We start from the raw sequence: 120,000 nt of genomic DNA on the forward strand, positions 1-120,000 counted from the left end.
TTACTAATTTCAAAAGAAGAAAAGGATTATTTTGCATAAAGAAAAAGTACCATTAAGATAAAGGCTGTTATATTTTTATGATAACTAAGAACATCTCCTTTTGCAAAACATTGGTTTTAAATAATTAAGTACTTAATAATATAGTATTTAATATAAAATATAATTTTATGTTGATTTTAATTATCATATTTGTTTCCGTAATACAATAAAGTACTGTGAATTTGGGAAAATATCAATCCAAAAAAATAAAATGAAAATAAATAAAAAGGAATTATATATAAACAATGGTTCTAAGAAATAAGGTTAATTTTCTTTATGCAAAATATGTATTTTTAATATTGAGTTCTATTTTAAGTAGAATTTCCCCCAAATTCTCATTACCATAAATTTAAATAATTGCTTTTTTAATTATTTATATTAAATGTAATGTATTTAATATAAATTATTTTATATAATTTATTTTTGTAAAACAACAAATCATCTACTGCATTACAGTAATGAGGATTTAGGAAAATATTTCTCAATACTTTATTTAAAAATAAAAAGATGGTTCTAAAAATGTAGTTAATTTACTTTATGCAAAATATTTTTTAACCCTTTTACTAATTATAATTACAAGGTTAAACGCATTTTAAAAATACATTTAGATTAATAAATACATTTTTACATAAATTGTATAAATGTGATTTTAATAAAATACTGTATTACAGTAATGAGAATTTGAAAAAAAAAAGTCAGTCATTTAAAAAAAAAAAAAAAGGTCCTAAATAAGGTAATTTTTCTTAATGCAAAATAGTTCATAGTGTTATTGTATGATATCTACATTTAGAAAACAAACATGTTCAGTGTGCAATAAACCCTTGTTTCAGTGCACTTTGCTTCTGTCGTGCAGTGATATTGAAAACTAACCCACAGGCCTTTCACCTTCGAATGTTTTATTAATAAAGCCATTAAAATTGAACCATGCCCAATAAGTTAGATCCGAAGCAGAGTAGGGTCCTGATCTCAGCTGAGGCACTGGAGATGAGCATGTGCTTTTCACATGGTGGGAAAACAGCCAGCGGAGGAACGACAGAGTGAATATATTCTCGAAAAACAGTGTCACATGAATGAATGAGCGTCACTGTGCCTGATCCACATATTACAGCACCGCGTCTGCTCACACGTCTACTTCTCCGGCATTTACAGTTTGTACATACAGTAGTACAACAAACCCAGCAATGAAACATACAAAAGTAACCCTTTAGGCTGAATAATAATCAATGAGAACGGGACATTCAGGTATAATACATCTTCAGAGCACCGATCGGCCGCAGAGCATGAGGGACATCGAGAACGATACACACATCGGGAATAAAATGTAAAAACAAAGAATAAAAAAACTGGTTGCAAATACTGAACATTCATTATTTACAGATGGGGCGTCTTTCGGATGATCAGGCTTTACACATGCAGTGGAGATTTGCAAGGTCAAAGGTCTATACACAGCAGTGCCAGACGCCACTAAAAGCTACAGTCATACACTTGGATAATCGTTTTTTTTTCTGCTTTTTTGGTAAGATAAAAAAAAAATTAGGAGCAGCTTTAACTAACACGGACGAAAATTAAAAAACGAACGCAAGTCACATATAGAATAATGAATCTAGTTCATTTATGTACAGATGCACATTCTTTACATCCTGTCACGAAAACGCCACACCGACAGGAAGAGGAAATGGGGAGCAAAAAGGGGAGGAGCTTCCTCTTTCTACGCAAGCTTGAAGATCCCTTGGGGACGCCGGGGAAAAGAGCTTGTTTTTTCAGTAACAACGAACAAACTAAAAAAGATCAGTGCATTGTTTAAGGCAGACGAATACTGCCGCTGCCACAAAAAAACCCTAAAATGAATGGGAACAGATGGAAGGAGCCCCTCTGGGGTGTTAAACGCCATCTCCCTTTAAGTCCATACAGCGATCAGGTCCACTTAATAATGGCTTTTCAACTTTAGATGTATATACACTTCCTAAAACTACACATACATAATAAATATAGAGGTTCACATACGAGCGTGTTATTTCTTGTAAAATTCAGAGGGCACCTGGATTACTCTCACAAACACATCAAGAACGTGGCCAGGTCACATTTCATCCAAAAATGTAATAAAACAAACATTATTTATGTAAAAAAAAATGTATGTATATAATATATGAAAGTGAAGACTGTGTTTCTGCTGTAATTCTCATTGCAATAGTGTTTTTTAATTGTTTTACAGTAAACAACGGTTGAAAAACAATGATTTAAAAAAAATAGCATAATTTAGAGGCAATATACTATAAATACTTTTATAGATTTTTAAATACAGTAATAATGAGGTGATTTTTAAATAAAGTAATAAGGAGGTTTTAGTGCATGATCGCAATGAGAATTATGGGGAAATGTGTTTAACCTTCATGAAAACCGTTTTCTCTAACCCAAATATAATCTAATATGTGTTTCTTTTGATTTTGGGGTGAAATATGACCCGGCTTTATCTTCTTGACACGTTTTCGAAGGATTCACCCCACCTAAACTATTAAACATGCTGCAAATGTACATATATATGTGGAAATGAAGATATGTTAAAATTACCTCATGATACCATATTTACTTAATTGCGCAAAATACTACATAAATAGGTTAAAATAAATATGTTATGTCACATTATTTGATCAGGGCATGAGAATGCGTGTCAATACAACGCCTGTTTTCAGACAAATCGAGGCAGCTTAAAGGAATCGTTCACCTTAAAATGTAAAAATGTGTTATTAATTCCAAACATCTATGCGTATTATTTCCTGCATAAAAAAAACAAAAACAAAAAAAAAACACGTTTTACGTCTATGGAAAAGAGCAGCCTGAACATTCTACTAAACATCTTCTTTTGTGTTCCACGCCAGTCATACAGGTTTGATGCGACATGACGAAGAACAAATAATAATAAAAAGTCAAATTTTGGCCAGAACGATTCCTTAAAACCACAAACGCTTTTTCGACGCTAATATTCTCATTCCTACACAAAGTTCCAGGTTGAACCAGGACTTAACGCAGATCCGAAATCACTTTACAAGCAACAAAAAAAAAGGGGTCACAGGAAGAGAACCGAAGTTAAACGAACGATGTGCGTCTCTGCTGACCAATCGAGAAGAGTGGGCTGTACTGCATTAAACTCCTCCTCTTCCTGTTCCTCGTGTCCCTGCGTCTCGGGTGGAGTTGGTGACAGCATGCGTTATCCTGACTGGGTGAGGTTTGCAGTCTCGGTGAAGGAGGTGGTCCCGTTTGAGCAGCACTTCAGGAAAACCTCTCCCCTCTTCTCGCTCTCGCTCCGTCGCTCCGTCACCGCTCTACACCAGCTGGTATCCTGAGCCGGACGTCTGCTCGTACTCTATTGTGTACTGGGACGTCCAGTCTACCACCACGGGCCGCAGCAGACCGCAGCAGCGCAGCTCGAAGAAGTCTATGAGGTTCCTCAAACAACCGTGACTGAAAACAGAGGAGCGACAGAGGAGTTATCTTTCCTGACAATAATGTCTTCCTAAACAACCGTTCTCACGTTTAACTGTAGGACCACATGGCCTTAATTGAACATTTACGTTTCATTAATAATAATGTTGCTTGCTTTTGTCATTTTTATTAGTTTTTGTCCATTATTTTGTTCAAATATTTTTACAGTTTTATTTCAATTACAGTTTTAGTAGTTCAACTTAAATGTATTATTAACTTCATTATCTGAAACAATGTTATTATAGTATTATGAATATGCTTGATTGATTACCGTTATTTTGAATATAATATTTATCTCCCATTTAAATAAAAACAACAAATTTTGCTCATTATTTTTCATTAGCAAGTTTTATTAGTCATTTTAATTTAGTTTAAATCCATTTTGTTTCAAGTTTTATATTATTTATTTTAGTGCTTAAACTTATTAACTTAATTAAAAATATATATTATCTGAAACAGTGTTATTTTAGTATCATGTATATACTTTGTTTTAATATTCAGAGTAAGCTTTTCAATAGATTTGTATAGCATTTTTTATTTATTTTAATAAAGTTTATTTAAAAATATTTAATTTTCTTTGTTCATTATTAATTTTGTAATTTTTAGTTTCAGTAATTTCAGCTAGTAATAATAGTACTGCAACTTTGCCAGGCAAATAACTTTTGCACAAAGTTTTTCATCTAATATTTTGTTTCAGCTCTATTTCAAGTGACATTTTTCTTAAATGTCATTATTATTATTATTTTTTTCTATTGATAAAATTTTATTTTTATACAGAACTGGATCTTTTTATAAATTGTTGGTGTCTAAACAAGCACTAACAGGATCATTTGTGATGTACCAGATTATGACTATTATATATTTTTGTTTTTGTTATTCTTTTGAGTTACTACAGTGTGTATTTTGCTCTATTTGTGAAGCATTTTGGTCAACATTTGTGTTGTTTTAAGGTGCTATATGAATGAACTTTGACCTTGAGTATATGGATTATATTCTAAAGACTGTATTGATGATGAATACACAGATCAGTCATCTATAAAATGTATTTATGCTTGACAATCCTCCTCTATGTTCAGTGCTTCCCAGCTCAAGCTGAATTGAGTTTAAACGACTCACTTGAAAGGGCTCTCGATGGACGTGGCTGTAACTTTAAAGTGCTTATATCTTCTGGCGTTCATGCGCTCGTTTGTAGTGATGCCCAGAACAGCGATCTATGGAGGACATATCAAACATACAAACTCAGGTACAACATGCAGACCGAAATGCATCCTCAAGACCTAAACAAAGGCCTCTCTTGCTTTTGCAACGGATCTAGACTAGAGTATACACTACCTGATAGAGCTGGCACATGATGAGTACAGCGACCCACATGAGGTGAAACACACTGTTGAGAAACATCCAGAACATCCACGGCGAGCAGGTGGCGATCTGGGTGATGTACATCCAAAAGCCGTCTTTAGTGTAGCTGGTGGCACAGTGAATCCTCCAGTCTGCAGAGACAGAGCACAATCACCATCAAAACCATTCATTCTACTAATGCAAAAAAATCAGGTTACAATACGTTCTCATTTGTTAATATTAATTAAAGGGACAGTTCAACCAAAAATGAAAAGTCTGTCATCTTTATTATATAAAGAGATATTTTGAAGAATGCAGGTAACAGTTGACGGTAGCCATTGACTTCCATTATATATTTTTTCCCATACCATGGAAGTCAATGGCTACCATCAACATCAAAATATCTTCTTTTACAGGTTTGGAATAACTTCAGGGTTTGTAAATGACGACAATATTTTCAGTTTTGGGTGAACCCTTTGTGCATTAAATAACGAGCTAACAATGTTAAATAACAGAATTTATTCACCGTTTTTAATGTTAGTTAACAGTGCATTAATTTCAACAGATACTAAATATTGATTTTAACAATGAATTAGAAAATGTTGACTCATGTTAACTAATGTAGATAACCTGTTTGTAGAGTGTTACAATAAATAAATACTATTTTAATTTGAAAGTTATTTATATTTGTTTATCACTGCTTTGGTCGTGCAAAATAGTGTACTCACAGCAAATGCATCCGTACATCATCCAACAGATCATACATAACAGGAAGAACAAGTAGCCCATGAAGTAACGGTGGTTTCCACTTCCTGTCCGCAAACCATGAGGAGAAAAACAAAAGGAATGAATCACAATCCTGTCTTTGGCTCAAATAAGTCCAAGATTTGAAATTTTGAGATGCAAAATGGGCTTTCTTCACTATAACGAATGATTTCCTGACAGAACATCTCTGAGTTTTTGTGTTAATGTCGTGTAGAAGGGCATGTGAGGTGGATGGTTGGTGGGATTCAGTAGGAATATGACTAGAAAACTCACCCACGCAGTTTCCGACCCACGGGCAGTGGTGATCAAACTTGGCGATGCATCGATTGCAAACGGCGCAGTGTTTCGATCTGATTGGCTTCCGTATCTGTGGAGAACAGGCCATTAAAGTGAGTGTTTTATGAGTGGACACTTTGATGGAAATTGCAATGCAAATCAGACTGTTGGGTTATCAACTAGCCAACGCTGACTGTGTTCAAGCTTTAGTGTGCAGAATGGAAAAGAGTCCTAATTACCAAACAGGTGCTGCAGAATATGCTGAGATCCAGAGAGCCTGTTTCTGCCAGTTCAACTATAGTCTGAAGAGAGAAGAAAGAGACATTTTCTCATGAGTGGTGCTTTCCTGTGCATGAAGCATTTTTTTTTTTATTGGCCCAAGTTAAAGAGCCCTGAATCATAGCTCAAAGATTTGAAGAAATGTAGCATTCATCACTGTCTCACCAATGGATTCTCTGCAGTGAATGGGTGCCATCAGAATGAGTCCAAACAGCTGATAAAAACACCAGAGGAGAGCCTTTCGCTCCACACGACATTAACTGATGGACTGGAGCGGTGTGGATTATTGTGATGTTTTTATCAGCTGTTTTGACTCTCGTTCTGACGGCACCCATTCACTACAGAGCATACATTACTGGGCAAGTGATGCAATGCTACATTTCAAAATCTAATCTGATTAAAAATCACATTTATCTGCATCTGGGATGACCTGAGGGTGAGTAGATTTGCTGTAATCATCGCTGAACTTGTTTGCAGTTTGAGATTTTACCTTTTTCTTCTGCTCCTCGGAAGCTTTGATGATACCAGGGTCAGACTTCCAAGACTTGCCAAAGTTATAGAAGAGAGCTAGACTGTTGAGCAAGAAGGGCAGGTGGATGGTGAGGAACGGGAGATGTGTGGAAAGTTAAGGAAGTTATGTTCAATATGACACAGCAAAAGAGCCAACACAATTTTGGACCAATCAATCGAATCAGACTGATTTGAGTGTTTCATTCATACCAATCTGTGAAGTACCAATCGTTGTCTCCAATGAGGCCAATCACTGCAGTGCCATTTACAAATTTAATGATGGAGTTGGATCCATGCTCAGGCTTGCAGTTGTGGATGTAGAGGGAAAAGAGGAATGGGCTCAGCACACAGCCTTGGGGTACGCAGGTGTTGAGTGTGATGGTGGTGGAGCAGGTGTGGCCTAACCTAACATGCCGAGAGGTCTGTCGGTCAGAAAGTCCATAATCCAGTTGCAGAGGGAGATGTTAATGTCCAGGACTCTTTAAGTTTTGTGTTCAGCTTGGAGGGAATGACTTTTAAAAACTGAGCTGGAGTCAACAAACAACATTTGTTCAAATGTGTTGTTATTGTCTACGTGTGTGAGTACAGAGTGCAGCATTGTATATACTGCGTACTCTGTGCTCCTATTGCTACGGGAAGGCAAATTGGTGTGGGTCCAGTGTGGGTGGGAGGCAGTCCTCGAGGTGTGCTAGGACCAGTCGCTCAAAGCACTTCGTAACAATAGGTGTGAGTGCTACTGGGCAGTGGTCATTCAGGCACATCGGGGAGGAGTGTTTCGGCATGGATGTGGATTTTTGTGGCACAGTTGCTTGAGTGAGGGACAGGTTGAAAATGTCTGCGAAGACCCCTGCAAGCTGCTCTGCACATGCACGAAGCACACATCCAGGAATGCATTTCGTGCATTGATCCCGTCCAATGCATAGTAGACATCTGTGGAGGTGAGTTGAGGGGTTGGTGGTCTCCTCGGAGTGTGACAAATGACTGTTTGAATTTACACTGAAAGTTCCGTGGAATTCTGAGCTGCAACATTTAAACGGATTATTTCTGTAAATATGTAACATTTCCTGTTTGACTTGTGGCTGAGACGTCTGGATGTAACATGAGTGTCTCCATCACCCAGAGAACAGTATGTCCAGAAAGACACTAACAAATGCAGAAAACCTGTTTCTCCTGTAAGTGGGTCGGTGGTTTCGCTGAGCTGAGCTGCACATGGGCAACAATTACAGCAGTCAACAATGAGCTCAATCCCCAGAGGAGATGCTCTATTGTTGGATGATAAAGGCGAGAAGGAAACGGATCCAGAGCTCTTGGACTGATTTGAGCTGCAGGGTTCGAGTGCATCGTTTCTATTCCTAAAGCACCTGGACACACGGCGGCTCTGTGCACACCAAACATCACTCCACAACCTCCAATTACAGCCAAACAAACCACATTACAATCGCTTAATTCGAGAGACAGATCCAGACATGAGTCACGTCATGAGTGGTTTGATCAGTACAGAGGCAAATGCTTCAGCTTTGGGAAGAAATCATCATTTACCAGTAATGTCTGACGGCTCCATAACCACAGAAATGCAACATTGTCATTACCAGACAAGAACTCAGCTGTCTTGTGTTTGTGCTTGCGTTCTCTCACACGTAATGGTGGGCGCATGAACAGAATCTTATATCACAGTATGAGTAATTATATATCATAGTGATCATTTATAGCACAATATGGATCAGCTCTTTGGACTCTCGTTCTGACAGCAGCCATTCATTGCATTGGAATCCTACCCTTCTCCAAATCTGTATCCCTTTTTCACCCTTGGTTTACTGACGCCAACATGAATTAGTGGGTTTTTCTGGAGATCATTTGTTTTAAGTCGTGCTGTAAGTGTAAAATTCTGGGCAGATGCATCATTTTTGACAGGCTTGACATGGATATGCCTAATTTTCCATGGAAATTTTTAACAGGAAAGTGAATGTCTGTCAGACCGAGCAAATGTTTAAACAAAAAAAAGCTTCTCAACCAGATCATTTTCACATCTTTCAACACTGAAAAGTGAGATATTGCCATATAAATTGGGTCACTTCAGCGACCTAGTTTTAAGTTTCATGTCAGGAAAACAACAAAGACAGAAAGAGAAGATATAAATTCCTTTAGCTCTTGGATAACAATGTAGCCTGGATTCCAGTTATTATCCGGATGTTTATCTGAGTCACCAAACATATAAATGGATGCTTATATGAATCACAAAGACAAAGGCTGGATTTGTTGCTATTTCTGATAAATGATGCTGTGTCAGAAGAGCTAAATACAATATTCTGATTAAGTGGGTTGAATCGACCTGATTGAGTAGCATCAAATCCTTACTATGATCATCAAATTGACCGCACAGGATGAAGCGACTGAAAGGATATCGTTCCAGAACCAACAAAACCAGGTGATGTACATCCAAAACTTAGTGGCCAGATAGATGCCCAGAGGAAGAGCGCTGTGCATGGAGTGATCAAAGAAAGACCTAGAAACAGAGGTCAATGTTAGCGATGATGCTTCGCATTCACATTACAATGCATTAAAAGCCAAAGCTTTTATAAAGGGGTCGTACTTGGACAGAAACTGCACGACGAGCCACATCACTGCATACATCACACCCTTGATGAGCCAGGAGTCAATGTCCAGATCGGCGATAAATCCCACCAGCCAGATCACCAGGAACGGAGTTCCCAACATCACCTTCTGCCTGAACTCCTGCAGACAGACAGAGAAACGTCTGAGTGCATGCACTACTTCTCGACTGGTGAGTCTGAACGGGTGGTTTCACTTGCTGTACCTTGTCCATTTTGAGTCGTTTCAGGTATGAGGGGCTGTCGTAGCCTTTGGCCTGTCTGGCCTCCTGCAGATGATTTATCATCCACACATTTTTCCTCTGTTTGGCCAGATCCAGCGGCGTCTCTCCCTGAAACCAACAAATATTATTAAATGTGAGGTACACCAGTATGGTTTCATTAACTAAAGCCAATAAAAACATTTGCATTAATTTAAAATGCAATGCAATACAATAATTTTTTATATTTTATTTAAATATTTATATGTTGCATTGGTAATTTACTGAAATAAGTTTAAGTACTAAATTACTTGACGACTAAAATCAAAATGAAAACTGAAAAAACAAAACAAAATAAAAGCTATATATATATATATATATATATTTCTGTAAGGGATTTTATTTTTATTTAAAAAAATATTTACTAAAATAATAAGAATGCATTTATTTATAAAACAAATTGAAATAAAAATTATTAAAGAATTTGCCGTTACATTATCAGAAAGAACTTTTAAATAAAATTAAATGATTGATGATGAAAAAAAGGAAGCTCCTGTGTATCTGTCAAAATAAAAGTCCTGCATCTGACATTTACGGGCCGATGCTGGTACTAAAAATGTTTAAAAGCAAATACGTACCACTAATCTACACCGTTCATTTCAGTGTGCTAGTGCAGGCGTCTGGACTTTACCTTGATGTTCTGTGCATCCACATTAGCATTAGCCTCCAACAGCAGGCTGATGACCGTAGTGTTTCCGGCCAGAACCGCCCAGTGCAGAGCCGTGTTCTTATGATACTTATCACCCAGATTCACAGACACGTTAAACGTCAGCAACAGCCGTGTCGGGTCAACACTGCAAGAAATCATTCCTATTAGCCTTCCATATTTTCTCTCATAACACACACACACACACTGACACACACACACCTGTGCATCCGATAAGCCGCCCACATCAAAGGGGTCATGCCATTCTGATCCATCATATCCACATCCTAGAAAATACAACACAGAGAAGACTTAAAAGTATCAGATCAGACCGAGATCAACTTTTCTGTCATATATGCCCCCTACAGGCTGAAAATAGACCAAGCACGACAAAATGCATGATAAATCGACTCTTTAGCATGCAAATAAACAGTACGGAGTCACAAGGCAGATTCTCATCATGTCTTCCCAAGTAGCTTATTGGCTCAAAATCGCAATTTAAAATATTCTGATTGGCTGTAACTCTCTGTTATGAGATCAGCTCCACACAGAGTGTTATTAAGGTGTTAAACAAGCGTACCTGTCCCTTGGCGATGAGATACGCTACAATAGAGGTGTGTCCAAACTGAGTGGCCAGATGCACACAACTGCATCCCTCTCCATCGATGAGAGACGGATCAGCGCCGTACTTCATCAACTGCACCACCATAGAGAGATGGCCCTGTCTGGATGAGAGAGAGCAGACTGATAAAACATCACACACACTAAACACACACGCCGTATTGGCATGCTTGCACTCATTTTGAAGGGTGCACATCATGCACATTAATGTATGCACTGAATAAATGGATAAGCTATTATATTTGACAAAATGTGCAGCGTAAAAGAGCACAATGCATCCCACAATGCAATGCACTGTTATTCTAATATAATTATTTAATTATTTAATCAATTTCGGTTTTGTGTCATTTTATTAGTTTTATATTTCTACTTAGCTTTACCTTATTTCAGTTTTTGTAATTTTAGTAGCCTACTTCAACATTTTATTTTGAGCAAAAAAAAAAAAAATCATCTAATATTTATATTTCAGATTTATTTCAATTACTTCAGATTTAGTTTGTGTTAAGTTTAATACTTCAGCTTAAACATTTTATTTCAGCAAATTTTAATTTACATTTTTCATTTTTTTTTATTTCAATCACCCACAGAAAGTTTAATTTAATATTTTCTGTCATTTCTGTTTTATGTCTGTCTGTTTTTTTTTGACTATATTTTAATTTCTATTTAGCTTTAATTAACTTACTTCAGTTTTAGTTTTTGTAGATTGGAATTCAACTTCAAAGTAATTTTTTTTCTGATCACTTTTGATTTGTTTTGTTTTTTATCTACTATTTATATCTAATTTCAGCTTTATTTCAATTACCCAAAAGTTATAATTTTAGTTTAAGTTTTAGAAATGTTGTTGTGTGTTTGTCCTTTTTATTAGTTCGACTGTATTTCTATTTATTTTAATTTTCTTTTCTTTTTTGTAGCAGTGCATATCAAAGGCACACCTTGTAGCCCAGTGCAGCGGTGTAGAATTGAGATCTCCTCCCAGCTGATCGACTACAGCTCCTTTAGATATGTAGTACCTAAAAAGAGCAAACAGACAGCATTCAGCTTTATCTTACAGCTGCACAAGAGAGCAGAGTAAAATAAACGACTGCGCCAGAGCAGGCGCTTATTAAGAAGAGGATATGCACACGCACACACAGTCTCGTAATGAGCTTTTCTGAATGCTGAGAGAGTAATAACTCTGTCCATTCCTCTGTGTGCATGTGCGTGTGTTGTCTTAATATCAGAAGGGGGAAAAAATCCTAGGGATCCAGGAGAGAAGATATGCATAAAATGAAAAAGAGAGAGACGTACTTGACCAGGTCGATGCGGTTATTGATTGCCGCCCAGTGCAGGAGTGTGACATTTTCTTTATCCGGCTGACGCACGTCATATCCGGCCTCCACCAGCTCACGGCATCGCTCGAATATCCCGTACCTGAGCACAAAAACAGCTCAAATTACACCCCAAAACATCCCTGAACAACAGCTTCTATCCAGTTTCACAACACTGGTGTTCACTTTGTCAGCTGTTCTGTCATTCAAATTTACTTTTCTTTTTTTTAATCAGATTTAGTCAACCTGTCCTGTTTTTTTTTGGTCAAGTTTTGGTTGAATAAATGTCTACACGCTCTATACATTTTAAAAATTGGTAAAACTCAAAAGCGTCTCTCAAAAACTAAAACAGATGTTAATTACAATAATTCAGAATTATCATCATTCTATTAAAACACAATAGACTTTGCCCATTTTTATTTTGATTAAAATATGAATTAATGTTTTAAGCCTTCATTTGATTATCAGAATAATTTAAATACACAAAAAAATTAATAAATTTAGCTTATAAAGATATATTTGTAAAAATTAATTGGACGTGTTTTTTAATTAGTAAATTTTAATTAAACAATTGAAATGGAATCCAGAAAAAAAAAAATTTTTAAGTAAAAATAAAGCATATTTCATAGGGTCCTAAAAAAATGAATTTTTGTTTATTTTTAATCAGTTATTGTTAAATTGTAAAAGTATGATTTCAATTAATTAGACATGACTTTTCACTACTTTTTATTTAACCATCAGTCTAAAAAAATTTAATGGAGGGGGAAAAAGAAACCTGAAAAAATTGGAATCCATAAAATTAAAACAGAAAAAAAAGCATTTGGGGGAAAAAATTATTTTAAAGTGCCCTATGATAAAGGGATTTAAACTCTTGACATCTGGCAACCCCGAGCATGAAAACTCATGGAGGCCTCTATTTTTCCTCTTCTTTAATGTTGAAGAAAATAAAGAGAAATTCTGGATATAGAGAGCTAAACTAAATTTTTTTGTCTATTTTTCGTCTATTTTTGTCAAAGATACCGAATATTAACAGTCACAGTTAGTGTTTAATGATATCAGTGTCTTCTTGTGTCAGTCATGGAAAGAAAGGAATATTATTTTTTGTCATAGTTTTTGTTAATAAAAATTAACCCTGGCCAACAAACACCAAAAAAAGTGTCTTTTGCGTTCTCTGATAATACAATGTTGTGTTGACGACATGAGCATCATCAGATATTTCTGAGTCAGGGATGTGTGTGTGTAGATGGTCGTTCCGGTGTGTGTGTGTGTGTGTGCGGACTCACTGGGTGGCCTTGACGATGTCCCAAGTGCTGTAGTCGTCCACGTGGCTCTTGCGGCTGACGCTCTCGCTGTAGTCATTATTAAAGTGACTCTGGGGTTTAATTTCCTGAGGGAGAGAAACACAGTCAGTTCATCATCAGATAGAAGACACAATGTGTCACTCGTACGGTCAGTCTCCATGGTGACGACGAGCTCACACACACACACACACACACACACACACACACAATATCATGGATACAGGATTATATTGCTGTTTCATGCAACTAAATGTTTTCTGAAACTGCACGATTGAACTTATTTATACAACTTCTGCTTGTCTCTTTTATTTAAGCATAATTGTCTGTGATATTACAATATATTTAAACATGAATCTTGACTTTGCAACTTCTCTGTGCTTTTGTGAAAGTGCAATAATGCTGATTAAAAGTAAAACTACATTTCTCAAATGAAAACAATCATGATTAATAATTGCTACATTTGTGAGCAAAATAAATGTTTATTATTGATATTTCTTAACTATAACCAGCCACATTTACACATCAACCCTTTTTCTGTCCATCTTAGAAAACTATGTCCGTTTACTGAGGTTAACTAATCATAACAAATGCTAATTTATTGATTTATTTATTAAATTAACAGTACAGTGACAAAAAACATAATTTTAATACTATCAGTCAGCAAGAAAGCGGTTCATGAAACGTCGTCACACATTATAATTAAACTATTAAAACCCCTCAGTCTGCATGAGGGTGTGTGTGTGTGTGTGTGTGTGAGAGAGATGACCAGCAGATGTCCAAACCTCAGCCCTATTGATTGCTCTGTCTTTTGTATTAAAAGCCCTTCTGACCTGAACCTCCAGCTGTACCCTGTACACCGAGCCCTTTCAAGGATTTACCCCCTAGAAAACAGTATTTAATTTATTTATTTTTTTAATTGTATTTTTATTTTATAAATTTTATTTTATATGCATATGTATATTATTTATATAAAATGTTTATTTCATTTAAATGTACATACATTTTTATATACATATAAAGTATTAATTCTAAAATAACATAATACACAGTGACAAAATATTATTATTTAATTATAAATCACAATCGTAGAAAATGTGCAGACTATAATCAGATCAGAAGCATATTAATATTACACAAGATGTTATTTAACCACCACAAACTTTTAATAGATGTGTAAAAACACTGTAAAAAGACACCTTCTGACAAAAGCTTGAAACTGATTCAAAGGACAAACCCACAGGACACAAGGGAGTCCTGGCAAACACACCGAGCTCTCTTTATGTGTGTGTGTGTGTGTGTGTGTGTGTGTGTGTGTGTAATGCCAGGCCAGCAAAAACATGACACACACACACCGGCCACAGAGTTTAATGTAGAAAGATAATGAAGGGGCAAACACAGTAAACGAGAATGCATTTATAAAGCAGTGGCATTACAAATAATCCTTAAATAAACTCATTAGTGAAGAGTAAACGGTAGGGACCTAGTAACACAAATCAGTAATAACACATTTGCACCCACAATGACAGCATTTATTAAAGTCCTAGTTGTTACTTTTACAAACACACCAAACAGCGATGCGTTTTATACACGATTGTACATATTATCAACACAAAGATTCATCCAGCAGCCACACGTCCAGAGAAAAGCCTAGCGAGATCACCTGAATGATCCTCAATAATTACCCTACAGCGAAGCATCCCGAATGAGAATCTGCGTGAAAAGGACATACAAATGGACAGCGCAGACAAATCTTTATTTCTAAAAGGCTCTTTGAGAGGTCAGAGGTCAGTCAAGAAGCAAGTATTAACCAGGGTCATCCATCAAAAGTTAATGATCCAGCACAATAACACAACATACAGCCACAACCCTGCTGAAACCGATCTAGCTGGCTGACATTTGACCTCTGAAATTAAATTTGTTTAGTCGAAAATATATGAAATATTAACGACCTATGATTTGGATGACATAAATATGATCTTTAACTCAAAAAAAAAAACTTACATAACCCATGAACCAGAAAAAAGAAATACAATTTTTTATATATATATATTTACTTGACTGCTAATTAAATTAAAACTTTAAATAAAATTGAAATCCACTATAACTGTGCTCAGACGCTGACGTGCTTAGAGCTGTCAAAATAAAAGTCTCATCACTGAACAAATAAAAGCTGCTTATCAAAATATTGGCCGATATATCGGTTTTGCTAATATATATCGGTCAACAACTATTCATATTATATTCATAATATATATTAGCAAGGACAGTATGTTAGTATTCAATTAGAAAACATGGTAAATGTTGCATTATAGTGAAGTTACAGAAGTGCAGACTAAATTTCTGCTAGCAGATATCTAATTTCTGCCAGCAGAAGGCTATTTTAAGAAAACATTGAATAAATTAAGTTGATTTTATGCATTTAAATAATTAGACATTCTAAAAAACAGAATTAGATAACAATAAAAGAAAAAATAAAACATTTTATAGGGCCCCAAACATGCAATTTTTGTTAAACTTTTAATCAATTATTGTGAAAATGTATACGTTTTATGATTTTATTTAATTAGACATGCTTTTTGATTAATTTAATTTAACCGTTAAAAAGGAGTTGAGCAAAATTAAAACAGGAAAAAACAGAATCCAGAAAAATTTAAACGGAAAAAAATAAAAGTCCCACCACTGTCCAAATAAAAGCTGCTTATCAAAATTTTGGCCGATATATCGGTTTTGCTAATATATATCGGTCAACAACTATTCATATTATATTCATAATATATATTAGCAAGTACAGTATGTTAGTATTCCATTAGAAAACATGGTAAATGTGGCATAATAGTGAAGTTACAGAAGTGCAGACTAAATTTCTGCTATCAGATATGCACCTAATCCAAATATTTAAAGTCATACGCATAGCATTAATCCTAATCCAATTATACCATTTCAATAATTAGAGAAACAGATATGTTATGCAACAGAACTGATCAAATGAGCAGCAGGGAGAAACAGCATCATCCAGCAGACTTTTATAAAGGTGTCTTGTTGTTTTACTCAATGGTTTTGCGCCTGGTATCGGATCAGTTGGTATAATTCAATAAGGGCCTAATGTACCTCCTGCCAGTGAGGAGACGAGCGCTTACAGCATCTGTGGGACCATGTGACACATACGGAGATGCTTGGTTTCCTATTAAAACAGGAAGACATTAAGCATTCAGCTCTGGGGAGCATCTGTTAGTTTCGTGCATATTTTTTCATGACTAAAATTGTTATTTGTAGTCAGATTTCACATTTCTTTGTCTATTTTTAGATATAAAGCAGAAATGCAAATGAAATCACACCCACAGGCACACTGTGCAGAAATAATTTGTCACATTTTGAATGAATTAATCAAAATAGGTCATTGCACTTACATCAAATTGCGATATGGACTAATATCTGTAAATATTAAGCCGGAAGAGTCTATTTAAATATGAATCCTGCATGTTATGCGTGTCTGTGTTAATGAATGGCGCAGATAATTAAAATTCAATGGCGCAGATAATTCAAGAGTTAAAAGATAAATGAAATGAATGTTTTATGCCTTCATTTGAAAAACAGAAAAATGTAAATACACAACAGAATTTCCGAGGGGAAAAAACATTTCATAAGGCTATTTTAAGAAAAAATGGAATAAATTAAGTTGATTTTATGCATTTAAATAATTAGACATGCTAAAACACAGAATTAGATAACAATAAAATAAAAAATAAAACATTTTATAGGACCCTAAACATGTGATTTTTGTTAAACTTTTAATCAATTATTGTGAAAATTTATAAGTTTTATGATTTTAATTAATTACACTTGGTTTTTGATTAATACAATTTAATTTATCCGTTAAAAAGGAGTTGAGAAAAATAAAAAAACGGAATCCAGAAAAATGTAAACGGAAAAAAATAAAACAGAATTTGGGAAAAATAAAAGGGATTTCACAGGGCCCCATGTTGACTTTCCTCTAATTAACACCTTTGATTAACGAATGACAAATGTACAGTGTGTGTCTTTCACAGACTAGAGGTTTCCTTCTGTCCTGGTGGGATTTTTACAGTTCAATCAGTTTTATTTTAGTATAATTGAATGTTATAATTCTTATTAATATTTTGAATTAGCTTTGTATTTATATAAATTTCATTTTAATTTCAAAGTTTTGACATCAGTGTTACGTTAGTGTCATTGTGATATTCTAACTTTATAAATATGTTTTTTTAATATATATAGTTATTATTTTTTTCAATTTTAGTTTTTTAAGTTAATGAAAATTAGAAATGTTCTTTTTTCTTTTCTTTCTAAAGTTCATTTCATTTCAAGCAAAAGTTATATTTATTGATTTATTTTGCCTGAAATGGCAAAAAAAAAAAAAAAGAAATATATATATATATATATATATATATATATATATATATATATAAAATTTTAATAACTATAATAATAATAATAATAATTAAATAATTTTTAATAATTACATAAATATATAAATTTTTAGGCATAGTTTTAGTTAACTTTAAAAACCTTGCTTCCAATAAGAATTTACTTATTTTACCCTCTTTTTTTCCAATCAACAAAAGACCAACTGAACAATGCTTCACGTTATAATGTAACCTTTTGATAATCCATCACAAACCAAATTATGAGGACAGCTAAACCATTCACCATTTCGCTCTCAAAAAGCCACATGCAAAGCACAGTCCCTATCATTGATTCATGTTTTTTCATGCCTCGAAACCGACCAGACATCTCGGCACATGACAGACATTTACATGACATTGTCTTCAGCAAATTTTCAGTAAATATTACCAAAGTTCCTTAAAGGTTATTCTATAGTCGTTGATATTATGTTACAAAAATGTGCTATTGTTATGCATTAAATTTGAAATACATAAACGTTAGACACTGTATGTCTGCTTATAAAAAAACAAATCGGCTGACCACTAATTATTATTAGCCTATAATATTATTAAAACATCATACATAACAATAAAACGACCTTCTGATTGCATTTTTTTTTTTGGGGTGTCATGTTATAATTTTAGTAATAACTTGTTTATAATCTATTGCACATATAATACTATAGAGCTTTAATATGAAAGAATTACACATGTTTCATGCTAAACTTTCATGCTGTCAATGCAAATTTTGGAAATGATTCGAAATTATTTATAGCAATCATTGCAGCATTGCTAATAATAGTAATATTCATCTATGAACATATTAATGAAAATATAAGAGTCTGACAACGATGAAAGATCAGAGTCAAATCTAGCATTATATTAATCTGACCAAAATGCAGTCCAACGCAGACATCTATAGTGTCCTAAAGGTATTTTAATAAAACAATATGACACAATCAATGTAAATAATGATTGTTTGACTGTCATTAAGATGCAAACGCAGCACACTGTAATACTAGCACAAATATGCTAACGTCACGTTTGCCACTGCACAACAGGGAATAAAACACACCTCTGCCTTCAAACATGAGATTAGACATGGAATAAAACGACAGATAAAAACAATCTATGTGTTTGAAAGGCTAACGTTAGCAGCGATGCTATTACGCAGCAGTGGGGGGGATTCACCCCTTCTGCATCACTGTGATGAGTTAGAAACGAGGCTTTTATTTCGGTTCGCATCGGTGCCGTGCTGCAGCGGAATAAAGACGCTGTTTGTTTGTTTTTACCTCGGGATGGAGGATCGGGACGCATCCAGTTTCTGTCGTAAATTCATCCAGAGCGTCCGCCATCTTGCTGCTCGTCCACGCGGAGCATCACGGGAGAAACATTCAGGGGCCGATAAACAGGAGAAAAGCGCGTGCGCGAGACTGGATCTTCAGAGTCGGGAATGATGTTTCAATGTAATATATTATATATTATACCAGTAATAACCTATTAGTATTTTTGCCAGTTTCCTAGGCTAGTTTTATAGTTGTTATTTTTTATGCAGTAATGACAAACATCCACACAAATGCTGGTTTTATTGAGATAAAATAATATGTTTTTTTTTTTTTTAGCTCTATGAAAAGTGGCAGTAATTAATAAAATCAGTATAAAATAGCTGCTGGTTTGATATTCAATTTTTTTTTTGTCACACACATGGTTATATGGAGAGCATGTGACCAGCAGTGAAATGTAAGTGATTGAAGATATAGCTATTGTTTATTGTTTTTTAACATTTTAAGATGCATAATATTAACTTAGTTATTTATTTTTAGTTTCAAAGAGCAATAGCTTATATGAAAATAGCAATAATTAATTAAAAAATATATAAAAATTAAAAATGAGAAGACTGAAACATATATATGTAATATTTAGCCAATCAAATTAATAATAATAAAAAAATAATAATAATAAAAAACACATTTCCTATTTAACCTATAAAACCATTAATTACATTCCCTAATATCAAAAATACATTGGGAAACATACAATTGAAAATATCCAGATTTTTTTCCCCAAGATGTCATAGGATAATAACAAAATTAATTAATTTAAATATATATTTCATGTTTAATAACTATAAAATATAAACCCAAATACCAAAGATACATCAATAATCATAAAAGACATCCAGAATCATTTCCCTCGTTTTTTTCATATGGGATAATAAATAGACCAAATCAAATCCTCAATTGGCAGATCACAGAAACATAAATGTTTATCAATTCAATCATGTTTAATTTAAAATGTATGTTTATTTAGTTATAAATTACAGAAAAACAACAGAACCCTCACTTTATCTCAATTGATGTCATTCAGATCCCTGACCTAATAACACATGGTATTAAAAGTTAATGCACCTTCTTTACCTGTATTAAAGTTGATACATTACGTCATCATCCAAACACTTGCATTAGGAATAGATAAGTGAAAAAAACATACGGCAAGGAAAATATAGGTTCAAGGTTGGAAAAACAATACATATCAATTCAAATTCAGAAGAGAGAGAATAAATAAATAAATACAATTACCACATCAAAAAAACAATCACATTACATATAAATAAATTGACAAAAATTGAAACATCACATTACAATAAACATAACAATCTTTCCTACAAAACATAAAAACTATTCAAAAACACCAAAAATGTTGCATACTGTACATAAAGTGAGAATAATTGGGGGTAACTTATGCATCTGCTGTATTACTTTTGATACATTACGTCATCGACCTACTTTATTATTATTATTAATTAAAATTTTCATAAATATACACGGGTCTGAGCAGGTGCGCGTTCAGTGTCAGATTGTACCCAAACTATGAAACCAGTTTATTTTATTGTATATTTTTCTCTCTTTCTCTGTCTAAATATTTTGCTCATTCGTGGAATGCAATGCGGTTATGTAATAAATAAAATAAAGGTTTTATTTCCCTGTTTTGACTCTCACTACCACGCGGCGGCACCCTCTGATTATTTATGTTTTTCTAGACCTTTCCATGTTTATTTAGTCATGCTGTGTTAACCAACATAAAAGACAACCAATTCTTTAAATCAAATTCAAATGTGAATTACTAATATATGTGTAAAATTACTTATATGTATCTCTGTGTGTGTGTGTGTGTGTGTGTGTATATATTATATATATATAATATCCCACGCTACATATGATACATAATCATATAAAGTTCTTTTACGGTTTCAAAAGCCGTTAGCCTTTAAATGTGATTTTTAAAGACCCTCTAAACGTAACGGACACCTAAACAACTGATCTGCGATCTGCCTGAATGTTTCAATTAAACTGACGTGAACGCACATTCCATCTCACAGACTGATCCTGGACCTGCTTTCGCCCGCTTTGTATTTTTAGCCCATTCGATCGACGATCCTTCGAGCGCGACAGACAGAACTCATCGATCGCGGATAAACAGTCTCACAGGGGAAGGAAGAAGGACGTGTGGTTGTATCGCAATTCCGGGCTTTTATGTTGCATCAGAACGCGTTTACACTTCACAGATAAAACGATTAAGACACCCCCTGCGTGAGTACCTGTCAATCCGCGTTAAAACGCGTCTGAGGAGTTTTAACTCGTTTACTGATGGACTGACAGACGGATCATCCTCAGACGACGCAATCGGATTTTAGTTCACATTTTACCTCATTCTCTCAAGTCAAAGCCTGTGTTTTCCCTCAGGATGACTTCAAGTGGACAATTAAGGTTCGTGCTTGTGTTTTGTAATTCATATTTGCAAACATATAACCTGTCCTAAAACCTAGTGAGCTGTCTATCTAGACATCCCATTTGAGCATCGCGGCGTTTTTGGGCGGGAATCATTGGTTCAGTTAGCATATTTGTTAATTTTAGACTTTTTCTAGATAGTTATTTTGGTCACCAGCAGCTTGTGTATTATTACTATATTAATATCCCAGTGTCAATGTTTTGGACACGTCCACTGTAATACTATAGTATTTCTCAAGTGCCAAAAATGCAACAACGATGAGGTCTAGTTAGGTTTCGAAAATGTAGCCTGTGTGTTGCAGATCTGGTTGATATACACGTACACGTATGGATCATATTCTCTCATTCAGATAATATTTTCTGATCTTTTTAGACCTTATAGTGTTGAAGTGCACAGGAACAGGTAGTGTTCAGTCTGTAGTGCAGTGAGCATGTATGTTATGTAAGAGCTGATGTGACACACTCCGACTGCTTTTGTTGTTAACCTGATAAACAATAATATTTATTTAAGCAGACGTCCTTTACAAATATTTAGGGGCAAAATGCCATTGTTATGAAAGTGCAATCATAAGAAATATTTATGGGGTCTTTTAATAATGTCTTCTATGCCCTTTTTCTAATGTACCATGGTATGACTGTACAGCATCACATATATAAATAAGTAAATAGGTATATGTTTGTGTGTGTGTGTGTGTGTGTGTGTCTATATGTGCATATATAATAATTTTATTTATTTATTGTAAAATACACTTTTGCATTTGAACAGTAGTATTATATACTGTAAAATGATTTTCCAAAGTTATAAATAAAACAATTTTGATCAAGTATGTTTTACTAATCTGGAGAAAAGTATGCTGACCATGGTAAATTTCTATTTTGTCTTTAATATTCAAATATATCTGGTGCAAAGTTGAGCACAAGATATTAGTGAGATTTATCGTTTTATTTACCCAATATTTACCTCATCCAGTTAATGTTTTCATTGTGGTAAATCTAATTACCATAATAGTAGTCTAATAAATGGATAACATCTTATGGTACTAACTTATGATGGTAATGATAGCAGTAACAAGGTCATTAGAAGCAGCTTCACGTAGTTAATTAGGTTTTAATTGCATGAATTTGGCCACAAAACTCACTTTCACTTACACTGTTTAGCCTGTATTGTTGTTTCAGGCTTTGATGTCTTTGATAAGACGAGAACGGATACACGACCACACCAAAATCTTTTGTTTCTGTGTGTGACTTTGACCTTTGTGTAAAGGTTAATGTTTCCACTTTCCCTTTTAGAAGCAGGTTGGTGTTCAGAAAGCCGAATGCGCACTTCCACATAGCTTTCAGTGTCTCATTGTTGGAGAGAGGAAATAAAATGTTAGATGTAGCACCTGTAAGTTTCCTAAAAATGCATGTTATATTTAACGGGAGCAGCTGCTATATAAACATAAAATCCTAAACCTGTTGTTAATATTATTAGCATGTTGTACATTCAATGTCACTGACGTTTGAGTCTGATATACAGCGCAGATCAAAATTAGAGAATAACCTACACTTTTCTACATTTCAAGGTCACTGCTGTTTGAAGTTACCCTAACAGGAAGGGCAGTTTTTTAAGCATATTTCATAAATTAATTATATTCTGAAACCGTGTGGAAAAAAAAGGTGTGTGTGTGTGTTTTTGTTGCTCAATTGGTAGAGCATTGCGTTAGCAGCACAAAGTTGTGGGTTCGATTCCCAGGGAGCACATGTTAGGTAAAAAATGTTAGCCCGAATGCACTGTAAGTCGCCTTGGATGAAAGCATTTAAGCATAAAAGTTTAAGTTTAATATTGCATCTTTATAATGACACTGATTCATTCAAGACCCCCCAAATTGTTGGTCATTTAGTAAAGCCCCTTTCACACTGTGATTTCGGAAAATAAATAATGTGTCCCGGCAATTGTTCGCGGGTCGCTAGATTTCGCACTTTCAGTGATTACCTGGGATATGTGCGTGTGTTCACACACAACCCATAAAGGTCCCGTAAAGACATTAGACATCAGGGTGTGATGTGTACGGTAACGAGTCGAAAACGCTAGGCACGTTAACTAACTTTCAGTTAAGCTGGCCAACGATCTCAGCTTCTGCGCGTAAAGTGAGGAACTAACTGATCTCTGCTTTGTTACAGTTTGCACAAAGTTTTTTTTGTCGGAAATGTTGATCTGCCTTCAAAACACCTGCTAGAAAAGTCATGCGATAACGTGTGTCATCACTACGGCAAACCTTTTACTGCATTAGTAAAGGATCAATCCCGGGACGTGTTTGCGTTCACACAGAAGGCGACCCGGCAATGGGTCAGCAATTTTCTGGGTCCGACATGCAGTGTGAAAGAGGCTTAAGACAAGTGCACAAGAGGACAGGATAATGTGGAGACTCTCAAGCTGGAATCGCTAGCTAGTTGAGCACTGAACAGGGTAAAGGATCTGTCTCGGCACGTTTAAGAGAAGTCATACTTATGACCAAGCCTCTCATTAGCAGAAAGAATCAAAAGGCTAAGCTCATATTTGCTGAGGAGCATGTTGTGTGGAGAAAGGATAACTGGTCCAAAGTTCACTTCAGTGATGAGAGCAAGTTTAATTTATTTGGGTCTGATGGGAAACCTTATGTTTGGCGTCAAACTGTGGAAAGACTGAACCCCGAGTGCTTTAAGACAATGCTCTCGTCACACTTGCTGTTCCCTGAAGCTGAAAACTTTGAAATAATGAAACAGCTGGTCCAGAGTCCTGATCTAAACCTGATTAAAAATCTCTGGAAAAACCTTGGTAACAAAGTTATGTCTGAGAAACCTGGCACAGTTACTGAACTATGGAAGAAAGTGGAAGAAATCACACGAGCGCAGTGTAAGAATCTAGTGAAGTCCAGCGGTCGCAGATGTGCTGAAGTCAAGGAGCCATACGCTTCCTACTCGTTTCTGACCGCTGTTACCCTCCAACATTTTGATCATAGAAAATAGATGTTTTTGTTGAAATGCTTTGGTTATTTTGTCAAACATGTTAATAGAACAGTGAAATACCTCCAGCTAATACTCAATCAGTTTTTGAGTGATGAAGACTAACAATATAATAAAAATAAAACAAACGTATTTCTAGATTCTCTAATTTTGATCTCCACTGTAGAGTTGTGTTGAAGATCCAAACTCCAAAAGAACATTATATTTATGTTGTTGCTGCTGCATTATTCATCAGTAATTTCAAAAGATTGTTTGGTTTTTATGAAAGTAACTGTATGAAAGTTTGTATCAACTGTAAAATATTTTTTATGCAACCAATCAGTGTTTGGGTGTAATGCATTACTAAGTAATTAAAAAGTAATGTGGATTTGACATCAGTATTTAACATCTAATTTAAAATGTATTTTTTCAATGTAACCTCTCTTAAATACTTGGGCGAGTAGGCAGTTTTATTGTATTTATATGAAAGAATTAAAAGTTAATTTCATGTCCATCTCTGTAATGTTCAAGTGATGGTCGGGGGGGCTGGTGTTGGATTAAAATTAAATTAAATTAAATTTATGCATTTAGCAGATACTTTTATCCAAAGTGACTTACAGTGCATTCGGGCTATCAATTTTTACCTATCGTGTTCCCGGGGATACGAACCCCCGACCTTGCGCTTGATAACGCAATGCTCTACCACTTGAGCTACACAGACATTTAGTAGTATTTAGAAAGTACTAAGGAAAGCAATAATTTTAGCAAACTAATTATTACAGTATTGTAATTACTTTGTTGAAGATGTAATTACTAGATAGTAATTAAATACCATTTTGCTTATTTTTCTGCTAAAAGATCTTAATTATTGAGAATTATTGCTTTAATGTCAGTATTGATATAATATTGACATAATAAAATAATTTAATCTTATAATTAAATAATATAAAAATATAGATGATTTTATATAATGTAATATATATATATATATATATATATATATATATATATAGATATATAGATATAGATATAGATATATCTATATATATATATAGATATAGATATATATATATATATATATATATAGATATATAGATAGATATATATATATAGATAGATAGATAGATATATTAGAAATTAGATTTTGTTTTCATAAATGTTTTTATTTTACTCTAATCTTTTTACTTTAAGCTACAAAAATGTTTGTTTGTTAGTTTGTTTTATTTTAGTTCCTGACAAATTAGAGTTAATAGTTGCATTTCAGCAAACAACAAATGACTTCTTGTGATGAATCATTCAAAGATTCTTTGTTAATAATTAATAATTTAATCTTATTTGTAAAGGCCCAGCATACAGATTCTGTTATTCTTGCCTGGTCATGAAGCATGTGCTCAGGTGCAAACCCTCTGCACCCCAACAGAGCAGCAACGCTTCATTTATATTAATGTCCTGTCCTGCTGACATGGACGACTTTAAGGCTCTGGTCTTAATCTCTCAAAACGCCTTCATTTTTGCCTGTATGACCAATTCAAATGGAGTTTTAATCATCATTAAATCCATCACCTTCATTATGGTTTCTGTTGTGTCCTTCACACAATGTCACAATGGCTCTGAATGTCAAAGCTGTGAAGGGTGTTTGATATTCAAAGCATGCGTTTCATGATTTGGGAGGGTGAACGGAGTGTAAAACCGGCCTCTGTACCTTGGGAAATGTATGAATCAATGATCTCTAGCTGTTTTGTGAGAAGGATGTGGTTGGTGTTAATATTTGATAAGCAGATTCATAATCTTAACGTCACATGCGACCGATGAAACTGAGTTCAGGTGAGAACAGAAACTGTTTACCGTGTGAAAAGCGTGTCATGTAGATGTCGAAACTCTTAAAACAGGAAATGCACATCGATGTGTGAAATGAAACAGTTGTTTCGAACTCTCTTCCGATGAAAGGTTGAATGTAATACATTCTTACTTGCATAAGTATATTTATCTGTTGAAAATTTTAGTGCTACTTGCTAGGGATACACGATTAATTTAGAATTAAAATGCAATCACAAATAAGCAAAAGCTGCGATTGTCATGCGCATATTTTAGTGAAGCACTTAAAATAAAGTATATAATAATTCAGTACTAATCGAAATCACCTTCATCGCTGCTTAAATGACTCTGAAATAATGTTGCGTGCCTTATTCTGTGTAAGAAGCCACATCATCTCACAGGGATTTATTTCAAACACTTGACCGACGTTATGAAGTGAGTTTGGAGTAAAAACATTATTAAATGTAGTATTTTCACATGCTTTCAGATGGAGCAGCATTTACTACACCGAGCCGTAGTTCACTGACAAGCTACGCAAACAGCTTTCATAATCGCAGAATGGTTTCTTCAATTTCATAATCATTAAATCGTCTGCTTTTCAGTGAACGATGGGTCTGTGTAATAAATGCTGCTCCGTGATGGAGATTTACTGCTGATCACAGAACAGGCTTTACAGACAAGATGTGCATGACAATCGCATTCGATTAATCGTGCAGCCCTAGGACTTGACTGCTATGATGCTACATTTTTGCCTATTCGCAATTTAGGAGATGTTTTTATCCAAGGTGACTTACAAATAGGAAGAATTTAGCAGTTTACTGTGCAAAATGCTGTTTCAAATAGAAGCTAGATTAGTGCAGTTGCTGTGAAGTGATTATTTGTTAATATTATAATGTCAGTATTAATCGCTTAATATATTTTAAAAATTTTTAGTTTTCTTTGTTTTTTTTACACTTTACAGTTTTCATTTTTTTATTTCAGTTTAAGTTTTATTTAGAAAATGAGAGCTGTTGCTTTGGATACAGCATTAGGGTGCAGCGTTTGATTGCGAAAAAAAATTATACTACATTAAAAAACCTTCATTAGGGCCTTTTGCACTACGGGAACTTTTACATAGTACCAGAACTAACTGTGGAACTACACACTTTTGGGTGTTTTCACACTGCCAGAACTGGGTGCGATTTTAGTACTGGACTGCCTTTTTCCAGAACCAAATTAGCTCCTACTCCGGAGCAGGGTCAAACCAGCACAACTGGTACTACTAGTGATGCAAGTAGACATCTTCGAAAATGTCCTCACCCGCCATGATTTTAAACGCCGTGTAAACATACTGTAAACATTGTGTCAACTTATTTCGCAAGTAGGATGAGCAGCGTTAGATGGGTGGACGCTGAAATGCAGGCACTTATGTAGCACTGCCAGTTGTCTTTGGAGATTCCTTCTTTCCGTTCTTTCAATCGCTTTACGTATACGTCAACATTCAGTGTCCATCATTGTGAAACCCGCGAGACACAACAAAAACACCGCTCCGATTACAGCGTCCTCTATCCTCTTGTTGTTAACGTAGTTGAAACACCGCGCACAAATGACATCACTGTCGACCGGCTTACGTTATGTCCAGTACTTTAGTACTGTACATTTAGTTCTGGAACAGAGTAATCATGTCATCTCCATAAAAACTATATGGTTGCCGTTACATATTTACTAGGATTTTTGAAAAGGTCCTGTTCACACGTGATCTATTGATGGTAGCTTGCTGGTAATTTACCAGTGAATACTGTATGTGTGAAAGGGGCTGTGTATGCTGTGAAGTTGAATTGCGTTCAAAAAAACATTAATCTGGGAAACAGTGTGCATTATCTCACTAGATTTGTAACGTAAATCATTAAAAACCTTTGCCAACACAGGAGAATACATCAATGTCTAAATATGCCATGTATTGTACATCAAGATTTCAAAATAAAGGTTTCTGCATGTGGCCAAATATAAAAATTGAATGGATTTAAACATAATTTAAACGCACTGTAAAGTGAAACGTCACCAGGCTGTTGGCGCCTTCTGCAGGTATTTGTTTTAATACACAATGTACTTAAATTGGTTATGTTCAATTTATGTGTAGGCATATAACATTACATATTTTAACAGTATTGTTCAGTACAATCATGTATTTTTTTGGTTTTGATATTTTAATTAAGCCAATTATTATTGCCTCATCATTAGTTTATATATAAATAGTAATACTAAAGCCTGTTTTTCACTTAGGTCTTTTTGTTACTAAACAAATGTTAGATTACTCAGATAATCTGAGATTACTTGATTGCCAAAATAATCATTAGTTACAGCCCTAGATTAGTTAAAATATTTCTGAATACAACTGCATTGTTATACTTTTTGCAATTAAAAGACAAATATTTTGTCACTGAAATTGTATTAAAAATAGTGTTAAAATGTTGTCATGTGAAGCAACTAGTATCTGTATTTTCTCTCATCTCATGAGCTAAGTGTAATGTCACACCCCTAAATTTGATAAACGTGATGTAGCTCATCATTTTCCAAGTGTGTGATACAGCTTTCATTCTTCAGGTCAACCATATATTCAGTTTGAATAAAGAATGCAATAGCTTTAGCATAGTATCCTTTCAAATGTTAAAGTTGTCGCAGTCATTACATGAGTAAAAAAAGTTCAGGCTCAGGGTTTTCTTTTTTTTTTTTTTTTTTTTTTGCTTTAACCCCTGTAATATATATAATTTTGATGTTTTTATTTCAGATTTAGTTTATTAAATATAATGCAATATAATTGAATACAATATTTCTGCACACACTAAATGGTTTTGAAGTTAATCATTTAATAATTATAAATGTTTAAGTAGATCTATACAAGGACCATGAGCCAGATGCTAATGTGAGGCTTAATGTGGAATATTTCTGTAGCACAGCTCCAGGGTCATAAGTTGTTTGATTTATGATTAAGCACACAGCATGTCTTTTCTTGAGTCTGTTTCGCTGCCGGCAGTCAGTCTTGTGAAGAGTTAATGGTGTGGACTTTCCTCCAGTGAAGTGAGCTTGTGTGGACAGAGCACAGTAACTCAGAGCTGTGATGTCAAGTCAGGTGTGAATAGTGTGTGTGTGTGTGTGTTGCTCATCAGACGTGCAGGGTGAGGTATCTTTTACCTGATGGCTGTTGCATTTCTGGCATTTCATCATAAGTCTGTTCAATGAAATGGTAATGATAATGCATAGAAGAGGAATCTCTTTAAAAAACATGACCTTCCTGTCCTTATGTCCTTATTGCTGAGGAATGCACTTTATTGTTTAGTAAGTGTATAAACACTTTGAGGTGAAGTGTGTCATTTCTCTGACACTTGTGGAATTGGACTGAATAACAAAAATGAAAACTTTACTAACACTGAAGCTGGAGTATATACATTTTTCATTTTCATAGTTTTAATTAATATTTAATTTTATTTTATTTCTGTTTTTATTTTATTTTCCCTTCTCCCCAATATTTTAAATTCTCATTTTAACTCATTTTAATTTAGTTTTAACAATTGTTTTACAATTTAATTATAGTGTAATTTGTATTATTGTTTTTTTATCATTAATATTATTGATTAATTTTATTTATTTATATTTATATACAAGTCACTTTCACGTTTACACTAACAAAATCTTTTTACATTTAAAAAAAATATATATTTAACCATGCATGTTTTCTACAAGTTGCATGAGTTTGGGGTTAAGTTCCCTGTTCATATGACCAATCACAGATGGGGAGAGTATTTAAAACCTTATTGTTTCTCAATTCTGTTTGGTCACACTAATGGTGCATGAATGACTCTCTTGCCTTGTTAGCAATAAATTACCTGCATGATAAATTATTCCAAATTAAACTTTCCTCTGGCAGTCTCTCTGTGCCAGTGATCATGCCCTGACTGGTTCATCTGTGCATCTGAAAAGAGACGTGTTGCTGCAATGCACTTTTAATTCTCTTTGTTAAATATATCATCATTAAGGGCCCAGTCTGTAAAAAAAAAAAAAAAAAAAAAAGTTTTAAAAAATGTTTTAAATTAACCTTATTTTAAAACTTTTGGTTGTTAAATGCAGTTTAAACTACATGAGATAAGTCTCAGTGTTAGCATGACAGAGGCTCGAGCTGATGACTCGGTCCTCATGTTAATGAGGTTTGGTTTGGGCTGAAGGAATCCTGCTCTCCCTCATGGCACAGATTCCCAGCTGAGAGCTGTTGTTAGGGGCTCCTGAACGGGTTCTGTGGGCTGAACTAAATATAGCTCACTCAGAGGTGAATGGTAGGGAACGCGGCGGACTGTGAGGAGATGCACGGTTAAAAATAAAGCTTTGATGGTTTCATGAAGAACCTTTAAAATTTCATTAAAGTGAGAAAAAGTTCTTTAGATTTTCTAAATGTTCTTCATTTTAAGAACAAAAAATTATCTGAAAGGTTCTTTTGGGAAACTGAAATTGTTCTTTTATGACACTGTTTTTAATATAAAGGGCTGTAAATCAAACTTGTCTGAGGGCTGTGAGCCAGAAGTAAATGTTGCTTTAAATCTAACAGAATTGGGTTGAAAATATTAATTAATTGATTCTCATTTATGTGAACCGAAATGGATTCTAAGTTCTGTTGTCAGTTGATTTTATGAACTAAATTTTACATTATTTGTAGTGCGCCTCCTGTCCAATAAATCATAATTACCTTTGTGCTTAGTTCTGATATGAAAAATCTCAACTTTCAAATTCTAAATTTATTACAAAATTCTGTTTTGATGCTCTTTAATGTGTCGGAACAGATTGCTTACCATTTATAGCATGAAATAAACATGAATGAACATTAGAAATGATGTTGAAATAAACAGTTTATTATGTTGTCATGTAATTGCACAGCCAGTGTTTCAACCACAGAAACACATCAATAAAAGCTTGTAAACATTATGTAACCTAACATTTGTCTTTTAAAATCTATTCAATATCCTTAGCTTGATAGTTAGCTAGGAACCTTATGCGCTATAATATATCTCTCTTCTATGGCATCAATGCAAAAACACCTTTTTTTGGAAATAATAGACCCGCTAAATGAGCTCAATCTCAACTTTTGGTTATTTCAGAAGTATATATTCAACTTAGCAGGATAGAGAAAGCAGAAATGGTGAATAGATGCATTAAAAATAGATCACAGAGCAGATGTTTTCTAAAGCAATGAGACGGATGTTGCCTCTAAATGCATTGCTTTGGGTGCGACTCACTCTCTTTGATGTCAGGTCGGTATGACTGCTATTCTACACCCTCTTCCTCCATTTCAGCACTAAAGAATAGATATTTATGTAGCTTTTTAAAGACAGCACTGACATGTAGACACAGAGGCTTGATTGTTGTTCTCACCATCCGTCTTTATTCGGTGACATTGTGAGATTATTGCTTCGCCTCGGGTAGAGGTTTAAATTAATTGGAAACATGCTCAGGCCGCTTTAAGACACATTGATGTGTGTGTGTCTCTGCTAATTGAATATCAAAGGATGGAGAGACTGTTGTTTAGAGGCAAATCTTCATTAGTATTTGCAGCTGGTGACCTCAGGTGCTTGGATGTTCAGTTTTTGTGAGGCTCTTATTACATAATGCAATTTGCTGGCTCTGTTATTAAATGAAGTCAACTTTTTTTGCTGCTTATAAAAATGTCACATGGTGTCTGTCTGTGTTATCTGGGTTCATAACTCGGAAACTTGGTCTGGTGTTGTTCTTGAGGTTTAGTGGAAATTAGGGGTGTGCGATGTCACGATTTGTGATCGTGGACAATTAAAGTAATGTAAAAGTACATTATTTGCATGTGTTTTAAAGTCTTGCCGAATAAACATTTCATTTGCGTGCGGTTCTTGCATGCGCTTTTTCTGAGCTCGTCCACCTGAAGTGCATGCACTAGGGCTGCACGATTATGAGAAAAATCATAAATGTCAATTATTCCCTTGAAATTGTAATTGCGATTATTAATAATTATAAATGATTATTTATCCCAATTTACACTGAATGATGTTCGTACCATTGTTTGATGCAACTGCATTCTGTATTTTTATTAATATTTATAAATATGTTAAAAATATGAATAGTAATATAATGTTATACTACAACTAACATTGAAATAACAGGAAAAAACGTTAAGATAACAAGTAGAAAGAAAAAAACGCATCTTAAGCATGCAGAATAACATAAGTGGACTTTGAACGATTAATTGCCGCTTTCAACGATTACGTAATTTTGGCATCAATAATTGTAATCGCGATTAGAAACTCGATTAATTGTGCAGCCCTAGCATGCACACTAAAAAGCCTGTCTAACAACGCCTGATTACTGCACTAATATATTTTGCATCTGATTGCGCTAATACTGTAAAAAAAAAAAAAAAAAAAAAAAAAACAGAATTACAATAAACACAGTTCGTACACAGTTGGTCGATAATCCATAACAGTGCTTGCTCCAGTGATAAAGTCCATTCCCTGTTGTCCTCTCACATCAAAATCTACCAACATATTTGTTTAGATCTGTTTTGGCTTGTAAGCAGTGCTTAATCTGTGCGGATTTCTCTCCTGATTCAGACAAGAAGCAATATCATATATTACTGTTGTCAAAAATATCGATATTTCGATATATATCGATAATGAAATGTCTGAACGGTACCAATACTAATTTCTCTAAGTATCGATACACCGATACTAGCTGAGCGGTCACGTTCACTTCTCTCCGCAAGCGCGCTGACCACACGTGACAGCTGTGCCCGACTCGTCTCATTCGCGCTGGTTAAACAGCAAAAGTGAATAGAAAGATGGCGAAACCAGCTTTGGTTGATAAAGAACAAAGCAGTTCTCTATGGACGCCTGTGTTTGACGTACCGTGAGCTTAAGTGTGAATAATAAAATAATAATAATATTGGGGCAGTTTCTTTCTCTGTGGTATCGAAAATGGTTTCGAATATCGATATTTATCATGGTATCGTATCGAAGTTTGAAATTACAGTATCGTGACAACACTATCATATATAGAGGACTCGTATTTTAAAAAGTGACCATTTGAAGTTAAAAAACATCTCAATGATGGATTTGTTTCCTAGAAACATGCAGGTTTTCACTTCACAAGACATTAACTGATGGACTGGAGTGGAGTGGATTACTTTATTGTGATGTTTTTACCCGCTGTGTGGACTCTCATTCTATGAATATTCTGCAAATTTTCAGTTTTCCGTGAACAAATCCTTTGAACTTTGTTCCATTTCTTAAACCCATTTTGTTCTGTTTTTGATCGGTACAAAATTAGTTGCAGACAAATGACTCTTAAAGCCACTTAAAGTCATATAACAGTTGTCTAGTGGTCTGTGTTTATTATAAGATTTAGATTTAGTCAACACTTGTTTATCCCTCGGCTCGCCTGCTCTGTAGAGGTTTCAGTAGTGGGATGCTGTAATACAGTAGTTTTTGAAGAAACAGTTCTCGATAAATAATCAGGGTGTGTAAGTGATGAGGTTACGTCATGGAATCCCACTCGGATGTGGTCTGAGATTTCTTCCTAGTAACACCGATCTGACCCGCTAATCTGTCTAAGCCTGGCGCTGAAAAGAGAAGGAGAGTGAGAAAGCAGGAGAGAGTTACTGCGGCGTGCTGACAGGCCACAGCGCCGTGTATCATCAGCTGTGGAGTGAGCCGTGGGGGGGTAGGTTGTAGGTTCAAGGGTTTATACATGGACCATCAGCACTGGGCGCTTAAGATGATGTTGCTGTAAATCACCATAGATAAAAAAAAATTATAATATTTCGTAATTTAACCTGATAACTGTCACTCACGTTTTTGAAGATAGACTTGAATGTGCATGATACAAACCTACATTTTTATAATTCATGACTGAAAACATTTTCTAAGATGATTTTGATGTGCCATTTAGATGGTAATGCAATGTCTGATTTTAAAATGGGTTTTGAAGTATGAATTTTGAGATTTTATGTTTTCAAGTGATATATAACTTCTGATGATTTCTAAAATGTGATAGAGAAAAAGGCAACGAGGAAGTCTTTTTTTTAAACAAAGGTCAAAGCTCCTTTTGTAATGTAGATTTCTGAGGGTGCACTCTTGTCATAAATTGATCCATTACTTTTCCTACATAATTTTTAACAAAAAATATTGGTAAAATATATATTTGGGAGTCTTAGACCTTCCAACGATATATAGTTTGTCAATATTAGATTAAAATTGATTTTAATATAGTATAGTCAACATAGGTGTCCCGTATACGGGACGGGGTGACAATTGACAGGTTAACTGTATTGTGTTTTTAAATCTGTATTATATATTTTATTTTGTAATGAATAACATTTTTATATTTTAATTAATCGTATACATATATATTCTATATATTAAAGGTAAAATAATAGTTTGAAGCAACTGCATGCCATATTTTTATATGTAGATAAAAAAGCTGAAAACCCTTTTATTGCTTTTTCTTAAGTATGAAGCCTCAAATGTCAACTATACTTTGGATTGTTTTTTTCTTTAAATAATAAAAAGGCATGATATTTTAATGTTATACTAAAGCTAAAATTAAAACAATGGGGAAAAAAAACTTAAGATATCATGTAGAAAGAAAAACCCCAAAAGCATTTAGAATAACATAACATAATGGACTTTAAATGATTTTAATGAATTGTGGCATATGTAATTGTAATCCTGATTAGAAATTAGATTATTTGTGCAGCCGTTTTAGGGTGTACTTTCAGATATTATATAAACCAACACTTATTAATAATTATATTTTGACAAGTTAAATTTTGTCATAAAAAAATAACCTTTTTATCAGTTTTACTGGTAGTCCACTGTATGAAGAATTTTTGGATATGTCACATTTTCTTTATTTTACATAAATGAACTATAGTTTCCTGCACCCACTAGTTAAAAAATAATAATAATAATAATAATATTAGATGTCTGAGTGATTTTTAGTTTGACTGTATATTAATAGTATATCAGTCTGGCGAGTAAACTAAAAAATGAACTAGCTAATGGTGATTCTGTTGCCAGTGTGTGTGTAAAGAGACTGACAGTACAATAGGTTTTTAGGGGAACAGTGCTGCAGAAGTGACTCATGAAGCATATTGGCTGACTCTGATCTGAATGAGCCGCTGTGCTTGTGTGAATCCGTATGGAGCAGTATGTGTGATACGAGCTGGTTTGTTCAGTGTCTCGATGGGGTACGTGAGTCGCTTGAGATGTGTGAAAAGAAGATATTTTTACTGAAACACACTCCATTAATATACTGCTGCCACCTGGAACAGATACGCACTCATTCTGAGAGAAACCTCAGGGGCCGGTTTCACAAAGATAGACTTTGACTATGACTTAGATATAGTTGATAGTCAGACTTCAGATAGACATCTAATTCAGACCATTGCACAAAGCACTTAAGACTCTGACTATCTCAAGTAGGACTACACTGCAGTGCATTCTGGGTAAAATAAGACACTTTTCAAAACAAAAAACATGGCGGATCGAGTAAGCGCATTTAACCGGTCAGTTCAGTTTACCCCAGCAGAAAATTTGTGTTTGTTGGAGGAGTATAATAGTTACAAGGACATTTTACTAGGGAAATTTAGCGGAGGAGAATGTAGTAACAAGAAGAAATGTTTAATTTGGAAAAAGATTGCCGCGACAGTAAACAGCATTAATCCGACCGTTGAGCGCAGCGTTAAAGACGTACAGAAAAGATATAAAAACATGGTGCAAGATGCCAAAAAGGAAATATTTAAGAGGAAATACCCAAAAACGGGAGGAGGACCCCAAGAGAAACTTAAAGACACCACTGAAATGGTGATGAATATATATGGTGGACAGTCGCCGATGTTCTGGGGGATAAGCGGAGGACGGGAAAGTGGAGTGTGTGGAGCCGTCAACACTGACGTAACCGGCGGAGTTCCCTCAGCCACTGACAGCAGCACCCCGCCGCCACATCAGGAGGAAGAGCCAGACAGTCAAGATGAGAATACAGGTAACAGCGGGTGATTGTTATAAATAAATCAGTTTGGTTTTTCCTTTTGCTTTATTGCCTTCGATTTGATGCTTATAAAGTCAAGTTGATGATGTATGCTAATATGAACCGGTAATAATGTATGCTAATGTGAACCGGTAAGCTTGCTATCCAGCAAATCATGTGAACAACGTAATGACTCAGCCTATAATAGAAGGAACCTACAAGTAATAAAATGTTATGTTCTTATTTTTTTTAGTGACCCTGTCTTTGAATTGGGACCGAAGCGAGGCAGTGGTGGAGGAGCCGGCTGAGAGACGTGAGGGGACAGGAGATGAAGAGTCTGAGTCAGCGTCAGCATCAGCATCAGCATCAGCATCAGCATCAGCATCAGCTACAGCTACAGCTACAGCTACAGCTCCTGGTCCCATGGGTTGCACAACGGTGTTCAGAGGAACAACCATGTCAATGGTGCTAGACAAACAATACAGTAATCTTCAACTGGAAGAGAGGAAATTGCTGCTAGAGATTGAAGTTTTACAGCTTCAGAGAGATAAATTAAAATTAGAGCTTCACAAACAGTCGCTGGAGTCCTGAATATCTTTGAGTAGCCTACTAATTTATTTAATAATTTATTGAACGAACAGTATATCACTTGTTTTGTGAGTTAATCGTTTTTCAGTTTATATAGTAAGTTGTACTTTTAATAACCTTGAAGATTTTGATATGAATGAAATGAGACTTGAATGTAATTTATAGAATAATTTATTTGAATGAACAGTGTATCACTTGTTTTGTGAGTTAATAGTTTTCCAGTTTGTATAGTAAGTTGTACTTTTAATAACCTTGAAGATTTTGATATGAATGAAATGAGACTTGAATGTAATTTATAGAATAATTTATTGAATGAACAGTGTATCACTTGTTTTGTGAGTTAATAGTTTTCCAGTTTGTATAGTAAGTTGTACTTTTAATAACCTTGAAGATTTTGATATGAATGAAATGAAACTTGAATGTAATTTATAGAATAATTTATTGAATGAACAGTATGTCACTTGAGAAACCTTAAAAAATAAATTTTTATATTTATTAAGTTGTTTGCTACTCATTTAAGCCTAATAGGTAAAGACAGGCAACATGATTTTTTCAATGTTTCAGACATTGAAAATCCTGTCAACGTACATCTGACGCACATATCGACCAGTTCCATTCTGCTCCTCTAAATCTTCTCTATCCTCCAGTTCATTGAGATTGTCATCTCTGATATCCTCACCTTCAGGCTCAGGTAGCCGGAGATCCCTAATGATTAATGAAATAAATAATTTTGATTATAGTTGAAGCATGTGGTAAATAGTAATTCAATTAGGCCTATTGAAAATGGATGGCAATGTGGATTTTGTTTTCAGGTAGGCCTACCTCGCTATGTTATGCAGCACTACAGTCGCACAGATGATGTTACACACTCTGTCAGGTGCCATTCGCAATTCCCCATGTAGGCAATGAAAACGCCTCTTCAGTACACCAAATGCCCGCTCTACAGTGTTACGAGTTGAACAGTGTGCTGTGTTGTAGTTTCTCTGTGCAAGTGTAGTAGGATTCAGGAAGGGAGTAAGGAGCCAAGGTTTTAGAGGGTAGCCCGAGTCCCCCAACAGGACCCCATCGATAATGCCTTGCTCAAATGCTAGACAGAGTTGAGAATTTTGCAGAATTCGAGAGTCATGAAGGGATCCAGGCCAGCGGGCCACACAGTTGAGGAACAGGAGATCAGAATCACAAACAGCCTGAATGTTTAGGCTGTGATATCCTTTTCTATTGACAAACAAATGTTCATGAGCAGGTGGAGCCTGGATTCTGACATGTGTCCCATCAATTGCTCCAACAACATTGGGAAATCTTGCTATGCTGAAGAACCCTCTTTTGAGTTTGTTCAGCTCAGCCATTTGGTTTGGGAACTGAGGGAGCTTATTTGAAAGTGCCCTTGATACCCTGTATACACCCGTGACACAGAAGCTTTGCTGAGACCCACTGTGTCACCAACAGTATTCAGAAAACTTCCTGTAGCATAAAATCTCAAAGCAGTGCAAACCTGTAGCACTGCTGGGATACTGTGGCTCCTTGAAGTGGCAGGGCTCAGTACTTCAGCTAATTCATCTGTCAGACTCAGTATAACTTCTTTGGGCAAACGAAACCGACTGATGAAGTCCTCATTATTATACATTTCCAGTAGGTTACTGCGGTCCCTAAAAACCCTTTCCCTTCTCATAGCTCTCTCCATAACGTTGTCAGCAAACCACAAATTATGAGCCATTTTCCCCTTTTCTCTTGGCTGTTTGTTTCTGCTGGTTGCCAAGGTAACAGAGTCTTAGACCTAAGTTAGCCTGGGGGTAAGGTGTCTAATTTTTTTGGTCTAAATTAAGTCAGTCTTTATCTTTGTGAAACAGTCTAACTTGCATTAGACTAGTCTATGAGTAAATTTTAGACTTGTCTAACACTATAGACCGGTCTGAATAGCTTTGTGAAACCGGCCCCAGAATAGCGGATTCAAGAGCTGAGAGACTTTTTAAAATGTCTTTCATTGAAATAATTAAACTGCAACATGACATTTTATCTCAAATTAAAATGATATCTCTATATCAGGGTTGTTATAGTTAACCAGGGCTGTGTATTGGCAAGAATATCGCGATACAAGGCTTGCGATGCTTATGTTATGTTGTTATGATATGTTGCGATACATTTCGATACTGTAAGCAAGGCTATATATTGGGATATTTCTTATTTTAGGAATGGGATATATTTTTAGGAAAGCTGTCAGTGCAGTTCTGGAGATGTTGTTCATGTGTTTATGTCCTCATTTAGTGAGACGGCAGAAGCTGAAATCACTGCGAGCATCATGCGTGCTTCAGTGTGTTTATTAAATGAATTCGCGCTTCACTAAAACAGATGCATAACATGCAGGATTCATATTTAAATAGACTTTTCCAGCTAAATATTTACAGATATTAGTCCATATCGCGATCTGATGTGAGTGCAATGACCTACTTTTCATTAATTAATTCAAAATTGGACAAATTCTGTGACATTCCGTGTTAAACTATAAATTCCGTGTTTTATGCCTGGATTCCACGATTTCGTCCGCGTTTTCTGGGCCCTACGTTTGGTTTTTTGCTTTATTATTCAGTGTGGAATCACAAAGATAATTTAGGAATTGATTTGATGCATCTCTTCTGTTTTTTTTTTCCGCCCATTGTGGTTTTACTACAGATTTCCCTTTTGTTAGTATTTTGATTCAGTTTCTTCTTCTTTTGTGGTTTGCTTTAGAAGCCTGATATAAAGTTCAAGTGGTTTTAAAACCAACCTAAACAAGTCGATTCAGGTTGGGAACATAAAAAATGTGCAGAGTTACGAGTGATCCAGTACCGCTGACCTTAACCAGTTAATCCTTTGTGTTTAATGATGTTATTTCTACACACTAACATAACAGGGCGTCAATACTTGGAAAATTGCTTTGATGGAGCAACAGGAAGAAACATTTTCTTTGTTCACCAGGTGCTTTTAAGGTCAAAAAAGAGAACAAAATGTTAATTTGGCATGACATGAGAGCATCAGGTTGTTTTAATAGTGTCTCTAATATAACTCTGTTATGGTTCATTTTCGTGAATCAGTTTATTTTGATCTGTTTCAGTGAATCTGTTCAAAATACAATGGTGGTCCCTTATATATATATATATATATATATATATATATATATATATATATATATATATACACACACAAAACGAATAATGAAAAAATATTTCTTATTATTTTTATGCATTATTTAATATATTATTATTTATTTTTAAATGATTATAGCAATTTTAGAGCAAACGCTTTAGCGATTAAACATTTTAGAAGTATTGTCTGCAGAATTCTTTTTTAAGTCTGCTAAAGATTTGTGCTTGCGGCGACTGAAAGGTGTTAAATTAGCAAACTAAACGAGCAGAATGGGTTCTAAATAAACAGAGTGGTGATTAAAATATCCCTCTCTGCTCTCTCTAGCTCACCTGCACCGGCTTTGTGTTACACTGAACGCATTGAAGTTTCCTTTGATGTCACGCCTGCAACTCTTCCCATTTTATTCTGCAGTGTGTGTTTGTGTGTGTGTTTGCGGACCATTATTTTCTTCCGATATGTTTCAGCCACAGGCTGGAGTTATTTGTGTGATATCCCGAGCTTCCAGTTTTGTTTCATATTCAGATTCAACAGGCATGAATGCAGGTTTAGAAGCATGTCGGTGCACAGATGTGTGCCACTTTATGTTTGTCGTTAGCGTCCCGCTGGTGTGTTCATCTGACAGAGCCAGTAACAGTCACACACATGTTGTGTTTACTAGTCATTAAGCTGTGAGTCTCAAACATTCACAATCCTGGTCTGAGGCTGGAAATTTGAGTTAATTTGGCTTTATTTAAGTATTATTCCTAATAACTGTTATAGTTTACATTTTCATTTAAATGATCGTTTTATTATTTACTTATTGTTAATTTTATTTTAGGTTATTTTCAGATTTAATTTAACTTATTTTTTTATTTTATTAATGGCTTTTATTTTTATCCTTTAATACTATTAATTTCAATTTGTAAATTTTTTATTATTATTTATTTATGTTTTGAGTTTTATTTTTTATTATTTTTATTAATATTTTGAATGGTTTTTATTTTTATACATTTTTAAATACTATTTTAATTTTGGATGAATTTGAAGTCATTTTTAGTAATTTATTTTGGTTTTAGTTCAGTTTTGTTTTGTTTTTATTTATTATTTATTGTTTTAGTTTTTATTTATTTTAGCAATATTAGTAATATTTTGAATTGCCTTTTATTTTTATACTTAATACTTTTCATTTTAATTTAACATAGCTTACATTTTAACTTAATGTTAACTTTTTTGTAATTTATTTCAGTTTTAGTTTAGTTTATTTCAACATTGTTTTTATTTATTGTTCATTATATTTTGTAGTTAGTAATTGTATTGTTTCTGTGAAATTGAAATGAGAAATGTTCCCTTGGCATCTAACTGAAATGATTTTTTGAAGTTTTAATATTTGGGTTTCTAAAATATTTTATTTCAGCTTAATTTCAATTAACAAAAAAAAAAAAAAAAAAAAAAAATATATATATATATATATATATATATATATATGTGTGTATATACATACACATTCACTCTTACACACACACACACACACACAATAAAAAGACAAGAGCAGAAGAGGTCATTTAAAGGGTGTAAATCGAGCCACATCACGCTACGCTGTTACAGTTTCTCAGCCCATAAGGCCTCCTGGACCGTCTCTACTTTCTCTCCCTCGTTTTTCCCCTCAGTGACCTACTTTGCTAATTATAGGTCAGAAGTTTCCACCACTGAAAGTTTGGTTTGAACAGTTGACAGGCCATGCGTTGAATCCGGGTCTGTGTGGCACCTGAGGACGCTCACGCCATGTTTGACTAAAACAGTTTCTTTATCTGACCGTGACGCCGTAAAGAAGAGACAAGTATTATCTGAAGCACCTGTGTGACGAGTGATGTTTGCGCTTCAAATAAGAGCCGTCTGTGTACAGATATAGTCAAGAAATGTGCTGGAGACATGAAGGGAGTTAGCCAGTTATTGTCTAGAATAGAGATTGTTGATCATAGAAATCAATTAGATATGTGCGAGGAATTTTGCTGAACGAACTTCAGTTGGTTGCTTTAAATGCCTGATAGTCTCGTTCTGTCTAATTACGTCTAATTATGATCAAGATCTTTTGCTAAGCTTAAATCATAAAAAGTATAAAAAAGATTTGGTCCTAAATGTAACATTTATATGTTTTAATTTCATATAAAAGTTCTATCCTTTTGAATGATACAATTTTAACAGTATTTATGAAGGTTCTAAAAAAACTGACATTTAAAAAAAAAATGAAATTCAAACAAAATACAAAAATTCTAACGCATTAATAAAAACTATTATAGTATGTAAGTGATACTAAGGGGCAAAACTCTTATCTTTTATGTTTAGTTCCCAAATATGCATCCCATAAAATGTATTAGTTTATGTTCAAACTGTGTTACTCAAATGGAATGAAATGTTACATGCAATTCAGATGCATAAATCTTAAAACTAGGCCTGAATATTTTTTGGAGTGTGTGCAACGTGACACATTTGTTTGAAGTAAATGTGTTTGTGTCTCCGCAGACATGCAGAGCTGTGAACAGTGTTGACCGGCGGCGTCTGGACAAACATGGAGCCTTGTGCCGAGTCTCAGGGAGATCCTGAGAGAGCTCAGGTAAGCACTCTCACACACACACACACACACACACACACACTCATTATGTGACTATAATGAGCCGTTAGAGCTCACACGGACCTGAATCGCCTTCACAATAACAAGAACAAAGCTGACGCTGCTGACACCAAACACATTTTAAAATCTCCTCACTCACACAATTTCTGTCCCATTAGTGACTACAAAAGACCAAAACACACCTCAGCTGTCACATCCTGTGAATAACGATCAGTGCAGAAGACTGCTGCATGCTGGGATACATCTCAGTGTCACAAAATAATGTTATGAATAAAACGTAAGACTAAGCCTGTTTTTTTTTTTTTTGCATTGTGAAATAAATTTTATGTTGATTTTAAAACCTTTTTACGCCCTGTTTCTTATTACGCTAATGTGTAAAAAACTAATAATTATGGGAAAATATTATTATAATTATAGATAATAATTAAATGAAATAATAATAGTGATATATTTAAATTTATTTAAAATATTACAAATATATATTACATTTGAATTAATATATATATTATATATATGTAATATAATTTAAATTAACTATCATGGTACAATTTCTGCCACTGTCTTTAATGTATGCAAATTAATTTGAAAACAAAACAAACCAAATACTAGTATTTAAAAAACACAAAAAATGCTATTATGGGAATATAATAATGTAACACTTATATTAAAGAAAAATTTTTTTTTTTTTTTTTTTAAATCAAACTTTGATGGTAAAATGTGTTTCATTGTTATAAAGATAATCTCAGTAATAAAATCTTTTTATTGCTTTACTGGTTATGTGAATCATTTCACACACAAGCCTAAGGTGTTACCCAGCATGCACCTGTGAGCCACGCTCTCTCTCTTTCATCAACCAAAATAACTGTCTGTTGAGCAGGAGTTGTGTAGGTGTTGAGAAGTATTTGTTTGATTCACGAGTCCTTTGCTGGAGCGAGAGCAGTGAGGAGTTTGTTTGTGTTTATTGTTCTGTTTATTTCAGTAAAGTGTGGATCATATTCCTCCGGCTCCAGCTACATCTGCTTCACATGCATCAGAAAACATCTGTATGAAAGCTTCTGTGGCCAGAGATCACAGAAGACAGATTTGGCTTTAGGTTAAGTGGGTTGTAATTGTACCAATGAACACCATTCATTGACAGAAGCATCTGCATCGGGTCATTAGCTAATTATAATGTCTAATTAAGTGTGATCACTTCTTAATATGTGTTTCAGTGGAATGATCCTGGCAATTGGCTTCATTTTAATTTCCATATTTCTTATATAATGTAATATTTCAGGATTTTTTTCCCATTATGATGATGAGAATTTGGGTGAAAATGTGATTAATTGCTGGAAAAATGTCACAAAAAGTAATGTTTTAATGTAATAATAATATAATATATTTTTTTTCTTTATATAATATCATTATATTATAATTGTAATTTGAATTGTATTTTATATATATATATATATATATATATATATATATATATATATATATATATATATATATATATATATAATTTTTTTTTTCAGATTTAAATAAATTGCAGTTAAATTTCATGATATCAGTTTATTAGATATGCTTTGATTAATAAAATTGAACCACTAAAACAGAGTATAGAAAAAATGAAAAAAAAAAACAAATTTAAAATTAAATAAAACATCGTTCTTAGTGCCCTAAAACAGTAATTGATCAACCATGACGTCCTAAATAGTTTGGATAACTGCTGATTTTACTCCACTTCTCGGAGTTATAAAGCTCACACCCTTCCTGTCTGAATCATCTGAGCACGGACAGACGGGATGAGCTGATAAAATAAATACTGCTAGATAAATCAGTAACCCTTGACCTGAGAGCCAGACCTTCATTACAGGATCGTTTCTTTATCTTAAAGTATTCAGTTTGTTGACATTCAAAAGGAAGTGAAATGCATTCGAACACAGGTCATCTAATGATCTTCAATGCATTTCACATAGTCGTCGTTTTCATCAAACTGACCCCGTGACCTCATCTGATGTGTTTCTATAAGGAAACGCAGCATCATTTTTGCATTAGATAAAGGAAGATGTCAATTCGCTAGTTGACAGGAAACCCCTGCCACTCGTTTCCTGTCTTTTGGAGGCACATAAACAGGAACCAAGGGCAGCTCGTATCTGACAGAAGATATCAGGCCTTGAACAGGATGTTTAGACTAAATACAGACACACAAACACCAGTGGAAATGTGAGTTTGAGTTAGACATTCACTCATCATGACCTGCACTCTTCGAATAGTCTCATGTGAATTCATTCATTTTTATTCTTAGCATATTGCATGAAGTTTAGGGTCTTCAGCTATGTTTTCTCTGACACTTCAGTTATTTATAGCACTTCTGAGTCTGATTTTTTTAGTCTTTAGTCACATTTTAGTTCAGATTATATGCGTTTTCTTCATGGGCAGTTTTTTATACGCTCTATTTTGCCTCCTGAAGTGGTTCATAGCAAGTAGTTTGTTTTTTCGAATGAATCATGAATTATTAATACACAGATCATGGAAACTGGAAATGAGTCATGGTGGGTTTGCGTAATTATCCAGATGTCATCTCAGGGTGGTTTATAAATACAAGAAGCTTTTTATTCAAGTCTGAGTGCAGTCTCAGTTTGTATTTTTTTATATATATTATAAGTAAGCTGTTTTAGGTTAGCTGGTTACTGTCACGTCAGTTGTAGTTTGTCATATGATTCATGCTCGTCCCTTTAAAAGTTTGCTGTTCACCAAGGCTGTACTCGTTTAATTAAAAATACTGTAAAAACAGGAATATTGTTAAGTATTGTTGCATATCAAAATAGCTGTTTTCTATGTGAATGTATGGTAAAAGTTTTGTTTGTTGCTGTGATCAAAACTGAATTTACTCCAGCTTCAGTGTCACATGATCCTTCAGAAATCATTTCTCAACACATTTCTGATTATTTTCAATGTTGAAAACTATACTACAGCTATTGTAATAAATAATAATGCATGTTTAAATAATGCGAATAATTATAATACATTTTTTTTTGACAAACTACAAATGAAATCATAAAAATTTAACAACCACTTTTTATTGTTTGTTGACATTCGATGTAATTTATTCACTGATCAGTTTAAAAGTATTTATTTTTTTAATACTGCAACTGCATTTTGAGATGAAAATCTAATATGTGACCCCGGATCGCAAAACCAATCTTAAGTGTACATTTTTCGAAATTGAGATTTATACAACACACGAAAGCCGAATAAATAATCTTTCCATTGATGTATGTATGGTTTATTAGGATCGGACAATATTTGGCAGAGATACAATTATTATTTGAAAATCTGAAATCTGAGGGATGCAAAAAAATCTAAATACAGAGAAAATCACCTTTGAAGTTGTCCAAATGAAGTTCTAAGCAAAGCATATCAATAATCAAAAATGAAGTTTTGATATATTTTCGGTAGGAAATGTACAAAATATCTTCATGGAACATGATCTTTACATAATATCCTAATGATTTTTGGCATAAAAGAAAAATCTGTAATTTTGACCCATACAATGTTTTTTTGGCTTTTGGTAAAAATATCCCCCAGAGACTCCAGACTGGTTTTGTGCTCCAGGGTCACATATGTTAACCATTTTAACATAAGTTGAAAAATGTGTAATTAATTCAATCATAAAATGCAACAATCACTTGTTGACATTTAAATAGTGAAACATAATTTGCAACAGATGTCATCATACTGTCATTTTTAATTAACAAAAATGTTTGCTTTAATGACATTTTGAGGTGAAAAGCTAATAGCTAAACTGATAATAACACTTCTTAAAGAGCTGAAATGTTTATTAGTTTACCTGCTTGTCATATAACCATTATCTGACGTCAGAGAACGATGGAATTCAGGGTTTTTTAAAATATTTTAAATGCTGATTTGAAATCACAGAGGGTTCTAAATATTTTAAATGCTGATTTGAAATCACAGAGGGTTCTAAATATTTTAAATGCTGATTTGAAATCACAGAGGGTTCTAAATATTTTAAATGCTGATTTGAAATCACAGAGGGTTCTAAATATTTTAAATGCTGATTTGAAATCACAGAGGGTTCTAAATATTTGAGGTCAAAGAAGTTTGGCTGAAAATCCAAATCAAGTCTATTTTTTTTTTTCATATATATATATATATATATATATATATATGTGTATATATATATATATATATATATATATGTGTGTGTGTGTGTGTGTGTGTGTGTGTGTGTGTATATATATATATATATATATATATATATATATATATATATATATATATATATATATATATATATATATATAGCACAGTTTCCTCATTTGAGAAGTATCTGGCAGTTGAGCCAAACCGTAAGTCACAGGACAGATCACAGTCTAAGAGACCTGATTTAATTTGCAGTGTTGTGTGTATCTAAGTAAAGGTGTGTGTGTGGGTGTGTTGAAGTGCAGTATATAGTGTGCTGTGTGTCCAGTTCACTGACTGACCAGCTGTGAGAAACCCTGAGCAAACAGACGATCATCTAATGATCAACAGACAGGGAGGAGCAGTCTGTGAGAATGAGAGATTTGTGTGATCTCTGCAGACGCTTTGGCTCACTAACGGTAGGCTAGCGCTCCGTTTCTCTGTTACTCACGATAAATCCGGACAGATGAATGAATGATGGCTGGGTGTAGATGGCATTCAGTGTCAATCTGGTGATATATGAGTGTCTCATGGGATCTCGTGTGATTTTATTGGCCTGTGTCATGTGATTTAAATAGTTACTGAACTCTGATCAGCTGTGGACTGCAGTGATGTTGCAACTTTAGACGCTAGCGTTTTACTATAGTAACTGCATTTGCATAGAGACACTCTGTGTGTGTGTGTGTGTGTGTGTGTTTGTTGTGACTGCTTTACACGAGACAGCTGTCGGCTAATCTGCCGGTGGTTTATCTGGGATAGTCTGTTCAGAAAGCAGGCCTCTGTCGGGTTGTGTGTTTCTCAGGACATCTTCACTTTTGAAAGTCCCATCTCATGCAATTTTGACAGTCTCACGGCCTGTGTGTAAATACAGCAACAGAAAACTAGATTAGTGCATGTTCTGAAGAAACATCAGTGTGGTTTACCCTGATGACACCATGTGATAAAAATAGTGTTGTGTACTTTAATTTTCCCTCCGCATTACCAATAATCACTTCTCCTTTTTTAAAAACTAGTTATTTGAGAATTAAATATCACTGTTTTATATATCAGATATTTGAATATATTTTGTTATACATTTGTTGTTATATATTTTAGTATCCTTTATTTGTTTTTATTTTTTTAATCCAGTATCAGTATCTTGCGAATTATATACTTATAATAATAATAATAATAGTAATAGTAGCAATAATTATATTTTCAAATTTTTTTTTTGAGAAATTCTTTTTTTATATATTTGATGATTTTTAAAATTATCAAATACAATTTTAATTCAATTAAAAAATTGAATATTAAATCACTTATTTTTTTATATGTTTGAGAATTATATTTTTTTAATTTGTTTTATTTGAGAATTCAACTTGTTTTCATATATTTTATATACATTTTCTGTGTATATTATCTTTTTAAAAAAAAATCATATTTAAAAAAAAAACATTTAAATGAGTTTTACATGTTTGAGGATTTTTTTTCCTAATATATTTTAGAATTCTTTTTTTTGTTGCATATTTAACAATTTTATATTTGTAATACTGTACTATTGTAATATTTTTAAATATTTGAGAATTATAGATATTATACTTTAATTTTCTACTTCACTTTTTTTACATTTGAGATTTCAATATATTTTTATAAAGTGTAGACATTTTTTATAATATTTTATATTCACCTAATTGAGAGTTTGATGTGTCATATACTCAGTATATCATAAGCGTGAGAGCTCTTTTTAGCCTCCTCTCACTCTCACGTCATTGGCCAATGCAAATGCAAAACTGGATTGGTTTATTTCCATCTGTTTGTTTTCATAGCTCCTTGTCTTTGCCAGTAAAGCTTCACCTTTCCTCCATCCCTCTTCTGCTTTTGTCAGCTCCACCTCTTCCCCGTCAGCTGCGTGTGGTGTTAAACGTCTGTCATTAGTAAATGTTTGCAGACTCTTCACCCACCAGCTGACAGACACCGTTCGCCTTCCCAGACTTCATTGATATTTTCACACTCCTGAAGTAGATGGAAAGAGGTTTCGGTGACAGTACCTTCCCATCGCCTCTGCAATGTTCTCTCAAACAGAACACAATTTCAAGGAGACTTAGTGTTAAAAAGTGGTCTGCCACACTGTCTGAAATGGACCGGCGATATATTACGGTTGAATGGAGATCAGCGAGACCACCGCGGAGGTAATAGGATCCACCCCTGGACCAGTACAGCCCATTACCAGCCAATGAGACGCGTCCGAAAGCATCCCAGTGATGGATTGATACTCTATACACCAGCTGTACCTTCTTCTAACCTTTGCTTTTCTTTCTCCCATCACTCCAGCTCTTTTTTGCCTTGCTCTTTGTTACAAAAAAGCTATTGCATCTGTAATATCTTTTACACACAGCCCAGTTATCCATGGCTTTCTGAAAACCAAAAACCGTAAGACCCAGACTCATTCAGGGTTGTGCAAAAACCATATATTTCAATACCAACCAGTCAGTAGTGTGCCTGAACGACTGCAAACCGAGTCTTGCACATTCCTAAAAGCTTCTGTGAGTCACAGTGCTTTAATTGTCTTTAATTGCGCCCTCAGGACTGACTGTACCGCCTCCGGATGAGCAGGACGGCTCTTTCTAGGTGTTTTATAAAGCTTCAGCTCTAGCTGTAGATGCTTGTGTGAATTTCCCGGATTGTTTTGTGGCTTGGTGACATTGCTGATTCGGCAGAAACGCTGTGCTTTCAAGTAGCGGTCCATCGGCTGTGTTCGTGCACAAGCGGACGTCGAATACTCTTGAGCGTTTTGCATTAATCTCCCTCGTGGGTTTGCTGGAAAACACCCGAATCTTGAGGGTTTAACACATCAGCTGTCGTCTTTGTTTCACGCGCCAGGAGATGCTAAACTGGCGTTTACGGGACTGTAAATCAATGATTCACAAAATATTGGCGGCTAAACGTTAAACAAAACCACTGAGCCGAGCCTCAACAGCACTTTGTGGCCATTTAATCAGTAATCGGTGAAAAAAAAAAATATTGTTCGTTAGTAAGTCACATGCATCTTTAATTGCATAATATACAAATATACAGTCTGTTTTTGTCATTAATTATGCACACTTTGTGCGTATATTGACTTTGACTGAAGGAGTCAAAGATTGAAGAAGCTCAACAGAAACAATGCTGATGCAAGGCACCATGGGATTGATTGCATCGATGTACTGATGCTGTTTGATAAATCATTGAAATCCTCATGCATGTCCATTTATTTTATATTCAGGCTAATTTGATTACATTTTCAGCTCTGTTTGACCACATTAAAAATCATTCAGCAGAATTATGTTGGTTTTCTCTGCACATTTAGTGAGTTAATAGACTCTGTGTGTGGCTGCTGATGAGCAATTCCATTGATTTGTTCTTCCAGACAGAACCGTGTGTCATCACCATAATTTAGCATCAGACCAGCACCGCAGGAGAACTAAATCTGTCTTGGAGAGACCTAGAAAATGTCAGTTTTGTTTTATTTTGAAGCCTGACCACATACACTATCATTGAGAAGTTTGAGGCCGGTGGATGTTTTAAAAAGAAGTGCCGTATGCTCACCAAGGCTGGATTAATTTCATAAAAAACATCTTATAAATTGTGAAATATTATTATGATTTAAAATAACTGTTTCCTATTTGAATATATAGTAAAATGGATTTTATATTTGTGATGCTCCGCTGTATTTTCAGCATTATTCCTCCAGTCTTCAGTGTCACATGATTCTTCATAAATCAGAATAATATTCTGATTCGCTGCTCAAGAAACATTTCTGATCAATAGATGTGCTGCATGCATTACTGATTTTTTTTTTCTCAGGATGTTTGGAGGAATATAACGTTCAAAAGAAGCATTTATTTGAAATTGAAATATTATATAACATTATGAATCACTTCACTGTCCTTTTCCGTCAGTTTAATGTGTCCTTGCTGAGTAAAAGTATTTAAAAATTAAATGACTCCAGTCATATCTGTATTAATTCTAGCGTGGGTGCCGACACCACATTACCTTCTGAATAATACTTGCACAAACTCTATAACCCTCGTATTATCAGACGCCTTTGCTCACAGATTAAATTAATGAAGGCAGGCATTGAATCATGCATTTCATGATTCAGAAACGACCTCTCTCTGTATCATGTTACTAAGTGCTACATTTACATATTATAAATTGTCAATTTTACAGTTAGTGATACAGTGAGCTCTCGAGGCCTTCAGCAGGAGGTTGTTTCGTTTCATGGTTTTATCACCCTCTTTTTGGGAGGCTGATAGGAAACCGAATAGACAAAACTCGGATGCTGAAAGCTTCTTGCTGGAGGAGACAGAGCAGACGAGGAGATGTTGAAGGATCATTATACAGATGCACGTGATAGAAACAGCTCTTTCTTAAAAACTATACTATGTATCTTGTAGCTTGTGTGTTTTATATTAAAGCATACACATTTTCTGCTTGTATTAAATAGCACGATGAGCCACTGCATTTGCTAAAATGCGCATTATAGAAATTATATAGTGTATCCGACAGTCTGTGTTATTTCTAAATTATATATACTCTACTATAATATTTAATATTTTTAATTAGCTTTTGTTTTTATATTCTCAGTTTAATAAGATTTTTAGTTTCCAGTCTTTATTAGAGGTTACAATTTTTTTATTGTTTTTGTAATTTTTTGTATATTTCTGTATTTCTACATAGCTTTGTTTTCTACATTTTATTTTATGTTTTGAGTTTCATTTGAATTATACTAGTTTTATGACTTTTATTATGTATGTTTAGTAGTAGTTACTAGTTTTAATAATTTTGGTACGCTAGCTTAGTTGCTGTTTTTATCTAGATTTATATTTTATCACAGCTTTCATGTTCAAAGTTTTGTTTTAGTTTTTTTTTGTACTTAATCTCAGTAATGCTGAAAACAGCTTTGACATTGTCATAAGTGGTCAAACATCACAAATCCATGAGCTCTTCGATCCTCTCTGACTGTTATTAAATTATATTTGTACAGAACTAAAACATCTTGTCAGATTACGCTGGTTTATCATGCGTTCTGACAGACATGATTAGACTAGTTTTAATCACAATGTGATTAAACAAACAAATGAACAGCCATCCACACGGTTTGAGTTGCCATTAAAGGGTTTGTTCAAACCACTAACCCCAAGCATAGTGCTTTACAAACACCTCTAATAAAGTTTAAGGGAACTGACATTGATTATTCAACATCGTGTAAACCGGTCACACACATTTCTTTAGGTTTAATTCCATTACAGCCGTCCATAGAGGCTCGAAAAGCTTTATTAATCAAACAATATCCTACATGACCTCAAACCGGCTTCATTTGTTTAAACAGTTCTCAGTGTGGGTGTCAATTACTCGTGTAGTTGTTGTTTGATTGACAGATGTCCCGACCAATCAGAATCCCAGAGTTTTTTGTATTGTAGTGGCTTTGATCTCTGTTCACTATAATCTTTGCTAATCCAAAATGTCCGGACTGTGTTATGAGTGTATGTGTGTGTGTGTGTGTGTGTGTGTTTGGCTCGTCTAACCCTCCGTGGATTTGTTCTGCTTAGTCTTTCTTGCTCTGTTCAGCTGGATTTCTGTTGCCAGTGTCTTATGTTTCAGTATGTTTGTCATTTTTAACTAATGCTGCTTTTCTTTTTTCCCTGTTTGTCTTTTTTGTCTTTTTTTCATGCCATCTGTCTGTCTGCTGCCAACGTGTCCCAACGCACAAAATCCAACCAACACCAAAACCAACATTTCCTGGCGGACCCTTCCTGTGTGTGTCTGTCTGTGACACGTGTGTGTGTGTGTGTGTGTGTGTGTGTGTTCAGCATCATGCAGAGAGCAGAGAAAACCCTGTCACCCCAGGTAAGAGGCTGACATTCACCTGTGTGTGTGTGTGTGTGTGTGTGTGTGTGTGTTATCTGTGCTCCTGTGTGTCAAAGTTAAAGGCACTTTATTCAGAAACGGGATACTTAACATTATATTCTATATAAAGCTGTTTTAATAACACGTGGAACAGAATTCAGCGATACATTTTTCATTCTGTTTAAACGTAATTTTTATGTTATTGTCACATCAACTTGCTACAATACATATTACATTTTTTGTCCAGTTATCATTTGGAAAAATAAATGTATACATTTTTTTTTTAAATAAAATAATTGTCATCATGATTGGATATGAAACATATTATTTTTTTTAAAAGCAAATTTATATACAATTTATATAGGCATATAATGTTTATGGCAGCATTATTGGAAATAAAATATGATATTTTTGTATATACGTTTAATAAAATGTATTTTACATAATTCTGTCAATATACATTTTTATAATGTTTATATGTGGCAGCAAGTTTGGATATGAAACAAAATCTTTGGGAAAAAAACATGAAATCTATACATTTATATGTGATTTATTCATCAGTATACATTTAATCATATTATATGTTTGTTATATATACATACATACATACATACATGCAAACAAACACACACACACACACACACACACACACATATATATATATATATATATATATATATATATATATATATATGTGTGTGTGTGTGTGTGTGTACGGTAGGAATAGAAACACAATTTGAGATTTGTAACATGGCATTCTGATTAATTGGCTCATTAGTAATTAGTTTCTTCACAGCCTAAGTGATGAGGATGAAATATTCATAATGCATCTTAAACAAGCATCTCTTATGAATGATTAGCATAAAGTGATTCATCTCTGTCGTTTCAGCTTCTCCTTTATTTTCTTTTGCATCACATTGAGCAGCGTGTGTGTGTGTGTGTGTGTGTTTACATGCTGTTATACACGTATAGCAACACAAGCACACGCAGACACATGCATATATTCACTAGAAGCTTGTTATTTCACCTAACATGATTTATGCTGCGTCATTGTGCAGAGTTTCATATGCATTTAATTTCTTCAGCTTCAGACATGCACGCACACAATCAATAGTGATTTATGTAATACTGTTGCAATGCTGGATGGTTTGTGTGATGCTGATGAGGTTAGATTTTAAGAAGTCATGTTAAACATTCACTTTTAATCTGTTTTAAAAACAGCACCATTAGATTTTATCTTTTCTTATTTTGTGTGTTGGCCGCTAGAGGGAGCACTTTACAAAAATATAAAAAGTGAAAAGAAAAGAAGTGAAGTGTGCATCAATTAAAGTTTGGTGGAAACTCTTCAGCGAAAAAGTCTAAATCTGTTTAGTTTTTTATGTTCTGAAATCAATAGAAAAAATTTGCAAACCCAGTCTAAACCACATCCATATTTGGCTTTAAATCTAAAGTAAGATACAGCAGATGAATAGGCTAAAAAGTGTAGGTGAAATATTACCTTTCCCAGTTTGTTGGCTATATTATAGATTATATAAGAATTTCAAACATTATATATATATATTTTTTTGTTTATTACACATTTTCTGAAATGTTATGTGCAATAAGCAAATGATTCATTATCTAATTAACCATTTGCTAAATGCATAAAATTCCAAAAAATAATTCTGTACATTGGTTGAGGTCAGGTTAAAAATTCTTGTTTCATTTATATCTAAATTTATGTTAAGTTTGATATATGTATGTGCTGCTCAGTGCTGAAGTCCAGATTAAAACTCATTTTGAGAAACGACTTTTAAAGATGTTTTGTAATCGAAATATACATATGCAAATTAGATAAAGTGCAACACAATAAACATGGGGTTTGAAAAACAAAAATTTATTCAGCATCAGTTGTTTTATGAATGCATCCTCTGTTCTTGTTATTTTTTCCACAGCTGCCTTAATGCCTGGTGATGATGCTGCGCTTCTGACCCCAGGAAGGATGAGCCAGCGTGGGAAGGAGGCGGGGCTTCACACACCCAGTAAAGACCTGCTCACAAGCCCCTCCCTCAGCCCCGGCGTCAGCTACAGTCACGGTAAGAGAACCTCTGTGGCCTCAAGGATGTGTGGATTTGATGCTTTAAAGGCCACATCTGCATTAAAAAGAAATCTGATCCCAGACCAGTGCAGTTTACATCTGGTACACAAGCAGAAATGTGGTGTGAGCGGTGTTTGGTTGAGCTGACAGGTTTTGAAAACAACACTTTTGTCTTTAAAAAATAAACCAGGAGCGATGCAATCAAAATCCATTCTTCAGAAAGTAAAAAGGATGATTTTTAATTTGTAGTGTTGACACAGTGACCATTTCTCCCTGTGTAGTGTTTGTTTTCACCACTAGAGGACGCTGAAGTGTCATGAAATCTTTGAAGGAATTTTTAAATTACGATTTACAAACGTCACACAAATATTCTATAGTGAATACTTTTTATTTGACTTATTTTGTTCTTATTTTATTTGAATATTTCTTTGAATTTATTTATTTGATTGTTAATCTGTTGATTTTAGTGATAAAGAGCTGACATACAAATAGAAACTGATCCAAGCATTCTCTGTAATGATGCTTGAGCTACTATATTTATTTAAATATCATTTAAATTATTTTATTATTTGTTTTTATTAAATAAAGTAATAATCATATACTTTTTTTTTAATTTATCTGGATAATTATAATAATATAAAAAGTGTTATACAAATATAAAATAATTAAAACAATAATTATATATATATATATATATAATTATTGCTTTAATTATTTTAATAATTGTCCAGATAAATGTAAAAAAATTATTTGATTATATTGATGCTTATTATATTATAGCATTATTATAATTATATTTATAAAATTATGCATTGATTAGCGATAATTAGCTATAATTATGTATTAATAATACATATAGAGAGATATATAAATAAGAAATATGTTTATAATTATTATTTAAAAAATGGTTAATTATCAGTAGACGACTTTAATATATATATATATATATATATATATATATATATATATATATATATATATATATATATATATATATATATATATATATAATTTTTTTTTTTTTTTTTTTTTTTTTTTTTTTTTCTATAAAAATGTTCCTGAAAATGTGCGTTCAATATTGTGCTTTTATATGGACTGTCCATGTGATCATCACAATCCCTGTGTCATTTTTACCACTGCCTGTGATACGCACACACACACACACGACAGGCTCACAATCTGAAGTTGTCAGAGGATTTGGCTTTTATAATGATGATTGTTCATCATAATGATGTTCTGAGCATCATACGAGTGACATGAGACTTGTTCTGCAAGGCTAGACGCTCTCACACACAAAACCGCTGCTAGTCGAAACCTTTCAAAGCCTTCGGACCTCTCGCATCTTGTCTGGTCTCCATAGCAACAGCACTTTCCCTCGCCATCGCTTTTGAAAGCACATTCATCCGTACTTTTTAGTCTCGGGTGAATCACTCCGTTTGGGCGTGTTCTGAGCTGTATAAAAGGAAGTTTCTTTGCAAGTTCATCTTGTAGATGTGAGCCACCTTTCTCTCAATCATTCAGTGCCAGCAGCGGGAAACCCGACACGAGACGCACCGCAGCTTTCTCCCAGAATAGCATCAGTACAGTAACCCATAAAAGCCCTCAAATCCTCTTTCCTGGCCTCCTCGCTCTGTTTGAGACGAGAGCAGGTGTGCTTGGCCTGGATTTAATGGATTACATACAATACACAGCGTGCAGCTCAGCCAATCAGAAGCTGCTTAATCTGAACGTTCCATCGCTTCGGCCAATCAGATGCAGGGTCATTTGCATATGCGAGCTCAGGTGTGAGCATGCTGTTCACTTACCGTCCAATGTTTGGGAATGTTATGGCGGTTTTGTGGGCTAGTGAATGTTTGATTGTGAACGGAGAGGGCTGGACGTAAACCTTCTGAATGCATGAGTGCGGCGGCGGGTAATTAATTAATCTCTCTGCACGCAAGGCAAGTACTTAGACTAGTACTCTAATGCTTAATTAGTGCGAGTTTAGTTTGATAGTTGTGTCCTCCTCCTTCGCCTGCAATAGTATCTGGTGAGAACAGAATTCAAGTGTTATTGAACTTTAAATGCACTTGTTAAAATAGTAACCTGTTGCTGTTTGGTGTGGAATCGTATCATTAACAGTAATTTTAGATTGATGGATTATTCAATCTAGATGATGCCTTGAGATGGTTTCTACTGGTTGTTCTGGCGTTTGTTAAATGTGCTCTGAGGTCTGACTCATTAAAGCTTATTCGTTAGGCTGCTAATCCAGACTCATAGCCAGGTTGCATAAGGTTTCTAGTGGCTTCCTAAACCCCGCTTTAGTGCACTGACCAGGTCTCAAGCACATTGTGCCTGAAAGCATCTTATCTGCTGCTTCTGTAGTCTTACATTTGAGCTTCTTCAATCAACTTCATGAAGTGCATCCTGGGATGCTTTTTAAATAGTGTTAAAAGACTTCACATGTTTGCTGGACACTTGTTGTTGGCTGTGATTTTGTTTTTGAAAATACATTTGCAATAAGGCACAATATATATTTTTAGCGATGCACAAGATATCCGTTCCATTTGTTATGAGCTGACATTTAAGAAATTAATTAATCAGGATCGATATTGCATTTATCAGCAGATAATAGATAAGTGTGAATGCTCTTGTTTTTTTTATTCAGTACATTTATAATATTGTGATGCCTCAAGTTATTTATAGCATTGAAGATGATTCATTTTAGTTTTTAGTGTTTTTTTTTTTAAATCTAAAGTCATTTATTTAGATCAAATTAAACAGTATTTTTGTACGGGCCAGCTGTTGTTTATGATTTTACATTCATTTATACATCAGACAAATAATTTTTAGGCATGTACAGTATATCTATTTCTTAAGAGCTCATATTCAAGGAAGCATTTTAATTTAGCAGTATCAATTAGGGATGCACGATAATATCGGCACAACATCGGTATCGGCCGATAAAAGCTTAAAATGACAATCATCGGTATCGGCCGATATGAATATTTCTGCCGATGAGCCAAACCGATATTCTCCAAGTGAAATAATTGACCTGTTTTTCAGATGTGAATGTCTGTCTACGTTTGTAAAATAATACATTTATGGTAGAATCAGTACAGAAGAGATACATGGATTTCTCTTCAGTAAAATTAAAGTTTAAATCTATCAGGCGAATAATTCGTATACATATCGATATCGGCATCGGCCAAAATTATTTAAAAAAATATCGGCATATCGAATATCGGCCAAAATCCAATATCGTGCATCCCTAGTATCAATATTGCATATATCAGCTGATATTAGATGTTTAGATTACGTATAATATAATAATAATTTTTAATGTAATCCATAGCAAATCTAATAATATAATTATTTTATACCGTATTCATTCTAATCTTGTAAAAGTAGAGAATGTAAAGACTTGATTTTAGTTTTTTAGTAATTATTTGTATAGTTTACAAATCAGAATTCAGATTAATATGCTTTTTAAGATCATGAGAAAACTTTTCATCAGCAGCCGTGTAAACTATTCTGTAAAAAAAAAATGTTTTTATTATTGGAGTGCATTTTATGTTTTTTCTTCAGTGTTGATTCTTTGTTATAACTTGTGAAACTGCAACTTTTTAGTGTACTGCACACACAGTTCTCTGAAATCTCTCTGTGAGCAGTACAGTGGTCCGGATCATTAACCGCTCGTCTAATGACTCGTCACTAGTTCAGTTTAACCTGCTGGGTTACTCATTTGGTTTGAGTGGGAAACTGTTTAAACCGTAGCTGAAGAAACAAAGGATGAAGTTTCTATGAAGGAAGCACAACACAAGAGACAGAGCCTTCGAGAGTCTGCACTTGAGTACAAAGCAGGAGGCTTTTTTTGGAAAAGATTAACATGCTGGTGACCTCGGGTGTTTTTCCACATACTTTATGCATGTGTGTGTGAGTGTGTGTGTGTGTGTGTGTGTGTTTGTGGGTCAGATGGTCAGACAGACGGATAGATAGACAGCTTAGACTGGTTTTGTGCAAGGTTTCTCTTTTAATCGAGGTCTCGGGTTTTTAAATGCTTCATATATGAAGCATAACTTCCATTCTGCACGGGATAATGAGAAGTAGGCTTTGAATTATATATCCACAAGAGCATCGTAATTAGTTATGATAATTAGGGCATCATTCACTGCCATCCTGCAGTCTCATCCGCTCTTTTTGGAGAGGCGGTTGCCTAGCAACTTCAGAGTGACATCAGCAGAGTTCTGGAGGAGCGTTCTGATTGGTTACGACGGCCGGAGTGAATTCTGATTGGATGGAGGAAAGAGGAATCTGGAGTGTTTAAAAGCTGCTTGAACTAGTTTAACCTTTGGCTTGATTGCTCTGGAGCAGCTCTTCTGCAGTTCATGGACCACAAACACGAAAAGCAGTAATAAGAAACACGTTAGCGCTTCACTCGAAGTCCCAGCTTCCTGTGAGTTATTGTTGACATTTCACTCCAAACAAACAGAAGGAGATCAGTTTTCAGACTAAACGCTCTCTTGGAGATGCATTGCTTGCTTTATATTGCATATTACAAGCGCTCGCCTTTATGCATATGTGTATTTAATCAGTGCTGTTTGTAAAGTGAAGTGATTTGATTTTAAACTTCAGCATGTGGTGTTTCTTGTTGTGTGTTACTTTAAGTCAATGCTGTTTTGCTTGATATGGCTTTGATACATACAGTGTAAACCTGGTTACTGTAAGTCAAATCCGAGTTTGATGAAAGACTCGTGAGAGCTGGACATTCCCCTAAAAGCCTTTGCAGTGTCAGATTTAACAGTTCACAGTGGGATCAGGTTGCATGTGATGCTGATGGCTTGATTCTGTTTTCACCAGCGCTGTTTGAGAAGCAGGTGTGTGTGAGGTTTAGATATTCAGCTACAGTGTCCTTCATAAAGCGTTCTCTGTGAGTGAGCTGAGAAAGAGAGAGAGAGAGAGAGAATCAGACCGGAGTCATGTGCTCAAAAATTGATTCAGTCATACAGTCAGAAAGTGAATCTGACAAAAAAAACTTATTCATGTTTTTATGAAAAACTCATATTTCAAAGCATATTTTGCATATAGCCATCAATATTTTAAGTTAAGCACATTAAGCACAATTCTCATTTCCATTATGCATGCAAATATCATTCTTATTATTGTAATGCAAAATATATTATTCCAATTTGAAAGTATTTATGCATCATGGTAGATTTTATTGCATTCCCATACTAATTTATTAATTGTATTTTTATTTTATTTAAAATATTTTAAAATAATAACATTAAAATGAATATTAAAAATGTATTTTGTATTATATATATATATATATATATATATATATATATATATATATATATATATATATATATATAATTATTTTTATTTTTATTTTTATTTTTTTAATAAGCCACGCATGGGTACAGGTGACTAGTGACATCATAACATGAAGCTTTTTTTTTCCCACTGATGGTCAGTGAGCTCCAAGAATGTGATCCTCTCTCTCTCTCTCTCTCTCTCTCTCTCTCTCTCTCTCTCCAGACACACACACACACACACACTCTCTCTCTCTCTCACACACACACACACACTCTCTCTCTCTCTCTCTCTCTTTCTCTCTCTCACATACTCTCTCTCTCTCTCTCTCTCACACACACACACACACTCTCTCTCTCTCTCTCTCTCTCTCACACAAACACACACACACACTCGCAGCTCTAGAGCGAGAGGGAGGAGCTGCAGTGAGTAACAGTGAGGGAGCGTGAGTGTTTCTTCAGAGCGCTCTCGGTCAGCTGTAGTACTAGCAGCAGTGGAGTATGTGTGTAGAGCAGAGCTGAGTGTGTGTGTGTGTGTGTGTGTGTGTGTGGTGACTGCTGAATTAACACCGCAGCCCCTCAGCCTCGCCCTCTTCAGGGTGAGTCCACCCTGCAGACGCCCTCATGATGAAGCCAGACGGTATTCTGGGCCGCCGCCGGTTCTCCACCTGTGGAGGAACCATCTCGGGGCGCCCGGCTCATCCCGACGGACGCAAACTCATACGCAACGCCTCGTTTGGGGGCTACAACGAGCTGTCCGTCTGCTTGCCAGGTGGGTCCATCTCGGGAAACTTTTACGTGTTTTATTCGTTTGGCAGATAGTTTCGATCGGTGCATTCGAGCCAGGATGGGTATCTGGGTCTTAAACGCTGGGCGCAGCAGCAGTCTGTTAAGTTTTATTGTTTTGGCAGCTTGCTGTGAACTGAATCTGGACTGCTCTCCAAACTAAAGTGCATCCATTAACAGACACCATCTGTTATTCATTGCATCACTGTTTTTTGAGTGTGTGACGCATTACATTCATTTCAACCTTCTTAAATACAGGTATCCTTATTAAATACTCTGCAATATAGTAAACCGATGTTTTACCAAAAATGTACTTGTTTTGTTTAGTGTATTGTTGAGTATATAGTTAAGATAAACTGTTTGTTAATTATTAATTGATTAATTCAAACATTAAAGCATAACCAAAATCTCAATAGTAAATACTATTAAGGAAAACAATAACTGTTTTATAATAATAATAATAATAATAATAATATAGAATATTTATAAACAATATTTTGTTTAAATAATAGAAGAAGAACTTATCCTATCCTATTTTAGTAAATAATGTAACAAAAAAAAAAGATAATTTATACATTTGTTACTGGTATTATGTTTTTCTTTCGATTTATTATTATTATTATTATTATTAATAATATATCCATAAAAATGTAATAATATATATTTTATTAATATTATTATATAAATTTTGTTATGAATAATATATCTATGAACACACAGTAAAATATTTTTATTAAAAATATTAATAAAATATATTAAATATATTAAGTTAATTAAGTTAATTATTCATTTATATTAATATTTATTATTAATAATAACAATATATCTGTATGTATTACACATTTGCGCCTTCACTATTATTTAAATAATTAAGGAATAATTTATCCTAAATATCAACATTTCAAATAAACAAATATAATTCATTTATATTTGAATAATAATAAAAAAGTACATTTTATAACAAATGTTTTTTTTTTTAAGTATTGTAATAGTTTTGTTAATTAATTGCACTTATAAGTCCTAATAAATTAGTTTTATAATTAAGAAATAATGGTTTATAAAGTTTCTCTTTGAATCGGTCCTGATTATATAAATATAAATAGTCTTTATATCTGTAGATATTTTACTTCTGTGTTCTGTCAACATCGGCAGAAGAAGAATGTTCAAGAACCATATCATTCGGTTTGAGTTTTTTTTATTTATTATTATTTAAATGGTTCCAAACAAGAACCAGTTCTCATTTCCATAGTCCTCTGAAACCTCATTTGATGGGAATCATTCGGGTCGAAATAGCATAAATCAGGACTGTTTTTGTCTTGTGGAGCTGGACGCAGAGGTTTCTGCTGCAGATATTGAGTAGTTCCAGCTCTCACAGTGAATCTGACTCATGTCAGCGCGGCCTGCGCTCCATTTATCCCTCATGATTATGATTTGAAGAAGAGAGAGATGCATTAAATGCTCTTATTCAGGCGCGCTGGCTGCTCGCTGCGCTCTTGATGTACTGATGCTAGTCTTCCTTTAGAAAGCTTCAGAGATGCTTTTTTTATTTTTAAATTCACGTCTGTACACTTACCCGGCATTTTCATTATCATTATCCTTTTTTAGTATTTTAATGGAGTCCACTGAGCAGAGATTAGCTAATGGAGCTAGAGTACATTGCATTCGTGCAGATCTTATCTGTGCGTCACGTTCACCTGTGTGAAAATCAGCGGGGTTCGCTCGGAGGGTAATGGCTTTGATTTAATACTGTTTCACTCAGCTTCAGTGTCATTACAGTGGATAAAGATGCAGAGCTCCACAGCAAATGCTCACTCTTGTTAGATCATTTATTTCTCTAATTCATTTTCTCATAAGCAAAACTGACTGGTTCAGAAAGGCATTGTTTTTTCTTTTTTAAAGTTTAATGTCTGCTGAATGTATTTATATAATTTTGCAGGATTTCAGACGATTTAAAAAAATAAATGTACTGAAAATGTGAGATTTTATATTTGGATTGCATACAAAAAAATAAAACCGTTTTAACTTAAAAATAATAAACTATGTAATGCACATTTTTCAGTCATAAAACATTATGATTCTGTAATATTACTAAAAAAATTTATATTTTTAAATACACATTAATAAGGTTTATATATTTATCATCAATATTTTTTGTTTTTGTTTTAATCGTATAAATTGTAATTATTTGAATTATGATTTGTTCCACACTTAACTATATTTTAACAGTTCATACTTTTTAACTAAGAATTCTTTTTAATGTTTTCACAATTAACAGATTTATGCAGATTTTTATTACATTTTAAAATTGTATTAAATTAAATTAATGAATTTTTTAATTAATAAAAAAAAATGTATGTTTTTTATTATTATTATTATTATTTATTTTTGCAAAAAGCTTCCCTTTTCTTAGCTGTTTCTTAAATATTTCTTTAATCTTTTAAATCTTTTCAGAGTGAAAAGTGTGGGGGCGGGGCTTAATTTTTATCCATCGCGTTTTGATTGGATGGTGAAAAGTGTCCTTGATGACATCATCTGTCAATAAAAGTCATTTAATAGGTGGATCAGGTTATTATACGCTATTGAAATGTTACTTTTTGTTTGGTTTTATTGGAATAAAATGCACAATAACACTATAAATATGTTTTTAAGAAATGGATCAGTAGCTCCTTTCTCCTATAGCCTACATAACCATTAATCTGGTCTTGATTTGTCGTTAAAAGGTTTATTTCTGGTCGAGCTTTATTATACCACAGATTAATTTTTCCTGGGCGCTGCTCCGGATGTGCACTTTACTGTATGAGCTATGACAGATGAGTGACTATTAATATACAGCGTGTGCTCATAAACACAGTCTTGACACCTGTGTTCTGACCAGAAGAATCGTATTAACACTGCTTTTATCTTTACGCAGCAAGCACGTGACGTTTTGCTTTGTTCTGCATTAATGAGGTTGTGATGCTCACATTGTCAAGTGTAGAGGCTGAAGACCAGCCTTTTACAAATTGCTTGTAAAACTCTTTTAATACGAGATTATAAGCAAATCTTGGATTCAGTATTTTTGTAACCAGTTAGCACAGGTTTCCAGATTTAAAAAAAAAAAAAATCGAGGGTGGATTTTTTTCTGAGCTCATGTACGTCAGTTTTTGAGTGAAAAAATACATAATTTTTTTTTTCATAATTTGGCAATATTAACTCAAAACTGTAATAATATTGCATGATTTTTGGTCATTTTCATAATTTGGTCATTTTTGAGTGTAACAAGGTGCTAGAGTATTAGAGCATAATAGAATATTGCATGATAATAATAATAATTATTATATGCATTTAGAATATAAAGATATACTTTTAGAATATTGCATAATAATATTTATTATTATTAATATAATATTTATTTACTTAATAACAACGTAATTTGTTTGAATATTTAGTAGTAACATTATAATAATATCAGTATTTATTATTATTATTATAAAAAATAACAATAATTATATTGAATTTCATTATATTATGATGAAAATCAATACTGTTGTTGTTATTAAAATACTACAGTGATAAAAATTATTAAATAACAGCAAAAATAATGCAAGATGTATAATATAGCTGTTGTTTTTATTATTGCTGAATATTCATTATGCACGTTTTTGTTGTAGTTCAGTATTTTTTATTGTTGATGTATTTGTAATATTTTTATTTATAATAATAATCTTTGTATAACACTACAAATGTAACGGTGTGAGGGAAAAAATCCCCAAAAAGTATAAAAATGACAACAATGTGTGTAGGTTTTAGTCCAGTGCGATGACACAAACTAACATTCTGAAGAAAAGAAAAGCAGAAAACCTGAGCAGAACATTTTAAGTCTGTAGATTGACTCAATATGACGTGTTAAACAGATAGTTTGTCTGTGTTTCTAGACGGATGTCTCTGTCCTTCAGATGGCGGTCGGGGTGGAATTACACCCGTCTCTGCTGGTTTGTCGTAGTCAAGGACGCTTCAGGAGTGTGGAAATATCCCACACGTCACTCTCTCACTTCAGACAAACACAAACACACACGGAAACATGCTGCACAATTATATTAATATGCAGAGACAATTATAACAAATCTTTGACTCTGGACCACGAAACTTAGACTTAAACTTAAAGTCTTAAAAGTTTATATTTTCAAAATTGAGATTTATTCATCATCTGAAAGCTGAATAAATAATCTTTCCATTGATGGATGGTTTATTAAGATCAGATGATATTTGGCTCACATACAACTATCTGGAATCTGAGGGATGCAAAAAAATCTAAATATTGAGAAGATCATCATTAAAGTTGTTCAGATGAATTCTTAGCAATGCATATTACTAAACAAAAATAAAATTTTGATATATTTGCAGTAGGACATTTTCAAAATATCTGCATGAAACATGATATTTAATTAATATCCTAATGATTTTTGGCATAAAAGAAAAATCAATAATTTTGACCCATACAATGTTTTTTGGGCTATTGCTACAAATATACCCCAGAGACTCAAGACTGCGTTTGTGCTCCAGGGTCACATAAAAAACACTTCAAATTTATATATGTCCCCTGAAAAGTTTAAACACTATGAATCTGTGGTAATTTCATAATATTGCTTAATAATAATAATAGCAATAATAATATTAAAATAATAATTTATTATTATTACAAGAAATAAAAATATAAAAATGATAAATTTCATAGAAGAAATACTATTATTATTAATATTACCAATAATAATAATAATATAAAATATTTGTATTATTTTTTTATTTAATTTTCTTTTTTTATATTGTAATATATCTATTTATAATAAAGCAATTGTTGTTGTTGTAATATTGTTGTGTAAATGTAAACACCACAATAATAATATAAAAAAAGTATTGTTATTATTAAATACTCATAATTTATAAAGCAAGTTTTTTTGTACTCTAATGATTTTTACAATTGCAATATTTTTATTTCATTTTAATAATTGTATTATTATTATTATTATTATTATTATTATAAATAAAATTTGCAATAATAATCATTCAATTACAACAAAAACAATTGTTATTATTATTGACAAATATTGAACATTATTTGTAGTCTAAATTATTTTTGGAAGTGGAATAAAACGTATTATTGATCTGTTCTGTTATCAGAACAATGAAAAGTACATCAACTGTATTTTAGACGCAATTCTACATTTTCAAATGCAATGTAAACATATTGAGTTTTAGGGAAGTGTTTTATGAATATATCTAAACTGACAGGACGGAGGAATTTAAAGGTCGCTCATGCTTATTGTTTGTTTGGTTTTTTAAGGACAGACTTGAGGTCAGAGACTAGATATCTAGAGACTGAATATTAATCTTGAATCTGACTGATGGTGTGTGTGTGTGTGTGTGTGTTTCTAGTTCCAGTCAGATTGTGAAGTAAATCTACTTCCTGACACTCATGAGCCTGCTGTTAAACGAAAGCGTGGTTAATGCAGATTTATGCGGCGCAGAATCGGTCGCTAATATGCTAATAGACGAGTTATGCGGATGCTCTCATCAGGTTGAGGACGTGTGGATTTTTCTGCGTATGATTAACATGTAGAAGAGCTCTTGGAGTGGCTTGTTTTTATCCGAGATGCACACAAAGCTTGGCCTGGTTTGCGGAGGAGGAACGGGAAACAAGACTTGATTACCCGATCGATGGGTCATCATTTACATCCGCAGCTCGCCTGATCCAAAAACCATTCTGTCAGTAAAAAACACATTTTCCCTTTATTAAAGCCTCTTCTGTGACTCATATAGCAAGGAAGAGTCGATCTGTGATTAAACCGAGCCAAAAGGTCTTGAGTTGTCAATAGCTGTGCTCTGAGATCATCTATATGTGATATATCTTTCTCTTCAGGGGAAAACACACCAAAGATAGAGACGTTTTTACATCCTCTGCAGGGACAAATAAACATTTTAGTCCAATAAAGCTGCTTTCTGGATTGGGAATGTTTTTAAGCAGTTTTTAAAAAGGTGTGTAATTCATCCTGTCCAATCTTAGAAAAGTCAGTAAACCAACATAGGTCAGAAAAGGGTTATTTCATGGTGTCTTCACTCATAATTTCTTGTAACCTGTCAACTATTTTCTTCTTCCAACAGAGCCGAGACAATGACTCGGTCAAGTCGAGATGTTATATAAAGTGACAGTTGTGCTATAGTTATCTGAGAAACGAACTAGTCTTGACAGACGTGACATTGACGCATCGTCCTTGGCCTTCCTCAGGGTCACCATCTAAACTGAAACCATGAAAACAATTAGTTACTTGAAATAAAATAAACGTGAAGAACAGTGAAGATGGAGTAATTTAAGCATCACTGTCAAACTATTCCTTTTTCTTCATATTTAGAATTTTTTAAATATATTTGGAATCTTTGAACCTGAAAAACGTTACAGTTGCAACATTAATGGAATCTTTTATAGAACTTTCATGGAACGTCTGTTTATATTTTATAAGGGTTTATTAAGTTGAAATGTTTTTTTATTGTACTGTTTTTATTATATTTGTTGCATGTTTACCAACAACAACAAAAAAGTTAAATCCTTCTATTTATTATAAAAAATCTTTGCTGTAGTGAGTTAGACTAACCAGGACTTGTCACAGTACTTCTATCATATTGTTGCTCTTCTCTTGGTTTTAAAGAGCTTCTGTTGTCCTCATTTGTAAGTCACTTTGGATAAAAGTGTCTGGTAAGTGGATGCAGGTGTGGGATCAGATTTTAGAGCTGAGTGCAGCTGAATATAGAGCAGGTGAAGCTGCTAAAATACTGAAAATGCCACCGTTTACCAAAATAAATACATTTCTCCTGGGAAGTATTGCTGCTATTATAATTATTTAAAATTCTATTATTCTTGAGTTTGCCATGAGTATAGCATTTGATGTGGATATTGTGTTAAATGCTAAAAAAATAAGCCACTATTCACCAAAGTGTAAGCTGAAAACATATTGAAATTTCTGCCTTGTTTATTAGCAACATGTCAGCCATCTCTCATAGACTTGTCAGTGGTGTTGAGAATTGTGAAATTTCACTGGTGTCTTTATCGTGGAAATCCTACATCTATATTTGTGTGTTTGTATATACTTATAACTGATATTTGTTGCTGAATTTCTTTTTATTGGATCATTACATAATATGACTTATATTTATCCTTATTTGGTGATGAATTTAAATTTAAACAAGGGGGGAAAACAGGACAAACAAAAGGTTTTTATATTTTTATGTAATATTTCTATATGCACAGCAGTGTTATTTTAGTGCCACTGAGACACTAATATTTTGAATCAGTTTATTTTATTTTACGTTTTAATTTTATTTAAAGTTTTAGAAATTTTGTTGTGTTTTGCCATTTAATGTTAAAAAAAAAATAATAATAATATATATATATATATATATATATATATATATATATATATATATATATATATATATATATATATGTTTTATTTTATTTCATTTTTTATTTTAGTCCTTCAAATGAAACTAAAATGAAAATGAGAAATATTGCATTGGCAACTAGCTGAAATAAAATGTTTTATTGCTATTTAGTATTATTATGATAATGTTTTTCGTCCATTTTTTTTTATTACTGGGCATCAGGGTTATTCTTTTTTAAACTAAAACTGAAACTGAAACCAAAAAAAGAAATGACAAAAAAAATATATATATACAGAGTTATTAACACTTTAATTAAAATTAAAATGGAGATGGAAAATAAAAACTAATTCCTAATAGAAAGTAAACTATAACAGTATATCTACACCAAAAATAACACATGATTGTGTAGTTACAAGTCAAAACATTAATGCACATGCATTATAAACATGATGATTTGTGCATGTGTTATTTTTTCGACCGGTTGAGTTGAATCACGATGTCTTGTTTGTGCAGGTTTTGATCGTGGCAAAGAGGAAACCCTGCCTCTGAAAGAAGACTCCTCACACTCCATATCCAAGAGCAAGGTAAAGTCCCTACTAGGGATGTCAACGATTAATCGAAGATCGATTAATTGTCGATAAATATTTTAATCGATAAACCTTATCGACGGTCGATTAAGCATGATCACCATTAACGTGCATAGTTTGAGACGTAGGCGGCTAGTGGTTTGCCAACCGCCAAAAGAGGACGACGCACGTGGCTTATGCCAAAACATGTAAAGTACAGCAGTTGTGAAGGAAAATGAAGCGAGCACGCAAGAGTTTTGTTTGGGATCATTTTATTTCAAATGGTGATAATGTTAATTGGTGGAAAGCGAATGCCACCAATGTGTTCTTTTAAATGTTTAAAGCTAAAAGTGTTGCACAGTTAACACATTAGATGTGCTTGAATATAGAAATTAAGACGATTTCTGAAATTTCTGAATACGTTTTAAAAGTTCCAAAATTGATGCAACAAACGTTTTTTTTTTTTTAAGGAAAGTGTTTCAGAGTTACACAAATGTCTAGGCATTTTAAATTAATTTAAAAAAATAGATGTTTCACGTTGAACGTTTAATGCATCAAATGTTTATTTTTTTTATAATGTTTAAAACAAAAATTGTTTATTGCTTTAAATGTTATGAAATGTTATAAAAAATAAATAAAACTCCACATTAATGTCGCAAAGTTCACGGAATGACATGGGTTGTTTTACATATTTTTTAAAACGAAAGTGTTGAAACGTTCACACAATAAATGTGATGGAATGGGGAAATTTAGATTATTTTAATGCATCAAATGTGTTAAATTATTTGTTTTCTTTAAAGTGTAAATGGGCACAAAATAAATATATAGGAACTGTGTTTTAGAAGTAACATTACAAACTGTCAAATATTTTTTGTTTTTTTTTGTTTTGTTTTTCGGAAAAAGACAGCAAATAAAAAGTTTTATTTGAAAAAGAAACCAGTCTGTTTTGCCATTCAATTAACATTAGAGGAAAAGAAAATTAATAACAGATCGTTAGTTTTTCGAAATAAATTAGCATATAATTTAACTTAACTGTTACATTTAGCTCATGAGCAAGTAATATATAAGTATTAAAATGTTATCCATGTGAGGTAAGTAAATCTAAATTTCAAGACTGCTGAATTGGCTTAATAACTAATGGCATATAGGCCTTTAACACGTAATAGGCATTCACGAGTAGATGGGTTTTTTTCGCATTCTCCGGATTTTCCTTGATATGCACAATATCCTATGCACATTTGGAAAGAAAATAACACCGTAACAAAAACATGGACGCACGCCCGCTACGTTTTCCGTTCTATGGACGTGCGCTCCACTCAGTCGCTAACAGGCCGAGCAAGCGCTCCGTTAATATTCCGCTGACGCTCGCCGTAAACCAGTTCCAGCTCCGACATAAAGTTTTTCTAGTAGGCCTAATTGTTTCCTGTTTGTACCAAAATTCTTGTATAATTGTCTAAAATTATGCATGCTGATAAATAGCAATTATTATGTTTCAAAACGAATTTTTTTAATTCTTCTTAATTTTATTAATTGTATTAATTAAAATGTATTAAATATATTAATCTATCCTTAGCAAACATTCCTAAAATGCAAAAACTGAAAAAGTATATTTGATTTTCATTCACTTTATTTCCGTGAAAATAGCTGCCGTTGTTGTGCAATAGAATATTAAAAATAGGCTCATTAAAACACAAACGCACACACATACACACGAGATGAAATGTTCGTAGATCTTTACAAAATACACATGGATTATAAAGCATGTGAAAAGCACACACAAGATAAAATGCACTTAGAACGCTTGGATTATGAACTGGGTTGAGCAAGCGGAGTGGAATCTTCAGAAAGGCGCTCTTAAGGAAATATTACCACTCCGCTCCGGTCATATGCCAGAGTGCATCTGAGACTGAGTTATACTAGTCTTTGTATTTGAATTAAATAATTATATTAAATGATCAATCGATTCATTTTATAATCCTACTAGCCTTTTATTTACAGTAAAAAACCCTTTCCTTTGTGGGAGGACGCTTGCGTTTTTAGTGTCATTGCACACCAATTCATGCGATAACTACTGTAGACGCATCTTGCAGTATGAAGGTTAACGATTAATCAATTAATTGATCGTTAATTTAAACGACGATCGATCATGAGAATTTGTCGAAATGATCCTCTGGGGCTGGGATCGGATGGATACAGGTCGTCTGGTCCTCCAGCAGTCTTCAGCTCGTGTTTATTTAATTAGACACAGTCAGGAGCATCTGAGAGGTGATGGGACATCATAGCGTTGATCCGTCAGTCTAGACCAGATAAGACGGGGTTTGTGATCACACAGAAACGTTAAATCTGTCACCGCGTCTCGGTGTGTCACAGGTTTGCTCTGCTGGGTTTTAGATGTCATAGACGTGCCGCCACATCCAGACGACCATTAAGAGACGCACTCGAAATCCAGAGCTATTAACAGAGTGCTAATTAACCCATGTTCATATAAAGATATTTCACATATTTGGCTTTGAAAAGCTTCGGGGTGAATTTAAAGAAGAAGCTTAGACCCTCCTGGAAGCTGAACTGAAACTGTATTTTGCATTATATTGTATTTTGTGTATTTATCTTTATTTCAAGAAATGACAATGTTTTATGGTTTTAATTTTGATAGTTTTAACCAATAATTACCCTGAAAGTAATTTTACTGTGATTTTGTCATTTTTATCATTTTTATAAATAGATCGAAATTGTTTTTATTCATTTTTAATTCATTGTTTTTAATTGAAAATTTTGTAGCTGAATATATTTCTTTTATATCTATTATTATTATTATTATAATTATTATTTTAAAAGTGTATTTTATATATATATATATATATATATATATATATATATATATATAACTGAAATAAAAGTTAATATTTAGTTTATTCAAGGTACAGGTAATTTTAATGGTTTTAATTTTATTTTCAGTTTTACCTGCGATAGATTTTTATTTTACATAGTTTTATGAATTTTTGTTTTGTCATTTTTAGTAGTGTTTTTTATGTCTGCATTGTTTTTATACATTTTTAATTCAGTTTTACTGAAATTAAAAAGAAATGTATAAAAGTTTAAATTTAAATCTAACTGAAATAAGTTTTTTAATTAATATTTAATGCTAATAATGTTAAATATTTAATTTTACTTCAGGTATACTTTATTTTATCGTTTAATTTATATATATATATATATATATATATATATATATATATATATATATATATATATATATATATATTACAATTTAATACTGGACTATAACTGTTTTATAATTGAATATTTTGAATATATTTATTTATATTATATATATATATATATATATATTTGTGTGTGTTTAAATAATTTGTATGCATGTATGGATTATGCCACATTAATTTAGGCCAGCAGCTCATAATATCATAATGTTCCTCATGCTGTGTAAATTCCCAACACTGTTGGTTTTGCAGTCAGAAACCAAGCTGTATAATGGCTCAGATAAGGACATATCGGCGTCTGGAAACAAGCTTACTAAGAAGGAGTCTCTCAAGGTACAGCCAAACTCATTAATGACACACACTGATCAAGACAGACTTCCAGTGCAGTTTTTGTTCATGCATTCTGATTAATAATGACTAATAATGTGATGTGTTGCATGCATGTCTATTCAGGTGCAAAAGAAGAACTACAGGGAAGAGAAGAAGCGTGCCACTAAAGAGCTGCTGAGCACCATCACTGATCCGTCTGTCATCGTCATGGCCGACTGGCTCAAGGTTTGCCCTTAAAATCGGTTTATTCTTGTAAGCCGTCTTCATACTGGAGTCTCTGGTGTGGATTTCAGCCAATCAGATCGAACAAACACAGACAACGTGATTAATATTCATGAACCCAGCAGCTCATTCATTCTCAGTGCGTTTTATATTGTTAGTAGTATCGTAGTTGTCTGGCGCGTGAACTAATATATAGTCTCTAGTATAGAGAGTTGTTTTTATGCTGCAAAATCTTGTTTTAGTAATGCATATTTTATAATGCTTTTAATGCACATCTTTGCATAAATGTTCTCAAAATTGTCTCGTTATTCATAAAAGCTCTCACGATGCATCCACAGCAGATGGATGCATTCAATTTTGGTAGCAAATCAGACAAAGGCATGATTTAAAAAGCGAACGCCATTTCTTATTTTGTCGTCTTGCTGCAGGGGTAAACAAGGCATGCTTATAATCCCAGTAATGCTCACATAACTGATAGTATGTGCAAACAAGTTAAATTGATCATCGCAGTCCTTCACGAGTCGGTTTTATCTCGTTCAGATCCGCGGCACGCTGAAGAGCTGGACCAAGTTGTGGTGTGTGCTGAAGCCAGGCGTCCTGCTCATCTATAAAACCAATAAAAACGGCCAGTGGGTCGGCACCGTCCTGCTCAACGCCTGCGAGCTCATCGAGAGACCCTCCAAGAAGGACGGCTTCTGCTTCAAGCTCTTCCACCCGCTCGAGCAGTCCATCTGGGCCGTCAAGGTACACCGAAAAACTCCATTCGTGTTAAGATCAGCATCACTGGAGTCGCATTCTTATACATCACGGGTTCTAAAAGATGTCTTAGATGCATAACAAAACAATATATATAATGTGTATATTTAATAAATAATGAAAATAAAAGCTTGTAATGTAATGTAATGTTGAAAAATATTATAGCGATTAAATATTTTAAAACACAATAACATTTGAGAAACGTTTAGGGTCTATAAGAAGTGTCTTCCGCTCACCAAGGCTGCATTTATTAGATCAAAAATACAGTAAAAACAGTAATATTGTGAAATATTATTATAATTTTAAATAAGTATTTTTTATGTTAATATATAGTAAAATGTAATTTATTCCTGGGATGTAAATCTGAATTTTCAGCAACATTACTCCAGTCTTCAGTGTCACATGATTCTTCAGAAATCATTTTAATATTTGCTGCTCAAGAAAGCAGCAAATATTTTTTTTATTGTTATTATTATATATATATATATATATATATATATATATATATATATATATATATATATATATATATATATATATATTATTATTATTATTATTATTATTATTATTATTATTATTATTGTTATTTATTTTTATTTTTTTGGAAGCTGATTTTTTCAGGATTGTTTTTAAAGGAATTGAATTGAAAGTATAAAATAATATATTTAAATATTAGTATTTTAACAATTAATATGGTTTTAAAATGTTTTTAATATTTTAATATACAATTATAATTTATGAATTATAATAATGAATAATAATTAATTAATTAATCAAATTTTTGTTTTTGTCAGGATTCTTTAAAAGGAAATTTAATAAAGGGTTCAAAAGAAGATCTTTATTTGAGTTATTATTAGTATTATTATTTTTATTTAAATCTTTGGTTATATTATAAATGTCATTTTTGATCAATTTAATGCGTCCTCCCTGAATAAAAGTATTGATTTATTAATTAAAACAGATATTAAAAAAAGCATGTATATTAAATTTTATATATTTTTAAATATATATAAAATAAATAATATATAAATATATATAAAATAAAAATATATATATTTTAAAAAGTATGTACAATACGTGCTCTTTTTTTTATATTGATATAATTTGATATAAATATTCCTTTATTAATGTAAAAAGTTATTTGGATAGTTGTATGAAGTGTGTATGTTTGTGTGTGTCTCAGGGTCCTAAAGGAGAAGCTGTGGGCTCCATCACTCAGCCGTTACCCAGCAGCCACCTGATCTTCAGAGCGGCTTCAGAGTCGGACGGTGAGACACACACACACACACACACAGAACAGAGCTGGATGTTACTGTGCCATCAGTCTTGATAACACACTGCATCATGTGTGCAGGCCGCTGCTGGATGGACGCTCTTGAACTGGCTCTGAAATGCTCGAGTTTGCTGAAGCGAACGATGATCCGAGAGGGAAAAGAGGAGATGACGCAGACCGCAGAGCACTCGCAAATCAACTTCTACAGTCTGCTGAGGGCACACAACATGCAGGGCTTTCAGTAAGACATCAACACACCCAGCTGCCATCTTACCGGCTCTTTAAATGAACATTTTATTCAGCGTTGATAAAAAGTGACACTTGCATATTCAAGTTCAGTCTTAGACAATAATACTTTTTATTTTATGGCACATGACCAGGAACAGAAATGACTACATTAAGTGCATTAACGTCCACTTTTTTTTTTCTTCTTCAGTTTTTTTTTTTCCCATTGTGATTTTAAAAACATCTTAAATGAAAGTTGAAATGATAAAAACAGATGGCTTCAACAAAAACATATCCCCTTATAAATCATGTAGTTAAATATCAATCTCTACTTTGGAGGTAAAAATTATTTGTAAAAATGTTGTTTTTTTTGTTATATAATTTGTTTATGAGCACTTATATAAAAAATAATATATATAATTATTAATATAAATTGTAATTTATATAAAAAATATTTTTATATGAGTAAAAATGATGTAAATGCATTGCTTCAACAAAAACATATCCCATTAAAAATCAATCTCCCTATTTGCAAGTTTTTATTTCCAAAAAAAAACAAAAAGTAAAAAAATAATATTATATTGAAATTTAATATTTGTATAAATATATATTTATTGATATAAATATACAAAATATATAGTTTTTTAAAATATATTGAATAATAAAAAATTATTTATCATTATTTATTCACATTCATTTAAAAAAAAAGTTAAGGATTAAAAATGAAGTTAAGCAAACATGATAAAATCCCTGCAACTAAATAATAATAAAGTAATTTTTTTATTTATAATAATAATAATAATATTCACCTTAATAAACGCACATAAAGGCTAAATAAGACATCAAACCTGATTTTCTGAACTGATTGTTTCTCTCTGTATGCATATATTGACTGAAACTGAAGTAGTTAAGGCACCACTGGTCACTGATTAATGCAAGTCCTGTGTTCGCATACGAACTGAGAGTTTGTGTGATCCGTCAGGTTTAACGACAGCGACCAGTTTAAGGATCCGGACCTGTACTCGGATAAATCGGACCGTGAGAACGAGCAGGAGCAGGAGGAGTGGGACAACGAGGTGCTGGAGAAAAGTGAGGAGAGCGACAGCGACACGTCAGAGCGACAGGACGACTCGTACCTCGACCTGGATCCCAACGAGACGCTGCGGGAAACCTCGTACATCGAGCAGAGCCACGAGGAGCTGGGAGAGGTGTGTGAGCCTCACATCATCATCATGACACACACATGCTAACACAATATTCAGACGGCTATTTTTACAGCAGACAGCTGGGAGATGAGCAGTGAGTCTGTGGTGGATATGACACAATCTGTTCATTCAAGCTGTGTGTGTGTGTGTGTGTGTGTGTGTGTGTGTGTGTGTGTGTTTCAGGCAGGCGAAGAGTCCCAGACAGAAACGGTATCAGAGGAGAATAAATCTCTGATCTGGACTCTCCTGAAGCAGGTTCGGCCCGGCATGGACCTGTCTAAAGTGGTGCTGCCCACCTTCATCCTGGAGCCACGCTCCTTCCTGGACAAACTGTCCGATTACTACTATCACGCTGACTTCCTGTCCGAGTAAGATGATAACACACAGACACAGTGATTCAGATGCTGCTTTATGCTCACAAATAACAAAAGGAAAACTGAAGCTGCAATAATATATCAAATTAAGATGAAACCGAATTTAGAACGAAATATATAAAATACTAGTTTTTACTTAAACTGAAATAAAAAATATTAATAATTAAAGCTTAATATAAAATGGCATAAAAATGACTAAAGGACATCATAGAATTAATAAAGCTTAAACTATAAAATTTTAATATGACAATGAAAAAAGCTAACTACTATAGAAGTATAAAAATAATAAACTAAATGACATTGTAAAGAAGCTTACATGGAATTGCTGTATATCTTGTGTTAAAACATAAAATGGGTAAAAAACATAATTGATAAAAATGACTAAATTTAATTAGATTTTGATATGAATATTGTTTAATTTATTTCAATTAAATTATATATACAATAGATTTTAAATTAATTTTTGCATAGTTATGGATTAAGAAATGATGTGGTAAAATCACTGTAAATAAATAATATTAAGTGAAATAATTACAGTTTTTAATAATAATAATGATGATAATAATAATAATAATAAACAAATTGTCCACATTGTAATAAACATAATAAACAAATCAGCAAATTAAAATGTCAAAATCAGTGTTATTTTAGTATGAATGAAATACTATTATAGTTTTTGGATTTTATTGATTTGTTTTTCACAATATTTTTTTTTTTATATATATATATGTCTATATAATATTAATTATTTTTTATTTGTTAGTATAAGTTTATTTAGCTTTAGTATTTTTATTAGCTTAAACCAAATTAAAATTAGAACATTTATTTATTTAATTTAAGAATTTAATGTGTATATATGTTTTTATTTTTTCAAGTAAATAATTTTTTTTAATGTTTTTAGTGTTATTTACCAATAATAAAAAAAATACACAACATCAAATCAGATTTTAGATTGTTTTATTAAAGTAATTTTATCGTGATTGTGTTTTGTTGAACTCATCAGAGCGGCGGTGGAGGAAAACGCTTATAACCGTCTGAAGAAAGTGGTCAAATGGTACATTTCTGGATTCTACAAGAAGCCAAAGGTAAACACACATACACTAACAACCCTTCAGACATCTAGAAATGTCATCTTCCGTCATATTTTGATAATTTTGTCTCGGACAGGGTTTGAAGAAACCGTACAACCCCATTATCGGAGAAACATTTCGCTGTTTGTGGCTCCACACCAAGACCAACAGCAAAACCTTCTACATCGCAGAACAGGTCAAGCAGCGAAATCTACTTTAATTCCCAGTCCGTTTCTACTGAGCTTCACACCGACATAAAGTGTGTGTCCTCCTCTAGGTATCCCATCATCCTCCGGTGTCAGCCTTTTACGTCAGCAACAGGAAGGATGGCTTTTGTCTCAGCGGCAGCATCCTGGCCAAGTCCAAGTTTTACGGTAAGAGAGAAGAAGCGCTACGATAAATCATGTCATATTGTGCAAACACACACACACACACACACACACACATATGCATGCGTCTGATTGCGAGTTTGTTGGCGTGTTTTTCAGGAAACTCTCTGTCTGCCATCTTGGACGGTGAAGCCAGGCTGTCGTTTCTGAACAGAGGAGAGGATTATGTGATGAACATGCCCTACGCACACTGCAAAGGTCTGTTTTTCTCTCACACACACACACACACACACACACACACATATGCGCGACTAACACCCGTCCCCTGTACTGTATTTTGTGTGCAGTATCTAATCTAGAGTTTTCATTTAGTTAGCACATGACAGTTTGGTAACACTTTTTAAAGTTACAATTACAACGTTATTGCATTATATAACGTATGTGCATTCAAATATTGTACTTAAACGTATATGTATACATGTATTCATGTCTATATGTATGTGTGTATATATACTGTATGATGTGTTTTATACTGTATTATTATTGATATTATCATATGTGATACAATTGTAAGTAAATGTGTTTATTTTATAACATGTGTAATAAATGTATTGTGTTTTCACCTATATATATATATATATGTATATGTTAATATTTATATTTTTTTACATTTATTTGTATATTTATTAGTATATATACATAATAATAATAATAATAATAATTAATAATAATTGGTAATATTTTTATAATTTAATTTATATGTATACATACTGTACATGTTACAGTTCTAAGTGTGTGTGTGTGTGTGTATATATATATATATATATATATATATATATATATATATCATCTATATTTATAAACATACAAAATATGAATAATTATTAATTATTGTATATGATACATTTATAAGTAAATTAATGAATGTTTAATTATTTTATCATAAATTTATAATGTAATAATTAAGTAATATTTAATATAAATGTTTTTTATTCAATTGTTGTATATGTAAAATAATTGTAATGTTTATATATACACCGCTTATATTACAGTTGTAAATGCATATATAAAATTATATATTTTTATATATTTATAATAATGTATAAATGTCTTTTTATTTAATTGCCATATATACTGAATATATATATATATATATATATATATATATATATATATTGTTTTAAATCTGTATTTATTTATTATCAGTTAAGCTTACTAATGTTTAATTGTTAATATAAAGTGTTACCAAAGCCCCATCTCTTGGAGACTAATGTCTAGCTCAGCAAGCATCATGTTTTTCCATCTGTCTGTCCTGATTTGTGTGTTATCGTTTTATAAAATAGCATGTGCATCTACAGTAACTCATTACACACACACACACACACACTGGTGTATTCATGTCTGTGTTCCTCTCAGGGATCCTGTACGGGACGATGACTCTGGAGTTGGGCGGTCAGGTGTCCATCGCCTGTGAGAAGACGGGCTACAGCGCTCTACTGGAGTTCAGACTCAAGGTGTGTGTGTTTATAGGCTTTTGAGACATTTAGAGGAACAGTGGGGCGCAGAGAGAAAGGCCACACCGATAACAGCACAACATCCACTAATGAACCATGCTTCGTCTGTTCCCCCGTTCATCAGCCGTTCCTCGGCAGCAGTGATATCGTGAATCAGATCAGTGGGAAGATCAAGCTCGGGAAGGAGGTGCTGGCGACACTTGAGGGGCACTGGGTGAGTACAACAGTCCAAAATCAGCTTTAAAGGTTACATAGAAATCTGATAATGTGTTTGGTCACTTTGCATGTCAATCAAACTAAGTGGGCGGGATCTTAGCTGGAAAACTGACAGTTCTGGCTAATGATTCCAGCATGTCTAAATATGTTTGGACCTGAAACTAAGTCATTCATAGGATATATGTCACTGTGTGTGTGTGTGTTTTACAGGACAGTGAAGTCTTCATCAACGATAAGAAGACGGGTGAGATAGAGACGTTCTGGAACCCGACGCCGGAGCTGAGACAGAGGCGTCTGATCCGCTGCACCGTTCCTCCTGAAGAACAGAGCGAGTTCGAGTCCGAGAGGTAACGGTGAACGTCACTTTAGGAGGAGCCAGTGCAGAAAATGCAAAATGTCATGGGAATTTGACCATTGGTGATGAATTAATCTAAAGTGGGGCTGTGAAATGGACTAGTGTCTGTGAATATTAATCCACAAAAAGACTATTAAACTGCTAAAACAATACTGCTGTTACTACTAAAAATATTATTTCAATTATTCAACTTAAATTTTAAATAATATAACAATTTTTCATCCATGTTTTAATTCTAAAAGTGATAATAATTTTTTTTATTAACTAAATAGTTCATGCATTTATTTGTTTACTATAGTTTTTATAACGTTTGTATGAAATCATAAAACCAGAAGAAGAAAAAAATCAAACAGAATTTCTGAAAACATTTCATAGGGACCTATTATTGTAAAGTTATGATTAAATTATTAAATCGGTGCAGCTTTTTGAGGTCACTTGATTAGACATGATTTAGATTATAAACATTTTATTAAACCATTACAATCTAGAAAAAATTTAAAGGAAAACACGGAAGTTGCTAAACAATTTAATGTTAATTCGCTTTTTAAACTCTAAAGGAATCTAGAAATATTATTTTATATGTTTTACCATATATATTTTAAATGGAATTAAAACAAAAACAATTGAATATATATATATATATATATATATATATATATAATAGAAATACATATTTAAAATGGAATCCAAAAACTTTAAACCATTAAAAAAACACAATCCAGAAATGATTTTAATAAATGTATTATTATATTATTACATTAAAAATGGAATCCAGAAAAAAAAATGTAAGAAAAAAAATATTTTAAATCAAATGCAGAAAAACTAATACAGAACATTTTAAAAAGAATTTGAAAAAAAAAAAAAAATAAATAAATGCATTTAATAGGGCTCTGCATAAAGCTCAGTAACATGAGACCTAGTCCCTAATTAGGAAAACGGACACATTTTCATTAGTCTTTCTCTGTCGTCTTCAGGCTGTGGCAGCATGTGACACGAGCCATCAATAACAAGGACCAGACGGAGGCGACCAACGAGAAGTTCATCCTGGAGGAGGTCCAGAGGAAAGCGGCCCGCGAGCGCAAGGCCAAGTGTGAGGAGTGGACGCCCGCTCTGTTCGAGCAGGACCCGGTCACCGGAGAGTGGCATTACCGCTACGCCGAGTAAGTCACGCCTGCCTTTCCTTTCATAACAGCTGCTGCCCCCTGCTGGACAGGAAGGGCACTGGAGCATGTCCCGTTTACTGTGAGGACGGTGTGTTTCTCTGTGTCCTAGCACTCGTCCGTGGGATCCACTCAACGATCTGATTCAGTTCGAGAAAGACGGCTTTATTCAGACCAAAGTGCGCCACAGGACGCCTATGGTACGTTCAGCCAGTGTAGTTAGTCTCAGTACCCAGCAGGGCTCCCGGAGGGACAATTACCTGAGCCAGGTACGTCCTTCTGTCCCCGCCCCTCCCTCGTTCTACCCACAATCCCTTTCTCTGCTTCCATCTCATCATGCATGCCGCCGTCGGCGCTCTCTGTCCATTCTTCAAACAACCGATCACCAATCTGCAAAGCAACCAGTCATCTGCTGCCTGACCTGGTCACATGACCGTTCTGCCTCATTTTCAGCTTGTGTTTTTTCCTGTGTGCTCTTTGGCATTTGCAAGTGACTCACATGCATGCCTGTGTGATTTTTTGTTAGCATTTTGTTTGTTTTTTGTGTTTGCATCAGGGATGCGTCTTTGCAGCGAGGGTCCAAAATTAACATTGGTTTGTGAATCCTGGAATATTGCTTTCAAAAGATCTTGAACACATTGGATGGAAAGTTTATTTAGAACATTTGTTTGTGATATTCCAGAAGATGTAAATAAATGATTAATGTAACATTAAATACAAAAATTATTAGAATTTTAATTTTAATTTATATAAATAATAAGTATAATAATATTAAAGAAATGAAATATGCATTTAAATAACAAATGTAAAAATAAATTATACAATTAAATGTGCATTTACATAAAAAAATGTTTTGTAAATAATAAATACAATTTTCATTTAAAAAAATAAATAAATGTTGTAATTAAATAATTATAAATCTTTGGATATCATAAAAAAGCCATGAAGTACTGACACATGAAGCTGGCTATGATCTGAATGTATTTGTTTGATAAAAAAAATGCTACTTTACTATATATTTTTTTAATTATAAAATATTAAAATAAACAATAAATTTAACAATATATAAATTAAAATATAATTAATTAAATTTCCATTTAATAAACAATAATTTGATTATTTAAATATGCATTTTTAAAATGATTAGAAATTGTATTTGCATTTAAATAAATAATAAATATGATAATAAACAAATAATTAGAATTTGCAACTTGCTAATGACAAATAGACAAGAGAAACTGCATAATAATTATATTGTTGTATAAATAATAGCATGTTTTTAATCTAAAAATGCAGCTTCATGGCCAGTATTTAATATTCATGGCTAATAAAATGTTTTTGTACCTCACTTGCCATTGGCAGATGTGAAGAAAAGTTCATTTTGGACCCTGTTTGAAGCCTTTCAAAAATATCTGAGAATCACATACACAATTCAGACAAGTCTTAACCATAACATAAAGACTGAAACATGTGAATGTCCTGCTTTTGTCGGCGTGTGTGTGTGTGTGTGTGTGTTTGATCAGGTGACGGGACCAAAGCGGAAACATAAGAGTGACAAACCCAAAAGTCCGGAAAGTGGCTGTTCGTCCCCGGAGCCGGACCACCAGGACTCTTCAGGCAGCGAGAGTACGTCACACACACACACACACACACACACACACACACACACATGCTTATAACACTCCACAAACTCATCATGATCCTTGATTCAGGGCACAAGAGCAAACACAGCAGCCGCCTCCGAAAGAAAGGAACAGATCTGAGTGAAATCCAAAGTGCCATCGAGTCGATCAGAAAAACCCAGGAAGACATTAACAGGTGAAACGGCTTCTCTTCTCCTGCTTTATTAAGAAATGCTTGGAAACCAGGATATTAACTTTGGTTTGTCTCATCACGGACGTCTAGGAGCGTCAACGCTTTGAGGAGTCGAGTGGCGAGTCAGTCGGCATCAGAGAGTTCGTTCCTCACGCGTCGAGACGTGTCCATCATCCTCTTCCTCATCTTCCTCCAGCTCCTCCTCAACTTCCTCTTTAAGTAACGGTCGGGAATGACCGAGAAACCTCACTCCATCCCTTCAGCACTCCATCCTCCTGTCAGTATCGCCTCACGGTTTTGTGTCGCTTTTTTATGAGTGTGTGTTGCGATCGCTACAAAGGGACGGCCAGTATCAGGTTGAAGTGCATCGTGGGATGTTTTATAAATGACTGTTTACTTTTATTCTTCAAAACGAGGAAATCCCATTAACCCTTTTAATCATTTAAACCATTGCTTTATTTATTTTATTAAATTTTTTCCCATTGATTAGCGCCCCCTGCTGTAGCGGAGGACGTGAGTTGAATAACAAACTAAATATGATCAAATCTAGGTCATTTTTCCCCCTTAAATAAGAGGGAAATATTATATATATATATAAAATTTATATATATATATATATATATATATACAAAAAATGTCATATTCTACACATCCGGTTTCTATTCGTTGAGTTTTTTATGAATTTGTGTTGCTATTGCTGCAAAAGAATGGAAAATGTTGTGGATTAAAGTGCATTGTGGGAGGTTTTAGAAGCGACTGTTTACTTTATTCTTCAAAACGAGGAAATATCATCAGCTTCTTAACTATTTGAACCATTTTTTTTAATTTATTGTAATAATATTTTACCCTCCATCAGCGCCCCCTGCTGTAGTGGAGGACGTCAGTCGATAAATGAACTAAATGGGTGAATATTATAAATTCTAGGTCATTTTTCCCCACCAAAGAAAACCCTGTTGTACATATATTAAGCATTGTGATATTATTTTATGACAAATGAGCATATTTCACCCCTTTCACCAACACATTATAGTAATGAAAATGTAAAAAAGAAATGAAAATGATCCTAAAGCAGAAAAAAATGTGATTTAATTTCTCGGGGACTGAAAAACAACCTGAACTTTTGTTGATGTTGTTGTTGTTGTTTAAGATTCACTCATATAAAACTTAAAAGGGTTAAACATTGCTGATGTTACTGGCATTTTACGACCATTTTATTAAACGAATGAAGGATGCTTGTGAGTTGAGGTCAAATTGTATGTTATTTAAATCCGTTTCCGGGAACAATTTCACTAGAAATCTTAATTTTAACAGCACAGTATCTGGATCCTGCATTTCATACCTTCCTAAATCGCGTTCGAAGGTAATAATGTCTAATTTATTTGAACGATACCGAAGCGTGTACAGCATAGCGAGCGTCTCATTTAATATTAATCAGAGGAAAGCGTAGATCTAGGCGTAGTAAACCTGTAGCAGGAAATACTGTTGCGTATGTTTGTAGTTCCACTGTTACATCAGACTAGATGTACGATTAACAAGCCAAACAGTCTGAGAGTAGATTAGAGTGTAAGCGTCACATCTGTATATAGTATAGAACAGATTTCCTTTTGTACTTCTAGAGAAACGCCGTGACCCATAGCCCACGTGTCTTTGTTCTGCAAGTGTTCGTTGGCTTGCACAGCGTCCAATCAGATGTTTGAATGTGCTCACGTCGACAATAACTACTTTAAAAACTACGTGCCTTTACAAGCGGGTCTTGCAGAGTGATTTTGAGCCTGACTGTTGAATTCCTACCACGGTTTGTCTTTCTTTCTCACTTCGAGTGACTGTGCCATATCGGTTGGTGTGTGGCTCGGTGTTTTAGATTGGTCCCAGAGCTCAACGCTGCCATCGATCTGCGTGTCTTTAGCCATGCGTCTGCCACTGAACCAGGGATCAAACTGCTCATGCATCGTCTTCGTATGCTTCTAGCACGTTTGCTTTCTTTTTAAAACGTTTTTACTCCAGGCGATCCATGTTTGGTTTTGTTTTTGTTTGTTTGATTGTTTCCTGCAGCTGTCTCTATGTACAGATTATACTTTATTTGTAATACAGAAATAACTTCCTGTGAGTTTATTGTCACCTGTGACATATCACCAAATAAACGAAAAAAAAGACCGAACTCCTGCTTCTCGTCTCTTTGCACATGTCAGTATTGATTTGTTATTATAGGTTATTATAGCAGTCATGGTTTAATTTAGTTTTATCTTTTTCATTTTTTTTTATTAATTTTAATTATTTTTATTTCCGTTTCAGTGCATTTCTTTTTTTTTATTTTTCTTATTTATTTCTTTTTTCTTTTTTATGTATTTTATATATTATATATATTTTTTTATTTTACATTCTTATAATTTATTTTTCAGAGTATTATTTTATTTAGCTTGTTTTTCAGTTTACTTTATTATTTTAATTTTATTTATTTCATTGTTGATGTGCTAGCTAGTATAATTAAAAAATAATAATAATATTAAAATTGTGTTAAATATTGTAGCACAGTTTAATAATTGTGTTTGCTTGTGAAGTTTTCAGTTTTAATAACAGCATAAAAAACTAAAATTAATCTATCCCATTTAAATTACAGAGCCATAAAAATATTTTAATAATATTTTGTGTATTATAATAGATCAGATATCCCCCCCCCAAAAAATGTATGGTATGATATTATAAATATTATAATGTATGATATTAAAATATTTAAATTGTTTTATTTTATTTTAACTTAACGCTTTCATTAATGATACTGTTTTGTGTAAATTATACTGACAGATGTCTTGATTTCAGGAAAGTGCTAGAAAATTCATTAACTGTAACCAGCAGAGGGCGCTCATAGACTTTGATTCAACTCCTTTGGAATTACATGAATATTTAAATAGCTTACATCAAGCTTGAATAATAGTGCAATTAAAAATAATATATTAAACTAATAAAACCTTATTGTGTAGTTGTTTTTGGCATGTTCTGATTGCATGCATCCTGCTGTAGTTAAACAGCTCTAGTCTGGTTTGATTTCCACTGGCTGCTGTTGGTGGAGTCGAACAGCTGGAGCCGTCATTTGGTAATCCGCATGTGTGCAGCAGATGCATGCTGGGACAGCAGCTTCCGGAGCCGCGGGGGTCTGTCATCGGGATGACGTCGCAAACCTGGTGAGTTCACACATGCACGCGCGCGTGTCCTCGGGATCGCTCGTGCACGAGAGCGTCTCACCATCTGCACCTCTGGACAGCTCCCGAGATACCCAGAGCATCAGATACTGTATTGTTGTTTTGTAGTAGTCTATGCATTACAAGATCTTCATGATTTAACATGGCTTTCACACATATAGGCTATATTATATAAACACAAACTAGTTTCTTACTCAAACAGACTAGTTTCTCACAAGTCCAAGTAAATAAAAGACTCTAGATATATTGTTTTTCTTTATTAAATATATTCAAATGCATGCTAATATGTGTTTTAGTGTTAATGAAGAGGTTTGTTTGAATCATTAATGAATCATTAAATTGCTTGACTTAGGCCTATTTACAGAAACTGTAGTTAACACTGCCAATTTTAGTCATTTGACTCATGAATAATCAAAAGAAGGATTAGTGTGGTTATAAATGTTCTGAGCTGTAAGTGTTGCTCATCTAGTGGCTTTTCTAAATGAGCAGAGAGTGAATCATGTTCACTGTTGAGTTGGTCAGAGCAGGATCTGATTGTGACTTGATGCGAAAAGCTCTTCTTTTGCTTTAGTCGAATAGGTGGGTTCCTCGCCTCATTGTCCTCGGATGCCAGTGTTGCTAAGATACCGTCTCCTCCTGCATCCCGAGGCGCCGAGGCTTTTGTCTGATGCTGCAGAAGCTTACAGAGACTTGAAGAGCTGCTGAGAGCGACGCAGCCGCGTTATTACGTAAGCACCTCATCACACACGCAGCGTCCTGTGCTTTACATAACAGACGCGCACGCACGAGCAATCTGACTTACATTTATTTAGAATACAAAAAAACTTCGTCTGATAACCTCTTTTGAGTTTCATGCATTTTATGCATGTAAGCGAGCTCTTTTAATTCTGATCATTGATTCTCCAACACGTCTTAAAGTTGTTATATAATCACTAACCATGACTACATCCTCTCACATGCACAAAACACTTTGGTTAACGAAAACAAACAAATCCATTCTAGATTTAGTTGTGTTATTTAATATATTTCTCCTGATGCATGATATTAACTCTATAAAGTCTACTTTAGAACATTTGATTAACATCTTTCAGGTCAAAATTTAGCTTAAAACAAAACAAAAACCAGTTGTACACAAGCTGCATCTGATTGATAGTTTAGACTTATTTAGCAAGTAACAGGTTTTTAGTGTAAACGACGTATGCCTTCAGCTCCCGCTTCACTTGTCAAATCTTATTTTTATAAAGTGAACATAAGAATAACTTATGAATTTGTATTCTGTTTCCATGATGAACTCTTACTGGACTTAAGCAGCTCAGCGTCATAATTTTGTAGAAGAATCAGTTGTTGTTAGGATCTTTTGAGGAGCGTTTGTTTCCAGACGCTTTACTTTCTCTGTTGGTCTCCCGTTTGGATCATTTAAATCTCATCTTAATAAATATCATCTTTAGCAATAAAAACGTATTTGTTACCTCTCCATCCTAGTACAACCCTGCATCTTACTCAATCCTATTCCATTATCATTTATAGCACAATTGTTTATATACACTTATATATTTGCCTTTTTTTTGTTGTTGTTTTGTTTTTGTCTGTGTGTTGTTCATTTTATGAAATTATCTACTATACTGTTAATCAAGATCTCATTGATTTACATCACATGCATCAGAATGTCATCACTTTTTGGCAATATAAGTTTCAGTATATTTACCAAATTACATTTATTTTGCTCTGGTTGAGCCATTTTCTCCCCTCCATATTCTGACTATATGAGCTATAAAAACCTATAAGTGCTCAACAAAAACACATTAAATTTTTGTTATATTTATGCTTTTTATTAATATATTCAATTAGATGTTCCATTTAAAAAAAAAAAAAAAAAACTTTTTTTTTCTGACTATCACTTCATATGTCAGCCATTATAGGGTTAATTGCACTATTATCACAGTTTGTGATCGACCTGCTGACATTTCGCTTACAGTCTACACTAGTAGAGATACAGGTCATCGTGTTTGACCTCTTCTGTTTCTTCTCATTTATCTGACACTGAACACACTTCATCAGGTGGATTCTCATTCCCCTAACACACACACACACGCACACACACACCTCTTAAAAAAACAGGAATGGTTAAAGCTCCAGCCGTCCTAAAGCGGGTGACAACGAGCTCTGCGGCGTTTGTGCTGGCCTCAGCAGAGCTTTTATCCTCGCTGGAATCACAGCAGATAAAAGAAGTGCTGTGGCCGAGCTCTCTTTTCATCTCATGGGTTTAAACCGCATTAGCACAGACGTCTGACACAAAAGCACACGTTTGACAGACAACGTTTGACTCGTACTGTGTGCTGTCACAGCGCTGGGCTCCTGTGATGCTTATAAATAGCAGATGAGTTGCTCAATGAGGTCATTATTAGCTGCCGACTGCACTTTCCTACTCTCTACAGTCCAAGTTGAAACGAACAGGAAGTGGTTCCTTTGTCCATTTGCTACATTTAATAGTATAAAAACACTAAAGTGGCTAAAGCACTTTTGATTCAGTTATCCTGAATCATGCATGTTCACATTTATATTTCAACACAGCGAAAAATAACTCTTATGCTTTCCTGGTCTTGTGAATCAGTTTTAGTCATGTTGCGAATCTCCCTCTCTCTCTCTCTCTCTCTCTCTCTCTCTCTCTCTCTCTCTCTCTCTCTCTCTTTGAGTTGCACGCTGGGCTTCATTGTAAGTGAATGAGTGTGACCGAACAACCCGGTCTGTTCATTTCTCTGCTGGACAGTGACTCTCTGTACCTTCAGCTCTTCAGTCGAAGGAGAGCAAAGCGTTCTCCTGTGTCACTTCACATTTGTCTCTCCCCCTTCTTCTGCTTAGAAATAGAGAGAGAGAGAGAGTGGGTGAGCCAGAAAGACACAAAGAAATAAAGAGAGAAGAGCCAGAGTCTGACTGGCACAGACAAGATTGCAAGAGAAAGCGAATCTTCATGGGCAGCTTGGATCATGAAATGCACAATATTGCACATTCTGCACTGCACCTAAAACAAAAAAGAAGCTCTGAATGTCAATGCATCTATTTTTTTGTATGTTCAAGCTCTTGCATCCCTGTTGATTATGTCAAGAGTACATCTTGTTGTATTTAGTTGGTGTCTTCAAATACATATATGCTAGTGTACTCTATTTTTTTAACATTTAATATTTGTGTTTATCATTTTTAGCATAGACCTAGGTAAGCCATTCATAGTCTAATTTAGTTTCTTTGTTTATTTTGATTTAGTTCACAATTAGTGACATTAACATACTGTGCAGAAAACAACTATTTTTCCCTTAATTAGTCCATAATTCACACCACAGAAATGTTGATTCATGTGGCTTATTGACTTCGCAGACTCTAAATGTCTAGTTCAGAAAAGACTCTTGTGTAAAGGACTCTGAATGGTGATGCAGGACTGAAACTGCTCTATCATGCTGATGCTGACAGCTATTTCGAGCCCAGTCTTCATCAGAGAACACTGCTGAGCCGTTTCATGTATTCACCGAGCATTTTAGGACCTATAGAGGAAGGAAGTCAGTAAGTGTGCATAGGAGGTCAGTTTCTGTGGTGCGCTGTAGACAAGACTCCTACCTGCAGCCGGAGCGAGAAGCGTGTGAGGGTGCACAAACCAAATCTGCAAGGATAAGTCATGAGGTGCAGGCCGGTGAGCCGAGGTTTGACATCTAGAGGGGAAACACCATCTGATCCAGTAACAACACCCACCCGAGCCCGCATCTGTGCTGCTCACCCACCAGCCAAAACTATCGGCCAAACACTGAAGTTTGAGAAATCTGAGCGAAGGGTTGGCTAGTTAGCATGAACCAATTAGCCCCTGCTAAAGCCAATGTCATAACATCAGACTGCAAAATGTACAATAAAATCTATTTATATGAAATATTTCATTCTCCATATTTTATTTTTATTTTATTTTTGTTGTTTGAATTCTTTTTACCAGTTGAAAGCTCAGTATTTATATTTATTGCATTTTCTAGCACTTGATTGACATTTATTTTATATATATATATATATATATATATATATATATATATATATATATATATATATATATATATATATATATATATATATATATATATATATAATATTTTTAAATATTTGGTCTAGCTAATTCCCATGTGTGTTCTCAGGTAACTTGCTCAATATTTATATTTCAATTTATTTGTTGTTTTATTATTTTTATTTCTTCTTTTATGTTAATGTATTTTTCTATTCTATTTTATTTTATGTTGTTGTTTTATTTTATTTGTTGCTTTAATTTATTTTATCACTTGAAAGCTCATTATATTTATTTTCATTTTATTTCATTTAAATGTATTATAGCATATTAATTAGCGCATGAAAGCTCATTTATTTGATTTTATTTTAGCACCTAAATGCTCATTTACTTTACCTTGCTACAACTACAACTAATGCCATGTGTGTTCTGAGGTAACTTATTCTTGAACTCTTATATTTTGTTTTGTTTCTTTTTTTTAAGGCTGATCCAGCAAATGCCCATGTTTGCATGCTCCTGTCACAAATAAACCCTTGCCCTCTTTGTATTTTTTACAACACATCCACATGAGACAAAATGCTGCTCTGTGAGTTATATTTTGGTTGTACATCCAGAAAATGCATTTGACATGCAGAGGGTTTGATCTCTCAAAATAACAATAGTTCAGCTTCACTGATTGGCTCTCGTGAACTCTTGTAACAGTGATGTCATATTTCCTCATCTCGGCCAGCGTGTTGCCATGGCGACGGTGCAGTGCTCCGCCGGTCCTCCAAATGTTCTAAGATTATCCCATCATCCCGTCTGGCGGGGAATCCTCTTCAGAGGGCTGTCCACATTTGAACACACGCCATCTTCTTCATTCTGCTGCTTTGCAGATGTTCAGATACATAAAGTTGTGATGTTTCCACGGCTCCCACCTGAGGTGCATTGAAACCCCTGGAAGTGTTTCAGGAGGGGGCGGATGGAGACCTTCCTGTTGTGTTTTTGCAGTCTGCCGATGCATGGATTATGTTGCACTGAGGACCGTGTAACATCTGTATATTATCATCATTATTATTTTTATCAGCCCTTGGTATGTGCATTGTGCTTTTCATTTTTTTTTGGGGGGGGGGGTTCTTATTTGTCTCTGTAAAGTGACCTTGGGTGTTGGAAGGAAACTATTTAAATAAACATTATTGTTATTGACAAATCAAACACAAAGCTTCTGCTGAGTCTGTTGTATTTTATCTGTTATTTTGTTACATTGTCCATCCATCCATCCATCCATCCATATTATGTAATGCATGCATTAATTTCAAAATCACAACTATGATTTTTCTTTTAATTCATGTAAAAAAAAACAATAAAAACATTTCTGAAGAAAGATTACAGTACTGTGGTTTGAATTAGTTTTTATTTATTTCTAATATTTATTGCTTTTTTTGTTAATGTTTTAGTATTTTTTCTTTGTTTTTGATTTTTTTTTTTAAGTACAGTTTTTGTTCATTCAAGTTTTAGTTTTATTTTAGTGCATCAAGTTAAAATATGAAAATTCGATTTTTTTTAACAACTACCTGAAATAAAATAACATTTCTTAAATGTATATACAAATTATTTTAAAAATGTGTTATTGTTTTTATATTTTATTCATGCTGTATTAATATTTTAATATTTACTTTAAGTAACAGCATTTAGAAGTAATGAGTCTTATCAAATAGTACTAATTAGATCTAAATCCTGAAGGCCTGTTTTGCTCACACGCTCAGGTGTTTTACACCTATATGTCTATGAAGTGTGTGTTTGGGTGAACACCTGTCCTCGTCTGTCACTAGGTTACAGTGTGAGTGTGTTACACAGAAATACAGCCGCTGACGGGTTAACTGTGTCTCTGTCAGGGCATGAATCTTTTACAAACTGAGGGCATCTATACGTCAGCTCCTGTTACTGTCAGCAGGATATCGAGAGGGCTGGGGTTAAGTCTCAGTGATAGATAACAGTTACGGAGGAACTATATATATATATATATATATATATATATATATATATATATATATATATATATATATATATATATATATATATATATATATATATATATAGGATATTCAGTTTATAAAGTTCATGCATTTCTGTCATCTTTGACTCTAAAACAATGCACAAGACATGGACTACTTTAAGGATACTTGAATGGACCATTTCAGTTTTTTCGGAGTGAGGCTCTTTCCTCAAAGCCTTTATAATATTTAAAGATGCCTATAAAATCACATTATCTTTACTTTGCCTGTTTTGTAGTACTTTTGTTTTTTCTTCTCCACGTTGTTTTTTTTCCTTTTCCAAGCCTTTTATAAAGAGAGCAACAATAGATGAGTGTCATTGTTGTGCCTCAATGAGATCAAGTCAAAAGATTAAGGTTTTATAGAAACACTAAAACCTCTTCTGATAAACTGATATCAAAAGATCAAGGCTTATTAATATGCAGTTTAATATTGTACTTTCTGACTAATTTTATTAGTGCAAAACAACCTACATTTCTAAAACGAGCAGGTTTCGCTCCAGGTTTCTGGCATTCCAGTATTTTTTCTTTTTTTCTGAGCGCACAGAACAATGACTCTATTTATATTCTGACAAATTTGATCGCGCCCAGGAATGCTTTAACACATTGTATACCCAGAAATTATAGGAAATTCTCCACAGAATTTATTTTAACAGAATGCTCCCACGTTTGTTTCCGTCAGACAGACTAAATAGAAAGATAGCTGTTTTAGTTTTAAAATATTTAGTGGCAAACGCTTTGGCGGGAAACTCCACCCCCTGCGCCTGCCCTCTCCCTTTGCATTACATTTCCGAATCTATGACCAAGGCTTCGCTTATGAATATTAATTAGCTAACGCGCAAGACGCTAACCAATGAGAATAACCCGATCATCGCTGTGCGTATTTAATATTCATAAGCTCCGCCTCCGCCGTAGTAGGATTAGGGAAAGCGCGAGCTGTGTTACGTGCTGACGCAAGATGTATATGAGCGCACGCGGCGGGATCTCTTTCCCTTTAGCGCCATCAGAGCGGGACCCTCGCGCTGTTCACTGCGCAGCAGCACCGCAGACCCAGACGGACCTCTACACATCGGGCTCTCGGTAAGAGCACACACCGCCAAGGGGCTGCTTATAAACCTCTTTCAAAAGATAAACACGTACTTAAGCCGAGATTTAACACGAGACGTCAGAATGGGATATTTCAGTTAGCTCGCGAGCTAACCTCTCAGTCAGTCAGCAGCCATTGAGACCGACTCCTCCATGATGGAGATGAAAATGGCTGTTCGTTTTTTTTTTTTTTTTTAAATATCGAATAAAACCATGTTTAGCTGATAAACAGACAAACCTATCTGGGGTTTTAATGTTTAAACGTTTGTTTAAGGGGTTACAATCGTTGGAAACGGGCGTGTTTTTTCATCTTCTTGTTAGGATGATGACCGTTGGTCTGATCTGGCGGGTAACGTTAAGTTTTTTTGTTGTTGTCTTATCACGTTGTCGAAAAAAATTGAAATAAAACTTTGTTTATTATACTAATCAGTCGGTTTTAGTGCGAATCTGATGTGGAGACGTAAATCTGGCTCATGTTTGAGCATGATTGGGATAAAATGATTTGATGTCTTTACGCATGTTAGTTTAAACTGCCGTTTTTCCTGATGAGCTTGAAACTGAAGCACTGTGTTAATGTTATCAGTCTCCTCTTAAGTTATGATGGGTTGGTTATGAGAAAGCTACTGTTTTAGTGTTGTCAGTCTCTAGTTAGGATGGGTTGGTTATGAGAAGGCTGTGCTGCTAACGGGTTTAGCCGGTGAGTCTGTGGAGGAAACACGTGGTGATGTGGCCTGCTGGGAATTGACCCATGGATCAAATCCAAGATCATGAACCCAGTTTAAGAGTTAAACAGTTGTTTTAGATGCTTGGACAGAGTTGGTTAGTTTGAGGTTTAATTCGTCACATCTGTATGAAATGCGGCTGGAGGCTCTTGTTGAATAGAATAAGGCTGTGTAGTTTAAGTCAGCCAGTATTACCATAATTCATCCCTTTTTACATTTATATTGAACATCTCTGACTGACTTATTTTTATGAGTCTCATGTTAAGGTCTTTTTTTTTGCATTAGAGGTTGATCAATATTTTAATATAAAAAGTAGTAGATGTTTTATTAGTAATTTCAGGATTTTAGTTTTTCCTTCCAGTCATTACTATGTTGGAAAGCCATAATCAAGAACTAAGAGATATTGCCATATTTTTCCAGGAGTTGAAAATGAGAATGACCGGTTAAGTAGAAAATTGTAAATATCAGTTATTATAAACCTATCTCTGCTTCATTTGAACATTTTTCATCAATTAATGACACGATTGGGCTTCTTGCGTTCATAAAGCCAGTGAATTTTCAAAGTTTTTAGGTGTATGAAAAGTCATGCCTGTCTAGTCGTCCTGAAATTACACTCTATTGCAATCTTTACATGGAAAAAGTCACAACTGACTGGAATGATTCATGATGGAGTCTTGGAAATGTGTTGGTCATGTAATTTGGGAAGCATAAAGAGGTTTTAACAAGTGCATCGAACCTTTGCTCCCAGGTCAGCTAGATTTTGTAAGGTTTAAAGGCTTGCCTTCAGCTTTCACTGCTGAATAATGGTTATTAGAGGCTAGAGGAACTGTGCCAGGAACTTTGTCCCGGTATTGTGACGTCTTGCTGTGAAATAAGATGATCTGATTCTGCCATGGTTTTGGAAACTCTCGTATGTCTGTATTGACAGGTTTCAGTTGTCTGATCTTGGCGCAGACCGAAAGAGATTAACCTTCAAATCTGTGAAGAATGGATGCTGCCAGGGAGGTGTCAGGTCTTCATGTTATTGATCTTCTACAGGCGAAGAGCAGAGTAGGCTGAGAACATTCTGTCTGTAGCCATCAGCTCGTGAATGAAGAAAGTTGCTCGCTCTTCCCGCTGGATGTGGGCGTCCGAGCCCGTGTTTTATCCTGGAGTTGGCTCGTATGCAGGTTGGGCCCTAACAAATAGATCCTGTCAGAATCAGAGCTGAAGATTTTTTTTTTTTTTTTAGCTAATCCATCCCGTACAACCCCAGGGAAAGAATTTTCTACCACTGAATTTTTTTTTTTATCAAGAGATGGCACCGTGCATGTTTCAATACATTTGCACCATCAAATCTGATCAGACGTTTTGACACATCACCATCTAAATAGTTTTGCATATTGGCCGCCTGAATCATCCCAATTCAGTCACCTGACCAGCAAAACCATCAGCGATCGAATTTAGCTTGAGGCTGTTGAACATAATGAACACTTTCCTTTGTTTTTTCCCTTTAGGAAACCAGACGGTGAAACAACATGGCAGATCTTGACAAGTAAGTGCTTGTTTGCCTATTAAAGCGATTTTATTTCTAAATGTCAGTAAAATAATCAGCAGTTTATTATAATCGCTATTTCCCAGTTTGATAGTTAAATGGATTGGGGGCCCTTCACATTCCCAGCTATAATCACTTGATGCCTGTTGTTTGTGCGGGAAATAGTCCAGAAACTCCCCTTTTGATTAGCCCTCGTCACATGACCAGTGAACTCCTCTAAACACCCCGATCTGTTTCTAACCCCTTTCCTCACTGTGAGAGATGATGTAGGGCCAGCAACACATTGTCTGCAAGCTTTCATGCTCTGTGTGGTATCCCAAGCATCCATGCTATGCCAAACACATGTTTGCAACTCTACAACCCGGCGTTCACTCATTCGACACGTGTCACCACAGGAACTTCCTGTCTTTTAAGAGCGCTGTAGATGTGATTCTGTTTCACATGCACCTGCATCTCCAGACAAAATGACAACTGAGGTGTATTTACACAGAAAAGTTAAAGCTGCTCTGTGCCTGCTAACAATTTAGTGTTAAGATGCAACGCCGGACTAACCTGCATTAACCTGTCTGTGTATAGACACCTTAAAACCATTTCTGAAGCGCTTCTGTGCCGCCTTTGCAGTGTAAATTTGTCAGTGGATGTTCATCTTTTAACACCGTAGATAAGATTCAATGCATGATAAACAGTCTTTAAGAGAAAGTTGTTTTCTGTGCCAAGCTCTTATCTTCAGAGAAGGAAATGCTGACGACTCATGAGCCCTTTTTAAAAGATTATTTGGAAGAAAGTCATGCTAACATTGGTAAATGCGAATGGAAACACCATTAAGAGCTGGTTGGGTAAATGCTTAATCTCTGATTGTGTGTGTATCTGCAGTAAAGACCAGGCTGAGATGGACCCAGCAGATATGGAGGATGTTGAAGAGGTGGAGGAAGAGGAAACCGGGGAAGACAACAGCAAAGGTATGACTCTGGACTCTTTCGTGCCCCCCCCCACTTCGAATTTCCGGTTTAAATAAGGTTGACCAGCAGTTGTTCTTGCCAATACTAAATATGGCCAATAACAAGGGAATTGCATTTAATATGAATGGAAAAACTTCTACTTTATGTAAAATAGTACTGAACTTGATTACATAAAGCTTCGTCTCAAACAGCGGTGTTTGATCACTAAAGATGGTAAATGCTTGTAGATAGCAGTGGCCACTCAAACTCCAATTTTTTTAGGAAGCTCTTAGAAACGAACCGATTGGCTAAAATGAATCCGATTTCCCAGCACTCCCTCCCTCAGTGTGTTTTTTTTACTTGTCTAGTAGGCTTGTTGCGATAGTCGGTGTTATAGGTGATACACAGTGTTTAACCCACCTACCGGTCATAGCACTTGACCACCGGCACCGTCCCCATCGTGTTGAAGTTTAAGCCTATAGCAATAAAGCACTTAATTCAGTTAGGGACCGTAAGCGGAAGGAGCGCCGCAGTAAAGCAGCAGGTGTCCGGTTTCATTTATCATTTGAGGAGAGTGAGGCGAGCTAACTGGCAAAGGGTGGCGGAAGATCTGGTTTCAAAGCGAAATGCAAAAGCACCTATTTGGAAATATTTTGGATTCAAACCAAATGCCAACAGGGAACCTGAAAACGTTAACGAGGCAACCTGTAAACTTTGCCTGACGAAAGTGGCAAGCATCCGGAGGTAACGCTTCGAATTTACACGCACATCTTCAAGCACACCACAAAAATGAAGCGGCCAAGATGGGTCCAGCGGCAAAAAAAATCGACCACAAATGCCTGACACACAAACACAGCCTTCGATAAGTGGTGCATTTGCGCAAAGTTTTTGATGTTCGTTCGTTTCATATTCGATGGTTGTGTTTTTTTTTTTTTGCTGAAAAAGGCTGGCACTTTTATTTAACGAATAGTGAATTTTTTATATATATAATTTTATATATAATTTTTTGTTTGATACTATTTGATACAGTGGTTTGTTTTGTTAATAAATGCACTTTAAAGGTGTTTCATAAGTGCTTTTGTTTAGTTTTTGCATGTTGTGTTATTATTCATTTTGCAATAAAGATGTGTGTAATACAAGCGAGTGTCTTATTGTTTTGTTTATTTTTATTAAGAATAAAATAAATTAACCCATGATTAATTCAAACAAATGCTACTGAATTGCCGCTAATTAAAGTGAAAGTAAATTGAGACGTGTGCACGTCTGCACAACCGCATTTTCGGCCACTCGAAATCCCCGACACGCAACCCCGGTGACACCGGGATTACCGGGTTTTTTACACTTCGATTAACCGGTGGAAAAAATCTGTCACCGCAACATCTCTATTGTCTAGAGTCTCTTTGCTCTGGTGGTGTTCACTAGGCTGCTGTAGAGGAAAACTAAATGCCGTCTGTCATGGATTCTTAGTGCTGACTGTCATTAAGAAAAGACAATGCACACGTTTGCTCTGGCACTTTTAGCTTTTGGTAACAGGATATATCAGTCCATAACCTCAGTGACCTCAGCTGTGTTCAGCAGCCGGACCGAATCATTTGGGAGAACACTGAGTGTTCGATGTGCACTCGCTCTTTAAAGATTGCTTCGTGCACACTGACCTCGCCTTTGTTAGCGACTGTTATTTTTGGAATGAAAATGGCATCTCTTTTGAACTTTTCGTGTAGAATTATTTTTATATTAGCAAAATGGATTTAGTTTGAAATTTCAAAGTTGTTTGGATTATATAGATCATTCTTTTGTTCTTCTGTGATCCTGAGTGTAGTTTGTAATGTCTTCCTGCTGTGACTGTCAGGTGATGGTTGTGTTGGCTCTGATTTTAGCACGTCAGCTGACGATGCAGATGATGCAGAACCCTCAGATTCTTGCGGCGCTGCAGGAGAGGTTGGATGGGCTCGTGGGATCCCCCTCAGGGTACATGGAGAGGTACGTGCCCACGCACCGCACAACTTCAAGTAGCTCCTCTGTTTCCCAATGGCTGCATCTAATTTCCCTACTTTGCCAACGTGACTGCATTAAATGTTTCTAAATTTGGCCACCTGATTCCTTTCTGCGACGTGTCAGCCGAATGTCAATAGTCTCTTTTTACTTGCTCCAAACAAAACGCTGATCCTGAGTCATGCATGAATCATCAGCAGTGTGTCATTTGCTCCGTGTGATGTTGTTTGTGGTGTCTGCGCAGCTTGCCGAAGGTGGTGAAGAGACGCGTTAATGCCTTGAAGAACCTCCAGGTCAAATGCGCCCACATCGAAGCCAAGTTCTACGAAGAAGTGCACGAGCTAGAGCGAAAATACGCCGCTTTGTATCAGCCTCTCTTCGACAAGGTGAGAGTTAAACACTGCTTTTCTTTTTCCTCCAGCAGTGGGGTTGTTCTTTTGAAAAAGTGCGGTATGAGATGAAACGACTGTTGTGTGCTAGAAGGCGGACGGCACGGTGCGTTAAAGCGGTTATATTGACCCGCTGCTTCAGTGTTTCCAACTGCAGCAAACAACAAGTGGTCAATCAAGGACACTAGAGACAAACTGCAGCCAGAGAGATGTCTTACAGAAAATAAAACCTGAGCTGTAGCTGTTTACCGTGCTCCCAGTGGAACCGTGACGTCTGAGAGGCTCAATTAAAAGTTGGGATCCTTCAAAATAAAACTTTAAACAAGTTTGCTGGCTAGAAGTCTTACAGTACAAATCTTTTTGTGTGTCAGCATAAAGTCTAGTCCATGTTGCACTTTATTCTGGCCAAGAACTGAGCACTTTGGCAATGTTACTTTACACTCATTGATATACTGTTATAGTTTTTGTTAATATTTTGAATACTACTTATTTTCTGCTTTAATTTTAGTGTGGGTAACACTTTCGAATAAGTTTCCATTAGTTAATGTTAATGTAAGAACAATCCTTCTACAGCATTAATGTTAATTGTAACATTTACTAATGCATTATTTAAATCAAAAGCTTGTTAACATTAGTTCATGCACTGTGAATTAGCATGAACTAACAATAAATATCTATTTTCATTAACATTAAACAAAGATTAATAAATACAGTACTGTATTTTTCATTGTTTATTCATGTTAACTCATGAAACCTTATTCTAAAGTGTTACCTTATGCACACACACATATTTATGTATATGCATGTTAGGGCTGTCAAAACAGGATAACACAAATTCAGTTTAACAACACTTATATTATTATCGCAGCGTGCATTTTCTGTTTGACTCATGGCCTAACTTGTATTAGGAGAAATGGAAATGCACAGTGTTGCCAATTTAGCAACTTTGTTGCTAGATTTAGTGACTTCACACCCCTTTAGTGACTTTATTTCTTTTTTCCCAGTGCAGTTTAACGTTGTTGCTTCTCTAATTTTACATCTGATTTCAAGTATAGGCGAAATCCCTTAATCTTATGTGTAGCCCACATAAGACGGCTCGATTATAAATCAGGATTTTAGTTCAGATTATCATCTTGGAGAGGAGAGCTGGTTCTGTAGTCTTCATGGGTCATGTTTCACTCACTATTTAAAATTAATTCCTTTGTCTGACAGCAGAAACAGTTAAATATATCCATGAACACAGTTTTATTGTGAATTTAGCTGCATCAAAATGCAGTGTGTGGGCACAGAGGCAATCAGATGTAGCAATAAATAATGCATGCACATTTTGCATGTTCAGAAGAAGTGAGCTGGCCTGTTGTGCGACGGGTTAAAACAGGCTTGTATATATATTTAGTTTTGACTTCTGAAAATGCCTCGAATCTCTTTTCAGCGGAGTGAAATCGTGAGAGCAGCATACGAACCCACAGATGAAGAGTGTGAGTGGAAACAAGATGAAGAGGAAGAGCTGACCGTAAGTAAGCAGGTACAGGTGATCCATACCTGCATGCTCTTCAAATACCACTTCATTTATATAGCATGACCTATTCTACCGTGTTCAGTCATAGCTTGACTCTATGTCTTGGTGTTTGTCTTCAGGAGGAAATGAAGGAAAAAGCCAAAGTGGAGGAAGAGAAGAAAGACGAGGAGAAGGAAGACCCTAAAGGAATCCCAGAGTTCTGGCTCACAGTTTTTAAGAACGTCGATCTTCTCAGCGAAATGTTGCAGGTAGGGAGAAAACGGCCAAACGCGGGCACACGAGGGAGTGATCGTGAGTGTAGTGGTGTTCAAAAGCAGGTCATGCATCATGGTTATTTACAGCAGGAGATTTCTCTGTACAAAGCGTCCTTGCTGCCATCTTGTGGTTCAGAAGGGTCCTTTTTTTTTTTTTTTAGCTGAAGATACAGGCGTAGTGAAGCTATTTGCATCTAACTTTTGTTCTGTTTCACTCAGAATTTAATGTGTAATTTAATTATCACAATTTGCTTGGGAAATGACAGCTGGGCTGTTTAATGTCACTTACATTTTTGATAAATAGAATTTTCCTTAAACAGATGTGTCCAAACTTACACGGGGCCAAATATAAAACTTGATTAAAGCATGTAAGACAAAAGTAAATGTTACATTATATAAACTTTAAATACTTTTATTTATTAATTAATAATAAAAAAAAATGTACACACCCCCATTCAAATGTTTAGCATTTATTAGGGGTGTAACGATACGCGTATTCGTATTGAACCGTTCGGTACGACGCTTTCGGTTCGGTACGCGGTACGCATTACGTATACCGAACGGTTCGTTGGAGTAATTAATTATATTTGAAAAAAAAAAAAAAGAGAGAGAGAGAGAGAAATATAATGATATGCGTTCAACAAGGTAGCCCAATAACCCAAACAACGTAACAGGCAACGCCCCTGACACTCCCGAAGAAGAAAAAAACACCATCTTATATGTTTATGTTAGGCTACTCAGCAGGCGCTCGCTCACTCAGTACGCGCTGAAGGCTCGTTGCAAAATAGCCAATGCGTTAAACAGACTAGAAATGAGAAGATCCTCCAATAACCAACAGGTCTGGTGTTTGGGTGCACTTTGGATTCCCTTTAAGCTATAATGGTGATGGCAAGAGAGTGGTGGATAAAAAAAACAACGGTATGTCGCATCTGCAACATGACAGGGTACACCAGCGGGAATACAAAAAAAAAAAAAAAAACACCAGCGGGAATATCTGGGATATATGCGTCAGTACTATCTGGGAAAAGACGAAAAAAAGGAGAAACATGCAAGCAGCAAACTATCCCTGCAGCATTTAGACACTATAGCTTACAGGGAATCCAACCCAAACACCAGACCTGTTGGTTATTTTAGGATCTTATATTTCTGGTCTGTTAAATGCATTCGACATTTTGCAACGAGCCTTCAGCGCGTGCTGAGTGAGCGAGCGCCTTAGGGGCCGTTCACATATCGTGCCTAAAAACGCATGGAAAACGCTAAGCGCGTCTTTCTCCTCCTTTCCAAAGCGCTCGGGCAGAAGCGCTCATGAGGCGTCTGTCTTTGCTAAGCAACAATGACGTGCTCTCTCCATGAGACACGGAAATTTCAGCGAAGGATAAATGGATTTGCAGCTCTAAAAATCGCTTGCAGTAGCTCTGCTACTAAATTTATTTCAAAATTGCAATCCATATACAACTATGATCAGCTGTTCCTTCATCTTGGCTGAGCTCTCAACGTTGTTACGGGAAAGGATGAAGCTGATTGGTTGGTTCTTGTCACATGACCCGCGGTGCGCTTGCGGCATTCTGAAAAGTTGAGATGTTTTTGCATTTTGCTGTATCTAAAACGTATCGAACCGAACCGAACCGTGACATCAGTGTATCGTATCGAACCGAACCGTGAATTTTGTGAACCGTTACACCCCTAGCATTTATGTAATTTTTATTATAGAATTTAACTATTTAATATTTTAGTTTTTTTACATTTTGAATGCAAAAATATTAATTTAAAATTAAAGATATTCTTCATTGGTATGCCCCCCCTTCTCTTGTGATATCAAAGGCCAAAAGTAAGTGTTTTATAAATAAACTTTTAGAATTTAAATTATATAAATCTAAGAATTTGTTTAAATAAAAAAAATATATATTTATATAATATTAAACTTTTAGAATTTAAATCATATAAATCTAAGAATTTGTTTAAATATAAAAATATATATTTTTTTTTTACATACAATTTTTTCTCTCTTTCCTCTCTGATTCCTCTTCTCTTGTGACATCAATTATAATTAATTAGAAATGAAGATTAATGCTTCAGTGGATTTTTATGAAATAGATTTTGGTATTTAGAAGGATTTAATTTCTTGTTTTTCCTCTCCAGGAACATGATGAACCAATCCTTAAGCACTTACAAGACATTAAAGTCAAGTTCTCCGATGCAGGCCAGCCGATGGTGAGTCTGATCTGTCCCGTGTGTTTGTCTCCTATCTGGGCTCTCAATCTCACAGTTTGGTCTCTCTGCAGAGTTTTACTCTAGAGTTCCACTTTGAGCCCAATGAATTCTTCACAAACACACTCTTGACAAAGACCTACAAAATGAGGTCTGAGCCAGACGAGTCTGATCCCTTCTCTTTCGACGGGCCGGAGATCATGGGCTGCACAGGGTATGCCTCTTCCTGTTAGCTTTGATGACATTAGAGTTTGTGATATTAGAGACTGACTCTCTGTGCTTTTAGGTGCTCGATCGACTGGGTTAAGGGCAAGAACGTCACATTGAAAACCATTAAGAAGAAACAGAAACACAAGGGACGTGGCACAGTCAGGACGGTCACAAAGACGGTCCCCAATGATTCATTCTTCAATTTCTTCTCTCCACCTGAAGGTAGAAACCCCTCAAACCTACCGCATCCATGATTTATCATTCATACGTCATTATAATAGTTAATCAAAGAATAGCATTTGCTGATCACAAGCTTTCTTTTCTGTTACAGTTCCTGAAGGAGGCGAAATGGTGAGGAACTTGTTTTATTTCAAGCTAGATCTTCGTGAACGTTTTGTCATTTTAATCTAATTTTGGATATGCATGACCAGGACATTAAACCATAGCGCCTTGATTTTGGAAGTTCTTTAGTTGACAACAGATTTCGAAACGCTTCTCATTACAAGTTTGGCTCATTTTGCATTGTGCAAGTTACTTTAATAATCACGCTAAACCATATCGTGTTCATGCATTGTTATAATTCAAAAAACAACTGGCGAGTAACACTTGCTTTATTTTAACTCTTATTTGGTGCTCGGTGAGTTAGTTTTAGACTGCTACATCAGCTTTGTGCTCAACCTGATATGTTGGTCAGTAGCGGTGAAGTCTCATGGTTGTATATGAGTGTCTGATGGTTTGTTTTGGCCGTGTACAGGACGAGGACTCGGAGGCCGTGTTAGCAGCAGACTTTGAGATCGGACACTTCATCCGCGAGCGAATCGTGCCCAGAGCGGTGCTGTACTTCACCGGCGAGGCCATCGAAGATGACGACGATGACGTGAGTGAACGGGAAACACATTCTCTGTGAAGTAAAGCGATGGTTTATTCCCAAACGTCTGATCGCTGTCTTTGTGTTTTTGTAGTATGATGAGGAGGGCGAGGAAGCCGATGATGAGGTAAGTCGTCTAACCTGTTTTTATCAGTGTTATTCCCCTGAGTGTTTTCTAAACTGAGGTGTTTGTAATTGGCAGGAGGGTGAAGAGGAGGCAGACGAGGAGAACGATCCAGACTATGAGCCCAAGGTAAGAGTCCAGACATCCACTGACGCTGATACTGAGATCTCAACATACAGAAGACATATGCTCACCTCCACTCATGCATCTCTGACTCTCCTGATTCTCCTGGCAGAAACATGTTTAACTTCTGCTGTAGTCATCATTGGTCCGTTCAAAAGCGAAATCTGAATGAGCACAGATCATTTTTGCAGAGTAGATAAATGACGCATTGTTTGCAGCATCTCTGTGAACATCAGACCTTTAACCATGAGTTATACCGTATTTTCCGGACTATAAGTCGCGCTTTTTTTCATAGTTTGGCTGGTCCTGCGACTTATAGTCAGGTGCGACTTATTTATCAAAATTAATTTGACATGAACCAAGAGAAAACATTACCGTCTCCAGCCGCCAGAGGGCGCTCTATGTTGCTCAGTGCTCCTGTAGTCTACACTGAAGACATAGTGTGCCCTCTCGTGGCTGGAGACGGTAATGGTTTCTCTTGGTTCTAAAACTCTTTAACTTCTGCATCTAAAGCGACAGCATTGAATATACGCTGCCAAACGATTGTCTGTTTCCCTCCACCTTTTCTCATTTTTTTCTCTGAATCGTAGCATAGTTAAGTATTGCATTAGTACGTCCTCCAAGGGGTCAAGGTTCAGGATGGGAATGCTAATGGATGGTTTTCCTCTGGCATTATTGACCTTGTTCGTTTGTTAGAGCTACACGATTGTTGATGGAGAGGTTTGCAGATCTTGAGTTGCACAGTTTTTGTTTATATCAGTATGGTTTTGTAATCCTAGTAATACTAACAATGATGATATTAATAAAAAATGAACAAACTAATATTACACAGTTAATCATTACATCGCTATTAATTTCTCGGTTTAGTTTTACAGTAAAATGTTGCAGTAGTAATAACTTTAATTTATTTCTTTACTTTTACATATACTCGATTTGAATTTTACAGAGAGACCAGAAGTCTTTTTTTTTTTTTTTTTTTTTGTGCATGATTTGTTTTAAAAAAAACAACAACTGCAATTTATATTATTTCAGAAATTATATTAAATGCAAAATTTTAGCAGTGATGTAGCAGATTCAATTTTAATTTTAGTGACACTACAGTGGGGAGACTATTCCTTTTATTAAATAAAATCAATGTAAAATTAAATTTACACTTGTTTAGAATTTTGTATTTAAGAAATAATATACAAATTTCAGTGTTAAATTACAAATATAGTATTCAACTTTGAAGTTACAATACTAATATTTATGATAAATGCAGCATATATTTAATTGAATTGCACGCATGTTAATTAGTAAATATACACAGCACTTTGAAGCATCACTGCAGGTTTATCATCTCTTCCTGAACATCTGTCTTCAGCATGAAGCACATCTCATCGTTTCTGAAAGCATGCACTTGACTAATCGAACAGAATTAGAGTAGGAGAATATAGACCACATAATTAACATGTTAACATTTCAAGCACTTTGGCACCTCTCTAAATTTGAGTTCCTCTCTAAATTTCTCTTCACTAGGTATAGGTGATGTCTGTAGTAACCCTGCCCTGGTAGGTAACACTCATGAATTAATGTTTGAATCCCTTCCCATCATTCCCCTGTACTGACCACTAACACACTCCGCTCTTGTGCTGGTTTTCCTCTCTTTAACCATCTTGAGTCGCCGTTAGCATCTCTATTGTTTCTGTATGTTGAAGCATCCGGTTTGCTCTCCATGTTAAACCCCAGTTTGACTTGTTCCCCCGAGTCTTTTCACAGTGAGGGTGGAAAGACCGTGCCTTTGGCGAAACCCAGTCCTATGGCCTTTTTTTTTTTTTTTTTTTTTTTAAGTTTAAATCCAGTTTTCTGGATTCTGTTTCAATGGTTAAAATATATTTTAGAATTCAAAATGTATTGTTAATTATTAAACAATTGAATTTTTTGATAACTTTTTTTTAGCATTCATGATTGTTAAGTTTAACATTGTTTTATAGGGCCTTATAAAATCCATGTTTGTTGCTCAGATGAACAAATTTATTAAGTAATTAAATTATTATTATTATTTGAAATCATGAAACATGCAATTTTACAGTTTTAAGTTTAACAAATATTTTAGTGTATTATGAAATAAATGTGTAAAAAAAACTAAAAAAATTTTATGGTTAAGCTAAATGCCAAAGTAATTTACTCGAAAGTAATTAAATTTTAATTGCAATCGTCAAATTTATGCAATTTTAACAGTTTAACATTCAGGGAATTACTTTTTTGTGCCTTATGAAATCTATTTTTATTTGACCTCAAATTAATTTTTTCCCGCAAAATTTTTTCAAAACTAATAACCAATGGAGTGTAATTTTTTTTTTTTTTTTTTTGCACACATAAGTATCAGTAACCTAATATTTTTATGTATCTAATAGGCCAGGTATTTTGAGCAGTAGCAAATATATCATACAAAAGTGTTAAAATTATATTGCATGACTTCTCTGTGATTTTAATCGCATTGTGTGCAAAATTCAATAATGAATTCAAAATTACTGTTTTTTAAAAGTACTGCTGAACTAGCGAAAGTGCAATAATATTTGGTTAGCAAATGATTTCAACAAATAAGGTGCTTTTTTTTACAGCAGTAGTCCAGCAGTTAAAATATTTCCTTTTTGATGTGTCATGTATTCTTGTGATGGTTTTACTAGAGTATAATCGTAAAGGGGTACTTCATACTTTTCTGGTGTGATATTTTATTAGGGTTATCTCTACTTTTACTCAAGAACTTGATTTGTGTATTTAGTCCTCCACTGTAACTTTGAGCTGGTTAAAGGTTTGAGTTTCTGTGATGGTTTTAGCAAATTAAAAGGTCAAATGCTTGTGATGTTGAACTGTAAAATCCACCGAAGACCGTTTCTCCATCACAGAAATGATAGGGCCCTATAGCTCTTAATTTGTGGCCGTGTGATCTGATTGGTTGTTTGTACCCAGAGCCTGAGCTTTTACAACTGAAATGCGTTTTGTGTGTAAAATGCGTGACCCTTTCTCCTCTTGGTGTTTTCCAGAAGGATGCCAAGCCTCCAGAGGAGTGCAAACAGCAGTGATGGTGTCAGCGCCACCTTCAGGATCCCCTACACTGTAACGGCTGAAAAACAAACATAGTCACCGCCTTACAATGTTTTGTATTTTTCTTGGTAGAAATAATTGAAAAAAAATAAAGGGTTTCAAGATTTTTGTTACAAAAAAAAAAAAAAGAGAAGAAAAAAAAACCCAACTTAACCTATCGAGAGCCGTGGCTCGTGACGCATAGTATTTTACTAGACCGGTTTCTTTCCTTTTTCTTTTCCTCTGAAAAAAAACAAAAAAATAGTTAGAATGCAGAAAATCCCCCGAAGCATGACACTCGTTTCTTCACCGCTAAACTAGTTGGGTTCTCGTCAAGTGTTTTGTATTGCTCTTAGACAACAGCTGTGGAAAGACGGTTTACAGGAACAGCATCCGGAGTGATTCCCGAGAAACAGGCGCTCATTTATTCAATCAACATTCCACAAAAACCTCACCATTTTTGATTTCGGATGCCGTTTAAAGCTTTGTGGTGACTGATGTACATTCCACATCCAGTCAGTCGACGCTCTGTTGCATGACTCCTTTCTTTTCTATGAGCACTTTGTTTTTTTTCTTGTCATGTATCTGTAGCATTTCTTTTTCCCTGTCAATGCTTAACTTTCAATTGGCTTGCCGTTATTTAGGTGGGTTCTCTAGCTACACGTGTCCCGGGATGCACTCACAACGATCCAAGCGACCTCATTGGAGGACTAGACTTGGAGCAAGAGAACCTGATTGGAGGAGCCAGTTTAGCTGGTCTCTGATTGGCTGTTAGTGGTGTTTGGCAGGTCTATCACTGTGAAGGGGTGCGTCTGACTGTGTGTGTGTTCAGAGGAAGGTCTTCGTCTCCTCTCACTTGTAGCGCAGGTCTGAAGCAGATAGAGCAATATTTTCACCCAGAAAGCCCAAACGCAACAGTGTCCCGTGTCTCGTAGTGTGGAGCGGGGCGTTCGGGTCATCTGTCGGTCAGTTGTGTCAGAGCGGTTGAAGCAGCAGGGGTCTTTCTGGTTCCCCTCAGCAGCTGTTGTCAAAGCAAAATGCCATGCTACAAAATACTAATGTACTCGATAACTGTACGTGGACGTATATTCATGAAAAATAAATTGGTAAAATGTGCAATCCTTGGTGTGTCTCATTCTGTTCATGTGTAAAGCTTTTAGTTAAGGTGATTTAAGCATCTGTTTTATGATGGGTTATTTATCAAAGGGTGAATATTTGTAATGATTCAGTGGCTCCACTAGGGGGCACCGTTGCATATTGACGTCATTTTATAAGTGCAACTTTTTTTCTTTTTCTTTTTTTGTTGAATGAAATTAGTCTGAATTTAAGGATTAGATGTGTAATTGGTTATTCATTACATTAAATGTTGCTTAAAGTAATTATCATCTGAGCTGGTGAAATGTAATCAAAGAGGGCAAATTAATAATAAAAGATACTGTATTGCACTTGTCTAATGATTTTATCATTTTTATTTTAATATTAATATTTGTATTGCGGACTCATGAGAGCATGCAATGGTTAATTTGAATCATAAACGTGTTAAGTGTTTAAAAAAAATTATATTCAAGTTTTCATTTGTATTTTAAATCTTATTTAGTTTTACATTTAAATTTTACTAAAATGACAGTATTTTTTAAATGTAGTAGATTTTTAAATGGTTTCAGTTATAATACCCCTGATGAGTGCGTATTGTAAATATGAAGAGAAATATTTTCGTTTCAAATGGTTGAAACATTGTCTTTTTATTACATAATGCTATTGTAATATTTGAGTTATGTAGCATTTATCTTTCCAAATGTTTTAAATGTTCACACTAATTGACGATCTATTTTAGAATGAGACCTATTCCTAAAAATGCTTCCTGTAGCCATATGTGCTTTATTATGGTTTTGAGATGGTCCATGACTAACTTAAGTGTGTGTGTGCGCGCGCATGCAGTGGGCGGTCCGCGCGTGAGAGAAAACCCCCGCGCGCGCTCCGTCCTCGCAGACTAGGGACTTCCATCCATCCATCCCTCCAACCGTCCTTCCCACCCTCAGCCCCAAACCAGAACCCGAAGTGTTTGATGCACGATCGGAGGCGATGCTGGAGTCCGGTGGCGGCGGCGCGCGCGTGCTGAAGGAGGGCGCGCTGGAGAAGCGCAGCGAGGGTCTGCTGCAGCTGTGGAAGAAGAAGCGCTGCGTGCTCACGGAGGAGGGACTGGTGCTTCACCCACCCAAACACCACAGCCACGACACCGGCTGCAAGGCGAAGGAGCTGCACTTCGCCAACATGAAGACGGTGGACTGCGTGGAGCGCAAGGGCAAGTACGTGTACTTCACGGTGGTGATGTCCGAGGGCCGAGAGATCGACTTCAGGTGCCCGCAGGACGAGGGCTGGAACGCGGAGATCACGCTCCAGATGGTCCAGTACAAGAACCGCCAGGCGATCCTGGCCGTGAAGTCCAGCCGACAGAAGCAGCAGCAGCTGCTCATGGTCTCCGCGCAGAAGATGCTCCGAAACTCGCAGTGAGAGCCGTGGAGATCCACGGACGTGTTCCCTCGCGAGCGGCGCTTTTTATTAGTGTCACCTTGTGCACTTGGACGCGCGCGCGGACGCTCTTCATGCACTGAAAGACATCACGTCCGAATAAGCACCGGGAATATCTCCTCCGAGACTGTACGGGGGGCCGGGGCAAGTTGTCACAGCGAGGGTCAGAGCCAAAAGTCAATTTGCATGAACGCTCGTATATTATCCAGATGTGGTTATGCGACTTAAATTAGGATGGGTTCTGTGGATTCTACCCTTCAAAAAGAACTGTAATGATTTTTTTTGGGTTATATGCATTCTGTGAACGGTAAAACCATGATAAGAGTCAAAAACATAGAAGGTGATTTCAGATGAATTGGGAAAAATGTCTCAATTATCGTGAATGAGCTCCTAATGAAAGTCGATTTGAAATTTCTATTCAGGACAAGAGGATTTTCCAAAATTTTCAGGCTGGGGCAAGTTGTCACATCAAAAAAAAAAAAAAAAAAAAAATATATATATATATATATATATTTATTATTTTGTTGTTTTGTACATATTTGTTCTATTTTGTTCAATAAGTAAAAATATATATTGGCCTATGTTTTAAACGTTTTTAATCCCCCCCCAAAAAAAAAATCATTCAAAAAAATGTTTTATGTTCCCATTGTGACAACATGCCCCGCTATATGCATTAAATTAACTGTATTTTATAGAACGGAGTAGTCTAAAAGTTCATCTGATTTTATTTTTTAGCAAAGACTTTAGAGTCTGAAATGGACTGGTCGAAAATGACACTGGAGTATAAGGTGTGACAACTAGCCCCGTCTTGTATGTCCATGTGTTGTAAATGTGAAACATGTGCAGTGCGTCCTCGCTCGAACAGAAATGCCACCATTACATCACTTTCCATTTGAGCGCAGCTGCATTTGTCAGTCTTGTGCGGCTCCGGACATGTAATCGATATCTTCCGGGGGATCTGAAAGGCGCAAGGCCGGTGTGTAACGCTCCAGATCGCAGTCTGTCGGGATTTTAATGAGACTCATAAACGCAGTTCAGTTCAGTGTCATTCACGGAGTCTCTCACTGGAGATGCACAGCGTTTAATGTGGCCATGAAATCAGTCTGCATATATTTCTGTATTTATTTGTACATTTTTTTTTTGTAACCTGTCATTTACATATTTGAATGCTGAAGTACACTTTTATGCATTTCAGAATCTTAGAATAAGCTTTTGGTGCAACTGGATTGGATGCAAGATTCACATTTGACCAAGTGCTTTTTCTTGTTATTCAAACCAAAGAATGTCAAAACATTTTATTGAGTGCATCTACATCATGTTGACATGACGTGACTCCTATTTTGTTACGTTTCGCAGTTTTGCAGTCATTGACTTTTGTTGATTTATGAGAAATGTGTTCGAGCTGATGTTTGCTTGTGTAAAAATTGTGATTTGTTGAAGGAACGGCATTGTTCCCTGAGCTGATGTGAATGCCGCTTTCATACCTTTTGAAATATACATTCCATTTTAAATGAACATTGCATCTTTGTTTTTGTTTAGTGCTGCGTATTGTAGGAATTTTGCGGTACCAAGATTTGGAGTTTGTATCTTCATCAGATTTGGAGCAATGTAGCATTTCTTCACTTTTTCACCAATGGATGCTCTGCAGTGAATGGGTGCCGTCAATATAAGAGTCAAAAAAGCTCTCCAGTCCATCAGAAGCCAAAAACTAAGTGTTTGTATGACACAAACCCATCATTAAGACGTTTTTAACATCAAACCATTGCTTTCAGCTAAAATGCAAGTCCATAATCCATAATAAAGGCCATCTCCTGTGTTGACGTTGACGTTGTTTCTCACAAACACAACTTTTGGGCTTCTCAAGACATTAACTGATGGACTGGAGTGGTGTGGATTATTGTGATGTTTTTATCAGCTGTTTCGACTCCCATTCTGACGGCACCCATTCACATTGCTAAGACACTAATGCAATGCAACATTTCTCCAAATCTGATGAAGAAACAAACTCCTCTACGTCTTGGATGACCCAAGGGTGAGCGAGCACATTTGCAGCTAATGTTAGTTTTTAGCTGCACTGTTCCTTTAAACTTGATTGCTTCTTCAAACTTGAAAATGAGTTGTAGAAGGCATGCTTGCCTGAAGAAAAAAAATGCAAATCACATTTGCATTGGGTTGCACGTTTTTTTCCAGTCACACACTTGTGTTTCAGGCCTCATCGTTCACGTTTCCAGCGTGTCTCGTGTCTCCTCTGTGAAGCACTTGCCCGTCTTCCTGAGCTATAAGTGGAAGCCGTTTCCTAGAATAATATTTCACTGTCAAAGCTGTCAGTAAGACTAAGTGTTGGCCGCGCATCTCCGGCTCCAAAGCACCCGACTAACTTAATTAAAACACAGCTAAATCAGAACGAGGACCACAGTGAAGGAAGCATGTGTGTGTTATTGGATCCACATGACCTTTATAGACGAGGACGGTTCATTACATCACACTGGAGCTGTACTTTAGTGTCATGTAATAGTTCCTGTGTCGATTTGGATGTGATCAGCAGAAGATGCATCTGAAGTCATGCTGACAGATGCACGTGTGTGTTTCAGTGCATGCGACTGCTTCACTCCGCATGGCTGAGATTCTTTCAAAGGCATCGCAGGGCATTATGGGAGCGAGTGTGTAAAAAAGGCAGACTGACTCATTCTCTGCCCAGTGTGTGCACACACTGATCCTCTATTTTTACACTTGTACAGCTCTGTAAGATGAGTTGTGTGCCAGGATCATCACTCTTTATAGCTGCGGATTTTGTTTACTAACCACATCCATTCGTCACATTAAACCGCAGTAAACTTGTGGCATTTCTCACACCATTATGGATTTCAGATGCAAGAAAAAAATCAGATTTTAAATGGATGTTAGGTAGATCACAGATTTGACTTTAAATAGATATTTGTGCTGTTTTTCTTGCATTTCTGGACTGTAAACCAGGACGATTATATAAACAAAAACGATAACCGATAAAAATTATTGTTTCTTGAAATAAACAATAACAATATTTAATAAAATAAAAATAATAAAAGTTAATTGTATTCAATTATTTAATAAAAAAATATAACAACTTAATTTTTTATTACATAAGAATATTATTAAAAAATATTATTATTATTATTATTATTTATTGATTTATTCTTTTAGATAATTGCCAATAAATCAATAAGGTTTTGACATTAACTACATTAGTTAAAATGAAAAATAATTATAAAGCATTTATTAATGTCAGTTATTAATGTACATTATTAAATCAGAAGAGTTAATATTATTTAATGGACTTGAGCTTGCACGAACAGTTGTATTTTTATTAACTAACATAACAAAAAAGAATAAATAATAAAATTTGTTCCTATAACGCAAACTGAATGTTTGGTCACTCAAATAGTGCACGTGATAATATATATTACACAAATATTGGGTAAAATAGTGCATTTCTAATTGGAATTGAATTGTTTTGTTGATAGGCCTATACTTTTCAGATTTAGAGAAAACATGTCATAAATTATCAAAAGAGTTTGGAGCAGCTATAATTTGGTTTCAGTCTTTATTCTTGGTTCACACTGTCACAAACTCTTATGAATCGTCAGGTTAACCAAATGAAACCCTCTGCTTGGTCGCTGGTTAGATATCTGCTGCGAAAGGATATTTGTTATTAACTTGATGTCAGTTGAAAAAGCTGACAAAGACACATCAGGTGTGTTTTCTTCCTGTTCTCAGGAAGTCAGGTGCCAGACAGAGTTAATGAATAGTGTCTGATTGCCAAAAAAACAAACATTTCAGTTCAAACATGTCCAAACCGAGAATCATCTCTAATATCCTAAATATTTGCTAACATACAACTACTATATTGCGTTTGAGGAGACATTGTGCCATATATTAAAAATGATTAATTACATGATGTTATCAAAAAGAAAAATTATTACCCCTTTATTTTTATTTTTTTTCTGGTAAAATCTTGTGAGATTTACACATGTGTAGTTGTTTTGTACAAAAAATAAATATAAAAATAAAAAATAAATCGGTTATTTGAACCAGTTCATTAAGTCGAATAGTTTAAATGAAGCGGTTCCCGGAAATGATTCATACTGTCAATCTAACGTTAACATAGTCGAATCATTCGAATGAACGAGTTCGCGGGAAAAGACTCAATTCGTCTCAACGAACTGGCTCAAATAACCGAAGCCAGTTCCTTTTTTTTTTTGTAACTGACAGTTTTAATGAAGTACATCTTCAAGATGTGACGTTTATATCACTATTAAGTCTTATCACAGTCACCACGACTCGAGTTCAGTTAAATCGAGTTCATCAAGCATTAGACTCACGCGAAGAAAACAAAACAGTCGTGACTGGATGTAAAATCGTGATTGCACACGAGCTCCGTCTTTCAGTCTCTGAAAATAAACAAAACATCGTGAAATGCAGAAAACCGAAGATTCTTGTGTATATAGTGAAAATATTCTACATTAAAAATAATATTTATCAGATATCTCATTCATTGATGTAAATTTAATTAAAAAAATATTTTCTCAGTAGTCTTTAAAGAAATTAATAATTATTTTTATACTATTTAAACTAGTGTTAAGAGAAAAACTATAAAAACTGTTCAATTATAATCTGTCTTTAAATTGTTTTAATAATTCAATGTCCATTTGTGTGTGTGTGTGTGTGTGTATGTATATGTCTTTTAAACAAACTTTCACTTGACAAAAACTCCATAAATTTGTGAGTTGTGTAAATTACAAGACCTAAGACCTTTCTACAGTACGTGCCAATGCCACATTTTAATCCGCAGTACATAATAATCGTGATTTGAACTGTAATAGTCAAAATTTTTCTTTAAGAAAATTCCTTTAATGTAATACTTCAGATGTATTATGAAGTATGCTAGCTGAAAGATTAAAAGAAATAATCTCCTCCCGAACAGCAGACTTTAAATGTCCTGTCCTAACCCACTTGACTTTGCCACAGGATCTGCCCTTGTGTCTGTTAAGGGTGAGTGATCTCTGGAACAGAGAGCCCTTTCTCTCTCTCTCTCTCTCTCTCTCTCTTCTGCAGCTTGCACCTGTCCTCGCTCTCCCTTCAGCCAGTCACACAGTCTTCATTAGTGCAGCTGCTGCCGCCCCTCAGCCTCAAGACAGGAAGTCAGATTAGATAAGGAATGTCACCTTGCCCATATCAAGTGCTGCTGACGCGAATAAGACACACGACGAGTGAGTAAACACTAAAGAAACGGACATCTTAACTGTGTCTTCACACAGCTGAGTTAAGGTTACTCTGTGTCTGATCAAACTTCAGCTTGAAGATGCAATGCGGCATAAAAACAGACTAATGTAAATGCATTCAAGCATTTAACAGTCTGTGTAAAGTCACCTAAATGCCATTTCAAAAGTGCTTTGACAATAGGAAATTTGACACAGGAATAAATACAGAAATATACCTCTATTTTATAAAAATGTGTTTAATATTTTCATAAATAACTATAACTGTAATCAAATTTAAAATGGATTATAATTGCAGATATGTTACATTTAACATTGATTGATTGATGAAGTATTATAATGTATCATATCTGTGGCTACAGTTATTGATGAGATCATGTTAAGAGTTGTAAGGTGCATTACTATGCATTATTAAGGCGTTATTATACATTTATAATGCATTATATGTATAGGCTACAAGTTTTACTAAAATGTAACCACAAAAAAAAAGTATGAAACATGATGCATATATATAATTTTCTCCTAAAAATGACAAGTTAAGATGCTTAAAACAAGAATATTATTACATAATATGTTAAGTCTTGTTTTCTGCATCAACATTAAGTGAGTTTATTCATAAAACAAGAACAAATATCTGACAGTGGGGTTAGAAATATAATCGTGTTTTGCTTTGAACTATATTACAATTTTGCAGATATTTATTCTTGTTTTATTCATAGACTCACTTAATTTTGATGCATATCGCACTGAATATATTGATTTTAAAATGCTTTGATATTTGTACTGGAAATCATGAGAAAAATACTGAGAAAGAAAATCATGTTTTTGGAGTGTGCTTGACTTGAGCTCAGAGTTTTGTGAATTAGAAAAAGCTCTCGAGTGTTTGTTTTCGACTTAGTTTCTGCGTTTGTCAGCAGAAGTGTGTTGAAGTGCTTCCGTGTGTGTGTTTAGTATCAGTGTTTTCACACACCCACACAGCCCAGGTGTTGCTGACTTCACCAGTCCGTCGTATTTTACAGCAAACCGCTCAAGGTCACCGATGATAAGACGGCGCCTGAGAGGAACACACTGGAAACCTGTCTTTTAGCTGAAAAAAAAAAATCAACTGTCTTTTCCCAAATGAAACATGCACAACAATTAGAAATTATTTTCTCATGCATTCATTTTTTAGTCTTACATTAGCAACAAAGCACATTACTAGCCAGACGGACGAGCGCTTGACATTTCAGAATATTACTCATATTCATAAGGATTCTGGGAAATTAAATAACTCCTAAACAGACACAATCAAATGATCTTTTGACATTTAAATCAGTCGAGGTTTGCTCCCAGTTGATTTGAATAACAGACCAAAGAAAAGCTGCCGGGCGAGTGCTGTACGTTACACTGGAAGAATATCAGTATCCGGAGATTTGCATGTACAGCAGGGTTCCCACACTCGTGGTGAATATCATTTTAATGCAAGCTGTTGTGTGGAAAGTGGCTTTTTGCTTTTGATGGTGACAAACGAGACACCTATGATCAATAAATGTGAAAGCATGTAATTATAATAATCACAAATGTTGTTTGTGCAATGCAATGCAATGAAACAAATTTGGAGAAATGTAGCAATGCATCACTTGCTCAGCATTAGTGAATGGGTGCCGTCAGAATGAGAGTCCAAACAGCTGATAAAAACATCACAATAATCCACTTCAGTTCATCAGTTAATGTCTCGAGGAGCCAAAAGAAACGTATCCATCAAGATGTTTTCCAATCTCAAACTGTTGCTGAAATATGAGTCCTTAAAAAAACACGTACTCCAGTGAAAAGTAATAACGTTTGTCTGAATCAGGAGAGAAATGTGCACAGATCAAGCACCGTTTACAAGCAAAAACAGTTCTTGAGAAATATAATGTTGGATTTTGATGTGAGAGGACAACGGGAGATTGACTTTATCACTGGAGGAAGCGTAATTATGAGTTATGGACTCAAAGGTTTGAAGTTAAAAATGCTTTGAATTGCTTCATACAAACATAGAGCTTTCCTCTTCACAGGACATTAACTGGTGGACAGGAGATGTGTGGGTTACTGTGATGTTTTTATCAGCTGTTTGGACTCTCATTCTGACGGCACCCATTCACTGCAGAGCATTCATTGATGAGTAAGTGATGCAATGCTGCATTTCTCCAAATCTGATGAAGAAACAAACTCCTCTACATCTCTGACGGCCTGAGAGTGAGCACGTTTTCAGCTAACTGTTCTCGCTGAGATGAGAGACGACCAATTCGAACGAAAGAGCCTAGGTTGTTGATTCTTGAGTACCGTATTTTCCGGACTATAAGTCACACTATTTTTCATAGTTTGGCTGGTCCTGCGACTTATAGTCAGGTGCGACTTATCAAAATTAATTTGACATGAACCGAGAGAAATGAACCAAGCGAAATGAACCAAGAGAAAACATTACCGTCTCCAGCCACCAGATGGCGCTCTATGCTGCTCAGTTCTCCTGTAGTCTACACTGAAGACATAGAGCGCCCTCTCGTGGCTGGAGACGGTAATGTTTTCTCTTGGTTCTTGGTTCTAAATAAATGCGACTTATAGTCCAGTGCGACTTATACATGTTTTTTTCCTCATCATGGCATATTTTTTGACTGATGCGACTTATACTCAGGTGCGACTTATATTCCGAAAAATACGGTAATTTTATTCTGGAATGATTCTGAATGCTGTTTCTTAGATGTGTGGAGGTCACTGGTTTGGGAGATGAGCGGTTGTTTATACAGGCGTCTGGTAGGGTTTTGAATGAAGGGTGTGTTACCTCAAGCGGGACGGTCCCACCCTTTCCTCTGTGTGTGTGTGTGTGTGTGTGTGTGTGTCTCCCACTCATAACCACTGCTCAAAAACACAGGCTTTGTACCTTTCAGCCCTTAGAGTACAGATACTGTATATTCATCTGTGTTCCAGAAGACCACCAGCATCTGTCACAATAGAGAAAATAGTTTTTTTTTCATCCTTCTGGACTTGTTTTCCAGTAAAACTATGAGGAATTAAGTGGAGACATCAACAGGAGTCATGTGCGCTTGGTTCAGACGTCCTCAGATCAGTTCGGTTGCCCATCAGGGATCAAAGCACAGGAAGTGGATTAGAGAAGCTGTGAGAGTGGCGTCCCTGTGCATGCTGGGAGATTAGAGAGCATGATGTGCTTCAGCCAAGAGCCTTTAAAAAACCTCAACACGTCCAGCTGCAAACACACACACACACACACACACACAGTCTCGTCTCATGCTTATAAGAACAATTAGATCATTCACACACAGCGCTCGAGCCAAACGTCCAGCCAACACGTGACACGAAACAGGAAGATGATACATGCATGCACACAACATAACAGCGTCCTGGGAGTGTGTGTGTGTGTGTGTGTGTGTTTCTGAAGAACTGGCAGTTAACTCTTTCAGCACCTGCTGTCAGACATGCTGAGCCGAGAGGAAATTTGTGGCTTTTCTCCGCACAAGCTCAGGCGCCATTCAATCACGCAACACCGGAAATAAACTCACTTCTGCCGCTCGCTCCTTCTGACTCTCAGATAATGCTTCCAACTCAATATCCCAAAGTCAGACACATGCTTTATGCAAGTACACAACCGTGTGCACATGCATGATCCTGTCCGACATTGGCCTTTTGTAGATGTTTGAAGTATGTTTAGGGTTTCACACACTCGCAGAAAAAAAGGTACAATGCTGTCACTGGGGATGTATATTTTTAAAATAACATTTAGGTACTAATTTACACTTTAGGTGCTAATACGTAGCTTAAAGATACCATTATGCATCCTTTAGGGGTAAAGGTCCTGTCTCAGTAACAGCTTTTAAAAATTGTCATTTTTAAGTTTTTTTAAATATATATTTTGGAACATTTTAATATATATATTAAAAAAAACTAAATATTTATTTTATCTAGATTATTACAGAAAAAAACATTATACTATATTAGAATTTATTATAAAATAATATTATATTAGCAATTTCAAAATAATAAAACCTTTTAATTGTATAATAGTATATATTTTTTTTATTTGTTTGTTAGTTTATTTTTAAATTTATTTGATTATTTGCATTACAACATTTTGGAGAAAAATGTGCTTGAATATCACAAAGCTGTCACAATGCAAAATAATAATGATGATAATAATAACAATTATTATTTTGCCTAAAAAAAATAAAAATTAAATAATTCATTCATTCGTTTAACTTAATTTATGCAAAATGTACTTTTTTAATTTCTAGTATTGTGATTTCAAGGTGAAACATGACCCTTTCTTCCCAGGTTTCATGAGATTTTCTAAAGAATACTAGAATCATCTGAGATTAAGTTAACGCTCAATTATGTCTCATGCAAAGTAGCTTCTGAGCAATAAAGTGTCTCTTTGTTAGATAATGGAGCGACCTAAAGCCACGAGCGCAGTGACCAGGAACAGTTCATGAGACAGATTGTGTTAAAAGACAATAATTGCATTACAGACGCGTCCGTTTCTCATCCACTTCCTCCTCAGCGCTGAGTATCTGTTGAGCCCGAGGCACGTGTGACGCATGTTTTCTGTTTAAATGACATCGAGTCCACAGCTGCTGTCTTCAAGACCCTCCTCGAAGTTTCATCTTCACACACTCTCTTGCTTTTATATATATATATATATATACACCGTACACAGTACACACCAAAAGTTTGGAAACATTACTATTTTTAATGTTTAATGTTTTTTAAATGTTTCTTCTGCTCATCAAGCCTGCATTTATTTGATCAAAAATACAGAAAAAACAGTAATATTGTGAAATATTATTACAACTTAAAATAATAGTTTTCTATTTGAATATACTTAAAAAAATAATTTATTCCTGTGATGCAAAGCTGAATTTTCAGCATCATTCCTCCAGCCTTC

The 120,000-nt window shown here is 34.8% G+C and overlaps 6 protein-coding genes and 1 pseudogene across 14 annotated transcripts in view; 5 read left to right on the forward strand and 2 right to left on the reverse strand.

The window, feature by feature from the left end:
• Window positions 1-873, forward strand: part of LOC127978999 (cysteine and glycine-rich protein 2) — a 7,824-nt gene extending 6,951 nt beyond the window's left edge. For both annotated transcript variants that reach the window (XM_052584073.1, XM_052584083.1), the window contains exon 6: window positions 1-873. This exon is cut by the window's left edge and continues 117 nt beyond it. The gene's annotated coding sequence lies outside the window, so the exon portion shown is untranslated.
• A 45-nt stretch (window positions 874-918) lies between these two features.
• On the reverse strand, window positions 919-19,291 carry LOC127978994 (palmitoyltransferase ZDHHC17). Its single transcript, XM_052584060.1, has 17 exons — window positions 19,145-19,291; window positions 13,414-13,517; window positions 12,111-12,233; window positions 11,756-11,833; window positions 10,783-10,927; window positions 10,425-10,489; window positions 10,188-10,350; window positions 9,503-9,628; window positions 9,278-9,420; window positions 9,088-9,190; window positions 6,668-6,790; window positions 6,138-6,200; window positions 5,896-5,989; window positions 5,586-5,669; window positions 4,852-5,009; window positions 4,636-4,730; window positions 919-3,498 (listed from the first exon to the last, which is right to left on the reverse strand). Exons 1-17 carry the CDS (start codon window positions 19,205-19,207, stop codon window positions 3,360-3,362), a joined length of 1,869 nt encoding a protein of 622 aa, XP_052440020.1. The 5' UTR covers window positions 19,208-19,291; the 3' UTR covers window positions 919-3,359.
• Window positions 19,292-21,313: 2,022 nt separating this feature from the next.
• On the forward strand, window positions 21,314-85,167 carry LOC127979008 (oxysterol-binding protein-related protein 8). 6 transcript variants are annotated; one of them, XM_052584099.1, is made up of 24 exons: window positions 21,314-21,619; window positions 42,644-42,734; window positions 52,772-52,808; window positions 54,743-54,883; window positions 68,895-68,965; window positions 72,418-72,498; window positions 72,619-72,720; window positions 73,258-73,461; window positions 74,657-74,741; window positions 74,828-74,987; window positions 75,954-76,179; window positions 76,360-76,544; window positions 77,554-77,635; window positions 77,718-77,816; window positions 77,898-77,994; window positions 78,109-78,207; window positions 79,366-79,463; window positions 79,588-79,677; window positions 79,890-80,026; window positions 81,009-81,194; window positions 81,307-81,463; window positions 82,718-82,820; window positions 82,907-83,012; window positions 83,100-85,167. In XM_052584099.1, the coding sequence occupies exons 2-24, from the start codon at window positions 42,690-42,692 to the stop codon at window positions 83,230-83,232; spliced, it is 2,724 nt and encodes a 907-aa protein (XP_052440059.1). In that variant the 5' UTR covers window positions 21,314-21,619; window positions 42,644-42,689; the 3' UTR covers window positions 83,233-85,167. The 6 variants fall into 6 exon arrangements, with proteins under 6 accessions (XP_052440059.1, XP_052440074.1, XP_052440091.1 ...); XM_052584114.1 differs by having other exon boundaries at window positions 81,307-81,394; XM_052584131.1 differs by lacking the exon at window positions 52,772-52,808 and having other exon boundaries at window positions 21,315-21,619.
• On the forward strand, window positions 35,429-37,356 carry LOC127979045 (uncharacterized). The gene is made up of 2 exons (XM_052584162.1): window positions 35,429-36,451; window positions 36,690-37,356. The coding sequence occupies exons 1-2, from the start codon at window positions 35,947-35,949 to the stop codon at window positions 37,025-37,027; spliced, it is 843 nt and encodes a 280-aa protein (XP_052440122.1). The 5' UTR covers window positions 35,429-35,946; the 3' UTR covers window positions 37,028-37,356.
• Window positions 37,445-38,955, reverse strand: LOC127979036 (putative nuclease HARBI1; annotated as a pseudogene).
• An 8,012-nt stretch (window positions 85,168-93,179) lies between the features above and the next one.
• On the forward strand, window positions 93,180-108,420 carry LOC127979052 (nucleosome assembly protein 1-like 1). 3 transcript variants are annotated; one of them, XM_052584186.1, is made up of 16 exons: window positions 93,221-93,348; window positions 95,573-95,610; window positions 96,484-96,569; window positions 98,426-98,528; window positions 98,785-98,926; window positions 100,362-100,454; window positions 100,568-100,696; window positions 102,842-102,913; window positions 102,985-103,124; window positions 103,197-103,342; window positions 103,452-103,471; window positions 103,875-103,997; window positions 104,083-104,115; window positions 104,191-104,241; window positions 105,754-105,785; window positions 107,262-108,420. In XM_052584186.1, exons 2-15 carry the CDS (start codon window positions 95,594-95,596, stop codon window positions 105,757-105,759), a joined length of 1,161 nt encoding a protein of 386 aa, XP_052440146.1. In that variant the 5' UTR covers window positions 93,221-93,348; window positions 95,573-95,593; the 3' UTR covers window positions 105,760-105,785; window positions 107,262-108,420. The 3 variants fall into 3 exon arrangements, with proteins under 3 accessions (XP_052440141.1, XP_052440146.1, XP_052440133.1); XM_052584181.1 differs by lacking the exon at window positions 105,754-105,785 and having other exon boundaries at window positions 93,180-93,348; window positions 100,362-100,442; XM_052584173.1 differs by lacking the exon at window positions 105,754-105,785 and having other exon boundaries at window positions 93,222-93,348.
• Window positions 108,421-109,258: 838 nt separating this feature from the next.
• On the forward strand, window positions 109,259-111,345 carry LOC127979072 (pleckstrin homology-like domain family A member 1). The gene has a single exon (XM_052584189.1). The coding sequence runs from the start codon at window positions 109,384-109,386 to the stop codon at window positions 109,810-109,812; it is 429 nt and encodes a 142-aa protein (XP_052440149.1). The 5' UTR covers window positions 109,259-109,383; the 3' UTR covers window positions 109,813-111,345.
• The last annotated feature ends 8,655 nt before the right edge of the window (window positions 111,346-120,000 follow it).

This window comes from Carassius gibelio, chromosome A4 (genome assembly GCF_023724105.1).
Source record: "Carassius gibelio isolate Cgi1373 ecotype wild population from Czech Republic chromosome A4, carGib1.2-hapl.c, whole genome shotgun sequence".
Taxonomy (NCBI): Eukaryota; Metazoa; Chordata; class Actinopteri; order Cypriniformes; family Cyprinidae; genus Carassius; species Carassius gibelio.

Excerpts from the sequence above, each read along its gene's own strand:
- LOC127979045 (XM_052584162.1), top strand. The coding sequence starts at position 35,947 with ATGGCGGATCGAGTAAGCGCATTTAACCGGTCAGTTCAGTTTACCCCA. Across the intron at positions 36,452-36,689 it reads CAGTCAAGATGAGAATACAG|TGACCCTGTCTTTGAATTGG; the intron begins GTAACAGCGGGT and ends TATTTTTTTTAG.
- LOC127979008 (XM_052584099.1), top strand. The coding sequence starts at position 42,690 with ATGGAGCCTTGTGCCGAGTCTCAGGGAGATCCTGAGAGAGCTCAG. Across the intron at positions 72,499-72,618 it reads CTAAGAAGGAGTCTCTCAAG|GTGCAAAAGAAGAACTACAG; the intron begins GTACAGCCAAAC and ends ATGTCTATTCAG. Across the intron at positions 78,208-79,365 it reads GCCCTACGCACACTGCAAAG|GGATCCTGTACGGGACGATG; the intron begins GTCTGTTTTTCT and ends TGTTCCTCTCAG.
- LOC127978994 (XM_052584060.1), bottom strand. The coding sequence starts at position 19,207 with ATGGCGGACGCTCTGGATGAATTTACGACAGAAACTGGATGCGTCCCG. Across the intron at positions 13,518-19,144 it reads TCCCGATCCTCCATCCCGAG|GAAATTAAACCCCAGAGTCA; the intron begins GTAAAAACAAAC and ends TCTCTCCCTCAG. Across the intron at positions 5,990-6,137 it reads TATTCTGCAGCACCTGTTTG|ATACGGAAGCCAATCAGATC; the intron begins GTAATTAGGACT and ends TGTTCTCCACAG.
- LOC127979072 (XM_052584189.1), top strand. The coding sequence starts at position 109,384 with ATGCTGGAGTCCGGTGGCGGCGGCGCGCGCGTGCTGAAGGAGGGCGCG.
- LOC127979052 (XM_052584173.1), top strand. Across the intron at positions 103,472-103,874 it reads TTCCTGAAGGAGGCGAAATG|GACGAGGACTCGGAGGCCGT; the intron begins GTGAGGAACTTG and ends GGCCGTGTACAG. Across the intron at positions 104,242-107,261 it reads ATCCAGACTATGAGCCCAAG|AAGGATGCCAAGCCTCCAGA; the intron begins GTAAGAGTCCAG and ends GGTGTTTTCCAG.